General features: G+C 33.1%; 8 protein-coding genes across 8 annotated transcripts in view; 4 read left to right on the plus strand and 4 right to left on the minus strand.

The window, feature by feature from the left end:
* Positions 1-2,871: 2,871 nt before the first annotated feature.
* Positions 2,872-6,512, minus strand: LOC139515348 (acetylcholine receptor subunit alpha-like). The gene is made up of 2 exons (XM_071304914.1): positions 5,456-6,512; positions 2,872-2,918 (listed from the first exon to the last, which is right to left on the minus strand). Exons 1-2 carry the CDS (start codon positions 6,510-6,512, stop codon positions 2,872-2,874), a joined length of 1,104 nt encoding a protein of 367 aa, XP_071161015.1.
* A 21,100-nt stretch (positions 6,513-27,612) lies between these two features.
* LOC139514906 (neuronal acetylcholine receptor subunit alpha-10-like) lies at positions 27,613-28,865 on the minus strand. The gene has a single exon (XM_071304495.1). It carries the CDS (start codon positions 28,829-28,831, stop codon positions 27,740-27,742), a length of 1,092 nt encoding a protein of 363 aa, XP_071160596.1. The 5' UTR covers positions 28,832-28,865; the 3' UTR covers positions 27,613-27,739.
* Positions 28,866-38,627: 9,762 nt separating this feature from the next.
* Positions 38,628-40,273, plus strand: LOC139516964 (acetylcholine receptor subunit beta-like). The gene has a single exon (XM_071307449.1). The coding sequence runs from the start codon at positions 38,799-38,801 to the stop codon at positions 39,975-39,977; it is 1,179 nt and encodes a 392-aa protein (XP_071163550.1). The 5' UTR covers positions 38,628-38,798; the 3' UTR covers positions 39,978-40,273.
* A 10,268-nt stretch (positions 40,274-50,541) lies between these two features.
* Positions 50,542-53,898, minus strand: LOC139516966 (neuronal acetylcholine receptor subunit alpha-6-like). The gene has a single exon (XM_071307451.1). The coding sequence runs from the start codon at positions 53,896-53,898 to the stop codon at positions 52,681-52,683; it is 1,218 nt and encodes a 405-aa protein (XP_071163552.1). The 3' UTR covers positions 50,542-52,680.
* LOC139516967 (phytanoyl-CoA dioxygenase domain-containing protein 1 homolog) lies at positions 50,542-61,616 on the minus strand. The gene is made up of 9 exons (XM_071307452.1): positions 61,408-61,616; positions 60,893-61,010; positions 60,256-60,356; positions 59,130-59,271; positions 57,104-57,198; positions 56,460-56,565; positions 55,838-55,922; positions 55,182-55,383; positions 50,542-54,612 (listed from the first exon to the last, which is right to left on the minus strand). Exons 1-9 carry the CDS (start codon positions 61,540-61,542, stop codon positions 54,478-54,480), a joined length of 1,119 nt encoding a protein of 372 aa, XP_071163553.1. The 5' UTR covers positions 61,543-61,616; the 3' UTR covers positions 50,542-54,477.
* A 1,407-nt stretch (positions 61,617-63,023) lies between these two features.
* On the plus strand, positions 63,024-82,592 carry LOC139516985 (peroxiredoxin-5, mitochondrial-like). The gene is made up of 7 exons (XM_071307505.1): positions 63,024-63,065; positions 73,740-73,847; positions 76,619-76,753; positions 77,179-77,220; positions 77,829-77,918; positions 78,582-78,676; positions 81,302-82,592. Exons 2-7 carry the CDS (start codon positions 73,758-73,760, stop codon positions 81,438-81,440), a joined length of 591 nt encoding a protein of 196 aa, XP_071163606.1. The 5' UTR covers positions 63,024-63,065; positions 73,740-73,757; the 3' UTR covers positions 81,441-82,592.
* A 15,991-nt stretch (positions 82,593-98,583) lies between these two features.
* Positions 98,584-121,046, plus strand: LOC139516968 (C-1-tetrahydrofolate synthase, cytoplasmic-like). The gene is made up of 24 exons (XM_071307453.1): positions 98,584-98,693; positions 99,888-99,972; positions 100,512-100,625; positions 100,988-101,047; positions 102,162-102,238; positions 102,743-102,843; positions 103,454-103,590; positions 105,375-105,486; positions 107,089-107,258; positions 108,249-108,304; positions 108,794-108,967; positions 109,560-109,696; positions 110,188-110,417; positions 111,099-111,201; positions 111,983-112,059; positions 112,421-112,561; positions 113,129-113,197; positions 113,977-114,088; positions 114,797-114,978; positions 115,582-115,682; positions 116,236-116,413; positions 118,186-118,293; positions 118,909-119,061; positions 119,739-121,046. The coding sequence occupies exons 1-24, from the start codon at positions 98,659-98,661 to the stop codon at positions 119,826-119,828; spliced, it is 2,802 nt and encodes a 933-aa protein (XP_071163554.1). The 5' UTR covers positions 98,584-98,658; the 3' UTR covers positions 119,829-121,046.
* A 6,121-nt stretch (positions 121,047-127,167) lies between these two features.
* Positions 127,168-128,413, plus strand: part of LOC139516969 (synaptojanin-2-binding protein-like) — an 11,194-nt gene continuing 9,948 nt past the window's right edge. The window contains exon 1 of the mRNA XM_071307454.1: positions 127,168-127,386. Within this exon, the coding sequence (XP_071163555.1) occupies positions 127,341-127,386 (46 nt within the window). The 5' untranslated portion in view covers positions 127,168-127,340. The remainder of the gene's footprint in view (positions 127,387-128,413) is intronic.

A 128,413-nucleotide genomic window follows, 5' to 3' on the forward strand; every position in this document is an offset into this window, starting at 1 on the left:
AAATCACTTGAATAAATGATTGGGATTTTTTAAAAACAGAAATATAATATTTTGTCAATTGTATATAGATTAGAAATATGATACGAACTATAATTCAATACTACAATAAGAACAACATGATCCTAGGGATAATAAGGTTTTCAAGAGACTGCTGAATTTGAATAGTTTTCTTTATTTGTAGAATATGTTAAGGCGTTAAACTAAACAAAGGATGTATTTTCCAGTACATTAATAATTGATACGATAAACGTATAACAGTTGGTAATAATTCTGACATTGTAAACGATTCGGAATGATTCTTAGAACTATTTTTCTTTTTTATTGGTGCTTGTCAGCCTGCAATGGACAAACCGGGGATGACGTGAAAACCTTGGTTACTCAATTGTTTACTACCAACACTTATAAAAAGAATGTCCGCCCAAACGCTGATCAAACAAAGCCAATGCAGGTGGACTTGGACTTCTATCTTGTCGGCATCAATGGAATAGACGAAATAACACAAAAATTAACAACAACAGTTTTTCTATTCCAATGGGCGGTAATGGTAACATTTTCTTCTTCAGCTCAGTCCATACTACCTACAACTTTATGTTTATTACAATTTCATAATTACAAAACTTTTAAAAATATTTACGGAAAATGGATTATTGAAACCAGGACAAAACAGAAGCACTTACTACAGGGTATATGCCTCTTCATTGAAAGTTCCAAATACGTGATGAAAAATGTATGAAAACGAACTTTGTGCGCTACATTATTTTTACGAGTACCCAACGCCGTTTACGTTCTAGACCAAATTTCTGGAAAACCAACCAAAAAAAAAAAACGCCGAACATCCGCCAAAGATTAAGTTTGCCATTAAGCTATCCAACCATAATGTTTATGCAATAACTTTACTTTCTGGGGAAAATAACGATAAGATCGTACTCTATGCTGGAGCAGCTGGTTTATTAGTTATGGCCATTCTTATTGGTATGCTACTAAATGGAGTCAAGAACAAATATTGTTCCCTACAAATAGTTCCTGAACAGAAAGATAATGATAGGTCCCAACCAACAGAAGAGTCATTAGAATTGTATAGTTATGAATACATTGACGAACAACATATAACAGACCAAAACCCATTCTCGGTTTCTCCTAGTTTGCAAGTGCAAAGAAATGGTGTACAACACCAATCAGATGAATCTTAAGAAAACAACGATTCGATTGATGCTAAAAAGTGTATTCGAGCGGAGGATGAAGGGTATCTAAATCCTTATCAACCAATACAAGTGGCGAACATTTACAAACGGGAATATAAATCAATTGGTGCCGACACGACAACGGATAAACAAGCCGATGAATATTTACATCCATATAACTCTCTGTTGAAACAAGACATGTCCAAGAATCATGAGTACAAAGACTTGAGAAACGAAAACCTCAAATTGGATTTGGAATCATCTGAAAGTAAAAAACTTCAGTCTATTGTGTTAAACCAACAAGAATAACATCAGACGTCGCGTACGGTGTTGGTTTTAGTTTTAGCAACGTTATGTTTTGACGTTATTTTTCGTGCATTGCATAAAATACTTTGATTATTATTTTCATACATCTCAATCATACAGCATAAGTACATGAAGTTGAAATGCAAATTAAAGCGACACATATTTATTATATATATTGTATCACCTTGGAACAAAGATATTTATTCAATGTTCTTTGTGAAGTTATTTTATTCTTAAGGAGGCTCGCGGGTATAAAAAAATCAGAAAAAAAATAAACATTTTTATTTTTCATTGAAAAAAATAATTACTTTATTAGTTGTTACTTTAACATATGGTACAAAATTCATTCAAAAAAATCAATACGTTTCGGCCCCAGATGACTTTAAAAATGTATATATCATTGAAAAATCTCCAAATTATCTCCCTTTTGGTGCAAAAATGCCTTTTTAGCCTTAAAATTGGAATATCTTTCTTAACTCATCGGTGACCTATATTTTTTATTATTATTTTCAAAAAAAAAACTTTACTTAACCTAAACTATTGTAAAATTTGAGCGATTTCTGTAATTAAATTCTTTTTTTATTTCGATATTACATCTACTTCTCCTATTAGTTCAACAGAAAAAGTACCTTAACACAAGTGAATGCTTCTTCATAGGCAGATTGTGAGCGTAATGAACGGTGACTAATCTTTTAATTTTATTTTTCTATTTAGTATAAGTTATAGTTCATTTACAGAAAAAATAGCGAAATCCTATTTAGACCCGCGAGCCACCTTACTTTTTGTTAAAATGTCTTGAATTTCCCTTAGATAAATCCATTTACTAATAATATATAGATCGCCATGGGTAAACAGTAAAAAGACAAACAGACTCAAAATAGTACATAAAAAGACACAACATAGAAAACTAAAGACTAAGCAATACGACCTCCACCTGAAAACGGGGTGATCTCAGGTGCTCCGGAAGGGTAAGCAGATCCTGCACCATATGTGACAGCCGTCGTGTTGCTCATGTTATTACAAACCCGGTAAGTAGTCTACTGCAGTAGGTCATGTTCGTGGATAGCAGTTACAACATATTAATGAACACAGGGGTTTCAATAAGTTTTGTAGTAACTGATTGAAGTTGAAAAGAAGAAGATCAAGCGAGGGGTCCAGGGTGCCGCTCAGGCCCCCGGTCAGGTCGAGGGCGAAGCTCCGTGGAGGGTCCAGGGGGAAAACGCCCCCTGAAGCTCCTGGGTTTTAATGAAAAGGAGATAGGTCAAATTAATCAAAATTAACTTGTAATGTTGGCATTTTTTTCAATGCTGTAGCTTTGATGAGTCACCAGAAAGCATACAAAAAAGTTTTGAAAATGTGTAGTACAAGGACTAAAGCATAAATTTTAATCCCCTTGGTTCAGTGTCTTTTCCTGCAAGATACTGACTGTGTCTGTCACAAGAAAACATATTATTATATTTCAAGAATAAATATTATAATTTATAATATGCTGCACCCATACATACCATATTTGCATTTTGACTAAGATGTTTTTATGTCATTGTGTAACAGTATAAATATTTACATTCTAATTTATATTTTTATAAAATAAGTGCAACGTGGGGGTATTGGACTTTAAGTTGTCGATACCTATATTTTTATGTTCAGAACATATCCGATATCATCTGTGAAACGGATATTGTTTAACAGTCAACCTACTCGTGATTGCATCCGTACAATTAACGAAGGGATGATTTCATCTTCACCACTTGGAACTATTGGTCTAAATGATTCCTTGTGAGCAGCACCCCTCTTTAGTTGGGGAATATCGTATCAAAGGATATTGCTACCTTCTTTTCTCCCTTCTTGAAAGAAGTTCTTAGATCTGAGATACACATCTTCTTTTGCAAAGCAAAAATATAGGTATCGACAACTTAAAGTCCAACACCCCCACATTGCACATATTTTATATTTCCAAGAGGCATATTTCGATCGTACTCCATTATAGTATTTGTCCGAGGTATTGCTGTTATTAACTAGTTTTATAAAAAAAAAATTGACAAGAATTGCCCCCTGCGCTAACAAGACCTGGCGAACGGACGGACAGACGGACGCCTGTTTTTTCAATTTACCAGTAATACATTTGTCACGTTTATTGAAATCTAAAACGTCACTACATACTTGGAATAGTCAAATAGTATATGTATTGCCATGATTGTCAATAACGAGTACTATTCAAAGAAATTTTCAAATCGCAAGACCGTGCGAAAGGAACACCACCATCAAAAATGGAAAATGACCAAAAGAAAAAGGAAAATCGTCCGTTGGTTTCTTTAGAACGTTTTTTGCCATTTTTGTTTTATATTTAATGTTTGAAAATGTTTCTTTATTTGTAAATAAAGAAATATGGTATGTTTGCCAATGAGACAACTATCCACTAAAGTTCAAATGAAATTGGTGTAAGCAATTATAGGCAATAGTAGGGTCTTCAATAATGAGAAAAATCCATACCGTATAGTTGATTAGAAAAGGAATAGACATGGAAAATATGATTTTTTTTCAAATGAGAAAACTAACGACCTAATTAATAACAAAATGATCTCCGAAAAAAACAATATAACAGATATGTTCCAACAACAACTATATGAGCAAAAAACGATAATAACCCAATATTACTCATGCTCAATAATCAACTAATGACTTTGGACAGGCATAAGGCTGTTAGTTTTCTCGTTTGAAATGTTTTACATTGTCATTTCTGGACCTTTTATAGCTGACTATGCAGTATGGGCTTTTCTCATTATTGAAGGCCGTACAGTGAGGTATAGTTGAGAATAGTTTTCGGTCATTTTATTAAATGCACAGATGACTTTTAACTATAGATTTTGCCTCGAATTCTAATATTCTATTCACAAGTCAAGACGGTCACTTCGGAAAAGTCGACCTGTTGGACTTGTGACTTGGTTTGAGAGTTGTTTTATTAGCCCTTTTACAACTTTTTCTGATATCTATTTAGGTAGCTCGGATGTCTTCCTTCATCTTAGATTTTGAAGTAGAAGAAAACGTTGGTATAGATATTTTATGAACCCTGCATACTAGTATACCTTTATTACCTTACCAACAGATGATGCATTATTTTTATTGAAACCCTTCTGCTCTTTTTTATGTATGAGAGTAGTGTATGCGCGTGGTTTCGGTTAGAAACAACAACAAATTTCAGTCTGCGTTTCGCATTTATCAAGGTCGTCATAGGTCATTTCATCAGTAAACCTTTTTATTATTTTAATACAGAGACTGTATGTCAGTTCTTTTATCAAGACGTTCGACAAAGACATCACAGCTACGAGCTCACAACTTTTGATAAAACAAATTAATATTGACATGGCAATCAAATATCAAAATAGCATACACAAGAAAATAAACTGGCAATTTTATTTCAATCACATACAAATAAACAAAAATTTAACAATAAAAAACAGGAAATTTATAAGTCCAATCTTTATTTAGACGTTGCTTTCGTTGGTGCTCTTGATTTCCTTCTTCGAGTGTGTAATTTAATATATGTAGTATAATATTTTCCCAATTTCTAAAAGCTGTTAAAGAGACGACGTTATTTAACTTATTTTATATACATATTTTTTATTAAACTTTTAAGTTTAATATTGCCTACTTCGGGAAAAAATAAGAGATACATGCGTGTATCATTGAAGTACTTTTAACAAATGCTGTTTTTGGTGGGTTTTTTTAACTTTCTGTTCTATTACATTTCTACTTTAGAGTTAAGGCACATAATAATTTACAAAACATAAGAAAGTATACATATCAGTAACTTTATAACAAAACAGACATTAGTTGATTTGAGAGAACATTATTTTAGCTCAATTTAAGAAATACAACTATTGTAAAAGAAAGTACAACCAAAAAAGAAACCCAAAAGAGAATGAAATCTAAGAAAGAAATAAAGTCCTTCCAAGTTTCTTCTAATTTACTCTCATCTGTATCTCTATCCGATTTTTCGTTTTCGTTCCTATCGGTGATTTTTCTTTTACTTTTGCATCGACACGCCATTACGGCTGATAGCAAACGAGGGACCGGATCAGTTCTGAAATGAAATCGTAGTTGTATTGCAGTAACGCACACCGTAAACAATGCAATTCCTAACTGAAATATCATGTACTGTCCAAAAATGGATCCTGCCGTCTTTGGAAGTTCAGAATTCACGATTATCAAAAATACCGCAAATGACAGAAAAACGGTGATAGAGTATCCCATCTTCTCTCCGCTATCTGCTGGGAGAACAAACGTGAAGAGATTCAGAACGCCAAGTAATATAACAGGTACGATTATGTTTAAAACATAAAATCCTGGAGTTCGCTTAATCGTGACAGAGTATGTTAATCTAGATTCCAAGTCAAATGTGTCATGATACAACTTGGTTGAGATTACAGTCCATACAGCATCATCTTCTAATTCATCTGTTACTATTCCGTAGGTTCCCTCCTGAATTTGTACCTCAAATGCATGATGGGACCAGTCAATAAACGAGATATTGCATGTTTGGTGATCAAACGGAAAATATTGAACGTCAATGTTGCATTTCGATTCAAAAACTTCGTAAGGTTCCCATATCACATGTCCAGATATATTAATATTTACATTGATTACACTACTGCCCAATTCCTGTAGCTTGGTAAATCCATTTTGCAATGCAAGTGCTGGTTTCCACACGTAACTCTGTGGGATATTTATACTTATCATTCCACCATAGCTTGTTGGGTCCCATTCCAGATATTGATCTTTCCATAGTGTGCTCAAATAACCAGTAGTAGTGAGTCTTTGTGACGCTTCGTCTACTCCGTTTATCCCAATTAAATGGAAATCGACCATAAGCACAAGCAAGTCATTCTGATCTCTGACTGGGCGAACTTTCTTTTGATACTTATTTGTAGTGAACAAATCTGTGACTAAAGATTTAGCATTGTCTCCTGTTTGTGCACTGGTAGCCCCAATAGAAATAATAGCGACTAGAAAGATCGTTGCCGGCATTGCTGTTATGAGTCCATTTGATGTTTAATGGTTTTGTGTGAATAGAAATCCTATTTATATGATACTTAAAATCAATAAACTTGTACAAATACAATTTTAATACAATCAGACTGGCTATAACAGACCATAACAACAACTTAAATCGTAAAACTTAATCGTTAAAAGTAAAATCACAAAAATACTGAACTCAAAGGAATATTCAAAAAGGAAAGACCTTAACAAAATGGCAAAACCAAAAGCTCAACTGTCCTATTACTGACTTTGTAAATTTCAAATACAAGTTTGATCAAAATCAGGAGTAAACTTTTGTTTTATTACGTCCGTTGATACATGACCTTTTTTCATATTTTAAAGATTTTGTTGAAAGGGGGTATACTTTCTCAGTGATATTTTATGGGCTGAATTAGTTACGTCTCATGTGTGTTTTGATTTATGTAATCGTTGATGGGTTTCCATCATGTATGTTCTGGTTCATCTTTTAGGTATAATCGTATCGTTACAGGTTTTCGTTACTAAATTAATTAACTGATTATTTCAGAAAACTAAGGCTTGTGGTTTCTGAGACAAAATAAGATCCATCCATCCATCCACACATCAAATAGTTCAGGCTTTAACTATGAGTAAAATGTTCTTTGAAATATATATAAGAATAATCAAAATATATCCATTAAATGGTAATATAACCAATTTTATTTGCTAATTAAGAAGCGGAATAAAATAATTTAAGACAGCAGGGAAGATTAACTTTGTAGTTTTATAGCTTTAACTAATAAAAAGAATGAGAACTTTATGTTGTAAATTTTACGATGTCTCTGATGTGACCTTGGGGTCAGATTTGTATAACATTGCTATTTGATTTATTGTCTAAATTGTATATCACTTTTTCACGTGTAGAAAACGATGTGAGTGGATTCCTTACTTCTTATCGGTCAATGATCTTGCGGGGTCAACACAAGTTTACGTGCCATGTGTGCACTTCCTTTTATCATTAACTTTCGCCTTGATAACTTGTGATTCTAAAACATTGCGTGAAATTTAAATTTCCCACCCGCAAACCTCCCTTTATTTATCTTTACAAGTAGTTTTGTTAATAGATTTTTTTTTTTTAGTTGGGCAGATTTTTCTCCCCATCTTTGCTATTATTTGTCATTTATTCAATTGATATGATTTTAGTTGATGTAATTTCGTATAAATTATGTATTATAATTGCATATTAATTATGAACTTTTATGTCAATTGTTTTATTTGCAAATTGTATTTTTTTGCATTTTATGATTTTGAATAAATGACCTTTTTTCGTCAATCTTGTTTTTATAGATATAGCAAAACAAGCTCAAACTCTGGCTGACATGTTTATATGTCAATAAGTTTATGGTATCTTTAATAGATTTTTTTGTCAAAAGTACAATTAGCAAATGCAAAAAACTCTTTTTTACGTGCTCACTTCGAACAATTAAAGGGGGAAATCGTTCCATGCATATAACTAAAGCTTCTACTGTATGTGCGATGTCTTGTGTGACTCTGTCAATAGACATCAGATTAGTTATCTAATTTGATCACAGGGCAATAGAATAGATGCAGCATTGGTATCATGATATTTATACTCTACTTGAGCATATCATATCACAACCTATTATGACAGTCGTCTCTGCTCAAACTTTATGTGAGTGTATTATGCAGTTAGAATACACACATGTCACATTGATAATCACAAACGTTTGTTAAAACTCACCAACAACTTGGCAGAATTCGGCCTTTTATATTGTTATTTCCAAAGTTATGCATATGGTATGCAAGTAACCTCAATATATGTCTGTACAACAGACTGGCCATTTAATTGCTAAAATTATTACATTACTGGCAGATCGATTACTACGGCAACCGTACTGTCAAATATATACATATATATAAATGTCTATCAAACTCGTGGTAACTGAAGACAGATTAAATACAAATCGGATCGTCGGCTACACAACGAACTCTGCAAATTCGAGACTAAGTAAATTTAGTCTTTGAGGTTGATGTTACTATTGCTAACGTGATGATCAATGTTGAAGAACTTCTTTCGAAAGTTAGCGAATTCCTTCTACATCCTAAAAAAACTTGCACTGGTAGAAAGTGGTGTTGAAGTCTACAACTGAATAACATATTGGGCTTGCTTGAGTCCCGAATACTTTTGTCTTTTATTTCCTTTCGATGAAATATAATCGAGATGTTTTTCTTTCACTTTTATTAGTGCTATGATTAAAACGGCGATGAGACAGCACCCGAGCAAAACAAAAAAAATGAAACAGACCATTTGTGCATATATATTTTTTTTTAAGTTGATATATGCTACATGTATTAAACAACGGCAGGCATCAAAAGCTTACGGTCTTTCCAGCAATTTGATCAAATCAAAGAAGTAGAAGTTTCAGTGTAGACTTTGATATTCTTGAAAATTTTGACAGTCCGTACACAACAATGTCCAAAAAAAAAGATTGATTAGATTAACCTTTTTTATCACTGTTCTCTTTTTAAAGCGTACAAAGTTTTAAAAAAAATGAAAGATTCATTTTTTTTTTTACAAGTAGAAATTTCGTTTTTTCTTTTGAATTGATGGACATAAAGGATAAATCAAATCTTGATACAAAATTAATACTTAAATAAAATCTAAAGGAACAGGGCGTTCATTACTGTTGATCATATCGTTGAGCTTTCAACATTGGGGAACACATCTTACCTTTACTGTATCCAACACAATATCTTGCAATGGTTTTTAGCGAAATTTATTGACTTGATATGCATGGACGAAAACAGGTGCTGGATAATATTTTCAAATTCTGATTTATATTTGGCACTGAAGTAAACATATAAATTAAATGAAATAATGTCAAAAATTACCAACCAATCTCCCTGTAAAGACACATTGAATTGGTAAACTTGACATGAGTTATTTTCCCATACTACATTCAATACCTGTTCAACAAAAAAGTAGGATCCATGTGTTATTTTTTTTGTTGAAATCAGGACTCTACAGTACAATTTAATTTATATCCAGGCTTCACAGTGAACATTGTCTACTACTCATAGTCAAAGCCATAAAAAAAAATGGAATGCAATACTAGACTTTATCCACTGTTTAAATCCCGAATAACACATACAATATTGGATAATTTGACAGTTGTGTACATACATCAACCATATTAGTCGGGAGGACTGCATAGCAATTTCAATAAACAAATTGACTAAAATCCTTAGATGAAATACTAATCTCAAAAAAACATAAGCTAAAAAGGCGCATTGTCGTTGCGCTAATTTAAAAAAAAATCCAATCTTTCATTTGCATCACAAGGTTATATTTTATTTGCACCAAAAAATAAAAAAACTTCATTTGCGCCATTTTACATGTATTGTATAAAGGAAAAGTTCAATATTCATTGCCCTATCGTAAATGACATTTGTGTTTACAATATTCCCCCTGGAGAATTGAAGGAGTTAATACACATTTCTAATACATAACTGAGAGTCACTAAGTTTGGAATTATATAATTAATTTAAGGTGTCAAGATGAATATTGTCAATTCAGAGACAAAAAGAACAAAATAAGTCTGTAATTTAGAACGGACACATATATGTTCTGAAAAATGCAGACAAGTCGTTAAAATGTACCAAAAATACTTGCAAAGCCAAATTACAACTTTTTTTTATCAAAACTTTGAATCAAAATCTTATTTTCAAATAAAACAGAGAATTAATTAACTAATATATTTAAACCATAGTATATTAGTTTTCTCTTCTTATTTTTAACATTTGTCATTTTGGGACCTTTAATATCGACAATACGATAAGGGCTTTGTTCATTGTTGAAGGTCATACGAAGACCTATAGTTGTTAATTTATATGTCATTTTGTTCCTTGTGGAGAATTGTTTCATTTTTTATGGCATTTATATTTATGGGGTTCGTGTTGTTTATTCTTTAGTTTTCTATGTTGTGTCATGTGTACTATTGTTTTTCTGTTTGTCTTTTTCATTTTTAGCCATGGCGTTGTCAGTTTGTTTTAGATTTATGAGTTTGACTGTCCCTTTGGTATCTTTCGTTGCTCTTTTATAACACATATGTTTAAATCAGTTTTAATAGATTTACTTTTTTTTAGGGCAAACACGTATAATTCTTCATTTGTCCTCTTTGTGTATACCCTGTAATATATCAACAAATATTTTGGACACAGTTTTCTGGGGGAATAGAAGAAAACAACAAATGACTTTAAAAATGCTTCCTTGAAAAATTATTACACCGAGTTTTCGATATCACAAACTGGTCAAAACATTTACTAAATTTTATCACCGGTATAAGGAAATAATTCGTAAATATAACTCAACATGCAGACATCTTATACGTTCAGGTATTTTACATCCAATCTTTTATGGTAATATTCTTTACAAAGCACAAAAATGTCAGTATTTACCTCAAAAGCTTAAAAAAACCTTTAAACAGACTTATTAAGAAGGGATATAGGTACGATACTGTTGTCAGGTCATTAAAGATTGCATATCTTTGCATCGGAACTAAACACATATATTTTTTTTAAACAGTTATTGGCATGACACGGGTTATGTTCTTCTCATATATGTTATGATAGTATGATACTAAACCCCTAACGAGAGGGATTGTGCCTGATATTCATTTGATGAAGACATAATCTTTCAATCAGTTTAATTGAGGTCTGGAGCTGGCATTTCAGTTAACTGTTAGTAGTCTGTTGTTATTTATGTATTATTGTCATTTTATTTATTTTCTTTTGTTACATCTTTTGACATCGGACTCGGACTTCCCTTTAACTGACTTTTAATGTGCGTATTGTTATGCGTTTACTTTTCTACATTGGCTAGAGGTATAGGGGGAGGGTTGAGATCTCATAAACATATTTAACCCCGCCGCAATTTTGCGCCTGTCCCAAGTCAGGAGCCTCTGGCCTTTGTTAGTCTTGTATGATTTTTATTTTTAGTTTCTTGTGTATAATTCGGAGTTTAGTATGACGTCCATTATCACTGTACTACTATATATATTTTTAGGGGCCAGCTGAAGGACACCTACGGGTGCGGCAATTCTCGCTACATTGAAGACCCATTGGTGGCCTTCGACTGTTGTCTGCTCTATGGTCGGGTTGTTGTCGCTTTGACATATTCTCCATTTCCTTTCTCAATTTTATTCCTTAACTATATACCTGTATTTACCTGTAAAATGGCACAAATGAAATATGGTTTGTGGTGCAAATGAAATATTTTTTGGCGCAAATGAAAAGCCAATTGGCGCAAAATCAAAGCGCCGGTCAAAAACTGTAAAAATATAAGAGCATACATCTCAACTACAAAGAAAGTTTGTATGGCATCTGCACTGCTCAAAAGATATTATCGTTAAGTACAATGAACAGAAATGTTAGTTGGCATCTAATAATGAAACAGAATCAATTCATGCACATGGAAATCATCAAAGGAACCGTGTCTTTGTTGCAGTTCTTTTTCTAAAAAGTAAAAAACAAAAATACCGAATTCCAATGAAAATTAGGTTCGGAAAGTACTAATCTAATGGCAAAATCAAAAGCTCAAACACATTATAGGAATAAAAAAGCACTGTAAATTTCGGACTTGATACATGCATTTAGCCCTTCAACATTAACTCTATGTTTCGAGTGGTGTTTTGGCAATTCATTGCAAATGATGGGGCCATTTTTCAATAAACTTCGGAAGGGCCAGTTGGTTTAAACAAGAGTGTTATACCCTTACTAACAATACGATCTTTCACTTGTCGAAGAACCTTTTTTCAGAAATACGTGTAACTTCAAGAACAACATGAGAGAAATAGAAACGAGACAATGATAATCATATGTCTAAATTTATAAAGTTGTTTAATTCGAGACATATAAAAAAACCTTTATAAATTCGATGACGATTTGATATATACAGTATCGTTATGGTTATATATTGTGGTTAGAATCGGTATAACTCAACTACTTACAGTCAATTTCTCACAGTCAATTTGTTATAACACAAGTATTGATAGAACTATCTTATACAGATTTAGGGTTAAAATTCAATCTAAGTAAGAGGATAAGAATCAACTAACGGTATAAAATCACTAATTAGGGCTTGATAAAAATTAATATTCAAAACAAAAAAGTTCCAAAGTCTATCTAAAACTTTGTAATTAAGTAAAATATTTTGGTAATTTGTGTGTCAAATAATTGTATTCACAATAGAACCCTTGTTTGATCTTTATTTGAATTAAGACGTACTGTGTATTGCCTGTTATTTATTCAGAAGAACTTGTTTTTGTACTTCCGAACTTCTGGGTACAAGTGAAATCATAGACAAGACCAGACAAGTACTTTATTGAAGTCTCACCACTTGTTACATATAAAATATAAAGCTTTTTTAAAATACAAGTTAACAACAAGAGTCACTTTAAAGAGTTATGAGAGGCTATAAAACAATTTTCTTCAATTATAATGCAAAAGTCAACTATCATGAGTATAATATATTTTTCGCTTTATAAAAATTTCATAGCAGATTTGGAAGTACAAAATACCATATTTTCATTTGTAAAAATAAATATAAAATTTTGATTATCAGACATGTAAAAACATTCTCATCTTCATATATACAGTGGAAAGTATACTGCATATTTCAGGAAAAGTTATAATAAGGTATAGTTTTGACATAAAATGACTGTCACTTTCTTTTTTTTTTTAACTCAAACAAAATATAAATGGCTTTTTAGCTCACCTGGCCTAAAAGGCCATGTGAGCTTTTCTCATCACTTGGCGTCCGTCGTCGTCGTCGTCGTCGTCGACGTCGTCGTCTGTCGTCGTTAACAATTTTTCAAACATCTTCTCCTCTGAAACTACTGAATGGATTTGAATGAAACTTAAAATGATTGTTCCTTAGATTATCCTGCACAAAGTGTGTGCTTCGATTTTTGATCCGTCAAAAAACATGGCCGCCGTTACTTAAAATAGAACATAGGGGTCAAATGCAGTTTTTGGCTTATATCTCAAAAACGGAAGCATTTAGAGCAAATCTGACGGGGTAAAAATGTTCATTAGGTCAAGATCTATCAGCCCAGAAATTTTCAGATGAATCAAACAAACCATTGTTGGGTTGCTGCCACTTAATTGGTAATTTTAAGGAAATTTTGCAGTTTTTGGTCATTATCTTGAATATTATTATAGATGAAGATAAACTGTTAACAGCAAAAATGATCAGCAAAGTAAGATCTACAAATAGGTTAATATGATCAAAATTGTCAATTTACCCCTTAAGGGGTAAATGTCCTTTAATGACAATTTTTCACAATTTGTTCATCATATTTGCTAACTTTAAAAAATCTTCTCCTCTGAAACTACTGAATGGATTTGGATGAAACTTAGCATGATTGTTCCTTAGATTATCCTGCACAAAGTGTCTGGTTCGATTTTTGATCCGTCAAAAAACATGGCCGCCCTTACTTTAAATAGAACATAGGGGTCAAATGCAGTTTTTGGCTTATATCTCAAAAACGAAAGCATTTAGAGCAAATCTGACATGGGGTAAAAATGTTCATTAGGTCAAGATCTATCAGCCCTGAAATTTTCGGACGAATCAAACAAACCATTGTTGGGTTGCTGCCACTTAATTAGTAATTTTAAGGAAATTTTGCAGTTTTTGGTCATTATCTTGAATATCATTATAGATAAAGATAAACTGTAAACAGCAAAAAAGATCAGCAAAGTAAGATCTACAAATAGGTTAATATTAGACTATTTACCGGATTTGTAACCACTTAAGCAACACGACGGGTGCCACATGTGGAGCAGAATCTGCTTACCCTTCCGGAGCACCTGAGATCACCCCTAGTTTTTGGTGGGGTTCGTGTTGTTTATTCTTTAGTTTTCTATGTTGTGTCGTGTGTACTATTGTTTTTCTGTTTGTCTTTTTTATTTTTAGCCATGGCGTTGTCAGTTTGTTTTAGATTTATGAGTTTGACTGTCCCTTTGGTATCTTTCGTCCCTCTTTTAATATGACCAAAATTGTCAATTGAGCTTTTAAGGGGTAAATGTCCTTTAATGACAATTTTTCACAATTTGTTCATCATATTTGCTAACTTTAAAAAATCTTCTCCTCTGAAACTACTGAATGGATTTGGATGAAACTTAGCATGATAGTTCCTTAGATTATCCTGCACAAAGTGTGTGCTTCGATTTTTGATCCGTCAAAAAACATGGCCGCCCTTACTTTAAATAGAACATAGGGGTCAAATGCAGTTTTTGGCTTATATCTCAAAAACGAAAGCATTTAGAGCAAATCTGACATGGGGTAAAAATGTTCATTAGGTCAAGATCTATCAGCTCTGAAATTTTCAGACGAATCAAACAAACCATTGTTGGGTTGCTGCCACTTAATTGGTAATTTTAAGGAAATTTTGCAGTTTTTGGTCATTATCTTGAATATCATTATAGATAAAGATAAACTGTAAACAGCAAAAATGATCAGCAAAGTAAGATCTACAAATAAGTTAAATACATTGTATGACCAAAATTGTCAATTTACCCCTTAAGGGGTTATTGTCCTTTAATGACAATTTTTTCACAATTTGTTCATTTGCTAACTTTAAAAAATCTTCTCCTCTAAAACTACTCAACCAAATTCAACCAAACTTCAACTGAATGATCAGTAGGGTGTATAAAATAAAGTTTGTGTTTTATTTTCTATTTTGTCTAAAAACATGGCCGTCATGGCTAAAAATAGAACACAGGGTAAAATGCAGTTTTTGGCTTATATCTAAAAAAAACTCCAGCATTTAGAGCAAATAAGACTAGAAGTTAAAATATTTATTAGGTCAAGGTCTACCTGTCCTGAAATTTTCAATTTGCAAAAAAAATAATTTGTTGTGCTACTTCCAAAAAATAGAAAATATTCTGACCAGAAAAAAAACCATGTCCCCCTACAAGTTAAATGTTCCATGCCTAACTGTTATTAATGAAATCATTTAACTGTTTTGCTGTTATTGGAGCCCCTTACCCCTTCTCAGCAATGGAATAAATCCAAATCATGAATGAAGAAATTCGAAAGAATAACAATTTAATAATGTAACAATAACAATTTTATTGTTAAAATTCTTTTATTGTAACTATAATGTAATAAAAATAACGTCCTGTACATGTTTGCCTGGCATGGTTCAATATGTTCAATAAGGCACTGTTTACCAGGTGAGCGATTCAGGCTCTTGAGAGCCTCTTGTTGAAATACAGAATTTAACACAGATAGTAATAAGGCAATGAAAAAGTTTTTGTTTTATGCTGCAATAATATGTAAAAAAAAATGGTGTTTAACTGTCTAATTATTAGTATTGTACTAGATAGGTAAATGGTGTTTATTTATTTGTTGAACACTTACATGTATTAATGACAAACTGTTCTAATGTGAATTAAAGTAATATACATGTTATTCTAATTTGTTTAACACTTACATATATTTATGACAAACTTTTCTTTTGGTTATCAAAGAAAAGGTTGAGCTATCTTGTATAGTTTGAATTGTGTGTTGATACAGTTTGAATAACATTACATTGAATATGAGTATATATCTGACTTATTTGTACACTTAATACATCATTTCCTAGAAAGGTAAACAACACGTGTCTTGAGCTGTTCCATGGTTGCCTCGTTGTTTGCGTAATTACAATGACATTGTTCATGCAAATAATAAATGTTTTTATTCCTGTTATCTAATACACATGACTATATTGTTTATCCACGTGTTTATTCACGTGTAATTTTATTATGTACTTTATTAAACATTAACCAAAGGTCCGAATTGGACCTTTAACTTATAAATGTTAAACTTTGAGTTTAAAGTTTCAACTAATGTTGCAAAAATTTCAAAGGCAGGAATAGTATTCTTTGTTTATCAAACTCAAACTACATTATATAATCATTCGAAGTCGAAGCTTATTTTTTCAGCTACCCCTCCCCTTTTTTTCCATCCATACCTATTTATATGGAGAATGTATTTTTTTTTATTTGTATACTGACTGTTTCTGTTTTATCTTTTTGGATCTTTCAATATGGCAGCGGCCAGTGCAGATATCATATGTGACATATGTTTGTTTATAAAAAGGAATTTAGCTGCTCAAATGACGATCTGATCCCATAAACATATGTGTTTTGTTTAATGGTGCAGTCTAAGTGTTGTGGTTTAAGGATTATCTATAATACTAAAATTACGAGGTCAAATTTGTCAGCCGTCATCACGTAAAAACGATGAATCAAAGAATTCAACTTTATATATAACTAATATAGTACAATGGTGTTGATTAAAAATTACACCACTCTATGCCCATTTGTTTTCCACGTAATTAATATTGCCAATAATTATGAAGTTCCGGATCGAGTCCGACACCGATACCAATAGTATATTCACCTGTTACCTATTACCTTATCTATACGTTCCGCATCAGACAGGCGCACCACCAAACAGTGTATTTAGAATTTTGCTGTATACTGTTGAGTAAAAAATATTCCATTCCAGGCCCTTTTGTTTTCCAAATTATTAATATTACCAATAATTGGTAGATTCCAGGTCGACGGGTTCAAACAGAAAGATTTTGAAAGCAGAGAAAACTGTGCACCTTATACATGTTATAATCGGCATGACTTTATCACATGACAATACCAATACTAAAATAAGGCATACGCATAGTTATATATCAGTCACGGACCCGCGATATCACGGGTGTGTGCTAGTATACTTTATGTTCGGTTGAGGAACGAACGACAACATAGCAGCACTTATTTAATTCCCTTTTCCCCTCTGTTATCTGCGATTTGTTAATACTGATCTTCATCTGTGTTTTTCAGTGTTCAGATAAATGATGATAAAAACCTACCAAAGTGTTCCACTCAATCTCATTTCAGGAACCCACTCGCGCTTAAAATGTCGTTAAAGGATCTTTTTTTATTTGAAATGGCCTCACAATGACTTCTAGATACGGAACAGAAATAGTAGCGCTATTCAATTTCTTTTGGTTTTCCATGTCCGTGTAAAATGTTGTACCATAAACTGATTCACAGTATTCCTTCTTGATCAAATCATTTGGTTTATTATATATTCAACTCCTACCACCGTCATTTGATACATATATGTTATGGTGTAAAGCAATCTGGTTGAGTCAAGAGTACCGGTTTTTTCTGGATAAGTATTACTGTCTTGGACTTGCAAATTGAGCTTATCTCTAACCTGATTATCATTTGTAGATATTTTAAATCTTTAAAGCGGAGGATAAAATAAAAGTATGGACCGAACTCGTTCCTCTGTTATAGATCTCACTATTTTATTAAATCTTACATTATGCAATTGCATGAGCAATTTATAATTTAAATATGCGCATCATAAAAACTTGTTGTTTGTTGACATGCATATCGAATTAAAAGAATACATTATCAATATGAAACACCCATTTAATAGATCTATGATTCTGAGTGCTTGCTTTTTTCAGTCCCATTTCTTTTTAACAAAATTTGATTTGTCTTGTATAACCAGAATATTATTTTGTTTGTTAATTTGTTGAAAAATCCTTTGGTTTATTATTTTGTGTATTCTGTTCTTTTGTCGGATCAACGTATTATTTGTAGGAAAATCGATCTTAGAATGCTGTTGTGAAACATGTTGGGCCCATACTATTGTTTCATCCTCCGCTTTAGATTGAAAATGTCTATAAATGATAGAGATTAGCTGAATTTGCAATGTCAAGGGCGAAACTCTTATCTAGAATTTCAAGATACTCCTGACTCAATCAATATTCCTTAGCTTTCTACCGCAAAACAAACAATATGACAAAGAAGAGCTACTTATTAAGTATTCTTTTAGGACACAAATTCACACATGGTATGAAAAACAAAAGCAATGGAATATCGCTTCTATTTCTCTTCAGTCATAGAATTCAGCTTGGAAAAGATCCCTCTCTCAACATTTTATGTTCAAGTTGGTTCCTACTGTCAGATTGTGTGGATCTACTTGCAAGGTTTTGGTCATACTCTATTGGAAAACACAGATGCAGGGCAGTATTGAAAAATCAAAGACAACAGAATGTATAAGGTAATAAGATAAATACTGTTATCATGGCAAACAACGTGAAAACCATAGAGCAGTTCAAGACATGTGTTGTTTACCTCGTTAGTAAATTACGTATTAAGTTTACAAATAATTTAGATACTTATAATCAATGTTATGATATTCAGACTGTATCAACATACCATTTAAACTATTCAAATTTACGATAACTTAAACAATAGCTTATTCATTTAGCTTTTAAAAATGTAAATATAAATCGGAAATAGCTAACGATATTATGACACTTTTCTTTGATACCCATTAGAACAGTTTGCATAATAAGACAGAAACAATCACTTCAAGCTTGAACATACTCAAATATACTGTAAGTTCTGTAAGTACTTAGGGTATCCCTTTACCACACGAATAATGATTAAACCCCTTTGCTATGCATGTTCCATCGTTAAACTTTTCAAAATAAGGAGATGTGGTATGAATGCAAATGAGACGACTAATCATCAAAATTCAAATAAAAGAGGGGCGAAAGTTACCAGAGGGACAGTCAAACAGATATAAGTTATAATATGCAACTGTACTGCCTTCAACAATGAGAAAACCCCTATCGTTTAGTCGGTTATAAAAGGTTCCAACATGAAAAATATCAAACACTTAAATTGAGAAAACTAACGGCCTAATTAAAAACAAAACAAGTTACGAAAAATAAATACTTGTATGACAGACATGAACCAACGACAACTACTCAACTGCAAATGATATAATAAAAAAAAAACCAAGAAACGTCTTCCAACATCCCAACATATCGGTCTCTTGATATTTAACTCGACCTGAACTTTAAGGGTTCAGGGGAGTCGGAACCGGGATAAAATATGCTTGTGTTCTTAACTATAATAAAAAGTAATCGCATATTTTAATAACAGTTGAATAGTTAATTTTAAGAAATCAACATTTGACTGAAAAAAGGGAAATTAAAAGCACTATATTTTAAACATGCCATTATGTATTAGGAAATGCCTATTCACTTTTACCAGATACTAGTAAGTAAGTTCAACAACATTAAGATGGAAGGCTAAAATCAATAGAATAGCACTACTATTGTCAAATTCGGCAATTTATACTTAGAAAAATATCCATCTGTACGACATTTGTAGTACAAGTTCAAGTTGGTTCCTACTACCACAGTGAGCGGATCTTTTTGCTAGGTTTTGATCATGCTTAATATGTGCAATTAAAAAGGAATACGCTGGGCCTGATTAACAAATCAAAGACTACACTGAGAGGTTATAACGAAATAAAAAAGATGTTGTTGTTATTTTCCTGAACAATGACATTGTTACAATGCAAATAACGAGGCCACCGTGGAGCAGTTCAAGACACGTGTTGGTTACCTAACTAGAACATTATGTAATTAGTGTACAAATAATTCAGATATATACTCATAATCGATGTTATATAATCTAAACTGTATCAACATGTTATGAAAACTATTCAATTTCACAATCACTAAAACAACAGCACGTCTATTATCTATTAAAAAGTCAAACACAAATTGGAAATAGCTAACGATATAATAACAGTTTTTCAAAAATATATGCAAGTGCTAAACAAATTAACATTAAATTGCACTACTTCATCGCCCATTAAAATGGTTTGTCATAAATACATGTAAGTGTTAAACAAATTACAATCAAATGAACCCATTAAGTTTAATATGTAAAATAAACACACCCTATACATATTAAGTACTAGACTAATAATAAGACAGTTGAATGCCGATTTTACCATTTTTGATATGATCTCTAAGATGCGTTCTCTAGAGTACATTTTATTGCCGCATAAAAGGGAACTTTAGAAATAAACCAACTCATTCATTGCTTTATTCCAATGTATGTTAAAATCTGAATTTCAAGCAATCATTACTATTTTGCAATAATTCAATTTTGGATGTAACGCGTCTTCTGATTGGCTGACGTTATTTTGTTATCAGCCCATAGACATAATTTAGTCATGTGACCATGACGTCATCAACGTTTTTTCATGGTTTTCTACGGTTTTAAATTGAATTTAGAATTAAATTATAAGAAATGACTGTAATATGTTTCTGTCTATTCGAAATAACATAAAAAAATGTGGTGCACACTGTTAAATAACCCGCTACGCGCGTTATTCAGTGTGCACCAAATTTTTTATGTTATTTCTTCATAGACAGAAAAAAATATTACAGTCATTGCTTAATTAGTTACAAAAAAGTCATTCCATGTTAAAACTATACATTATCCTAATATGTGTAGAACAATGCTACATACTTCAAAATTTATATATGTTTTTCTATATTTCCCCAAAACAGATACATCTGAAAGGAAAAGCAGTCAAAATATACCCATTTATTTCAATTTAAGGACCGGTCAAAATTTATTGTCACATAGGACCAGTGCAAAAAATAAAAACATTTAATAAAAGTTACAACCCTATGGCTTTCTGACTGAAAAAAATGATGCCTTATGCCAACTTAGTAATGAAAAAATTGGTGTCCTATCCTACTTTTCCAATGTATTGTAAATAAAAGTATACTTAATAGAGGCATTTAACATATGTTGTCTTTATAATATGATCAAAAGCAACAGTTTAATGTTTTATTTTGTTGATTCACATACAATTACAGGCATGGCATTATCATAAATTATACTATGAATATAGCATTGAAAAAACAAGGACATTGTATAACGCAATCAAACCACAAATAGGTGTTTGTTAAACTGAAAAATTAATGAAGATGCATGTATCTTATATAGAATTTTATTAAATACCTTTAAATATTAATTATAAAAACAATCTCCAGGAGAAACATGAAACTCAAATCATTTGGTTTAACTCTCTCTATATATTTGAACCTGAAGACCCATAGGTTGCCTTGGAATGTGTTTTTTTATTAGGAATGGTAATAATTGCTTTAACATTTTCCCATTTACAGAAAATGTACCTGATGTGACCCCCGAATGATTTTTGCTACTTTGTTGGTTGATGTAATGTACATGATGTATGTTTATGATTTTATGAAGTTAAAAATGCATAACTTTATTAACATTATTTTTTTAATTCAATTTATTAAAACATTACTGTTTACATGTACATAGTCCAATTATGTTAATAATTCCAATTTTATTAGATAGTTATATCTTCTTTTACATTTATATGTTATAGACTGTTATTTCAAGTTTTGTTATAATGTTAATAAAAATTATTTCAAAGTAATCGTTTGAAAAAAAACTTGTGTCGTATGGATATTATCTGTGAAAAAGTGATGTCCCAACAAAAGCGATTCAGTTAAAAGGTACCTGTTCTACTGCACTTTGCACCGGTCCTATGTGTAGATAAATTTTGACCGCTCCCTTAGTATATTTGTTTTATTAAGTTAAACTTTCAACAAGGTGTCTCGGGTGATTTAAAGTCGTTAATCTTTCATTTGATAGCACACCTACCCACATCTTTTATTTATTTACAACATTTTAGATATTCTTTGGAACTATTGTGTTAAAAAGTTAAATAAAATATACCGAACTCCGAGGAAGATTCTAAACGAAAAATACCTAAGCAAATTGCAAAATTCAAATCTCAAATACATCAACTGAATTGATACAACTGACAACAGACGTTGCCTCGTGGCCATTACAACTATCCTTGGACATTATTTATACCTCAGGAACGTAAAAGTAAAATCACAAAAATATTGAACTCCGAGGAAAATTCAAAACGAAAAGTCCTACGAAAAAACCTTCCCGTACACTCAAAACTTCGATCTGACACTGTGTTGTGTGCAACAAAACGTGCAAAAAGAGATTAAGAAGATGGCGATTCTTCGGTGACAACTCTTGTTACCATCTCTAATAAAAAATAACATTTAACAATTTGTATTATTATACCTTACATATATTTTAAACAATTCTTTTGGGTAAAACGTTATCACGTGACATGGAATAATTCAGTTGTTTTTCATTCAATTGCAAGGAAGGGTGAATAACCCTAAAAATTTCCACCAGCGGTGAATAACCCTATTATTCACCGGCGAATAACCTTTTGAGTTTGTTGATTTGTACTTGAGTTATCTCCCATGAAAATGACGTCACGGATGTAAATAAACAAAATGGCAGCGTTATCGTTACACTGGAAGCCCACCGAGAGACGAGGATTTAAGGCATTGGACATGAATAGAGTGCTAACAGCTGATGATATCTCTTATGAAGTAAAGGTCTTTTTCAAGGCCATCAATATTTTACAAAAAGATTCTACCTTTGTTGTACATTCCAGAAATTCTAGAACACAAATGTATGTTCAAACGTCAGTTTGTCTTTGTTATTGTTATGTAAAGATTATAGAAAGTGTTCGAAAGGCCTTTCCACTGTTAGTTCGGTATAATAAAACAATTGTGGCCCCGTAGAATCGATGAATATCCAAAGTTGTCAACCCTTAAAAGTTATTTCACTTCGGGCTGCGCCCTCATTGAAATAACCTTGTATAATAACGTGTTGACAATTTTGGAAATTCACCTTTTCAACGGGCCATAATTGTATAATAATTAGATTACCATTATCATTGATAGAAACATAAAATAATGACAACTTTAACCGTAAAGGGGAACAGGTTATACCAATACTTATAGATTATTGAGTTGAGATGACCAATGATAATCTGTTTATCGCTATCTTACCTACGACGATGTCAATTTCATGTCAATTTCCGTAGCAACGCCACGTGCCCCCTAAGTTTCTAGCGATAAGTTTCCATCTCAACCGAGTGGCCTGATACGAAAAAATATCACAAAAACAAAAAATCAAAGGAAAATGTACAAAATAGCGATTTTTTTTTATCTCCGTTTTAATGATTTAAAATGTCTATAAATGATCATCAGTTTAGAGATAAGCTTAATTTGCAAGCTCAAGGCTGTAACACTTACTTAGTATCTAGCAATTAAAGAGATTCATGAATCAATCATGAGTGCCTCATACCGTAACTGTGGTGGGAGATGGAACATATAAATTATAATCCTGGTACATTTGATAACTAATAACAAACCAAACGAAATGACAAAAGAGGAATACTATCCTCAATGCTCTGCAACTTCGTACTTTATTTAGCCTTTTAAACATTTTTTTAATTCAAGCGTCACTGATGAGTCTTTTGAAGACGAAACGCGCGTCTGGGGTTAATATAAAATTTTAATCCTGGTATCTATGATGAGTTTATATGCATAAATTTATTGCACAAAATCAATACATGAACATGAAAACTTTTAAAGCAATGGAAAAGCACTACTGTTTCTGCTTCTGATCTTAAAGTTCTAGTTCGGCCATTCTTACTCGAAAAAGATCCCTCTGTACGACATTTTAAGTTCAAGTTTGTTCATTCTACCCCAATCACATTGAGAGGAACTTTGCTAGGTTTTGATCATGTTTTTTCTGTGCATTCCAAAAACATAGACGAAGGGCGTTATTTTCATATCAAAGACTACAGGGTATAAGAGAATAGAATAAATACTGTTATTATTTTCCTCAACAATGACATTGTTACAACGCAAACAACACGACAACCATACAGCAGTTCAAGACACGTGCTGGTTACATTTCAAGAAAATTAGGTCTTAAGTGTACAAATAATTTAGATCCTTATAATCAATGTAATGTTATCTAAACTGTATCAACACACCATTTAAACTATTCAAGTTCACAATCACTTGAACAATACTATGTCAATTATCTATCAAAAAGGTAAATATAAATCGGAAATAGATAACGATATTATAACAGTTTTCATTGATACGCATTAGAACAGTTTGTCATGAAGTATCAATTAAATTAACAACAAAGTTCACTGCTTTAACTCCTATAAGGTTCAATGTGTAAAACACCATATACGTATCTAGTAATTGTCTAATAATATCATAGTAAAATGTCGATTTTACATTTTTATCAGTTCTCTAAAGTACATGTTATTGCAGCATAAAAGGGGAACTTTAAAAATAAACCCACTTGTTCGTTGCTCTATTCCTATTGTATGTTACATTCAAGCATTCATAACTATTATGCTTAAGTTAATAAAAAAAAAAGTGACAGTCATTTCTTTTAACAGAATAACTCATCCTAATTTGTGCAGAAAAATGAAAAACTTTATAATATATTTTCGTTGGTTTTTTTTTTTTTTTTTTTGCTATTTCCTTAAAACAAATACTTCTGAAATAAAATAAACAGACAAAATATGCCCTCCTATTTCAATTTAGTATTTATTTCATCTTTTATTTGAGCTTTCAACAAGGTATCTGTGGTGATTTACAGTCGTTAATCTTTCATTTAATATCAAAACTACTCGCATATTTTAGAAGCCAATACCGAATGAAAAAAACAATTTTTTATTATTGAGATTTGGTGTTTCAAAATCTTTGAAATTATCTAATTAGTTAGCAAAGGTACCATGATTATAATTTAGTACGCCAGACACGAGTGTCGTCTACATAAGACTCATCGGTGACGCTCATATCAAAATAGTTATAAAGCCAAACAAGAACAAAGTTGAAGAGCATTGAGGGTCCAAAATTCCAAAATGTTGTGCCAAATAATGTTTCTCCCTAATGCAAAGCTCTGATTACTTGTCCGGGTTTTGCAATACGTGTTTGTCCTTTTTGGTTTATAGCTCTTTGTCCTTTTGTCAAGCTTTGGACTTTCAAATATTTTGCTTCGAGAAACACTGAAGAGACATTGCTCATCTAGTGCAGAAAATGGTACAGTTTATTTAATTACTTATTTTCAACATTTTATACATTTTTTGAAATTATTTTGTTTTAAAAAATGAATTAACAAAAATCCAAACTCCGCGGAAGATAAATGGAAAGTCCCTACTACAAATGGCAAAATAAAAAAAATAAAAAAATATTTTACTTTTTTGATGACAAAAAGCTGTTCTTTTGCTTATTGTTTGTACCCAATATCCTTTCTTTTTATTTAAACTAGTATTCCAAAAAAAGATATTTTCTCTCGAGCTAAGTCATTAAAACATTCCTCGTGTTTGAGATGTGTGATCCCATTTTTTTAGACAATAAATATTTGAGATTACTTCTTTATATACGGTAGTTAATCAAATGCTTTAAGTCAATTTGTCTATTGAAATGGCTATGCAGTCTTCCCGACTAATCTGGTCGATTCACACGTAACTGCCTTAAAAAAATCTCACGTCGCTCTGCTTACCCTCCCGGAGCACCTGAGATCACTCCTAGTTTTTTGTGCGGTTCGTATTACTTAGTCTCTAGTTTTCTATGTTGTGTCTTGAGTACTATTATTTGTCTCTTTTTTTAAGCCATGGCGTTGTCAGTTTATTTTCGATCTATCAGTTTGATTGTTCACTGGTATCTATCACCCCTCTTTTATTCGGGAGCTTTAAATGGAGTATGGTCGCATATTTCAGGTCATTGTTTTCCGTCATTGACTAGGATTATTAGCCTTTTGTTCGATAATGCAATTTTGTGTTTCTTTGTTGAACAGTTATTTGTTTTTTGGTGATTAAGATTATAACGCAATATTTACTGCTTTACACACATTTTCTACTGTGTCTGTTTGTTTAACTCACTTATTGTTGTCAATATAATAGAATTATATGCTATAAAACCATGTTAAGTAAACTCATCATAGATACCTGGATTAAAATTTTATATTTACGCTAGACGCGCGTTTCGTCTACAAAAGACGAATCAGTGACGCTTGAATCAATAAATATTTAAAAGTCCAAATAAAGTACGAAGTTGAAGAGCATTCCATCTTTTTTTCTACACAAGTAAATACCTGTACCAAGTCAGAAATATAACAAATGTTTTCAATTCGCTAAATGTGTTTGCACTTTTGATTTTGCCATTTAAAAAAAAGACTTTCCGGTTTGGAGTTCGGGTTTTTTTGTATAATATTATTTTTACTCTGTTACGCTTTATAATGATGGTCCCTGTTGTTGTCTTAAAGTTTGCAGTGAGTCTGCTTTTTAAAGGAAGAGGCAACTTTTGATACTATTTGTGTTTGTTACTGTAATTTATTTATTAGCCATTTTGTTTCCCTTTGTTAACATATTTGTAAGTTTGTACAGTGATTAAGATTATGATACAATTTTGACTGCTGTAACCCTATTTTTGACACTTTTACCAATTATGTCTGTTTGGTTTGTTCTCACATTTTTGTCAATATTATTGATGTCTATGCGACTGTCATAAAAGTAAGAGGTTTACCTAGAGGTTCATAAATTTAAAAGAAAGGTAGCTCGGAATTTCTTAATAGTCAGGCGTTAGCATCATCAGACAAACACAACCACTTAGATCGCGTATATACTTATATTATCAATTATGTTAGTACTAACAGGTCCCTTAAACGAATGACAAAACCCTGTCGCCATTCAGTTTCGACCGCTATACTTTTTACATGAAAATAAAGAGATGTGGTTTCCAATGATACAACTATTCACCAAAATTCCCATGAAGTCGATGCAAGAAAAACAGGCAATTAAACGGCCTTCAACAAGGAGAAAGAATCATTCAAAATAGTAGACCCCGACATGAAAATATGAAACAATTAAATTTAGAAAATTTAACGGCCTAAATTAAAACGAAACAATTTGCGAGAAACATATTTGACAGACATAATCAAACGACAACAACTGAACTACAGACTCCTGACGTGGCTAACATGTACATAAAATGATTGGTCGAACCTGTTTGTAAGCGCTCAAACCCAACCCTAACATGGGACACTGTTGCAACAGCACAATATAAGAAATTAAAAAATATCAACTGATTATTAAAAACGTATATGATATAGGAACGTCACATCGTATGTCACAATTACTATCTAATGAATAATTTTCATTCATAAAAATTACTTTGGTTTCTTCATATATTTCCATCAAATCAGGGAATAAACAAATATAGAAACTGTAATTATTTTATTACATTTTTTATTTAAAATGTGTGTCATATAATTTAAGAATTTAAAACAAAGAAGTCACACATCTAGTTATTTATATAACTCATATAAATATCCCATTGGATAGAACAGAAGAATAGAATTAACATATTGAATCAATAAGCATATAAAATACATTCTTAATCTTTTCTCGATTATTTTGATACAAGGATGGCTATGATTGTGGTAGTTACAATCAGATTCAGTGCAAAGGAAAACCAAAACAGAACAAAATCTAAGAGAGAAGTAACATCAATCCAGTTTATATCCTCTTCCGACATCCGTTCCTTGTCAAAAGGTTCGACTTCATTTCTGTTTTCATTGCAATTCCCCGATTTACACACATCAACGCCTTTAAACTTGCAATGACATTTAACCATTTGTCTGATGATATTTGGGACAGGGCTTTTCTTGTGATGAAGTCTCAGTTCTACGGCAGTTGCACATACTACAAATATACCCATTCCTAGCTGAAAAATCAGATAGTATCCTAACATTGAACCAGATGTTTTCGGTAGCTCTGAACTCACAATTGTCAGGAAAACAGTAAACGCTAAAAATACGGTTATAGAATATCCCATCTTTTCACCACTGTCTGCCGGAAGTACAAATGTGAAAAAGTTCAGAATACCAAGGAGAATAACAGGAACGATAATGTTTGTGACATAGAATCCAGCGTTTCGTTGGAGATTTAATGTAAATGTAACTTTTGGTACCGAATCTGAAGACAATTGAGATGCTGAAGTCGATATAATTGTCCACTCGGCATTGTCATCAGCATAATCCTGTAAAACAACACCTTTGCTTCCTAATTTTACTTCAATCGAGAGATCTTTAGTTGACCATGCCACAAATATAAGATTACATGCTTGTCTGTCAAAAGGAAAATATGTTATGTCTATTTCACATTTACTTTCAAATACTTCAAATGGATACCAAGACACATGTCCGGTACTCTGAACGTCAACATATATTACTGAGCTTCCAAGTTCTGTCAGTTTGGTGAATCCGTTTTTCAAAGTAAGGTCTGGTTTCCACACATCATCCTGAGGTACTTTAATGTAATCTGCATTACCGTAGAACATTGGTATCCATGTCAAGTATTGGTCCAACCAGTGAACAGACAAATAAGCCGTCGTTGCAAGCTTTTGGGACAGTTCATCTATTCCGTTTATTCCAATAACGTGCAAGTCTATGGTTACCAACGTAGAAAAAGTCTGGTCGATACTCGGACGCACCACCTTCATATATTTCTGGGTTTCAAATAAAGTTTCATATAAACTTGCGATGTCAGTACCAAGTGTTGTTGCTGCAATAATGCGCGGAAAGTGAATGCATATTACAAAAATAAAGTAAAACATTTTCAGCAAACTCAAACTGATCTTTTTGTTCAATGTGTATGTTAACGATTCTATATAAGAGTAAGTAAAGAGTACCAAGAAAGTGTGTTTTAAACCTACAAAATATGATCAATGACCAAACCACTTAAATAAAGCAATTTGATTCGTTCTCCAATATTACATTTCATATCGTTAATCAATATTTTATGTTATAATATAGTATCAAATAGTTCATATACTCTGATGATATGCTTCTCGGGAAATTTTTCTCATGAAAAGAGTTACCTTTACGTAATTAGTTAACTAAGGTACCAGGCTTATAGTTTATTACGCCAGACGCGTGTTTCGTCTACATAAGACTCATCAGTGACGCTCGGATCAAAATAGTTAGAAAGCCAAACAAGTATAAAGTTTAAACGCATTGAGGACCCAAAATTCAAAAATGTTTTACCAAATACGGCTACGGTAATCTATGCCTGGGATAAGAAAATCCTTGGAATAATTCATATTTTTGTAAACAGTTTACTTATAAAAATGACCATACAATTGATGTGCATGTCAACAAAATTATAATAGCTAACAAAGATGAGGGTAAGCACCTTTATGGAAGAGAACAAATATATAGATGATAGCAAAGTATGTCTTTGATAGTTCTTTGTTGGTTGAGCTTACTTGACTGGGATTCTATTATATCTACACATTGAATGTCCCTTTTTTTTAAATCTTATAAGTTTTGTGTTAATTTTTGAGTAAGGACAATACCTATATCAAATTCGAATATTAATGAATGGTTTCAAATTTACAAAGAATTTTGGTCAAGTTATAGTGAACACTGAACAAAATAGTAGTTTAAGCAGGATGTACGTAATACTAGACGAGAATGTATCTATCTGTTTACGAAATAGCGCTTTATTTATGACCATTTGGCTTTTTGTGTAAATAAAACAAATCATAGTACGTTTACATGGATTAATTGGCGCTGTTTTAATTTATTCAATTTTGTAAATCAGAACAACAAGAATGGAACAATAAACTTTTATCATTTATTCCATCAGGTCTTTACGTCGAAATAAAACATGATTTTTGTTCATCCGATAAATTCCTGTTATCCAGCGCTTTAAATATTTATCAGCTGACATTTAAAGGATCGGATTATAGATGCATATGCTTAGAAAATTAAAAGCAACACGTTTAATAATTTCTTGCGTCCGAAGCGCTTATCTGGATTTATCTTCATCAGGAACGCTCAAAGCCAAACATTTGAAATCCGAAGATAGATAAGTACCGAAAATCGTTGAAGAGCTATAGGTAAAAAATATCTCAAATAAATAGCCAAATTCATCTAAAGTCAACTTTACCAGAAGGAGTTGAAATCTTAGTTTCATAATAATTTCAAAATTTATTAACGGACAATTTTAGTTAAGTTTGTTAAACCATGTCACTGACTACTGAGCTGATGATACACCCGGGGATCCTCGTACAGTTTTTGTACTATTTCCAGTCTATATATTTCAACTATGGATTTTTTCAAAAGATACATGTCTGCATAGTTTATTGTACAAACATATCAATTCTAGTTATAACGGGGATAATATGACATGAATACACATAAAGTAAGAACATATGTACAATTTAAAAAACAAATAATCAAACCCTTGTGCTTTCCTTGTGTATTAGTTCATTGACTGGTACATGTCAGAAAGAGGGCGGTATTAGGGTTGGTTTTTTTTTTTTTTGTTAATGGTACGCATTTTAAAATAAAAACGGTTTATAGTGGAGCGTCGAATGTTGAACAAGTCGGTTTATAAACAGTTGTATACTTATCTTGCCTTTTTTATACAGTTCGTTCGTATGGTGTACTGTTATACCACTGTCCCAGGTTAAGGGAAGGGTTTGGATCCCGCTAACACGTTTAACCCCACCACATTATTTATGTATGCGTCTGTCTCAAGTCAGGAGCCTGTAATTTAGTGGTTGTCGTTTGTTTTTGTGTTACATATTTGTTTTTCGTTAATTTTTTTATATAAATAATTCCGTTATTTTCTCGTTTGAATTGTTTTACATTGTCATTTCGGAGCCTTTTATAGCTGACTATGCGGTATGGGCTTTGCTCATTGTTGAAGGCCGTACGGTGACCTAAGTTGTTAAGTTCTATGTCATTTTGGTCTCTTGTGGAGAGGTCTCATTGGCAATCAAACCACATTTTCTTTTTTATATTTATTTAGATTACGAGTTTAAATAATTAAATAACCAATATACCTCATGGAATTTTAACGGCTTTAATTGTCTATCAATTATTCAGCTTCAGAAAATGTTTCTTCTTAATATCAAATGTGGTTCCAATGATATTAAAAACAGTCTGAACTGACCTTACCCATCTTGAAACAAATACCCAACTGTGGTTGTAGTTGACAGTTCTCATAACTAACCCCTTCTAAAATTATTTTTGAACTAAATTGGTAAATACGATTACTCTTGAACTTCAAACACTCAAAGGGCATTTTAAGTAGTCCTATGTGTAGAACAATAGGCACCTGAAAATGGTTAAAAATTGCACTGCAAATTTATCGTTTTTAAACAAGCATTATTTGCACTTGCAGTACAGGTGTATTCTAAAGATGTAACAGTAAAGCCGCAGTATAATACTTCAATCGACCCGATTTACTTTTTGAAGTAAATTCGTAGAAAGCTAATTATTTGGCTAAATATCTGCTTTTAATTTGGATTTAAAGTCCGGATATTTGCCACACATTAACCGACACTGTTGTGGTTTGCAGTTATAGGCCCACATTAAGCAATTTAGCAAATTCAAAGGTCATTACTAGTCATTTTCAAGCTCATTTCTTGTTCATTTTATAATTTTGAAGCCTTGTGTTTTTTTATACTGTTTTTGTATTGTTGTGTATTAGTTTCTGTTGAATCAACTAGCTTTTTATTTAAGACACATATTTTCTAAAAGTACATAATTTAAGCGTTTCATTGAGCTATTAAAGTGCCATGGGGTATTTAGGTAATTGAAATTTCTAAAATTGTCCTCTCCTCTGCTCCGCATTTAATACATTTGGTTGTTTGGGACAATCCTATGTGGTATTGAACAAAACATCATATTCCCATCTGAACATCGTGTAAATTTTGCATGACGAACCGCTGATTTTGAATTGTTTCAACTGGTATAAATATTGAAATCATGGTAAATATCATTGCTTTGGCTTGTTACGGGTGTATAATCAAAATAGAAGGAAAAAAAGGATGAATGCATTCATTATTAAATAATTGATATACAATATAATCCATGAGAGTAAAAAATACACCTGATCCTTCTGGATATCAAAGAAAGCAGAGAATAAACACAAGGCGACATTCGTTCGCCCTAGAACATCGTGCTATGCCTTGAAGAGTTGTGAATTTTATTGATCTAAAATATATTTCAAACCTCCTTTCAGCAAGTGAAATAAATAGTGTTTTATCTTTTATTATGCAGGAGTAAAGTATCCCAGCTTATCATTAAAATTGTTTCCTCGACATGGTATAAGAGCCGTGTGTACAAAAACGAAGATCAGAATGGTAATTGATTTTGAAATCAAGATCCTCAGTGTATGTAAAGTGCGGATCCTGAAATACCATTTTCACTGTAATGATACTTTACTTTCATTTTCACTGTAGAGCGATCATAGTATTGTATATGTGGTGCATTTTCACTGTACTAATTTTATTAATTTTTATGCATTAAATTCCAAATTCACAGTGGAATTTCCAGTGACACTAGAACAATAGAAAAGTCACTCTTCTTATGAAAGAGATAGAAAAGGTATAAAAACAGGAGAGACAATTTACGCATAAAAACCGATATGCATAGGGATGAATATCTCTTAAAACACAAAACCATTATCTAACTTTTATACAACCACTATAAATAAAGTATATGTTAAAGCTAAATTTGTTAATATATGATTTTTTTATTGCCAAACATGCCGTTAATTGAACAACCTATTGTTCAACATAGGGGTGTGTAAAAAACTGCCAGATTTGACTGCATATTTTTCTTTTTTTTTTGAAAAAAATATATATCAAACCTTAAAGTTAATAATGTAGCTTTCTGAGTATCCAATTTTTAACGTGTTCCGAAATGTAGTTTCGTCACAAGAATTTTTCAAAGTTGTGTCATTTTGTCTATATGAATTTCGGTAAATTCGTATGATCGAGCACACCGACAAGTAAATCGTTGGGACAACTCGATATAATGTAATCAATATACGTGAAAGATTAACTAATGTGAAGTTTATCAAAATCATCATAACATAATTGATCAACACATTATGTTTGAACAACATGAGTCCTACAATATAAGATTTTAAAGGTGCATATCATTTACATTCAACGTTTTTATTGGATTTTTTTTACTACAATGTGTATAACCTCGAGGTTCAACGTTGATAGTAAAAAAAAATCCCAGAAATTTTTTGCATGATATTGCAAATGATATGAACCTTCGAATTCTTATAATATCGGAATAGAAAATATGTGATCCGAATTAACCATGCACGTGTGTTAAAGAAGATTATATACTTTTATGATGTACAGGGGAGGGGTTAGGGTTTTTCTTAAACAATATTATGATCCCAAATTTAATGAATTTTGTTGGCAATACTTTAATATAAACACTACATATAGCAAATTATATGTTAAATCTCAATGTATTATTATTAGGAATAATGTTTGACTCGGTAAAAAAAATATTCCCCCTCCCCCCGTATTGCATGTAATGGTTGAAACCTAAGGGATTCGCACTAACTGTCTAAAAGGGGCCCGCTCCAGTCTTGAATCAGTGATTTTGTTTACAATAAACAAAATATTGTCTCACACTGAAAGGGACAGCCGGGCAACCTGCACAGCCCAGCTTGTCAAAACAACTAAGATTTACAAAACATTACCAACAAAAACCTTCAGTTTGGCAATCTTACTGGAATCTGATTATCTCTACTGATAAATAATGCAACACTAATGACACATTTAAGTTTTGGAATGATTTTATTCACAAAGAATGTTTCTCATTGGTATACATTTCTATGCTCTTGTCTTTTCGGAGTTTATATTGGAAATTAAAAATTGCTGCATGAAAGAGACTAGCTCCACATTCCTATGCATATGATTGCCATATATACGAGAATCATTCCATAAAACATCCGTTTGATATCCTTTCAATGCCAGACACTGTCTAGTGGATTTTCTGTCACAATTACAAGGAAAACCTGGCTAAACTTGTGCTAAATCAAACACTTGAATCTTACATCGCTATTGATGTTAAGCAATTAGTTTAAAGGGCCATCCGGAACTGTTGGGTTTTATGACAGTTTTCCTTCCATACAGACCATCGCTGCAAAATAATTTGAACATTCAATTAGATGATTATAATATTATTTGGTAATCCAAAGAGAACCTGAAAATATTAGACCACAATGAACAGAGACCCCAAAAAATGCCAATTTTACTTTACAAGGAAATTGAAAAAGTGGTTAGTTGCATGTCAAATCATCTTTTGGCTGTCGACAACAAATAAATAAAATCTAAATTTCGTAGCATTCCCCCCCCCCTTTTTTTTTTACTGAATTTGTTCAAGGTATGGTGGTTTTACCCCTTTTCAGATTTCAGTGTGTCATGTTGTATATCTTTTATAAATTAGATGAATTTCTAGCAAGTTTCTACGATATTCTTTATCATTTGACAAAATACTATGCATCTGAATTAAATTGTTTTACTATTTGAAAAAGCGCGCCTTCTTTTACTTTAATTTACTTCCCTTTATTTCACATGGCAACACAAATTAAAAACTGCCAATCTTTGCTGCATATCAATTTTTTCCACCGATAAAAATATATATCATGCAACATAATCAACTTTACAAATTGTGAGAAAATCAAGGTGTTCCGACCATTGGATAGTATTTTAAAAAAAATAATGAAAGGATGGCATGATTACAAGTTTGAACCCTAACGACACTGAAAATCAAAAATTCACGCATTTACCTATCATATGATGATACAATGAGGTGATAAACTTAACAATGAATATTTTACCTGATTCGTAATCATATTCACATTATGTTGACACATCTTAGTTCGTTTGTGCTAGCTCATTTTTAACAAGCTAAACAATTACAGCATCGTCCGTTTTTCTTTGCCGATTACCTCTAGTCAGAAGAGCGCACTGTTTACAGGGGAGGTAATATTTTGTCACCAGTTCGCCCACTGCAGCCGACTTGCACAAACAATAAAAGGATTTGATAGTGCTGACTTTCAGATGAAAAGTTTGATTGAACACTCCAATAAATTCAATAGAATTAATATTTATTTCAAATAAAACACATCGTTGTCATAATATAAGTTGAAAGTGTTTTTAGATTAATGCAAAATATTTTCAAATGCATGCCAATTTGATAAAATTCATGTTTCTGCAGTAGTCATTATACGCATGTGCAAACAAATTTTATCATTGGATTTCGAGTATGAGTCTATTTACCAAACAGAAGAAGCATGTCATAGAATTTTTTCTAATTCATCAGAATCTTTATTTAAAGTGTAGTTATATTTATCCAATGCATTGAAACTTTATCACTGAATACGAAAATCTCGCATGTCTATCGAAATAGAATGGGATAAAAGGGGATAAAAACAATACTTTCTAATATTTTTTTATAAATCACTTTTTGACCAATTTCAATGAGGTTTTGAAGTAAGATTTTTGATTTTGGGTCCGGTTTTAAATTGGCCCACAGGGTCCAAAATAAAATTTGAGGTTCTTTGGTAGGCTGAATCCATACATGATTGGTTTATTATTATTTTTTTAATTTTTGGCCCATTTAACAAGTTTGTGGGGTCCAAACTGTCAAGAAATAAATTCTTTTGGATTTCAACAACAGTTGAATATTAGGGGTACTTTGAAATGCTGAATCTTACCGTGTTTTTAAATTTGGGATTTTGGTATTTTGGGCCAAGTTATCGAAATGGTCCACATTGAGGCCCAAAGGGTCCGAAATTCAACATTTTTTTGATTTTCTCAAAAATGAAGTCTAGCTTGAATGTTGTGTACATTTACCCCAAACTGTTAAGGGTTCGACCTCTGCGGTAGTATCAAGGTAGATGTACAACACGTACATCATGTTCCAATGCAACTTTATCAGTATACGTTTTTGACAGATAAAGTTTGCCCTACACAACTTGACTTGCATTTCAAGCTTTAATGACTTTGTATAATTATATGTCACATTGTCGTTTCATTTTATACAGTAAAGAACATGCAAGCAACAATCGAGCTAAAAACTATCTTTCCTTCAGAATATGGATGTTGAGGCATTTGGGGGCTCAACAATAGGGGAGGCAAGTGAAGATTAATCACAGAAAAAAGAACTAAACGGTTAAGGAGGGGTCTTCAGACCAATGCACGTATTGTCCTTTGAAGACAAAATGGGTAGCTAATTTTCCCAGGCATAAGAAGATCCACACTAATGGGTTAAACAAATGTGACCAGTGTGAATTAAAATTTAAAGACTTCTCAATAAGCATAACAACTGATAGCATGGAGAAAGCCTGATTTGTACTCATTGTTCCAAACACATCAAAAGCAGAACTGGGCAGTGGCGGATCCAGAACTTTTTGTAAGGCGGGCCCGATGGCTGACCTAAAAAGGAGGGGGGGACTCAAGTCATGCATCAGTGATTCCCTATATAATCAACCAAATTTTTCCAAGGCCCCCCTGGATACGCCTATGCTGGCATAGCTTACCATATGGAGAAAGCAACAGGAACTTTTAATCACATCTGCTTGTTTTATAGTAAAACATTAAAAATGCTTAGCTGACCGTAGAGATCGAACCCTGAACAGTAGGGGCAAATTTGGACATAGTATTAAAGCTTGATACTATCTGAATTTAGATTGTGATCAAATTTATGACGTTATATAGGTTTCTGACACAAGGTAAATGTGGTCGAAGATCTTAAATCGTATCCGCAATACTGTGCAACTGAAGGTTTCTTCGCGCCCATAACATTTTGTTTTCCTTCTAGGATAAATAACCATCAAACCAAATCCCAGTCTTTCCTTTCTGGTAATGAACCTTGCAGTACAATTTTAGAGAGGTCCATACACTTGAACACAAGATATTGTCTAGAAACTAGAAAAAATGTTTGTTTTGCCATTTCTTTTGCCCCTAATTTCTGCATGTTTGGGGCAATTATCCCCGAACAAAATCCCAGTCTTCCATTTGTGATAATGCGAAAAAGATCCAAAAACGTACATACAAGTAATTATCCGGAAACTACAAACATGATTGTTTTTTGTCCCTTTTTGTTCCTTCATTCCTAAACTGTTAGTACCATAACCCCAAAATGAAACCTAACATTCTACTTGTGGTATTGAACACTGTGGTACAATTTCAGAACAATCAAAATTCTTATACACAAGTATTTATCCTAAAACTAAAAACATGCTTCTTTTATGCCCCTTTTTCGTAAACGATTGGAACCATCATCCCCAACATTATCCCAACCTTCCTTTTGTGGTATTGAACCTTCTTTAAAATTTATATAGATCCATTTACTTAAATTAAAGTTGATCGGAAACCAAATGGGTCTTCGGACGACGCAGACGATAACGACATCATAGCAATATACGAACCGGAAAAAAAAACATTGCGGGGAAACATTTCAGTTTACAGTTCACACATGTCAATACTGTGGGAAAATGTATAAATGGCCAGCCAGTTTCTATAGACATATACAAGTTATAAATAGATATAAATATTAAAGTAATCAAATAAGTTTTTCATTTGTTGCAAGTCTATTTATTACATTAATCTACAATAAAAATTCATCGCATTTTCGAAAATTCTACATCAGAAATGAATGCCATACAGTGATAATTCATCGCATCTATAGTGAAAATGGCTCGCTTTTAATAACTGATATTCTATTTTATGTTGCTTTTATTACACATATTTGAACTTTAATACTGTTATTTTACATTAAAAAGACACATCATAATAAAAATGTGTTAAAATTTAGTTTCAAATCAATTATTTTGGTATTTTCAAAGCGTAAACAAATAAAGTTTTCCCATGATCCTTTATTCTACATGTACAATGAACATACTCGCATACAAAAGTGAAAATAAACTGACTGGATTCGCACTTTATATACACTGATCCTCCAATATTATTCGAATTATTATTCGGGATTCAAAAGATATATAGACTCATATCCACTATCAGTGCTGTTTATCACATTTGAATGATGGCTGCGGGGATATGATGTACCGACAATCACGAAAATATCCTGTCACCTGTGTAGACCTCGATGAACATATACTATTGAGTTTTATCTGGTAAAAACTGTACTCTGTTATTATATATTCAATGCTAGTGGTGGTATCAAACAAGAAAAAAATTAACGCATTCCATTTAATGAACTTTAAACTTTTCTTTTTCTGGCTGAAAGAAAATCTGTTTATATAATACGTATGTCTCAACCTGACTATGCCTAATTATTATTTGAAACTTTATTCTTTTTTTGTGTCTGGTTCAATTAAATTCTAAATCACTTGAATGAATGATTGGGATTTTTAAAAGCAGAAATATAATATTTTGACAATTGTATAAAGACTAGAAATATGATACGAACTATAATTCAATACTACAATAAGACCTACATGATCCTAGGAATAATGGGTTTTTCAAGAGACAGTTGAATTAAAATATGTTTCTTTATTTGTAGAATATGTTATGGCGTTAATCTTAACAAAGGATGTATTTTCCAGTACATTAATAGTTGATACGATTAACGTATAACAGTTGGTAATAATTCTGACGTTGTATACGATTCGGAATGATTCTTAGAACTACTTTTCTTTTTTATTGGTGCTTGTCAGCCTGCAATGGACAAACCGGGGATGACGTGAAAGGCTTGGTCACTAAATTGTTTACTACCAACACTTATAAAAAGAATGTCCGTCCAAACGCTGATCAAACACAGCCAATGCAGGTGGACTTGGACTTCTATCTTGTCGGCATCAATGGAATAGACGAAATAACACAAAAATTAACAACAACAGGTTTTCTATTTATAAGTTGGACGGACGAGTACCTTACATGGACTCCAGCTTCACACGGTGGCGTAGAATATATTTATGTTTCTCAAAGTGATATATGGAAACCAGACATAACACTTCAAAATGGATTTTCGAAACTAAAGGAACTTGGTAGTAGTTTTATAAATGTTCAGATTTTTCCAAACGGCGAAGTGACTTGGTTGCCAACTGAAGTGTTTGAAACAAAGTGTAATATTGATATCAAATATTTTCCTTTTGACCGTCAAACATGCGAAATAGTTTTTGTTGTATGGTCCAGCAGCATATTGGACGTAAATGTGACAAAAGGAAGTAGAGGCATACTTCTGGAAGCATTAGATCCTAATGGTGTGTGGAGTGTTGTATCGACAACGGCCGGGGACGATGTATTATCGTCGGAGTCAAGAGTTGTATTTACTATAACTCTCGAGCGTAGTTCAGCGTACTACGTCATGAATGTCATTGTCCCAGTGATATTACTTGGAATACTGAATGTTTTTACGTTTGTAATCCCAGCAGACAGTGGGGAGAAAATGGGATACTCCATCACAGTTTTTCTAGCATTTGCCGTCTTCTTAACAATTATAAGTTCTGAACTTCCGAAGACATCGGGATCATTACTGGGAAACTATCTTATGTTCCAAATGGGCATGGGAACGTTCGTTGTAGCTGTGACAGCGTTGGAACTTCGAATTCATCACCGGAAAGACAAAGTCCCAAATAAAATTCAAAGAATTTTCAGAAGTAAATGTAAAACTCGAGTTAAAAGTTCAGATAAAACTTTTGACAATCCGGGAAAAGAAAAGGAAAGTGAGGATGGAGAAAAGACTTGGAGTGATATAACATCTACAACAGACTTTATATTATTCTGGGTATCATTAGTTTCCACATTCATAGTAACTGTGACCATTTTAGGATTACTTTCATCTAAATATTAAGATAAGTGGTTTTACTTAACTAACGAGAACACTTTTGTAAATCCGTTTATTATGAGTTGATGGTTTAAATATATCTTTATTGCATAGAAATTAAAAGCCTGATACAAACTATTATGTGATCAATATCTTGATTGATTAATAATCCTATATTTCAATACGAAACTGTAATTTATCTGAAACTAGCTATTATCAACGTTTTACAATATTTCTAACATAATGTCATTGGACATTTCATGTTGACTGTGTACTTTGATGATATTTGAAAACAGATACTTTCTTTAACATGATACTTTTTATGGAATAACAATTTCATATTCATTAATATAAGACGATGACTTATTTCCAGGTCCCATCACTTGGTGTCCGTCGTAGTCCGTCGTCGTTAACTTTTACAAAAAATCTTCTCCTCTGAAACTACTGGGCCAAATTTAACCAAACTTTGCCACACTCATCATTGGTGTATCTAGTTTTAAAAAATGTATCTGGTGACCCGGCCAGCCAACCAAGATGGCCGCCATGGCTAAACATAGAACATAGGGGTAAAATGTAGACTTTGGCTTATAACACTAAAACCGAAGCATTTATAGCAAGTCTGACAGTGGTAAAATTGTTTATCAGGTCAAGATCTATCTTTCCTGAAATTTTCAGATGAATTGGACAGCTGGATGTTGGGTTGCTGCCCCTGAATTGGTAATTTAAGGAAAGTTTGCTGTTTTTTGTTATTATCTTGAATATTATATATATATATATATAAACTCTAAACAGCAAAGTAAGATCTAAAAATAAGTCAACATGACCAAAATGGTCAGTTGACCCCTTAAGCCCTTAAGGAGTTATTACCATTTATAGTCAATTTTTGTAAATTTTCATTAATTTGGTTAATTTTTATAAATTTACACAAAATATTTTTCTCTGTATCTAAAGCTAGGTTCACACTGCCGATTAGATTAACTCGATGAACCCGATTCTCCAAATTTCCACGACCAAGCTCAACCAAATTCTTGATCGGGCCTGTTTACGACTTCTACCCGACCGCAATCCGACTGTACACGACCTTAACTCGACAATTCACGACCCCATCAGGACTCCATCCCGACAACAAAATGAATACTTATTCGATAATTCCGATCAATTCACGATCTTTACACGATCTTTACTCGACTAGCTAGACCAAATCAATTTTTTCACGATCTCAGTCTGATCTCGACCAGACCAGATCGACCTGATCGTATATGGGTCGTAGGGATAATCGAGAATTGGTCGAGTATGCACAATTTTAGTATAAAAACGTACGAAACTTATATTCCTCGCCGCTTCGGAGTGAGCATTACGTGTTACCCTTGTCCGTATGTACGTATGTGCGTACGTCCCAACAATATTAGTTCCCGTTCTCTAATTGTATTTTGCCTCAACCAAATTTTATGAAACGCCGTATACACAATGTTTATTTCCATAAATCACAGTTCAAATGCAAATTTGGGTGACCGTTCTTGAGAAATGACCCTTTATAATGTTATATATGCTAGCTGGGGTATTATCAGTGTCCTATGGACACATTTTCCGTATATTTGGTTATATTCAGTAGAAGGTCCGAATAAAATCATACATTTAAAATATCTATATAGAAATAAAGCAATTGGATTTGTGGCCAAGGTGGTAAGAGCTCAGAGAGACAGGTAAATAACTGTAACAAAGCTTGGAGAGTGAAAAGAAGACGAACAAGCAGGTGTAAACAGCAACGGGCGCCGAGAAATCTAAGTGAGGCAGTGGCTGACACGCCGACCACATGTGAGCAGTATGAGAGACTTGCACTAACTTAACAAAGAGGAACCCAATGCTTACAAAAACTTCCTCATACTGGACACTGATATGTAATAGTTGTTGTATTGGTCTTTTTTTTAGTAATTTTAGACAATATTTTGAGTTATGACAAGCAAGAACACGTTTAGATAATTGATTTACTAGTAATGTTAAAGTTAGAAAGAAATGCATCGTTTGAACTAACAAAACGACAAACGACGAACAGAAGACGCATTAGCAGCGAGTGTATAGTTTGTCAAAGTTTATGCAAACTTTGCAAAAGTATGTTAGAAACAAATGATCAAATAACTATCAAAGGTACCAGGATTATAATTTAGTACGCCAGACGCGCGTTTCGTCTACATAAGACTCATCAGTGACGCTCATATCAAAATATTTAAGTCAGACAAGTACAAAGTTGAAGAGCATTGAGGATCCAAAATTCCAAAAAGTTGTGCCAAATACGGCTAAGGTAATCTATGCCTGGGATAAGAAAATCCTTAGTTTTTCGTAAAATTCAAAGTTTTGTAAACAGGAAATTTATTTAAAAAAAATTACCATATTATTGATATTCATGTCAACACCTAAATGTTGACTACTGGGCTGGTGATACCCTCGGGACGAAACGTCCACCAGCAGTGGCATCGACCCAGTGTTGTAAATAGTTATCAAAGGTACCAGGATTATAATTTAGTACGCCAGACGCGCGTTTCGTCTACATAAGACTCATCAGTGACGCTCATATCAAAATATTTATAAAGTCAGACAAGTACAAAGTTGAAGAGCATTGAGGATCCAAAATTCCAAACAGTTGTGCCAAATACGGCTAAGGTAATCTATGCCCTGGGATAAGAAAATCCTTGCGCACGCTCAACTGTTTGCATCGTGAGTGAAAGAACGAAATTCGCTCCAAATAAAAACAAATATTTCTCTCCTTCTTGTGTGAAATTACGTAAAAAAGGTTCGAATGGAGAAAAAAATTGACAGTAATTTGACCTTTAGTTGTTATTAATCATTTCTATGTCATTTGGTGTTCTGTGAAGAGCTGTCTCGTTGGCAATTGTACTACGTCTTCTTTGTTTATACTAGTACAAACATTTCTGGACAAACGAAAAATACGGACAGACAAAACAGGAAATAGCCCATAAAACAGGTAAATATAATCTTGATCGATGTTCTTATAAACCAACTTCGAAAGATAACTTAGTCGTCAGCAGTCTAATAATGAATGCTATTGCACAATTACTTTCATATTTGAAAAATCAGTCGGTGCCAACATCGCAGGATATTCTTCCCTCCCGGAACACCTGAGTTCATCCCAGATTTTTGTTGGGTTATGTGTTGCTAAGTTCTATGGTATGTGGACTGCTGTTTGTCTTCTCGTCGGTTTTCGTTTTTTGCTATGGCTGTGTCACTTTGTTTTCGACCTTTGCGTTTGATTGTTCCCTTTGGTGTCTTTTGTCTCTCTTTTAAAATGTTACCTCTCCTTGCAAAAGTAAAGATACGTACTGTACATGAAGGAATTATTACAGTTAAATATGATGTTGCCAATATATTTTTTCGGAGACGGAGTTATGAGAGTTAATCAGATCTGCACAAACGTTTAGAGAATCGTGTAGCAGTCCTGTGTTCTCGTGTATGGGCGAGTAGAGATCGAAGAGTGGTCGAATGTTGTAGCGAAGGCATCGGGTATTGGTCGAGTTGGTCTGGGCTAAAATAAATATAGAAGTCGCAGTGATCTGGAAGCGATCGGACATTGGTCGAGTTAATCTGGAAATGATCGGACATTAGTCGAGCAAAGGTCGAAATGATCGAGTATTGATCGGAAATTTTGTTGTATTCCGATCAAACTCGATCTCTATACGATCCTTTCCCGATCAATTTGACAGGTACTCGACGAATTATCGATCTCTTCTCGAGTGACTTGCTTCTCGGTCCTTATTCGATTGTTTTTGACATGTCAAAAACTCTCGGGTAGATAGTCAGATCGATGACGAGTAGGGTAGACTATCCCGAACATCCTTGTCGATTGAGTCAGACCAGTCTCCCGATCACGTAGTTTGTCTTGATCGGGCTTGATCGAGTTGATCTGATCGGTAGTGTGAACCTAGCTTAATACCGCAGTCCCACTAGGCCACGATCGTACTACGATCTGTGAAAAAAATGATAATTTTGATGATCGTAGTACGATCGTGTAGAGCGTAGAAAGGTCGAGTCACGGTCGTGGTGAGTTCTTCAAGATCGTGATGAGCGAGGCCAACTTTAAACATGTTCAAAACAATCGTGGTGCGGTCGTGGCGAAATCAGGTCGTAGTAGAAGCGTAGTGAGAGCGCACTAAGATCGTAGTAAGATCGCAAAGGTCGCTGTACCATCGTAGCAAGAGCTTAGTGAAAGCGTAATTCTATTCGGAGAAACTGCGCTACGATCTCACAGCGACGTTATTACGACCTCACTACGACTATCACGTTCTCACTGCGACCCAACTACGCTTCCACTACGTCTATACCACGCTGTTCACGACCATAGTACGTAATGAGGACGTAGTAGCATCGTGAAAGCAACGAAAATTTACATTTGTATGCCGCTCATACCGCGACCTCACCACGATCTAAATTTATTTTAGATCGCAGTGAGCGTGGTGCGATCGTGGTCTAGTGGGACTGGGCATACAAATGTAAATTTTCGTTGCTTTCACGATGCTACTACGTCCTCTCTACGCTTCTACAAAGATCCCACTACGATTATACCACGTTCTCACCGCGCTTATTCTGCGACCTCACTACGCTTATCAAGATCTTTCTACGCTCTTCACGTTCTCACTACGACCATACCACGAGTTATCCGATTGCAACACGATCTTACTGCGATTATTACACGTTCCTACCACGATTATACTACGTTCATAGCGGGATCTTACTACGTTCTCAGCAATAACGTCAACATCGTGTTCCATATCAATGCAGTTCAATTCCTTCTATTTCTGATTAAATCGTAGATTTCTCGGAAACAATACAGTCATGCCACCAAAATCTACCAGAACAAGTGGGCATAGTGGTAGGAGTTGATGTAGAGGCAGAGGGAGCAAAGTAACGAATCCTGATCAAGCAGAGATGTCGGACCGACCAATCCAACCTAAATTACAACCTATTGCTGGTCCATGAAGCTCAATGACGATATTTTAGTGAACGATAGCAGAGATGACATAGATGTATCAATATATATAGGAAGATGTGGTATGAGAGCCAATGAGACAACTCTCCATCCAAGTAACAATTTATAAAAGTAAACCATTATAGGCCAAGGTACGGCCTTCAACACGGAGCTTTGGCTCACATCAATCAGAACGTTATAAAGGACCCAAAATATTACCAGTGTTAAACCATTTAAACGGGAAAACCAACGGTCTAATCTATATAAAAACGAGAATCATGGTTGAGCCGTTAGAGTAAATGGATAATTACATTCAAACAAACAAAATCTAGGGAGCTTTTTTATATATTTTATGTAAAAATGACAATGAGAATGATGGTCGTAGTGTGAACGTAGTCATGTCGTAAGAAAAGCGTGACGAGGACGACAAGGGCGTGCTAGAATCGTACTATGGTCTTGAAAAGCGTGGTTTAGTCGTAGTGGAAGCGTAGTTGGGTCGCAGTGAGAACGTGATGGTCGTTGTGAGGTCGTGATCACGTCGCTGTACGATCGTAGCGCAGTCTCTCCGAATAGAATCACGCTTTCGCTACGCTCTCGCTACGATTGTACAGCGACCTTTGCGATCTTACTACGATCTTAGTGCGCTCTCACTACGCTTTTACTACGACCTGATTTCGCCACGACCGCACCACGATTGTTTTGAACATGTTCAAAGTTGGCCACGCTCTTTACGATCTTGAAGACCTCACCACGACCGTGATACGACCTTACTGCGATCTACACGATCGCACTACGATCATCAAAATTTGCATTTTTTTCACAGATCGTAGTGCGATCGTGGCCTAGTGGGACTAGGGTATAAGCTAGGTTTACACTGCCGATCAGATCAACTCGATGATCCCGATTGTCAAAATCTCCACGACCAAGCTCAACCAAATTCTTGATCGGGCCTGTTTACGACTTCTACCCGACCGCCATCCGACTATACACGACCTAACTCGACCATTTACGACTCCTTAATGACTCCATCACGACTCCATCCCGACAACAAACTGAATACTTATTCGATAATTACGATCGATTCACGATCCTTATACGATCTTTACTCGGCTAGCTAGACCAAATCAACTATTCACGATCTAAGCCTGATCTCGACCAGACCAGATCGACCTGATCGTATATGGGTCGTAGGGATAATCGGGAATTGCACTTTTTTGTATAAAAACGTCCGATTTTTTTATTCCCTGACGCTTCGGAGTGGGCATTAAGTGTTACCGTTGAATGGTTAAAGATATTTATTTTCTTTTTTGCTGTATGGCAACAACCTGTATGTATTTGCCAAAAAATATTGCAAAAAGAGGGAAAAGAAAGATGTCACATATTTCCCCAAAATTTGACCCAAAGTAGAATTGCAATCCCCTGGAGTGATACTTTTTCTAAAACAGTTTACAACTTTTACATATATCTATCAAGAGATCAAGAGTGCATTTCTTTCTAACCAAAGTTTGGTAAACGTTGTGTACCGTTTGTTATAGTTTCTTAAACGTAACAGAAGTAGAAACAAATGCATTGTTTGTTTAGACGGGATTCAAATTTTGAGTAATTTTAGACAATGTTTTGAGTTATGACAAGCAAGAACACGTTTAGATAATTGATTAAATGTTCAAGTTAGAAAGAAATGCATCGTTTGAACTAACAAACGACGAACGACAAACTGTAGACGCATTTGCAGAGAGTGTATAGTTTGTCAAAGTTTATGCAAACTTGCAAAAGTATGTTAGAAACAAATGATCACAACTTGTGCTCACTGAACAGTTTGTATCGTTACTGTTAGAAAGAATTCGTACCAAATAAAAAATATTTGTCTTTCGTCTCATTTTTGTGTGAAATTACGTCAAAAAGTTCAAATGAAAAACAAATTGACTGTAAGGTGACCTATAGTTGTTATTGATCATTTCTGTGTCATTTGGTGTTCTGTGAAGAGCTGTTTCATTGGCAATTGTAACACATCTTCTTTTTTTTTTATACTTCAAACATTTCTGAACAAACGTAAAATACGGACAGACAAAACAGAAAATAGCCCATAAAACAGGTAAAATATAAACTTGATGTTCTTATAAACCAACTTTGAAAGATAGCTTAGTTATCAGCAGTCTAACTATGAATACTATTGCACAGTTATTTTAATATTTGAAAAAGCCGCCGGTGCAAACATCGCAGGATTTTCTTTCCTTCCGGAACATCTGAGATCATCAAGTTTTGTTGGGTTACGTAATGCTAAGTTTTTAGTTTTCTATGTTATGTGGACTGCTGTTTGTCTTCTCGTCGGTTACCGTTTTTCGCTATGGCTGTGTCGGTTTGTTTTCGACCTCTGAGTTTGATTGCTCCTTTGGTGTCTTCTGTCTCTCTTTTAATATGTTACCTTTCCTTGCAAAAGTAAAGACACGTACTGAACATGGAGGAATTTTCGTACATTTAAAAATATATTTTTGCGGAAGCATAGTTTGAGAGTTAATCAGATCTGCACACACTTTTAGAAAATCGTGTAGCTGTCATGTGTTTTCGTGTATGGGCGAGTAGAGATCGAAGAGTGGTCGAATGTGGTCGCGAAGGGATCGGGTATTGGTCGAGTTGGTCTGGGGAAATATAAATGTACAAGTCGCAGTGATCTGGAAGCGATCGGGCATTGGTCGAGTTAATATGGAAATGATCGGACATTAGTCGAGTAAAGGTCGAAATGATCGAGTACTGATTGGTAACATTTTTGTATTCCGACTAAACTCGATCTCTACACGATCCTTTCCAGATCAATTCGACCGCTACTCGACGAATTCTCGATCTCTTCTCAAGTGACTTGCTTCTCAATCGTTACTCGTGTCAAAAACTCTCGAGTAGAAAGTCAGATTGATGACGAGCAAGGTAGACTATCCCGATATTATAGATAGAGAAAATTGTAAGTAGCTAAAATGTTCAGTAAAGTAACATCTACAAACACATCACCATCACCAAAACACAATTTTGTCATGAATCCATCTGTGTCCTTTGTTTAATATGCACATAGACCATAGGTGAGCGACACAGGCTCTTTAGAGCCTCTAGTTTATTTGTATTTCGAAGTTTTCTCTTTGTTACCTTTAAATAAAGTATCATTACAATTCCATTTCCATTCTCAATTTTATCAAATCACTACTTAACATAACGATTCAGCACGCAATTTCTTTTTACATGTAATTTCATCCTTAACTTAATATTTCATGCATAAAGAAATAACTTTCAAGTTATACACTGTCCACACTGAAGTATATCTATGTCCTCGGACCTAATAGGATAGAAAGACCAATTCTAAACTTTGCAAGATCTAAGCTTAGGGAAATGTGCGATAGTCGGTAAAGTTTCATGGCCATAGGATACTTGTATATATTTAAGACACTACGGTAATTTTTATATTGAAATGCATAATATTGCCGTTTTAATCAAATGATTTTAACTGTCAAAATTGGGCCTTAAAATAATTGTTGCACAGCTTTGCTTCAAAAATGCACTTATAATTGTGTCCTTGGGTCAATTATATACAAGATTTCAATGCCTTTTTTTTTGGTATTTTTATAGTGGTATCAAAGTTTTGACCGAAGGATGTTTTTATAAAAAGCGCCCTTCGCGCGCTTTATACAAAGTGTCCTTCTGTCAATGCTTTTACTTTCCAATAAAATTACCAAAAAAACATTCAATTCTAAAATAAACCTCGCATTTCTCAAACTAATCCTTTAATTGGTTGATAATTACACAACCTTGACTATTGTACCCTTATTTTTGACTTTTACCTTTTATATCTGTTTGTTATGGTCAAACATCGTTGTCAATATAAGGGATTTTATAGGACTGTCATACAAGTGAGTGTCTGAGCTAGCTATAAAACCAGGTTTAATCCACCATTTTCTACATAAGAAGATGCATGTATCAAGTAAAGAATGTGACAGTTGTTATCCATTCGTTTGATGTATTTGAGCTTTTGATTTTGCCATTTGATTAGGGACTTTCCGTTATAAATAAATATTGAATTTTAGTTCAGTATTTCAAGTTGTAAATTAACTTTGTTTTGGAAAATTTCACCTGTACTTACAGCATTTGATGGCTTTGGCTACTTCAGAATCTGTAGATATCCCGCAATCATGAAGGGAAATAGTTAAGTTAGAGAAAATGAGTTGCGAATACATTATGCTTATTCTGTCTTGTTGAGAAATAGCCTGATGATAGATTTGTGTTTAAATAAATTGGCAGCAAGAATGTATTAAGCTGACACGCCGATCCGCATTTAATCTTGCTAGTTCACGACGTAATTGTTCATGTAATTGGTCGATAAGTCTCCCTATAAAAAAACTTACATCAGAAGAACCCGTGTTGGCTCTTTCCTCAATGCTAATATGAGAGCAAATACCAATTTTGTGTTCGTGTTGATTGTCCGGGAAAAGAAACCACACGCAATATGCAAGTGACAGCGGGCTATCCCAATAGCTAAGTTAAGATCCGTTTTATCAAATGCAATCTCATGAAAACTGAATTTTATATTGCTTATTTGAATAAAAACATTTACAAAGGGCTTTTAAACTTATGATCAAATTCTTGAATATCACTTTTTTAATAAACAGACTTGAAGATTTCTTGATTGTTTGTTCTGTAGTCCAGCAACTAGCTTCCTTTAATTATTTTTAGCTATTCAATTGTACGGATTTTAAATGACAGATAAAACGTGAAATCTAACTATTTCATTTAATTATCAAACAAACTGTTGTTTAAAATGTTTATCCTTATAATATCTTACTTACATTCTTATAAAATCAAACCGTGGGGGCTATATGTAACCATTTTTCGTTTTTTTTGTTGACATATTTGTTTTGTTTTTATAGTGATAAAGACAATGTTGGCTGCTGTATCCCTATTTGAGATATTTTAATCTATTATATATGTTAGTTTTTTTTATATTATGTTGTTTATATAAGGAAATTTTGTGCTACTGTCATACAAGTGAGAGCTAGCTATAAACCAGGTATAATCCACCTTTTCTTCATACGAAAATGTCTGTTTTAAGTCAGGAATATGACAGTTGGTATCCATTCAATTGATGTATCTGGGTTTTTTTTTTATTTTGCCATTTGTTAAAGACTATCCGTTTATAATTTTCAACGAGTTCGGTATTTTTTGCTATTTTACATTTATCTGAGATAAAGGTTATTTTGCGACATAACACTATCATTTTTAACATAGATGAATGTAAAACTAAATTACTTTGAACGATTGTTTTTGTTTTTGAAAAGGTTTCACTTAAAGTCTACATATGATTATATTATATCAACAAACATGAGTCGACCAGAAGGGTTGCACACTTAATACCCATTAGAATCGTATCTATTTGTTGAAATATCAATCTACCAAATTGCACAAATATCTTGTCAATCCAATAGTCCAGAATTTTGACCTAAAGAAAGAGGCGTGTTTTCATGAATTTCATTTTGTTAAATCGATAAATCAATCTTTCAATTGAGCATTGGAAATATCAGTGTAAACCGGTGAAAAAAGTTTGATATATCTGTAAAATTGTAATAATTAGTTTAAATCTTTTGTAGTAAATCTATGAATTTATTTTTATCATTCACATCTGATTGGCAACGATGGTTGAACATACGTCATCACAATATGTCTGAAGATCATATTTTACTGTATAAAGAATGTAGTAAGAATTCTAAAAAGATGTTTAGTCGAAAATCCTGATGACACATCTATATATCGTTTTTGTAAGAATTATGTGTATCTATATATCGAGTATAAATACGCGAAATTTTCGTCGTACTTTTTTATATTAATGTACATAAAGATAGTTAATGACTAAAGCAAACTGTCTCCCGAAAAACATGTAATCACAGCATTGTGACTTGAGATATTGCCGTCTCAAGAGAGTGACGAAAGATACCAGAGGGACAGTCAAACTCATAAATTGAAAATAAACTGACAACGCCATGGCTAGAAATGAAAAGACAAACAGACAAACAATAGTACACATGACACTCAAGTGACAACACAACAAACTACCAAATTCAATAATTTCGCGTTTAACCCTTTTTGTAATCATGTGCCTCTTTCCAAAATATTCAGTATGCTGCATATGGGCATTATTTGGAAGAAGAATGTATTAAATAAATAAGACACTAAAGCTTTCCTTTCTTTGTGCTTGTTTTATGTGTCAGAAAACAAAATAGAAATGTTTGGTAGACAAAACTCCTCTCTTAATGTACAACACAAGAAAAGCATGATCGATCTTCGTGTTTTAATAATATATTTGTGATCAGTGACAGGATTATGTGGGTTGGACCAAGAGTTTTCTTCATTGAATGACTTCGATCAATTCAAACGTAAACAATGAAATCACAAATAAACAGATGTTGATATTTCTTTAAATCATAGATGAAAATGCATAAATTTTATCACGCTTTCTTGGCTGTATAGTATTGTCGAAAACAAAATACTTAATGTAGAACTAATTAGTTTCACGAAATGAAAAACATACTTATAGCCATACAAAAGCAACAGTTTAACTAAATTGTATTAATATTCTGAAGAATGTAAATACTGAAATAATATGATTAGGTTAAACGCTTATTCGTAATAATATTTTTTTTAATAAATACAACACGTTTTGTCTTAAAATAACAGTATAAATTTGCTGATCATCGTACCATGCGTAAAAGACAAGAAATATTTGTGTTGTTACTCAAAAAATGTATTGTAGAAATTATTATTATTATTATCATTATTACAGTTTTGTATGGTACTATTTTGATTTGGCATTGCCACGATTGAGATCAAGTGTGAAGAGTATTTCTATTGGGGTCACAAAGAAGCCGGGTTTATCTACTTCATTGTCTTATTTTAAAAAAAAAAAAAAAATATAAACTATTACCAGTTATGCATATATCAAAAGGATATGATATTAACTCTATTGACAAAAAGTATTTCAGATATATTCAACAGTTGCAAATGAATGTAATGCCGTCCCCTCAAGAGTAACCCCAGTGAAATGAATACTTTAACTAAGTTTTACTCTCTTACTTCAGAGGTCATTCTCGATTCTTTAAGTCAATAATCTTACATTTACCATAAAACAAAATATTTTTTCTTTTATCAACGTGAAATAATGTATATACCTCAACACACTCCCTTAATTGCCAGTTGGTTTTTCCGAGAGAAAAAAATCACAAAAAAATTTTCATTCATATCGTCCGCAATTAAAATTACACACGAGAGACTTTTTTCTTATTTCTTAGGCCAATACGGTTTGAAAGACTAACAATAGTTATATTTTAATCATATTGCAGGTAAGTCATATCTTAGTATGCTGTCTTGTAATTATAAATAAGAGACACTTGAACAATGTTAAACGCTCGTTTATCCATATAGAATATGTGTTTACCACTCAATGTAAAATTTGAAGGGAATATCCTGAACTTCAAACAGATCGAGACTGGTTTCGATTGGAGTTATCATTACCTGCTATAGATAAATATAAGAAGATGTGGTATGAGTCTCAATGAGACATCTCTTATACATACATTACCCGCCATGTCACAGCCAAAATATAACATAATGTCATGCATTCTAGTCTTATCGATACAAAAGTGCGCTCCCCTTACATTCTAGTTAATAGAAAAGTTATAAAACCCAAAATTCCAACTTTGATCTGATGAAAAATATGGCATCTAACTAATTAGTAAGCAGAAGATATATGAGTAATGTTGTAATAATGACTGCGACTAATAAAACCCAAAACAGAATCATGTCAACTCTTGCAATTATATCTGGCCATGTTAATTCTATAATGTCGGTGTTTTCCGTCTTAATGACTTCACCATTCATTATAGCACTATCGTTTTGAGTATTGTTGTCAGAACATCCAACAGTCTTTTTACTTCGCATGTATTTGATAAACGATAGAGTAAAGACAACTTGCAGCCATTTTGGCACAGGCTTTGATCGGAAGTGTAATCGGAGTTCCACAGCTGTTACTATAACAACGATAGTACCCATTCCAAGTTGAAACATTAAATAAAATTCCAAAATAGAGCCGGCGGTTTTAGGGAGTGTTGAACTGACAATTGACAGGAATACGGCAAACGACAGAAAAACTGTAATAGAGTAACTCATCTTCTCACCACAGTCTACTGGTAGTGCAAATGTAAATATGTTTAAAATAGCCAATAACACAATAGGTGCGATAACATTTATCAAATAAAATGTAGGGATTCTGCGTACAGTTAGGGAAAACTTGACTCTTGTTTCTGCAGATGAATCTACGGTGGCTGAAGTCGACACAACTTTCCATTCCCCATTACCTTTGAAATTGTAAAAATTAATTCCTTTCAATCCCTTTGAAATTTTTATCTGGGAAATACTGTATGACCACACAACAAAAATAATATCACACGTTTGCTCATCGAATGGAAATTTTTCAATGTTAATATCACACTTTGTTTCGAATATTTCAAAGGGTGACCATCTCAACATACCATCTTTTTCAATGATCACTTTAATAAAACCGTTTCCAAGTTCGTCTAGCTTTTTGAATCCGTTTTGAAGAGAAATATCTGGTTTCCAAATTTTATCTTGTGATACATAGATTGTTGACAAATTTCCATATGTAGCAGGTGTCCACTGTAGATATTCGTCTTTCCAATATATGTCGACAAATCCAGTTGTTATCAACTTTTGTTTAACCTCGTCGATACCATTTACAGCTACAAGAAAAAGGTCTAAATCCACTCGTAAGGGTTCTGACTGGTTTAAACTTGGACGCACTTCTTTGTTATAACCGTCCGTTATGAACAATTTTTTCATCAAAGCTTTCATATTGTCACCAGTTTGTGCTTGGGAACAAGCGTTTAAAAACCAAATTGAAATTATGGATAGTATAATTATTGCCATGTTCAGCTACAAATGTACAAATATGAAGGAATAGACGTATCGATCTTAATGTATTCAATAATGTTTTGTATTTTGTAAAAACATTAGATGGGCTGTACCATGCAGGTAATTAACCGAACGACTTCAAACAATAAACACGTAAGCAATTCGTTCACATTCAAAAACATATTTTTTCATATTTTTTTAATTATAAATGAATAATGCATAGAAATTATTCACGCTTCTGTTGATTTTGATGCAAATTCTTCGTGTAGAACAAATAATTTTAAATATGACGAAAATATAATAGTTGAAAACAAATACATTTTATTAAACGTACAAAAGTTAAGTGTTATAATTCTCTAATTACAGCTAATTTATATTCTGAAATGCAATGTTAGATCATTGATGCTTTAACATGTAAAAGTACTAAAAATAAAAGTTATGAATTTATCATTGAAGGAATTTCCCAATTCAAATTACAAAAACCAATGCACTTTGTAAAGTGTAGGGTTTTAGCCTAAAGTAAAGTAATACTAAAGTAGTCTATGATACTCATAATGAACACTGAAACCTAATATGTCACAAGATAATGATTTGTTAAGACTTATGTCCGTGCCATGAACTAAATAAATCCTCTGTTAACTTTGAAGTATGTTGATTCATATGGACAATGTCCCACTTTTTCATCCATGGTCCTTGAATGGTGGTGTCAAATTCAGGATCATCAGGTAACTGAAAATTGAAAATAAAACAATATGCATGCATGGTCATTCCATTTCATAAATATTTTGCAAAGCATGAGCCTTGTTTCTTTAATATTTACTTGGTAGAATAAAATTGGTAACAAGAGTGAATAACAATGATGCCGCTTTCAACAAATCAAACCACAGATTACGCATATTTATATAAACAAAGGCAATTGTCAATGGTATAACACGGAAACAGGATTTAACTGGAAACTTGTCAGACGGTCGAAAACACAATACGAGACGATATAAACCGAAACCAGAACAGTGCATCGGACGCAACAAACAGACAACGTGTTTTTAATCTTATTTTTTTTATATAAATATCATCATTGCCCCTGATTGATAACTAGCTTTCACTTGCTCAAACCACTGCAAATATAAGCTTATACCTCCGTTCAAAGCAACTTGTATCGAACAGAGTTTGTATTTTTTTTAATAAAAATGCCTTACGCCCGATAGTCACTTCAGTACAGTTATAGTTCTTCAAAGGGGCGTGAATAGAAATTGAACTATACATTAAGACAATCTTACAAGTATTGAAATTCTACATACCGGCAAGACATCTTTTACTGCTTCTCTTTGTTTCTCGCGTCTGTCAACGTTATCAAATGGAGTCCAATCAATTTTAAAGTTAGGGTCCTTTTCTGTTCTCATCAGCAAAGGTTCTTTCATTCCATAAAATCCTGCTGGTTCATCTGGTCTTTGCCATCTCAAATCTAAGCTCCAACGGATTTGTTTTGTCATGTTAGGAAGACTTGAAAAGAAAAAGTTATAGCTATATCTAGTTTAGTCTCGTTACAAAGACAACAAAAATACCAAGCTTGATTATAATTCGGTTTGCCAATAAACTCATCATAGATACCAGGACTAAATTTTGTATATACGCCAGACGCGCGTTTCGTCTACAAAAGACTCACCAGTGACGCTCAAATCCAAAAAAGTTTAAAAGGCCAAACAAAGTACGAAGTTGAAGAGCATTAAGGACCAAAATTCCTAAAAGTTATGCTAAATGCAGCTAAGGTAATCTATGCCTGGGGTAGAAAAGCCTTAGTTTTTTAAAACGCGCGTTTCGTCTACTTAAGACTCATTACGCTCAAACAAAAACAGTATAATATAAGAATATAAAATATAATACTAGTCTGATCATTTTAAAGTTTTATTTATTTATTTAACTAAGTTACTGAAAATCATGAACCATATAAAAATACCTTCTGTGTGGTATTAAGTTGTTCAATAATAGCATACCACCATATGGTACTGGACATGTTATTATGTCTTTATCCACATCGACGTCTGTTAATAAGAACATCATAAGTTAATGTGACTTATTTTATATGGCAATAACTAAGATTAGCGAATAGGTGTTTCGTTTGTGTTTGTATATCAATAAATGTGGTTACATGATGTGCATGTTTGTTTGTTTCTATATAAATATAAGGTGGTGTACTAATAAATTGCTAATGAGACATTTGGAGTGGATTTTAAAAACCTATAGGTCACCATACGACCTCCAACAGTAAGCAAACCCAATAAAGACATGATAACATGTTCAACACAGAATTCAAAAAGAACGAAGCGGTCTGATTTATAACAAAATAATTAAACGAAAAGCAAATATGACAGAAATTCACCAACAACAACTACCGAATTACAGTGTCTTAGATGTGCTAAACATTTATGTGAGTGTTTAATTCTCGCCTAACATTGGTGTAAAACTTAATGTAACAAAAATACAGAACTCCAAGGAAATTTCAAACGGACGCACATCATTAGAACTGTAAATGCAGCTGGAAATAGTTAAGTATCTATGATTTCGGATTATTTACCTACCCAATGTCTTCATCATTTCCTGCTCTTCTAACATGACATACCAGGTGCCACCATAACAACATTGGTGTGGCGCTACAAGACCTTTCTTATGCCCTTTGTTGGCCACCTATAAATATCATACTTAAAGTCATTAATTATTATCAAGAAATCCTCACAAAAAATGTGTGGTGTTAAAAACAACTTTAAAATCTAAATTTGGTCAAAGTCGAAAGCCCTTACTCAGATACAGATTTATTATCGACAATGAAGTCCCAAACTCAATACTTTTGAAATATCATGCAGAGTTTCTGAGAAAAACAAAACAGAATCTAGAACTTTGACCCCACCGATAGCTATTGAATATATGTCATATGGAAATAAGGAGGTGTGGTATCAAAGCCAATGAAACACACGCTTTTCCAATAAAAAGACAAGAATGAAAGCAACAAAAGATCACATTGTTTGTCAAACAAGCCTACGTTATGATCTCTAAGTAACACATAATATCAAGTATTGTTGTCCTGATCACATATCAAATATTGACCCCCACTCGTGCATATAAACGTCTCAAATCAGACCTCACATTACTGTGTATTTGTATACCGTACATACCCGAACGGGTTTGAAAATTGAAATCAGCTATGCTATGAAAATATTGAACAAACCTGCATACAACCATTTTTCTCGTTTGCATCAAGCAATGGAATCCAAGCTGTTGGTTGGAGTGTTTTATAACAGTCGACATTTAAATAACCACAGTCTGCAAGACAATAAGTCGTCATATAGCTTTGATGCAATGAATTATAAGTCAACTACAAAAATATTAGATAGGTCACTTTCTGTATGAACCAATTGCAAACCCTTGTGTTTTTAATGATATCTGATAAATAAACCACAAAACGTATTCAAACTGACTTGCCAATGGTGTAACGCAGGACATGATCACGGATTGTTAGTTCAAATTATTATGTTGCAGAAAAATACGATGTTAAGACAAGTCTAGAGTTTTCGTCGTTGATTCTTGGGGTTAAATAAAAAATCTATGAAGCATGCAAAGTAGATCACGGTAATTAAAATGTTCTTAAGATATGGAAACTGCAACAGTCGACATGATTGTCGGTTTCTGAGAAGAAGCTCATGAAAAAATCAACCAAGCTGAGGGGCATCCATCATGCACATGATAAAACGGGCAAACAAATTAATTCTTAAATTGGCACTAGCAACGAGATTTATAAAAAGTCTAAATATAATTTTTTTTTTTCAATCATTGATGAAAGTGAAATAGTGAAATAATTCGCTATTATCAGCCAGTATGGTTCAATCTTGTCAAAATAAGCTAAGAAACATTGATGATGAATTATTCACTTGCAAGTGAATAATTTGACCTCATTGAATCCGTATTCATGTGAACTTTGATTTAACCCCTTAGCTAGATATATATAACGCATGAATTGTGCGTGTTCAGTTATTTAAAAGGAAAGACTGTCAACATTGAAAGTGAAACAAATGTACATCATTTGAATGAATGATTCGATCCCCAAAAAATCATTCCTATACAGGTCAAGACGACGATTAACATATATGTTTAACTATAATTAGAAATTAAACAAACCTATAAAATTCCTATTGCACGAGTTCGCTATCTATTTATATCTATATGTGTGTTAATTTCGCCTATATGACCATAGGAGGTCTTTGGATAGTCATTTTTTTAGTTAATTATATGGCGCCTAAACTAAATACACACAAAACGAAGCTACATAATTATTATCAACCCCATGCCCTGTAAATGGTTTATTTTATACTTTTAATATTTTTGATAAATGTTTTACATTGTTATAAGTCAAATATGAGAATTTGAGTCAAATCGGTGAACATGAATTCGACAACTGGTGCCCCTTTAACGGCGAATCTATATTCGATCCATGTGGAATAAAATGTTGATACTGTCAAAGACTGAAATTTCTGTATTTTTTTTATTTTGTCCGCTGTGTGTGCCTCCTGTGAAGAATAAACCCGTTTAGTAAGTTTTACCCAAAAAAAGCAATTTAGAATATTAAAAATCAACGGTTATCTTAAGAAATAGAAATTAGTGGATGAATTTGGAGATCAACGTCAAACGTAAACGGGCTGCACACAGACGAGATAACCGCAAAACAAAAGCAGTTTTTTTTAACAAAACTGTGGACCATGTTTATATTGAATCCCTAGACAGAAATATTTTTTATATTTGGGGTGGGGGCAACCATTATCTATCCAAACAAATGTTATAGATTATGAAAATTTCACTAACTCAGATTAAAAAAATAAACAATGCATATTTCAAAGGTCATGTATTCGTGGTCTACATGATGAAATGCAAAAAATAGTGAAGTTATTCTGTATTACTTGTTATATTGGTAATACTATGTCTATGATAAAATTGTAGTATTTTGGTAAGATTAAAAAAACAGGTTAAACTTAATGCAAGCTGAAGTACATCAATATTTGAAATCAAGTGGATGTATGCGTGTCAACTTTTTAAAAATCTACAAATACTACCAATTTCCGTCTTAGAGCAGGAATGGGAATAAATCTGGTACATGATTGGTAAAAGGATGTTTTTCCAAAATTAATAGATTTAATTTCAAATATCAATCACAACTTAAAGTAGAATACTTTATTTATGTCAGAATAAAACGCACTGTTTACCTTGGTGCCAAGGTACTGTTGTAGCTTCATTTTGAGGAGTCTTTGTTCGTAAATTCCACACAGGATGTCCTGCTATTTCGGGTCCAATTAACTGTTCCACCACGTTTAACATTCGTTCATTACTCCATAAGTCTTTGAATGCCTATAAAGAGGATTAAGTTTTCAATGTAATTAAGATATAGATCTCTAATTTCGTTATGCTTATATGAATACATGAGTTCCGATAGATCTGAATATTAATCGGAGAGATAAAGGTTTTACTAGGTTGTTTATAGAGAAAAATTGCTCATCCTTGTTTACTTCTTTAGTAGCTCGATTTATGGTATCATGCAACAATTTACAATTACAACTTTTCCTTAATCGTAATGCAAATTAATCAATACTGCACTAAAAGTAGTTTATAAATGCATCATCATACACATGTGCATGTACATGGTTTAGTAGTTATTTTGATAAGTATGTTGTTTCCATTTCAGTTCTAAGCTTATGTCGTTGAACTGAACTTGGAGACGGTGACCTTTAAATTTATAAGATGTTGCTCTTGTTGTTACTCATTCGGGACTTAACAAAGTACGTAAAAACAAAGTTCAATAAACTGGTCTATAGCGCTGGGTACTGTACAGGCGGTGTTGTATCGATATCATAATAGCATGAGCAAAGACAATTATAAAACATCTAATGTGTAGCTAGCTATTAATTAAACCAGGTTTAATTCACCGTTTTCTACATGAGTAAATGCCTGTACCAAGTCAGGAATTTGACAGTTGTTATCTATTCGTTTGATGTGTTTGAGCTTTTGATTTTGCCATTTGATTAGGGACTTTCGGTTTTGAATTTTCCTCGGAGTTCAGTATTTTTGTGATTTTACTTTTTATATCCCTATGTTCTATATACAGCTATGTATACAAAGCTACATAGTATCGAGCCTTTTTGTCGATTTTTAAAACGAGTTCTCAAACAGTTAGTCTTTAAAATCTTATAGAGTTTTGGGGCTTGAGTACATTCCAAGCTGATTTTAATAATTGCGAATAAAAATATATACTTTGGTCTTATTTATTGTAATTAAACTTACAATTCATTCCATTCTTCGAATCTTTACATAAAAACCCACAATATTGAAACTCACCTGGGCTAACTGGTCTCCTTTGTGAAGAAGAATATTGGCCCCTGGAAAATCTTTTTCAATGGCAGTCAGTCGTTCAAAGAATCCGAGTTCTCGATATAAACCTGAAATCACATAAGGATAACTATTACTATTTGTTTTATTTAATTGCCCAGCACTCTCTCTCTCTCTCACACGGCCATACATATACTAAATGACAATTAGAAATTAAATGTTATGAAAATATCGTCAATTGAGCTTTGTTGTTTGTACTTGTTGGTTATGATGATGAAATATCTGATATATTGGTTAGCACATCTTTACTGGATTTTCATACTTATTTGAAATAACATTAACGATTAAAGTTCTACGCCAGATGCATGCGTATTTCGACAATAAATGTGACTTCAGTGATGCTCGAGGCCAAAACGTTAGAAAACCATAGCTTATCAATCAGATGAAGAGTTATAACCAAATAGGACCAAAAAAATATTAGCTAAAGGTGGGAAAGGAATCAGAACTTTGCAAGAAGGAGAATTATTCCTTAATATGAAATAATTTCCAAAATTTTGTAAAACCACTACAAAAAAAGCCGTACTTTCATGAAAGACATCTATGGTTATGGAAGGACTTAGTCTATTTAACAAAACCCAGTACATACTTTTAATGCGCTTGGTGTTGTACAGTTTTTGTGCCAACTCTTCTACTAGTTCATTAACAGCATCTCTGCATGGATCTATTTCATCCCTATTGAAAAATTTCTCCACGATGACGTACCCCTGAAAAATTAAAACAACTTTCAATCAAAACACGAAGTGATCTATGACAGGCGATAACGTTAAAATGGGGGGGAAATCATGGCATTTCGAGACTTGTCTTCTTTTATTCCCTTTTCAAATTTGTAATGATATCGAAATAAAATAACATTGAAATATTTTGTTTTAGAATATAATTATCATTTATCTAAGCATGAAATCTATAACAAAAGTTTTCACCATTATGTTGACATATAACGTGTTACCTCATTCTACAAATTATAGTTTTCGTAAAGCGCTTTTTTTTAAAATTATTATTATGAATGTTTGGCGTATCAGATCAAAACCACCAAAATTGACAACCAAATCTAATTGAGTTCCGTGTAATGTTTATAAAATAATATTTTCATTTTGTACTTACATCTTCAAAGAATTGTTTAATTTCGTCATCTGAGAGCTGTCCTAGTTTCTGAGTTGTAATTTTCGGTCTTGCATTCGAATTGAAATAATCCGGAAAAGTTTCCCCGGTATATCCGTGAGGGACTGTCGGCGGCATGGTCTATATGAACTCAAAGAATGTGTTAAAGGACCTACTTAATGATACAAGTAATACTACTTTTGGTGGCCAAGGTCAAATATTTATCTGTTATCTTAATCATATACAAATTTATAAAGTTGCTTGTATAGTTGATAACATGTAGATAATAATTTGATAACATGTAGATAAAATTTTTATACAATTTATAGGAAACAGAGGTGTTATTGTCTCTTGTTGCTGGCATAAGTCACTGTGACTATAAAAAAAATAGTATGATTTAAAAAGTATAAAATAAACAATTTACAGGGCATGGGCTCGATAATATGCAACTTCGTTTCGTGTGTATTTTAGTCTAGACGCAATATCATGAATTTACTATTGAGTTGTGGGCCTCCGAAAACCTCCGATGGTCATATAAATGATAAAAACATAAACAAGGCTCCGTGTTGAAGACCGTACCTTGACCTTTAATGGTTTACTTTTATAAATTATGATTTGGATGCAGATTTGTCTCATTGGCACTCATACCACATCTTCCTATATCTTTAAAGAGAATTGGACTCGTGCAATTTGATTTTTCTAGTTCTGTTTAACTTCATAATATAGATTAAAACTACATGTTAATCAGCGTTTTACCTCCATAACAATGATGTTTTGTCGATCGAATCAGCCAATCAAATGATTTACCTTTGTTTCACTTTCAATGTTGACATACTTTACCTTAAAATAACTCAACACGCACAATGCATGCGTTATCAATCTCTAGCTAAGGAGTGAAATTGAAGTTCACATGAATACTGATCTAATGAGGTCGAATTATTCACTAGCATTTGATGTTTTTAGCTTATTTTGACAAAATTAAACCATCTTGACAGCCGCTAAAAGCGAATTATTATTTCACTCTTTGCAAGTTTCATTAATGATTGAACAAAACAAATCATATTCTAAATTTGTAAATATTTCTCGTAGCTAGTGCCCCATTTAAATTATTTCAACTGTCATACTTTCTAGCTCACCTTGCCCAAATGAAATGAGTTAACAGAAAACAAAGAGGTATACCACATATTAAAACATGATAAACTGATACAAACTATGATACATTAATACCATTGTATTTTTTATATAATGGTTTATGTATAATGAAATATGTAATCACTTCATGTTAACGCACGGAAAAATAAACTAAAATTGTAAGTGGTTAGACATTCATACATGTCAGATCATGTCAGGTAGAACGTACTTGGTCAGATCACATTCACAGAACATTTGTTTTGCCCTCCCCCTTTTCCGTATTCTTGGTATTTTTTTAATTTCTAGGTGTATATCTTAGATACCTGTAACACTATGTTACAATGTCTAATGAATACCAACAATATTAATTCATGCTTTTATTCCTCAGAAATTTATAAAATGACAAATCAGACGTGCGTTGTTTGTTTGAGTGACACGGAATTGACTTTCGTCTTTTCCGATGATGGGTCTTTATTATATTTTGAAAACTGATTATCTCCCTTATACAGAAGAAAAGAAATGAACAGCTGAGCAGGCCCGAGACCACAATTAATTCCTCTATTAGTTCTTTATAATGTTTTGTCTCATTAAAAAAAATTGACCTATTCTTTTTGGCAGATCTTTTGTGTGTGTAATGTACAGTACAAGTCCAAAAATATGTCCAAGTTTCAGAAAAATTGCACATATACAACTTACAAATTTAGCCAATACACATCCATACCCCTATGGACAAGTCAAGAGATGTTCCGAAAACTGTAAATATCACCTTTTTGCACCTGACCTAATCACTCTTTCCATATCAAAATCTGTTAAAATTAAACATCTAAAAATTTATTTCACCTCTCTTCTTTCATTTCCACCTTATAAAAGCTAAGAAATGTTTGAGAAAAGGAAAGAAAAAAATTTAAGAAGAAATACACTTTAATTAAAGGGAACTATATTCGTGAACAACGAAAAGTGGGGTCATTAATTGTGGTCTTGGGCCTATTAGACCCTTTTTCTTCAATATAATGCCCCAAAAAATGGCACGCATTAAGTTTATTCTATATCCAACTAGCATACCAAATATCAAATCAATCCGACAAGTTTTATGGCAGTTCTGATAGTTTTAATAACACTACCCTCAGGTTGATAATTGTAGGTATTTTCTGGCTTGAAATTATAAAAACATGAAACTACTAGGAAAAGTAAAAGTTTAATAACTTTCTTGTTAAACATGATATCTTAAAAAAGTAAAATGTCTATAGTAGCTAAATGGTTATATTTCTAGAATCTGAAAGAAAATTTATAAAAAAATATGTTTTTTCAATTGAAATTAATTTTTTTTTAAATTTTTTTTTTTAATTTAGCTAACATACCAACACTAGATATAAAAAAATCCATTTAAAATATTTAAAAAGAAAATTTACATTCAAAACTTATCTTAAAAAATTGCTTATCTTATCTGTAATAAGTAAAATATAACATAAACACTAATTAGTCATAGTTCACAGGTACTTGGCCTATTTACCTGAGGTACCAATATTCAAGTGTAACATCAGGTCAGATTACATGTAAAGACAATTTCAAACTTGTGTAATTTCTTTATTCCTTGAAATATTCCTCTAAAATAAACTTTTTAGTGAAGTTTTCTGTTTTGTTTATCCTTATAGATAAAAAGAATTTAATTTTCTAACAGATTTCTGTAAAAAAAAACAGTTATTAAAAATTATCCTGAATTTTGAGAAATAAATTATCTAAAACATTAATAAAAAAAATAAATATGCTTCTTTGTTCAATTAATCTCTTAATAAATGATTAAGTAACCTATTTCAATAGATTTGGATAAAACAATCTTTATCTGGACCCCTAATAGTACATTAATTGGCTTAGTTGGATACTGCTAAGAAAACTCTGTTAATTCAAAGTTGCCTCTGAAGGTGGTCTCTTGAAATCCATGTCACAGACTGCATCAAAAGAAAACATGTACATCAAAGCAGATATCATACAGTGCTTGATTATAAATATAAGGATGTCCAAAGTTTATGCTATCAGTCCAAGTTGTGATATTACGGATCCAGTTAAATTTTTAAAATGTTCACTAAAGGTTATACCCCATATAGCAAAGGCAAGAAGAGGTCAAAGAAAGACAACTCTCCAAGAAATCCTGGATGGTTCCCTGTAGGCACAAGTGGTAGAAGCAGGAGCCGGACGCCAATACAGATCCCTGATTCAGCTAGTGCAAGTACTTCCTACGTGCGGCAAACTTTACAATCTCCTGACTGTGAAAAGGCTACTGGTCACATCTGTACTCTTCGACCGCAAGCGAATGCTAACCTGAAAATAGAAGAAAACAACGCATTACATTCTGGTATGAGATTGATAGACAGTGAACTGACAACCAGCTTGATCAACACTACTTATGATAAACATAAAGTGGAGTCACCATCCTGTCCTAGGATGAATGTGGACTATCATGAACAGAAAAAGTGGGGAACTTGCTGGCAGTATACCCTGAAATGCAAAACCTGTGGTTTTATTGGAGACAGAATGAAGATGTATAAAGAAATAGCTAATGGCAAACCAGGACCCAACCCAGGACAACCAAATGTAGCCCTTGCATCTGCTTTGCAGGATTGCCCAATTGGTAATACCACGGTGCAGCAACTACTTGCAGGAGTTGACACACCACCACCATGCCGAAGCAGTATGCAACGCACATCTAACAGAGTAGCAGCTGAAATGGTCAATCTCAACAAAACAGACATGGCACAGAAACTTGAACTAGTAAAAGAAGAGAACAGAAAGAGAGGTGTACCAGAAAATGAAATCAACATAACTGTGGATGCTAGATACAACAGCAATACAATTGTTAGTAAAAAGAAGCCGGGTCAGAATGCCACTCAAGCATTCGCACTTGGTATTGAAACAATGACAGACAGAAAGTTTATTGTAGCTGCAGTTGTGCAGAACAAGATGTGCTGGAGAGGGGCTTGGCTTAGAGGGAAAGGCTTTCCAATAGAATGTCCTGGTCATGAAGAATGTACTTCAAATTTATACAGAGCTGCTGCCCTGTCAGAGTATGAGCTGGGAAAAGAGATGGGGAACCAGCTAGGACTACAGAAATTTCTTGTACGGTATGTGACCACAGATGGAGATGGACGTTCAGCTAGAGGTATTGAAGATGCTATTAAAGCTCTGGAACCAATGTGGGAGGTAGAAAGACTAGCAGATCCAGTACATTTGGGGCAGTCTCAATTCAGGGCCTCTAATCGTGCTCAATACAGTGCGGGAATGTTCCATGGTAAAACAAAAGAAGAAAATAGACAACTAAAGACAGTGTTTAGCAAAGATATTAAGTGCAGATGCTCCATGATAATTAATAAACTGATGGAAAAGTACGACAAAAACATTCACGATATGAGTAAAGACTTACCAAAAGTTCTAGATGCAACTCTTCGCTGCTATGATGGTGACTGCACCCTGTGTCAGGAACATTCCATTGTCTGCAAAGGTGATGCTGCACTTAACTGGTGGAGTCGTTCCCATTACTTGTCCACATACCAAATCACTGCCCTGCAAATGGATAAAACAGACAAATTTTTACTACAAGAAATCCTGAAAATGAAACTAACAAAAGCAGCTGTTAAAAGTATGAAACTGTATGATAATACAAATAAAAATGAAGGAGTTCACAGAGCAATGAGTGTAAATTTGCCAAAAAATGTAATTTACTCCAAAAATATGGAAGGACGACTTGCCTCAGGAGTGCATCGAAATAACAATATGCCAGGAACTTCAACCCAACTGAAATGTAAGAATTTAGGAGTAGACCTTTCAACTAGAAGTCAACTTTACCTGAAGAAAATGGACACCAACTTCAAATACAGTCAGGATTATGAACTGAGACCAGCAGTTCAAGAAAGGAGATTACAGCAGAGTGCAGAAAAGTTAGCCGAGCACAAAACATGGAGGGAAATGAATAAAAAGCACGATTATTACTGCAAAGACCAATTAGATCCACAACCTGCCTTACATTTCCAGGACCATGACAGCTACTGTAAACCGAAGCTCAATCCAAGACCTGCTGCTGACTGAGATACCAGCTGATCCACCTAAAGACCAACAGCAAACAGAATCATAAAAGGTCCTTTTAAGGGCCACACAAATATTAAAAAAAGAATCTGAATTTGTTGTACATCAGTCTTGAAATTTCTTTTCTTTTTCTCCCTCATTTCAATTTTTTTGCCAGCCCTTCCCTTGGATAGTTATAAAAATAAATGTACCCAATTAATATTTTACCCAAATTATTATTATCCATTTTCAACTCCACTCTACAGGGAGGGAGGGGTTCTGGGTGGCCCAAGCAGGAACAGGTTGAAACGCATGACTGTCGGCTGTTGTTGAAGCCATGAGGTTCCAACGACAGATGCCCGACAGTAATACATTTAGAATTGTGGCACAGGTGCGAAACATCATAAGATTTATCAATAAAAATATTCTGATGATGCACCATGTAGGCAAGCCTGTGCACATGCATTTGTCTCCACCCTCTGGCATCTGGAAATTTACAATTTATAACCCCATATTTGCCATTAGGTGTACATAAACCTGTCCAAATTTGACACTGCCCATTATAGCCAGGTGCAGAGCTATCATTCAGTTTTTGTCTATATTTTTGTAAAAATGCATCCATTTTGAAGATATTGTTTTAGAAAGACATAAGAGTAGTAATATATTCTAAAAATAAAAAGGGGTCCAACAGAATTGACAGAAAGGGCTGAAACAGGGGTCAAAGGTTTTTCAGTGCATCAAAATGGCCAAAAATACCCCCAAAGTGCCCATTATCCCAGAATCATGATATATATAAGTTAAAAATACAATAATCAACTAGTATTTATCATTTGAAGTGACTTTCTGCCAATAAAGTTGGTCAATTCTTTATTTTCAAGATTTTGGGAATCAGCCTCTTAGGCCCGAGACCACAATTAATTCCTCTATTAGTTCTTTATAATGTTTTGTCTCATTAAAAAAAATTGACCTATTCTTTTTGGCAGATCTTTTGTGTGTGTAATGTACAGTACAAGTCCAAAAATATGTCCAAGTTTCAGAAAAATTGCACATATACAACTTACAAATTTAGCCAATACACATCCATACCCCTATGGACAAGTCAAGAGATGTTCCGAAAACTGTAAATATCACCTTTTTGCACCTGACCTAATCACTCTTTCCATATCAAAATCAGTTAAAATTAAACATCTAAAAATTTATTTCACCTCTCTTCTTTCATTTCCACCTTATAAAAGCTAAGAAATGTTTGAGAAAAGGAAAGAAAAAAATTTAAGAAGAAATACACTTTAATTAAAGGGAACTATATTCGTGAACAACGAAAAGTGGGGTCATTAATTGTGGTCTTGGGCCTATTATCTTAGGCCCGAGACCACAATTAATTCCTCTATTAGTTCTTTATAATGTTTTGTCTCATTAAAAAAAATTGACCTATTCTTTTTGGCAGATCTTTTGTGTGTGTAATGTACAGTACAAGTCCAAAAATATGTCCAAGTTTCAGAAAAATTGCACATATACAACTTACAAATTTAGCCAATACACATCCATACCCCTATGGACAAGTCAAGAGATGTTCCGAAAACTGTAAATATCACCTTTTTGCACCTGACCTAATCACTCTTTCCATATCAAAATCAGTTAAAATTAAACATCTAAAAATTTATTTCACCTCTCTTCTTTCATTTCCACCTTATAAAAGCTAAGAAATGTTTGAGAAAAGGAAAGAAAAAAATTTAAGAAGAAATACACTTTAATTAAAGGGAACTATATTCGTGAACAACGAAAAGTGGGGTCATTAATTGTGGTCTTGGGCCTATTATCTTAGGCCCGAGACCACAATTAATTCCTCTATTAGTTCTTTATAATGTTTTGTCTCATTAAAAAAAATTGACCTATTCTTTTTGGCAGATCTTTTGTGTGTGTAATGTACAGTACAAGTCCAAAAATATGTCCAAGTTTCAGAAAAATTGCACATATACAACTTACAAATTTAGCCAATACACATCCATACCCCTATGGACAAGTCAAGAGATGTTCCGAAAACTGTAAATATCACCTTTTTGCACCTGACCTAATCACTCTTTCCATATCAAAATCAGTTAAAATTAAACATCTAAAAATTTATTTCACCTCTCTTCTTTCATTTCCACCTTATAAAAGCTAAGAAATGTTTGAGAAAAGGAAAGAAAAAAATTTAAGAAGAAATACACTTTAATTAAAGGGAACTATATTCGTGAACAACGAAAAGTGGGGTCATTAATTGTGGTCTTGGGCCTATTAGACCCTTTTTCTTCAATATAATGCCCCAAAAAATGGCACGCATTAAGTTTATTCTATATCCAACTAGCATACCAAATATCAAATCAATCCGACAAGTTTTATGGCAGTTCTGATAGTTTTAATAACACTACCCTCAGGTTGATAATTGTAGGTATTTTCTGGCTTGAAATTATAAAAACATGAAACTACTAGGAAAAGTAAAAGTTTAATAACTTTCTTGTTAAACATGATATCTTAAAAAAGTAAAATGTCTATAGTAGCTAAATGGTTATATTTCTAGAATCTGAAAGAAAATTTATAAAAAAATATGTTTTTTCAATTGAAATTAATTTTTTTTTAAATTTTTTTTTTTAATTTAGCTAACATACCAACACTAGATATAAAAAAATCCATTTAAAATATTTAAAAAGAAAATTTACATTCAAAACTTATCTTAAAAAATTGCTTATCTTATCTGTAATAAGTAAAATATAACATAAACACTAATTAGTCATAGTTCACAGGTACTTGGCCTATTTACCTGAGGTACCAATATTCAAGTGTAACATCAGGTCAGATTACATGTAAAGACAATTTCAAACTTGTGTAATTTCTTTATTCCTTGAAATATTCCTCTAAAATAAACTTTTTAGTGAAGTTTTCTGTTTTGTTTATCCTTATAGATAAAAAGAATTTAATTTTCTAACAGATTTCTGTAAAAAAAAACAGTTATTAAAAATTATCCTGAATTTTGAGAAATAAATTATCTAAAACATTAATAAAAAAAATAAATATGCTTCTTTGTTCAATTAATCTCTTAATAAATGATTAAGTAACCTATTTCAATAGATTTGGATAAAACAATCTTTATCTGGACCCCTAATAGTACATTAATTGGCTTAGTTGGATACTGCTAAGAAAACTCTGTTAATTCAAAGTTGCCTCTGAAGGTGGTCTCTTGAAATCCATGTCACAGACTGCATCAAAAGAAAACATGTACATCAAAGCAGATATCATACAGTGCTTGATTATAAATATAAGGATGTCCAAAGTTTATGCTATCAGTCCAAGTTGTGATATTACGGATCCAGTTAAATTTTTAAAATGTTCACTAAAGGTTATACCCCATATAGCAAAGGCAAGAAGAGGTCAAAGAAAGACAACTCTCCAAGAAATCCTGGATGGTTCCCTGTAGGCACAAGTGGTAGAAGCAGGAGCCGGACGCCAATACAGATCCCTGATTCAGCTAGTGCAAGTACTTCCTACGTGCGGCAAACTTTACAATCTCCTGACTGTGAAAAGGCTACTGGTCACATCTGTACTCTTCGACCGCAAGCGAATGCTAACCTGAAAATAGAAGAAAACAACGCATTACATTCTGGTATGAGATTGATAGACAGTGAACTGACAACCAGCTTGATCAACACTACTTATGATAAACATAAAGTGGAGTCACCATCCTGTCCTAGGATGAATGTGGACTATCATGAACAGAAAAAGTGGGGAACTTGCTGGCAGTATACCCTGAAATGCAAAACCTGTGGTTTTATTGGAGACAGAATGAAGATGTATAAAGAAATAGCTAATGGCAAACCAGGACCCAACCCAGGACAACCAAATGTAGCCCTTGCATCTGCTTTGCAGGATTGCCCAATTGGTAATACCACGGTGCAGCAACTACTTGCAGGAGTTGACACACCACCACCATGCCGAAGCAGTATGCAACGCACATCTAACAGAGTAGCAGCTGAAATGGTCAATCTCAACAAAACAGACATGGCACAGAAACTTGAACTAGTAAAAGAAGAGAACAGAAAGAGAGGTGTACCAGAAAATGAAATCAACATAACTGTGGATGCTAGATACAACAGCAATACAATTGTTAGTAAAAAGAAGCCGGGTCAGAATGCCACTCAAGCATTCGCACTTGGTATTGAAACAATGACAGACAGAAAGTTTATTGTAGCTGCAGTTGTGCAGAACAAGATGTGCTGGAGAGGGGCTTGGCTTAGAGGGAAAGGCTTTCCAATAGAATGTCCTGGTCATGAAGAATGTACTTCAAATTTATACAGAGCTGCTGCCCTGTCAGAGTATGAGCTGGGAAAAGAGATGGGGAACCAGCTAGGACTACAGAAATTTCTTGTACGGTATGTGACCACAGATGGAGATGGACGTTCAGCTAGAGGTATTGAAGATGCTATTAAAGCTCTGGAACCAATGTGGGAGGTAGAAAGACTAGCAGATCCAGTACATTTGGGGCAGTCTCAATTCAGGGCCTCTAATCGTGCTCAATACAGTGCGGGAATGTTCCATGGTAAAACAAAAGAAGAAAATAGACAACTAAAGACAGTGTTTAGCAAAGATATTAAGTGCAGATGCTCCATGATAATTAATAAACTGATGGAAAAGTACGACAAAAACATTCACGATATGAGTAAAGACTTACCAAAAGTTCTAGATGCAACTCTTCGCTGCTATGATGGTGACTGCACCCTGTGTCAGGAACATTCCATTGTCTGCAAAGGTGATGCTGCACTTAACTGGTGGAGTCGTTCCCATTACTTGTCCACATACCAAATCACTGCCCTGCAAATGGATAAAACAGACAAATTTTTACTACAAGAAATCCTGAAAATGAAACTAACAAAAGCAGCTGTTAAAAGTATGAAACTGTATGATAATACAAATAAAAATGAAGGAGTTCACAGAGCAATGAGTGTAAATTTGCCAAAAAATGTAATTTACTCCAAAAATATGGAAGGACGACTTGCCTCAGGAGTGCATCGAAATAACAATATGCCAGGAACTTCAACCCAACTGAAATGTAAGAATTTAGGAGTAGACCTTTCAACTAGAAGTCAACTTTACCTGAAGAAAATGGACACCAACTTCAAATACAGTCAGGATTATGAACTGAGACCAGCAGTTCAAGAAAGGAGATTACAGCAGAGTGCAGAAAAGTTAGCCGAGCACAAAACATGGAGGGAAATGAATAAAAAGCACGATTATTACTGCAAAGACCAATTAGATCCACAACCTGCCTTACATTTCCAGGACCATGACAGCTACTGTAAACCGAAGCTCAATCCAAGACCTGCTGCTGACTGAGATACCAGCTGATCCACCTAAAGACCAACAGCAAACAGAATCATAAAAGGTCCTTTTAAGGGCCACACAAATATTAAAAAAAGAATCTGAATTTGTTGTACATCAGTCTTGAAATTTCTTTTCTTTTTCTCCCTCATTTCAATTTTTTTGCCAGCCCTTCCCTTGGATAGTTATAAAAATAAATGTACCCAATTAATATTTTACCCAAATTATTATTATCCATTTTCAACTCCACTCTACAGGGAGGGAGGGGTTCTGGGTGGCCCAAGCAGGAACAGGTTGAAACGCATGACTGTCGGCTGTTGTTGAAGCCATGAGGTTCCAACGACAGATGCCCGACAGTAATACATTTAGAATTGTGGCACAGGTGCGAAACATCATAAGATTTATCAATAAAAATATTCTGATGATGCACCATGTAGGCAAGCCTGTGCACATGCATTTGTCTCCACCCTCTGGCATCTGGAAATTTACAATTTATAACCCCATATTTGCCATTAGGTGTACATAAACCTGTCCAAATTTGACACTGCCCATTATAGCCAGGTGCAGAGCTATCATTCAGTTTTTGTCTATATTTTTGTAAAAATGCATCCATTTTGAAGATATTGTTTTAGAAAGACATAAGAGTAGTAATATATTCTAAAAATAAAAAGGGGTCCAACAGAATTGACAGAAAGGGCTGAAACAGGGGTCAAAGGTTTTTCAGTGCATCAAAATGGCCAAAAATACCCCCAAAGTGCCCATTATCCCAGAATCATGATATATATAAGTTAAAAATACAATAATCAACTAGTATTTATCATTTGAAGTGACTTTCTGCCAATAAAGTTGGTCAATTCTTTATTTTCAAGATTTTGGGAATCAGCCTCTTAGGCCCGAGACCACAATTAATTCCTCTATTAGTTCTTTATAATGTTTTGTCTCATTAAAAAAAATTGACCTATTCTTTTTGGCAGATCTTTTGTGTGTGTAATGTACAGTACAAGTCCAAAAATATGTCCAAGTTTCAGAAAAATTGCACATATACAACTTACAAATTTAGCCAATACACATCCATACCCCTATGGACAAGTCAAGAGATGTTCCGAAAACTGTAAATATCACCTTTTTGCACCTGACCTAATCACTCTTTCCATATCAAAATCAGTTAAAATTAAACATCTAAAAATTTATTTCACCTCTCTTCTTTCATTTCCACCTTATAAAAGCTAAGAAATGTTTGAGAAAAGGAAAGAAAAAAATTTAAGAAGAAATACACTTTAATTAAAGGGAACTATATTCGTGAACAACGAAAAGTGGGGTCATTAATTGTGGTCTTGGGCCTATTATCTTAGGCCCGAGACCACAATTAATTCCTCTATTAGTTCTTTATAATGTTTTGTCTCATTAAAAAAAATTGACCTATTCTTTTTGGCAGATCTTTTGTGTGTGTAATGTACAGTACAAGTCCAAAAATATGTCCAAGTTTCAGAAAAATTGCACATATACAACTTACAAATTTAGCCAATACACATCCATACCCCTATGGACAAGTCAAGAGATGTTCCGAAAACTGTAAATATCACCTTTTTGCACCTGACCTAATCACTCTTTCCATATCAAAATCAGTTAAAATTAAACATCTAAAAATTTATTTCACCTCTCTTCTTTCATTTCCACCTTATAAAAGCTAAGAAATGTTTGAGAAAAGGAAAGAAAAAAATTTAAGAAGAAATACACTTTAATTAAAGGGAACTATATTCGTGAACAACGAAAAGTGGGGTCATTAATTGTGGTCTTGGGCCAGCAACAGTTTTGAAAAAATGACAGCATGGCTATTTAGGACCTGTAACTCAGTTCTTCAAAAGCACTCCACATCCTGTGCACGGAAATATATTTTTCGGTCATTCAAGGTAGAAAAATGTACACTGTCATGACTGTACATCTGTGAAAATAAATAATTTATGCCTCTAACTTTACTAATTAGAAGTATCGTCGTGTCATATGTTTTCGTATGTCATATGTTTTCGTATCAACCACATTTCGTCGGTTTCGACTGCATACGCGTACATTGTGGCATGTTTTTCTGTTTCTATATTTAGAACAACAACATCACTACAACTTGATATATTTAAAACATATTCAACGTCGCTTTTTAAAGACGTTAGAACAAATTAAATAAAACTGACCTATTTAGCCATTTTTATTTAATGTCAAAAATACGCATCACTAGAATAGTTGTGGAAAAAAATTCTGAAGGGTTAAAATAAAGTCCAGATATGTTTTTTGCAAGTCAGACACCGGATCTTCAAGACATATGACTGTCATGTGTTTTTTTGGCCGTTTTAATTACAAACCATCGAGTTAAAATTAGCAGGGTTCTTATATAAAATGGTTGTTCAAAATCCAACTATTCAATATTTCATTGACATTTTTTTTTTATACATCCTTGATACATGAAGATGAAAACAGTCTTAACTTTTTATATTTAATCATAAATTTTGAAAACTGCATTTTATTTTAGAAAAAATAATGTATTTTGTACAAACCAGGTGCCAATCTGAAAATTAATCAAAATCTAAAAATTTCATCACACGAAACACCAACCTTACACTATTTACTAGTAATTTTTAGTACTGAAAAGTATTTAATAACTTTTTTTATGATTCAAGCGATCACCAGAACCACGACTTTAGAAAAAATTTATTTCCGGATTTTGTAGTCATTTCCTGTCCGTGTACTGATCCAATTTTTATTTCATACGAAAACATATGACGCCGTTTTTTTGACATACAAAAATCGCAAAGTAATCGGAAACAGTAAAAAAATCGTAGAAATCATTGACAAAAAAACTAGATACCTAAAATCAATCTACAGGACATGCTTTTTGAATCTGAGTAAACACCTAAATAAAAACTCAACAGTAAAAACCGTAAGCAGTGAAAATTGTTATTAGTACGAAAACACATTACACGATGATACTGTTATAGTAGTCTCAGAGAAGTATATATGGATATATCTTTACTTTTTTTCTACAGGAGAATGCCTATGCTTGAAAAAATTGTGTATGCCCTCATAAAAGAACTCTTGTATTACCAGATTACTACATTTTATTTTCTCTTTGGTGCAATTTCAGTAGAAAAGGATCATAATCCATAGCCTTATATAATATTATCTTGATTTATTTCAAACTCAAAAGGTCAATATCTATATACATATAAATACATGACAGATTTTTTTCTGTCTTTGTAATATTTAGCAGGATTAAAGGTTCAAATACATTTGTACATTGTGTATTTACAATTATTAATAAAAAAAAAAAACTAATTGTATACATGTACAAGAACGTTTGGATATATAAAAAAAAAAGGAGGTGTCAATTTAATTGGGTTTTTTTTTCAATTTTTAAACTACCATTTTCTCTATTTTATTATGGACACTTAGTATATATAATCAGGATCTCTATGAAATTTTAAAATAATATTAAATACCACAAAAGCAAGGTTGGGATTGGTTTGGTGGGTATTTATCCCTATCATGCAGGAATTAGGGACAAAAAAGGGGCCAAAAATAAGCATTTTTTAGTTTTCAGACAATATCTTGTGTTTAAGTGTATGGATCTCTCTAAAATTGGACTATAAGCTTCCATACCACAAAGAGAAGGCTGTGATTGAGTTTGGGGGTAGTAACTCCAAGGGGGAGGGAGAGGGGTAAAAACAAATGGGGCAGGGATTTTTTTCTACAAAATTTTTAGAAAAGTTTCAAGAAGAAATCATCACAGAATTGCCCAATAGATTTTTAAGATCTTCAACCACATTTATTATGTGTCAGAAACCTATATTAATATGTTAAAATTTGATCACAATCCAAATTCACACAGTATCAAGCTTTAATATGGTGTCCAAACCCTATCTATTCATGGTTCAATCTCTGCGGTTGTATCAGGCTACACCAGCGAAGCATTTTATTTAGTATACAATTGCAAAGACATATATATATTATCTTGTTTTTTTCACTACTACAATGTAGCTTTTTATAACTATTACAAATGTGTCATGACTGTAAGTGAAAGTTCTGTGTCATCTTTCATTTTAGTTCTAGAAACCATTTAGTTCCATATAATCATAATATATTAAAAATGTAAAAGTTTTTGATGTTTGCAAAAAAATATATGTGTTAAAACATAAAAAGAAATCTAAACCAATGTTCATACAATATTCATGATATTTACACATAGATCATTCACAATTGACACAGTGACTGTAAGCACTGTCATTCTCCAGGCTTGACATAGGCATTTTTCAATAGTAAGGCTATTATCATGTTTGTGTAGCTTCCCCCACTTGTATGACTTGATCAAATAGTTTAGATTTTAGAATATGAATATTAAGGGTCCAACTATTACTTGAGATATTTTTTTGTGGGGTTGGGGATGGAAGGGAGTGGGTACCATTGTGCAGTAAAAGACTACATCTACAAGTACAATCAAGTATAACATGTCAACTTTGGTATGAGAGAAAATGACTTTATAGGAATGGTGACCTTTGAATTGAGGCTTTAAATGCATAAGTATTACTAGAGATGACAAAAAGGTGATCTGTGACTTGTGAAAGGTTTGACTGTAGTGAAATGTAACTTTTAAATTTTTAGTTCATAACCAAAAATGATTTATTTTTTTTTTCAGATTGGAGAAAAGTTACCAATAGTGTCTGTGTATGAAGATACCCCTGAAAAGAAAGTGAATCTCCAAGAATTGTTTAAAAATAAAAGAGGTGTATTGTTTTCGGTAGTTGGTGCATTTACACCTGGGTGTACAACGGTAATACAATGTATCATATAATATTATAAAAGCAATAACACATGCATTTGTACACCCCTATTTATGAATTCTTTTAAATATAAATGATATATAACCAATAGGTAGATACATGTTTAACCAATATTACTTGCAATGTAAAATATCTATTTTTGAATTTTACAAGAAGTTGCAAAAGCATTTTCTTTTATATATATATTTGTTTAATATCCCATTATAAATCAGTGGTAAGTTTCCATGTAGTACATTTAGTACCTCCTTGACCTTCAATAGTTTCATGTTATTGTTCAGTCATCATCATAAGCAGGTGAAAATTTCAAGTGTGTTCCTTTTTTATTTAACATAGCTACCTATGACTCAGTTCTGCTATTTGGATATTTATTGACAGTAATCTTTGTTTTTAATTATATTTTTGGATTTACTTGCAGGCACATCTTCCAGAATATCTTGAAAACTTTGACAGATTTAAGGTAAATTTTATTTTTTTATATTCATAGAAAAATAGATATTCATTGAAAATATGCACATGAAAAATAAGAGTAAAAATGGGTATTTCTCAGATAACCTGTAATGTAAAGCTACAATAACATGTGATCAGCATACAAGTTTGATAGACAATTCATTATTCTATTGCCTTTCAGAAAAAATATTTTTAGAATACATATTTCAAAGTTTACAAACAAATGAAACTTGACAGAACTAATTCATACCATGTAAGGTGTACGTTTGTCTGGCAAGGTTAATATTACCTTGACCATATTTTCATGGTTTATTGGTCAATTAAGATTTTGTGATTTGATCTGTTTCTCGGTTACTTCATGTATTAGCAATAGGACCACTATATTTGGTGTTTGGAAAGATTGAAGTTGTACATATTTGTCTGGCATACTTCATCTGACTGTGACCTCATTTTCATGGATCATTGATAATAATAAATTTATGTGATACTTGTGGTAAAACCTTTATATTACAGATTGTCCACACGAATTCAAATCATAAGTAAAACAGGTGTGAAATTGTAGTATGTGAACTCTTTTTAAAATTAACATGATAGAAAATGTATGATTTGTATTTTTAGGAGGAAGGATATGATTTGATATGCTGTATTTCTGTTAATGACCCATTTGTAATGTCAGCTTGGGGAAAACAGGTCAGCGCTGAAGGAAAGGTAAATGAACTTCTAATCTGTAATTGCCTTTTTCATTCAGAGAGTTTCAGTAATTTTGGCTTTATATCATAGTTTCTCATATTTGACAGAATCTTGTACTTTTAACATTCAGAAAAGTTATCTTCCACTCAAGGCTATAATGAATTGTTTTAGATATTAAGAAAAATTTATCAAATGAAATTTTGCCATATTAAAATCTTCCTCTTTATTCACAATTTTGAAAAACCTAAAAACTTAGCATGCATCTTTTAATTATTTTTATGAAACTTAAACTACTGTTTGCAATGCTTCCAATATTTAAGACACAGAAAGGCCTCAGAACGTCTCCATCTTTTGTCTGTTAGAATATGTGTCAATTGAAGTTTAAATTTCAACTGTTGTAGTGTGACAACATTTGAAATATTTGGTTGATGTTTATATAAGTAAGTAGTGTAGTAAAGTAAGAGGGGTGAAAGGGGAGGTATCTGCACCGAGGAACGCGAAATGAAATTGCCAGTTCACGATGAACTAACAATTAAAAATTTCTTGCACATTGATCTTTTTACCGATTTCACAAAACACAGTGTATTTCATGGCAGCAGGTAAAATAAAAATGGCAAAACATGTTGCACTGAAATAACCCTCAGGTAAGTGACCTCAAACTGTTCTCAATTTTTATTTCAGATTACAATGTTGGCAGATCCTAAAGCAGAGTTTACTAAAGCTATGAATATGGATTTGGACTGTACTAAATTGCTAGGGAATGTTAGATCTAAAAGGTGAGAATTAAATTTCACAAGAAACGATTACAAAACTAAAGACTCAAAGGAGCCTGTATTGCTATAAAGTAGAGTATATTTCCCCTATTTTAAGAATGCCCATCTTTTACCTTATAAAGTCTATTCAGCTCCATTTCATTTTTAGAATTACAGGTCTTGATGCGAAGCCTTGGTGACTGAGTGGTATAAATCTTCCTACAACTATATCATTAGCCTGTCAACACTTACATTTTGTAGGTTGTGAGTTAGAAACCTGCAAGTGGCAGGTGTGCTCAACCACAATCTTAATGGACAAGTATTGTCAGTTTTCCCACCGAGGCAAATTTTGTCTCTGTAAAACTTGATTTTCATCAATGTTGAATTGTTAGTAAAAGGATACCTCGTTGTGTTCCTGAACCACCTTTGTATGCATTTATGATAATAATTTATACCTACAGTCACTTCTAGTTACGTAGCTGCCATCAAAAGATGCCCACCCCCACCTGATTTTGGCTACTTTTCACGTTTTTCCGATTTTGAACTCTTAAACGGCTTTCAAAGTGCCATATTGTCATGAACAGACATCTGAGGAGAGTTTATGGACCATGAATTGCTTGGTTGAAGTCCCTGCTATCATGACAGTTCAGCTGGGGCAGTTCAAAAAAAGTATGGAGGGTCATTGGGGGCTTAAGGGTTAAACAATTTGATCAAAATTTTTAAATTTGGCTTCTGTTGGGTTTGAGGGTCGTTTGGGGTGTAAAACTGACCAAAACACTCTTTAGAGGTTGAAAATCGGGAAAAAAATATTTTTAGTTTAACTCATTCGCCCCCAAGAGATTTCTGAAAAATCAGGCATTTTCGAAAATTTGCAATCATATGCAAATTAGCAGACTCTTGATGCTGTAACTGGTGCTCATCTATTAAACTATATATTGGGATTTGGGGGCGGATGGCATGGGTGGGGATGGAGTGGGAGGTGGAATATTTTCTCTTGGGTTTGAATCCACCCCCACTGAAAAATGGTAATTTTCCGTCTATTTTCCAATTTTAAAACGACCTTGAGAGGTGAACATTGACAACACTGTGTTTCTTTGTCATTAGGGTATTACCCTATAGTTACAGCAGTCCATTGATGCTAACTGTGAGTATTTGGGACTTGAGTGTCTTGCTGGGGAATTATTATTGTCAATTAAGGTCTGTCTAAATGTCCGTTTTTACTGATTTTTGGCAAAACTGTGACCTAGATTTTACAGTCTAGATTCCTATTGGCCATATTATACCTCGTTGTGTTCCTGAACCACCTTTGTATGCATTTATGATAATAATTTATACCTACAGTCACTTCTAGTTACGTAGTTGCCATCAAAAGATGCCCACCCCCACCTGATTTTGGCTACTTTTCACGTTTTTCCGATTTTGAACTCTTAAACGGCTTTCAAAGTGCCATATTTTCATGAACAGACATCTGAGGAGAGTTTATGGACCATGAATTGCTTGGTTGAAGTCCCTGCTATCATGACAGTTCAGCTGGGGCAGTTCAAAAAAAGTATGGAGGGTCATACGGGCCATCAAAGAATGGTTGTCGCCATCACGCCTACAGGCGGGATTTGGGGCTTAAGGGTTAAACAATTTGATCAAAATTTTTAAATTTGGCTTCTGTTGGGTTTGAGGGTCGTTTGGGGTGTAAAACTGACCAAAACACTCTTTAGAGGTTGAAAATCGGGAAAAAAATATTTTTAGTTTAACTCATTCGCCCCCAAGAGATTTCTGGAAAATCAGGCGTTTTCGACAATTTGCAATCATATGCAAATTAGCAGACTCTTGATGCTGTAACTGGTGCTCATCTATTAAACTATATATTGGGATTTGGGGGCGGATGGCATGGGTGGGGATGGAGTGGAAGGTGGAATATTTTCTCTTGGGTTTGAATCCACCCCCACTGAAAAATGGTAATTTTCCGTCTATTTTCCGATTTTAAAACGACCTTGAGAGGTGAACATTGACAACACTGTGTTTCTTTGTCATTAGGGTATTACCCTATAGTTACAGCAGTCCATTGATGCTAACTATGAGTATGTGGGACTTGAGTGTCTTGCTGGGGAATTATTATTGTCAATTAAGGTCTGTCTAAATGTCCGTTTTTACTGATTTTTGGCAAAACTGTGACCTAGATTTTACAGACTAAATTCCTATTGGCCATATTATACCTCGTTGTGTTCCTGAACCACCTTTGTATGCATTTATGATAATAATTTATACCTACAGTCACTTCCAGTTACGTAGTTGCCATCAAAAGATGCCCACCCCCACCTGATTTTGGCTACTTTTCACGTTTTTCCGATTTTGAACTCTTAAACGGCTTTCAAAGTGCCATATTGTCATGAACAGACATCTGAGGAGAGTTTATGGACCATGAATTGCTTGGTTGAAGTCCCTGCTATCATGACAGTTCAGCTGGGGCAGTTCAAAAAAAGTATGGAGGGTCATACGGGGCATCAAAGAATGGTTGTCGCCATCACGCCTACAGGCGGGATTGGGGACTAAAGGATTAAGAGAAGATGTAGTATTCTAAAAGAGCTAATTTTTAGTATAGTTATAGAACAGTAATATAGTTTTCAATAATCAGTCATCTTTGTTTTTTTACAGGTACTGTCTGATAATTGAAGATGGTGTTATCAAAAGTATTATGACAGAACCTAACCATACAGGACTGGCTTGTTTATTGTGCATAAAAAACTTTAGTAAAGGAACCAGGATAAATACAGAACATGGTACTACAAGATAACGTTGATGTATTTCCAAATAATTCAGAAAAACAATGCAGGGATTTACTATGCAGGAATATTAGGTGCTACATTGTATTAAACATTAGACAGTTTATTCAGGCTTAATATGCAGTGACATTGCAGATTAACAACATATTTAGATAAACACTGTCTTTACATACTAGTCAATATGTTTCTACAAATACCAGTAGCAAAGTTTTACCACCCTCCTTTTTATTGATCCCTTGTTACCCAGTTTTAAAAATCCTGGATCCTCCTCTGAATAGTTTTTTCCTTATCTAGTCTTACACTTGGGTTATTGCACACAATATAGGAGTATAATATTAGTAGAAAAAAATTCTTGTTGCACAAAATTGTAAATGTTCTACACATTGCTGTACATAAAAAAATGGCTGCATTTTTCTTGGCAGCTACAAAACACGAATTCCTGATTTTTTGTACTAAATTTATGTCTAAATAAGTCTAAGCTAAACCATTTGCTTATCTAATTTCTGTTGTCTGCTTCCAAATTGTTTGATATGTATGTGTATTCCTTTCTTTTTTTACTCAAAAGCAAAAGTTGGGTTATAAATAATGGGCAGTTTTTGTATGGTAAACAATAAAGTCAAGATTTTGAAGTATAATTGCTTACAATTTCTTTTTACATTAAATCAATAAGTGTAATATATACAGAATAATTATGAATTGTTATTAGTTTAAATTAACTTTTGATAAAAATGTTGTAAGCATTTTTCTTTTATGTTTATCATGTCATGTATATAGGGAAAGGTATCATATGAATGATTTTTTAAACTTAATTATAGGAATAATTTGTGTATTGTACAGGGAAAAGTATAAATTCTGTTAATCATGTTAATTTTTTTTCTAACTGATCAAAATAATGATTACTGTCTCACTTTTGGATACTAGAATTCACGGTAGAAGTTTCTGTAGAACATTTGATTATTTATAATGTAATAGATCATTTTTACCCTGGTATCAAAGCTATTTTAAAGAAGTGATTTTTTTCAGATGTGTTTATCAATATACAAACTGGTAGAATATGGTGTTGTGTTATTTGTTTAATAAGTGATAGTTTATGTTTTTAAGACAATGATAAACAGATGACATTTGTATAAGTAAATAGTATAATAAAATGATACAAACTCATTTCAAGAGAATTATTCTTACTAATGCATTATCCTGCTTAGGCTGTCAAAACTTTTGGTGTTTAGCAATTCTGATGTAAGTTAAGAAAAAGACATCAAACAAGGAATTATTTGAATATATAGTATTTTTTTTTAATTCCTGAAAATTGATAAGAAATGTATGATAAATACTTATTCAACTTGATAGGGTTAACCACCTGCACATGGCTAAGGTTCAAATAACTTTCACTGATATTTCAGTATAAACCAACTATTAAACCTGCCTTAGTCATAGAATGAAATCTGCTTGTGGTGTGGTGCATTTAAGTCTGATTTTAATGGACAAGGATTGTCCGTTTTCATGCAGTCATTGTTCTCTCTTGGCGCTCAGCTTTCTTCACCAACAGAAATATCAACCATTATATAGGTAAGGTTGCTGAAAGAGGTGTAAAATAGCATCAACAAAACATCAATAGTATGAATTTAAAGCACAACCTTGCCTTAGAGGCCAAGTAAGCATTTGCCATTAATTGGTGTCTGTTGTGGACTGTAGTTTACTTTTTCAAAGATCTTTTATTAAACTTTTGATTAATTTAAGGATGTATTCTTCTGATGTTTCAGCCTCGTTGAAATCTCGTTCTGGAATTATTTCCAAAATATGTGATACAAGTGGAATATATCAATGAATTTAAAAAATGTTATAATCAAACTTAACTCTGTGAAAAAAATGTGTATTTACAATAAGTAGTTTTTGAGTAATCAATTTTTCAAATTTTATTACCAATCAAGTTGGTCTTTTTAGCCAAAATTTTGAGAAAATTGGTGAGGGATACAACAAATAATTTAACCATAAACATGTACATTCCATATCCCTTTTTTCTTTTCAAATTTCTTAGATATGTATTTTTTCGATCATTCATAACAAAGAAATTGAAAAAATATGCTTTTTGTTCTTAAAACAGAACAAAATAACAAATTTACAAAATTGACGGCATGGTAAATTTGACACAAAAAAGCATCAAAATATGATAGATAAAGGCAATAGTAGTATACCGCTGTTCAAAATTCATAAATTTGTTGAGAAAAAACAAATCCAGGTTACAAACTAAAACTGAGGGAAACACATCAAATATAAGAGGAGAACTACGACACATCTGGTGCCGTACAACTACCATCATTATCAATACTTCTGCTGGTGGCCTTATAATATTTGCAAGCATCACTTACCAAGTTACCGTGGCATGCAGTACTTCGTTATTGACATGAAAATACAGGTGGTATTTGATTGACATTAGCTGACACATCTGCATGCAAAGCTCTGGTTCAGAATCTAGATTTTCCTATATTTTATTCCTTTTTGGTTGTATCAGCTTTTCAATGTTTTTAGAAAACAATATATACAAACAGGCACCAGAGAATTACAAACCGGTATCGGTAACATCTGTGCCGTGTCATCTTCGCTAGCCAAGGGTTACGATCCACTCCCGTGGAGAGAACGGGAGTGGATCGTTACCCTTGGCTAGCGAAGATGGTGCCGTGTAAAATACTAGAAAACATCATCTGTAAACACATGCTAACCCACCTAGACAAGCACTGTGTACTAACATCACTCAACCGTGGATTCAGATCCGAGTATTTACTGACCTACTAGTCACACTGCACGACTACATGAAATCACACGATGCTTGTAACCAAGTTGGTGTTGCTATCCTGGACTTTTCAAACGCATTTGAAACCGTAACACACATCAAACTATTACACCAACTAGATAAATATGGTCTGAGAAGACCACTGAATAAATGGCTTGAAATGTTTCTCACTCAAAGAAATATGAAGGTTGTCATTGATCATGGAGAGGGATCTGAAGAAGCTACAGGGGACTCAGGACTTCCTCTATTATATCAACGACTTGCCAGATGGAGTAAAATCAACCGTTTGACTATTTGCTGATAATTGTCTGCTATACAGAAATATAAAACACAACATGACCACACTCTATTACATTAAGATCTGGTAAGCCTAGACATATGGGCCAAAGACTGTGGTATGCGCTTTAACGCAAAGAAATGTAACATCCTGAGCATTAAGAACAAAAGCCAAAAAATATATAAACATCGTCGGACACATACTCCAACAAGTCCAAAACGATCCATACTCGAGGCTACAGATATCAGAAGGTCTAAAATGGACCACCCACATTCAAATGTAGCCATTAAAGGAAATTCGACACTGGTATTTCTAAGACTGCAAGAAAGCAGCATACATCTCAATGTTAAGATCTACGATGGAATATGGGGCAATTGAATGGGACTCATATACAACAAACAGCATCAACCAATTAGAAAGGATCCAAAGAAGAGCAGCAAGATTCATCATAGGGGATTATAAATCAAGAGAAGAAGAATCGATCACCAAAATGGTAACAGTACTGGAACTAGAAAACCTGCAGTCCAGAAGTGTTTGACTATCAAACCTGGCGAATTTTTTGGTAAAAAGCAAAACCAAAAGAATTATCAAGCCGACATGCTATGTAGACTTTAAAAGCACTAATATAGTAAACAACTCTGTTAAGAAAAACTCAAAGGCAAGCGCTGGCTACGGTTACATGGAAATGTAACAATAATAAAAATATTATTGTTACATCGGAGACTAATTGCCGGAATGCAAAGTTGGGCAAGGAACCGATTAATTACGAATGTAACAATAATTATTGAGGCTACGGTTACATTGTGTTATAATTACATGAACAACAGCAATGTACGCTAGATTTATTAAATTTAAATCTTCTATGGTTGTGTTGCTTAATTCTTTCATATGTACTAAATAAGACTTGTAATAATGATAGATAATAAATATTATTATTCAACAAATGGTGTTTAAATAGTTTTACGTATTAATGGTTTTGATGTTCTTATAGGTACTACTTCAGATTAGTAGTGCCAAAGGCGAAAAATATTGTTCAATGGTTTTTTGTTGAGAACTTAGGCTGAGAAAAGTGTTTACTTTTGTTCTTCTATTTAACTGCACACCTACTCTTATTACTGTCATTACACTTTGAACAATGGATGAAGAGATTCCTATTACCAATTTTCACGGCCACGTTTGGATGAAAAAAATTAAACTTGGATGCGTTTGAAACGAAACTGAAACAATATCAAGACACAAATTTCATGCAGCTATAGATACAAACGCAGCTCTAAAAAAATTGATACATCTAAAGCAAAGTTTGCTAACTGCTAAGTTGTATACTAAAATCTGAGGTAAACCTAAAATCCGTAATGGACGGCAATGTGATCATATTGATAGACGACATGAAACTAAACCACATGCTTCCAACCAAAATATTGGATGAGAATATCAACGTTGCTAGAGTAAAAAGCATTTCTCACCAGAACCATGGCAAACATTAAAGGTTGCCTTATCTTATAAAAGGAATATCGCAGAATGGATTTGCACACTGCAATACAAACGTTCACAATGCTGCATCACTGGTGTGTGATGACTGCTTGGAGTGGTTTCATCAAAAATGTGTCAGACTCTCAAAAATAAAATAAATGTCTTCAACTTTTATTATTTGGTACATTCGTACAGTGCTGTTTTTCGTGTAACAATAACGCTATGTAACCGTAGCCTCAATAGTTATTGTTACATTCGTAATTAATCAGGTCCTTACCCAACCATGCATTCCGGCATTTAGTCTCCAATGTAACAATAATATTTTTATTATTGTTACATTTCCATGTAACCGTAGCCAGTGCCTTTAAACAACAAACTGCAAATCTGGGCAATTTAAGAACTCATTCTTCGTCAAAACTGTAATTCTTTGGAACCTACATGAAGAAGATATAGTGTGCGCCGAGTCAGTTGAGAGCTTCAAAACAGCGCACTCTCTCATCGAGATTCAAAATTGATACTTTCGACGTAACGACACAGATATATTTTAGAACATTTTGGCCTCGAGCATAAAAACAGCATAATATTAGTCGTCGAAATACGCACCTGGTTCAGTAAAATTGGTACTGTTAATGTTTTTGTTACCACTGTGAAGATACCTCTGCTAGCAAACTCTAAGTCACCAATGATACCAACATCCTAGTATCCAGCTCTGCGGTAGTGGAATGCGAAAACGGAGTTTCATCGTTTGCCGTTGGAATAAAGGAATGTAAGAACTACCTCATGAAAAGCTGTTTCCCAGGTTCCTATTTGGTGTAACTTTATGTTCTGTTGTCGATAGTCTAAAGGTGCATCTGGTTCAGTTAACATGGCAAAAATTGTTGCGCTAATGGAACTACTATCACTGGGTCGATACCTCTGCTGGTGGGTGTATAGTCCCGGCGAGTATCACCAGCTCAATAGTCAGGACTTCGTAAATGCCATTAAAATACGGACACTTTACTGTCTGCGATTTACTCATGTGAACATTTGAAAAGGAGTAGGTCCGGTAAGGACCGATTTTGGCCTCAAATTTCAGTTTCATCTGACGAAAGATTTTGACCACTTTTTAAACACTTAAGTAAAATTGAGAATGGAAATGGGGAATGTGTCAAAGAGACAACAACCCGACCAAATAAAAAAACAACAGCAGAGGGTCACCAACAGGTCTTCAATGTAGCGAGAAATTCCCGCACCCGGAGGCGTCCTTCAGCTGGCCCCTAAACAAATATATACTAGTCCAGTGATAATGAACGCCATACTAATTTCCAAATTGTACACAAGAAACTAAAATTAAAATAATACAAGACTAACAAAGGCCAGAGGCTCCTGACTTGGGACAGGCGCAAAAATGCGGCGGGGTGAAACATGTTTGTGAGATCTCAACCCTCCCCCTATACCTCTAACCAATGTAGAAAAGTAAACGCATAACAATACGCACATTAAAATTCAGTTCAAGAGAAGTCCGAGTCTGATGTCAGAAGATGTAACCAAAGAAAATAAACAAAATGACAATAATTCATAAATAACAACAGACTACTAGCAGTTAACTGACATGCCAGCTCCAGACTTCAATTAAACTGACTGAAAGATTATGATTTCATCATATGAACATCAGGCACAATCCTTCCCGTTAGGGGTTTAGTATCATACCATCATAACATATATGAGAAGAACATAACCCGTGTCATGCCAACAACTGTTTTTAGAATAAATGTGTTTAGTTCCGATGCAAAGACCTTATCAGTGACTCAATATTAACGCCAAAATATGCAATCTTTAATGACTTGACAACAGTATCGTAATTATATCCCTTCTTAAGAAGTCTATTTAAAGGTTTTGTAAGTTTCTGAGGTGAATACTGACACCTTTTGGCTTTATAAGGAATATTTCCATAAAAAATGGATGTGAAATACCTGAACGTATTAGAAGTCTGCATGTTGAGCTATATTTACGAATGATGTCTTTATACCGATGATAAAATTTAGTAAATGTTTTGACTAGTTTGTGATATCGAAAACCCTGGTGTAATAATTTTTCAGTAATACATAAATTTCTCTCTTTAAAATCTAAAACATTGTTACATACACGAGCGAATCGTACAAGTTGAGATATATAAACACCGTAAGATGGTGACAAGGGAACGTCACCATCTAAAAATGGATAATTAACGATAGGAAATGAAAAATAATCCCTTTTATCATAAATTTTAGTATTCAGCTTTCCATTAGTGATATAGATATCAAGACTTAAGTGTCTATTTCATATGATGCAATTAATTTATGTGAAAGATTTTAACTTATTTAGTCATTAAAAACGATCCGATTCTGGCTCAAATATGAGAAATCTACAAAATATGCGAAAAAATGTCACTTTTCAGATGGTTTTTGTCAAAAACGAAAGTGACCGCATCCGTGTTCATCCTCAATCTTTATATATGTTATGTATTATCATTAAATACAACTTCCATTTCAATATTTTGGATGAACACGAATGCGGCCACTTTCGTTTTACACGGAAACTAAAATGCTGGAATTGTGAAGATTTCAGTAATTTAGCATGAATTAATGGTGCTAGTTCTCAATATATGTGCATTGTATTGGCAAAAAGAGCCCATATTTATGTAGCAGAACCTTTCTACTATCCAATAAATGACTAAAAGTTTACATTTTAACAATTTTGTAAAACTGCTATATTTTGGGGCCAAAAAGGGGTCTTACTGGACCTACTCCTTTGTTAAAATTTAAAAATACATCCCCTCGTGCAAATTAAGCTACCATTCATTGTTCGGATGTAGATTTCTTTCGACAGTTCGTTTTGGTTTCAGCATTTCTTCAACGTTTGTAATTAATTTAATTTTTAACTAGGAACATCACTGAAAAGACATTAATTGTCAAAATGCGCATCTGATGTAGTAAAATTGGTACTCCTAATATAATTAAACTACCACTGAGTCGATACCTCAGCTGGTGGCTTTCTTGTCCCGATGAGTAGCACAAGGCATGTACCCAGCACTTCGTTAATGGTCTTTAAACGAATACTATTCTTGGTTGAAATTTTTAAAGTTTGAATGTTAATCTTAAAAGAAATATATTCCCTCGTGCAGAACTTCGATTCCTTGTCCGGATTGGTCTTTCCTTCAGGCCCTTTTTGGTTTTTTTTTCACCGTGGTGTCCTCATGGTGGTCCTCGATGGTTGTCATTGAAAAGACAGTATAATAGTTGTCGAAATGACATTATCCGTATCTGCTGCAGTAATATTTATACCGTTAATGTTAATACTACCACTGGGTCGATACGTTAGCTGGTGGGCTGTTATAGTCTCCTGGGCTATCAACAGCCTAGCTAGTAGCCATTACTATATACTTTTACTTGCATGCAAATTCGATTCGATTTAAGTTTGCCAGTATAATGATTTTAAAATCATTTTATATTATATTGGGGCCTTTTTTATACTGAGCTGACTGTGCGGTATGGGCTTTGCTATTTGTTAAATGCCGTTCGGTGATCTATAACAGCTGTTAACTTCTATGCCATTTGGTCTCTGGTAGAGAATTGTGTTATTTGCAATCATATCCCATCTTCTTATTTAAATTATATATTTACATGGGCGCATTACGTTTGCGCGTATTTGGGGATTAAAATATTTTACGTTATCGCGCAGCCTTTGATTACATTTGCGCGCATTTATTATACAGGACAACTCTGGAAAAAAGGTAATATAAATAAAAAGAATAAGAAAATATTAATGATTATTGCGCGCAAACGTAATGTACCGCTTTACAAGGTATATTTAGTCAGTCCCCGAGGCTATCGAAAGTCTATGTAAAACGAAGTACTGCCATGTAAATAAGGACATTGTTAGATTGAAACAGAGACATATATTGAAAATAAACTCATCATAGATACCAGGATTAAATTTTGTCTCTATGCCTAACGCGCGTTTCGTCTACAAAAGACTCATCAGTGACGCTCGTGTTATACCTGTATATTATGTAATGTTTACTCTTCTCTCCACAGGAGCAGGAGTTATAATATATTATCAACCAACCAAGTTTTACATGGCAGCAGAGTGTGAGATCCACCCAATTTTGAAGAAAACAGATTAGAAATTGACTTTTGTAGTGAAATAACATTGTTGTAGCGTAGAGACTAATTATTCAGTATTGTAGATTAGCAAAGTGTTTTGTAGATGACCGAAGAGTATTGAAGATTAGCGAAGTGAATTGAAGATTAGCGAAGTTAATTGTAGAATAGCGAATTGTACTGTAGAGTTAAAATGGCAGCATCAGTCAACTATGAAGTACCACCTGTATTTACTGAACAGAAGCCTTATAGCAGATGGATTGATGAAATTAAAGCATGGAAGGCCTAGACTGACCTAAACAAAAAGAAGATGGTATAGCGATAGCGTTGTCAATTCCTAAAGAAGGACTAAATTCCATTCGAGATAAAGTGTTTAGCGACTTAAGTTTAGAAGCCTTAAATGCAGATGATGGAGTAGATAAGCTCATCGAATTTATGGACAAAATTTTCAAGAAAGATGAGCTAAGCGAATCTTATGAAGCATATATATTCTGAATTTGATAGATTTAGGCGTAGTAAGGTTAGTTCAATGGAGTAGGATGTAACAGAATTTGAGAAATTGTATAACAAAACCAAAAAGTTTAAAATGGAACTGCCACAGCCTGTTTAGCCTTTAAATTGTTAGAATACTCAGAATTAGAAATGAAAGATCGACAATTAGTGTTAACCGGTGTCAAATACGAGCAAGTTGAATCACTCTTCAAGCAGATGGCAACTTCTCTTTAAAAAAAATTGGACAACAAGCTAGCAACGATATGGGAGACAGAATTAAAGTGGAATCAGCATGTATGGCCGATGCAGAGGTTAATTATTCAAGGAATCGTTTTGGACGAGGTAGAGGATACAGAGGGAATCAAAGTTCAAATAGAGCAGGTGATTATAGGCCACAAAGCAACTCTAATTACAAAGCAAAATTCAACACATCTGTCAATTCAAATGGACCTGATGGTTTGCAAGTTGTCTCAATTGTGATTCAATTAGACATTTGGTAAAGCAATGCCCACACTCTTATGAAAATATGGCCAAGGCAAATCAAGGTGTTGAAAAAACTGTGTTGTTGACTGGACATAAGTCACAGGAAGCTCTTGTTCTTATGGCAGAATCTGCCAATTCAGCAATATTAGATAGTGCTTTTACTTCCACTGTGGCAGGGGAAACGTGGATGAAATGTTATCTAGACTTCCTCGACTCTTCTATAAGGGAAAAAGTAGTAGAAAACCCAAGTGACACTCTTTTCAAATTTCGTGGAGGTACAGTTCTGCAATCAACAATGAAGGTAACTTTCCCATGCACTATTGCAGGTGTTGAATGTGAAATTCAAGCAGATGCTGTAACAAGCGATATACCATTGTTGTTGAGTAAAGACTCCATGAAGAAAGCAAAAATGAAGCTAGATCTTGAAAATGATAGTGCAAATATATTCGGAAAATATGTTCAACTGCAGTGCACATCTTCAGGGCATTATTGTGTACCTATAGATCAATTGAAAATTGATATAAAAGTTACAGCCACTGCACTTGTAGCAACACAAATGACCAAAGAAAAAACAAAAATCATAGAAAAACTACATAAGCAGTTTGCTCATCCATCAGCTAAAAGACTGAAAACTTTGTTGAAAGATGCAGGTGGTTATACGAAAGAACATTTAGAATGTGTGGATGAAATAACAGAAGGTTGTGATGTCTGCAAGAAATATAAGAAAACTCCAGCTCGACCAGTTGCCTCACTTCCGTTGGCCACAGAGTTCAATTAAGTGGTTGCTGTTGATTTAAAAGAATGGAAACCTAACACATACTTTTTGCATTTAATTGATATTGCAACAAGATTAAGTCTGGCTACAGTTATCAAAAGGAAAACACCAGATGTCGTAGCGGACAAGATAATGTGTCTGTGGATAGGGAGTGGAATGGGACCTCCAAAGCTTTCCTAGCTGACAATGGTGGTGAATTTGCAAATGAAATTTTCCGTGATATGTGTGCTAACCTAAACATTGATGTAATGAATACTGCTGCTTATAGTCCTTGGCAGAATGGTATTTGTGAACGTAATCATGCTGTGGTTGATGACTGTGTTGCAAAAATATTGGAAGATCAACCAAATTTAAATCTAGAAGCAGCTTTAGTATGGGCTTTGAATGCAAAAAACAGTCTCTCGATGGTATATGGATGAAGCCCGTATCAACTTGTTTTTGGAACAAACCCAAACTTGCCAAATGTGCTTAATGATAAACCTCCTGCTTTGGAGCACAATACAGTCAGTCAGGCATTTGCCAATCGTCTAAATGCATTGCACTCTGGAAGACGTGCTTTCATACAAGCAGAGTCATCAGAAAGAATAAGATGGGCTCTACGTCATAAAATTAGAGCCTCTGGTGAATGTTTTCAGCATGGAGATAAAGTTTATTACAAACTAGATGATGATAATAAGTGGAAAGAACCTGGAACCGTCCTTGGTCAAGATGGCAAAGTAGTGTTTGTAAGGCATGGAAGTATATATGTCAGGGTTCATCCATGTAGGCTTATCAGATGTGGAACTGAGTTTAATGGTATGCCATCTAAGCAACTAAATGTAAGCAAAAACAATGTGCAACTAGTTAGAGAGAAAATTCATCAAACTGCAATTTATGATAGTAATGATGAGGAGGAAAACAACAATGGAAATGTGGAACAGAATATAGAGGAACAAGAACCTGTACAAAATGAAAATGATCATCAGCCAAATATATAACTTCCTCAAATGCAAAATGATGACAATGCACAAGTAGATCAAAATATTGCACCTGGAGCAGCAATTGATAACTTTGAACAGCCTATAAGGTCAAAAGAAAATAAAACCAAAGACATTCCACATGTTAGAGAAAATATAGTGTACAAAATGAAAGAAAATGACACATGGGTCAAAGCTAAGGTTGTGAGTAGAGGTTGTAAATCAACTGGAAAACTCTGGGGTTATTTGAACCTTCAGGATGAGAATGAAGATGCTCAGGTTGGCATAGATTTTGCCAAAGATGTTCAAGAGTGGCGTACAGAACAAGATGTAGATGAAGTTAATGCAGTTGTTGTTCTTCAATCTAGGCATGATGAGAACCAAGTGAAACATGCTAAACAGCTAGAAATGGAAAATTAGATCATTTAAAGTTTATGATGAAATTCCATATTCAGGCCAAAAATTAATGTCAACAAGATGGGTTATTACAGAAAAAGAAATGAATGGAGAAAGAAAAGTGAAAGCTAGGTTGGTAGTGAGAGGGTTTGAGGAAGAAAATGAAGTAAAATCAGATTCACCAACCGTTTACAAAGAAAGTCTACGATTATTTTTAGCTCTAGCTTCTACTTCTGAGTTTGACATTCATTCAATAGATATAAAGGCAGCATTTTTACAAGGTAAAGAAATAGACAGAATTATTTTTGTAAAACCTCAAAAAGAGCTTTCTTCTGATAAATCAATAGCATGGAAACTAAACACGTGTGTTAATGGGCTTATTGATGCCTCTAGGAACTGATTTCTTAGTGTTAAAAGAGAACTTCTACAACTAGAGTGTATTCAGTCTAAGCTTGCTCTTGCCATATTTTATTGCCACAAAAAACAACAATCTTGAAGGACTTTTCCTAATGCATATAGATGATTTTCTATGGGCAGGAAGTGAACATTTCAAAAAGCATGTTATATGTCAACTAAGGGACAAATTTGATTCAAAGAACTAGACAGTAGTTTCAGATATATAGGTCTAAATATTCAACATGAAGGCAATGATATATACGTACAACAACATCATTATACAGATTAACTGAAGCAAGTTGATAGAGCTGACATTAAGAATGGTATATATCCAGAAATTGTTGGTCAGTTACACTGGATTGCCACACAGAGTAGACCTGATTTGTGCTTTGATGTTTTGGGTCTTTCTACTTCTGTACAGCTAAGTGAAGCTAAGACTCCATCAAAGTTGAATAAAGTAATCAGAAAAGCTAAAAACAATTCATACAGAATTGAATATCCAAACTTAGAAAGTCTAAAGAACATTGAGTTAATACTCTATACCGATGCTTCATATGCCAATTTATCTGATCGTGTTTCAAGTGCCGGTGGGTATGTGATATTTCTACGCGGACAAAATGGAAAAAATTGCCCAATTTCTTGGTCTTCAAAGAAAATCAGACGAGTTGTTAAAAGTACTCTAGCTGCGGAAGCTTTATCACTTGTTGATGGACTAGATGCTTGCTATTTTGTAAGGAGCATTTATCAAGAAATGATAAAATTAAATGCAGGAGAATCTATTCCAATCAAGTGTTTCACAGACAACAAAACTCTGTGTCAAAACATTCACTCAACAAAACTTATTTCTGAGAAACGGTTGTGTTTAGATTTAGCTAGCATCAATGAAAGTGTTAGTCTTGGTGACATCACAGTCACTTGGATTAAAACCAGCAGCCAAATATCGGATTGTTTAACTAAAGCAGGAGATGATTTCCATCCCTTGATCAAAGTTCTCAGTACTGGGAAAGGACCATGAAATTGAAACCGAACATTCAAATTGACAATGTTAAAAATTTAGACATTTGTTTTGTTTTCTTAAATATTTTAAATTCTCGCATGGAATAGACCATTAACATTTCAAGTTTTGCCAACAGATAATTAACTTTTAGTTTAAAGAAAGACGCGGGAATGTGTTATACCTGTATATTATGTAATGTTAACTCTTCTCTCCACAGGAGCTGGAGTTATAATATATTATCAACCAACCTAGTTTTACAGCTCGAATCCAAAACGTTAGAAAAGCCAAATGAAGTACGAAGTTAAAGTGCATTGAGGACCGTTTGCCAAATACACATAAGGTAATCTATTCCTGAGGTAAAAAAGCCTTAGTATTTCAAAAATTCAAAAGTTTTGTAAACAGTTTATTTATAAATATGACCATATCAATGATAAGTTATGTCAGCACAGAAGTGCGGACTACTGGGCTGCATGGTGATACCCTCTGGGAATTAAAACTCCACCAGAAGTGGCATCGACCAAGTGGTTGTAAATAAACTCATCATAGATACCAGGATTAAATTTTGTCTAAACGCCAGACGCGCGTTTCGTCTACAAAAGACTCATCAGTGACGCTCGAATCAAAAAAAGTAAGAAAGGCCAAATGAATTAAGTACGAAGTTGAAGCTAGTGCATTGAGGACCAAAATTCCTAAAAGTTTTGCAAATACACCTAAGGTAATCTACTCCTGAAGTAGAAAAGCCTTAGTATTTCAAAATTCAAAAGTTTTGTAAACAGGTAATTTATAAATATGACCATATCAATGATAATTCATGTCAGCACAGATTTGTTGTTATATATTATTTTGAAAATTATCTTGAGTTAAAAAAGATATATCTCCCTCATGCAAATCTACGATTCCTTGTCTGCCTTTCTTCAGCTTTATGCCATTTTGGTTTTATTAGAAATTCAAGTGGATTTTGGATTTTCGCGATTCTGTTTGTCGGTCTCGAGCATGCATCACCGAAGAATCATTTATTGACGTGAATGCGCATCCAGGACAGTAAAATAAATACAGTACTGTTAATTATATTTCACAAGTTGTATAATTTTACTACTATTATCGTCGAATATGATATTACAAATATGTTCCATACACCGCTTCATCTGAAATGCAGTTGGTCATTTTTGTTCACCTGTCTTTTTATCCTTATTTTTTCGCTATTGGTTTTACATGTATTTTAATTGGCTATAATTTTGCCTGCTTTGATTGAAATATCTATTCCTTATTCAAACCGTCAAAATAGCCTATTTCTATAGAAATGGCTATTTTGCCGGCACCAGCAATAAAGTGAATTTGTAAATTTGTAGACTCCGGCTTGTGAAGAGTGAAATTATATATATTTACTTTTGAAAAAATACCATGAAATAGTGCACTGTCAACATAGAAGAATCAAATAATTACTGATGTACCAGTAGTCAAATAAGTGACTTGTCAACAGCTACAGTTCATCATTTGAGACACATGCAATCGTTTAAAAAAAATTATCAGTCAAGTATAAATAACTATTATAATGACCATTAATAATGTGTAAATAAGTTTAAAAAAAATATTGAGCATCCATTTGTTGCAATTAGTATGAAATTCAAAACAGTGTAGCTGTGGCCATTGATTGACCCATCAAAATCATCCATTGACTGGGACAATTTACGTGAACGTTTGTCTGTAACAACCACTGTTCATGACGTACCTACGATAGACATTTAAACTGTGGGGTCAACAAAGGTTTCTTAACGCCTTTAATTATAAAATAATTCGAAAAATTAATCAGGAATAACCTTTGTGTTTTGATTTATATAATTGATATAAATCAAAATATCGTGTTATTTCTGATTAATTTTTCGAATTACTTTATTTAGGTGTTGAGAACCTTTGGTGACCCCATAGTTTAAGTGTCTTTAAAAAGTACATAGTGAGCATTGGTCGTTACATACAAACGTTCACCTAAATTGTCCCAGTCATTGAATGATTTTAATGTGTCAATCAATGGCCACAGCTACACTGTTTTGAATTTCATACTAAATCATATTTAAACATGTAGTTGTAAAATAATTATTTATAAAATCGGTTAGTGACAGTTTAATGCTATTTGTTCGATAAGAAATAAATCTCAGAATTTTTTAGCTGTGTATTTTAAGGCCAAATAAAAAAGCGGTATGTGTTTCCTATTTCTCTAGCTATACCCTCCCTATTTTTTAACTGTCATTTTAATTATATTATATCCATTAAGATCACCGATAATACATAGGGAGAGCAGAGACAGAAATATATGTATACACATATGTCTCGGGGGTAAAGGGGGTGACAAGTTTTAGCAGTTTGGGGGGTACCGAAAAATTAAGGTTCTTAAAAAACGGAAACAGGATTTTGGAAATGAGCACCCGTGCAACCCCATAGTCCCTATGCTAGTAGTGACCGCTGTGGAAAGTAAACAAGCAAAAGTGATAGTGAAAAGGAATCTAATGTTATTTCTAGTATATTTATCGCGGCCAGTCAAACCAGAGACATATAATATTACATGTCTCTGGTCAAACACAGAGAAACACGTTGGTAATCGAGATAAATAGAGCATGTGTAACAAAAAAATTGTTCCGGCGTGACATTTGTTCCGTCGGAACAAATTTCATAAAAAATATGTTCCATCGGAACTTATATCACAGAAAATTTGTTCCAGCACTATAAAAATTGTTCCAGAACTAATTGTTAACTTCATGTAAAATAAGTTCCGGAACAAAAATCACAGCTCCATGAGTTTTGTTCCAATATTAAAATTTGAAAAAAAAAGTGAAATGTGTTCCTGTGATATTAGTTTTTCACGAATTTTTTTTTCGGGAATCAATGAAAATGTTCTGCTCCGACCTATTTCACAGAAAATAAGTACCTTTGACCTATTGCACAGCGAAATATTTTCTTGTTACACTAAAAAATTATATAAATGTAAGCTGGATGCTGTACTATGCTTGCATGGGGTACATTTTCAATTAAGGCATGACTGTAGGATGAAGATAAGAAATAAAAGCGATGATAATGTATCATGATTTGTATCTACAATGTATGTTTTATCATTTATGTAGTATTCAACCTCCTTGTTTCCTGTTGATCTGTCATGGGTGTTCTAATCATACATGTACCTAGCTATGGTCATTGCACAGTTTTAAAAGAGTGTGTCTTTTGTTTCTTTATGCCCTTAAAATAATTGATCAGTTATATTGTCCTTTTCAAATTAGTACAAATGTTCAACTTTAACTATAATACTTTTTTTCGAAATTACTTTTATTGTTATTTCTTATTCTACTTTTTCCTGGTTCATAAGTGTCATTTTTAGTCTTACTAATTGAGAATGTTATTAGACTTTTGATTTACTCAACAGGATCCAAATTGAATGTTTACCCTTATTATTTATATAATACTTGTTTTTTTATAATGACTTTAAACTCACTGATGACAAGTGCTCAGTATATACGGTTACTTGTTTAACCAGTGGAACATATTTCATAGACGAGGAACTTATTTCACCATGTGAGGAACAAGTTTCACAAATCCAGAACTCTATTTCACCAGGTAAGGAACAAATCTCACAAACATGGAACTTATTTCACTAGGTAAGGAACAAATTTCACCAACCCAGAACTTATTCAACAAGGTAGAGTGTGGAACTTATTTCATAGAGATGGAACAAATTATATGGAAATTGTCTGTGAAAAAAGTTCTTCCAGAACAAATTTCATGTGAAATTAGTTCCACTGGAACTTTTTTCACAGGAACAAATGTTGGCTCACACATGTCCTGTCCCCAAGCACCTGTGTGCTAACTGGCTATCTTTTATCACTATCGGCTTTTTATAGATTTTTTTGTTGATTTTTTTATGGTTATTATTATCTCATTCTTTATTCTAGTCCAAGCAAATTTAATTCAAGTTTTGTTGAAATAACCATACCCGGAAATAAAACTGCGTCCGCATCGGTCTTTAAATTTATTATACTTTTGATTTGTTGACCCATGACCCACGTGCAAAATTGGAAAATATATAGAGTGCAAAATGGCACAAATATTAAGTGGAAAAGATGTCTCAGAGTAAGAAAGCGTTTAAAGTATAAAATTAAGTTGTTGTGAATCAATATTTAGGATTGTCACGTCGTAGTTAGTTTGCAAGATCATTTTCTACAGATGCTTTTCAAGAGATAATTTTGACAGGTCACGGCCGCGCCTAGTCCAAATAATTATGACGTCTGGCAAGGCTATTTTATTTTTTTTCTGGGACGCCATCGTTACTGTTATTTTTGGAAATAAATAATATAATACCTCAACTATAAAGAACTTTAAAATAATAGCTTTGATTACACAAAAGATGTACATATGTATTTGAAAAAAAAAACGAATTTCTTTCTTCAATATAGAGGGGGGATAGGACCTTTATCGGGACTCCGGGATCGGATGTTTTTAAGCTCGGGATTTCAGGATTGACCATTTCGGGATCCGGGAATTCTTTTTTTGCGAATTTCGGGACCTCGGGATTTTGTGTTTTTAAGCCCGGGATTTCGGGATTTCGTTTTTTCAAGCTCGGGATTTCGGGATCAGGACCCCTCCTATCCCCCCTCAATATATAATTTTGGGTTGGAAAAGATAATAATAAATTTAGGTTTGACATATGTTTGCTACAAAAGCAATTCAGGATCCTCTTTGAAGTTTCTTTTGTTTGTGATTACATTGCTGCATCTTTGAATTCACTTTTTGCCCTATTTCACTATTCATGCTATATATTCTATAATGTTTTTTGTAAATAATTTTATATTAATTTTACAGACTTTATTATATTTTTAAAATATTTAATTTCAAATCACTTAAGCACACCAATAGTTATTCTGAGATCAGTGATTTTCTAGCCACACTGCTGTATAAAAAAGAATGATTTTGACCATCAAAATATGACAACTAAAAAAAAAAAGTTGTGAAGTTGTGATACTATCATGACTTTAAAGAGTATTTGAATTGGGAGCTATTTTCTTTGGTTATAATCTAGTCTTTCACTGTAACAAAATAGAGAAGTTTTATTAATGTAACGATTATGAGAGGATTCATGCTTAGGAAAATGAGGAATATATCCTGGTATGAATCCTTATAACAGGTGTTATCATGGTAATTGATTAAAAAAAAGACCTCATGAATGCTGATGAGATATTATTTACAATTAAGTTATTCTTGAAAACCGATACCTTTTGCCATTTGGTTACCATTTTTCTTTTTCATTTGACCATGTTTACATTTCAGAGAAATAAGACAGGGATTGAAGACTGAGATAGAGCAATTAAAAACTACTTATCCTGGCTTCTGTCCTGGATTAGCCATTGTTCAGGTAAAAATATCAGTTTATAGGAAGACTAAAATTGAGCAATTAGAAAAAAGATTTATGTTGGTGGTCAGTAACTTGTCACTGTATTCAAATATGCATAATGTGCACTGATATACTGATTAATCTGGTTTATAAATTATTGGTTAAGAAATAGTTCTTTAAATTGAGAATGGAAACAGGGATTACAATTTTGCAAATGGATCCATGGAATTTTATGTAACCTTTTTCTTTCCTGAAAATCAGGAATCAGATGAAACAAAAATGTTGTATCTGAAAGCTATATCTGATTTAATAGACATTATGATCAATATTCAGTGATCTTTGGTGCTCCATAATGGTAAGCAAATCCTGTTTCACATGTGGTACTCATCCTGTTGTTCATGTATGATTACCTTAAAATTTAGAAATAATTGACATGATCAGTTGTAAGATTTATATTTTGTTCACAAATCATTGCAAATTTTTCTGAAAATGTTTCAATACATTGTTATATATAAAACTAACCTGAAACAGAAACATAAATTAGATTATGATGTTTGTAGGTGGGTGACAGAGATGATTCTAATGTGTATATTGGTCAAAAGGTCAAGAATTCTGGAGCTATAGGAGTTGCTGCTAGACATGTTAAATTACCAAGGACATCAACACAGTCTGAGGTAAGATTAAGAATACTGTATACAAGTTTTATTTGAATTTAAAAAGCCAAAATTATAACTTTTACTTAACATAGCAGCTAATTTTAAAACACAAGATTTTCTCTTTTCTGTATTGATTCAGAAAATGATATCATATGGTCTAAATCCTATTGTTCCAAACATAATACTATCAAGCTGAACTGGGGAGATGTGAAAAGAAGAGGATTATTTGTGATTATTATGTATTTAATAAAATATTTCAAATAGGTAAGAAATAAATAATGAATTTAATGTACATCCAACTAAAAGTTTCCTTCCATTTCAACATATTGCACCCAGGGATTCGTACGAAACTCATTTTTATTTTGCTATGATTTTTGTAGGTTTTGGATGCTGTTGAAGGTTTGAATTCTGATCCTGCTGTTCATGGAATGATTGTTCAGGTAATTCACAATATTCAATACTCACAACATGCACAATGAAGTAAATAAATATTTTTTGCTTGCTAAGTTTAACGCTTACTTGTTAATATTTGGTCAATATATCACTTTCGAGTTTGTCCTCAATTATTCATGCCTTTATGACGTCATTTACCAGAAAGTGGGGATCGCCTGTATCCCTGCACAATTAACATTCATCAAGTGTCTTAGTGATCGTCATTGTGCAGGGTAAACTAGACATAACGTTTGTTCTGTAGGTACTAAATCACAATTCCATACTGACAGCAGTGCTGATTGTCAATTATGAGAATTCAGTTTGCCAAAGAATTCTTGCAATACAGCATCACAGTTTTCCAACCACTAGCTCAACATGGGAATGGAAGTGATGATGTTCACTAAAACCAAACTTTTTAACGGAAATGCATTGAACTCAAAAGTTGTCTACTGTTATGTAGTTACCTATGATGTCCTGACATTGAAACAATATTGAAAAATATTTTGCTTCATGAACAGTTTTTATGCTCCACCTACGATAGTAGAGGGGCATTATGTTTTCTGGTCTGTGCGTCCGTCCGTCTGTCCGTTCGTTCCTTCGTTCGTTCGTCTGTCCATTTGTCCGTTCCTCCCGCTTCAGGTTAAAGTTTTTGGTTAAGTTAGTTTTTGATGAAATTGAAGTCCAATCAACTTTAAACTTAGTACACATGTTCCCCATGATATGAAATTTCTTAATTTTAATGCCAAATTAAAGTTTTGACCCCCAATTTCACGGTCCACTGAACATAGAAGTTCAGGTCAAAGTTTTTGGTCAAGGTAGTTTTTGATGAAGTTGAAGTCCAATCAAGTTGAAACTTAATACACATATTCCCTATGATATGATCTTTCTAATTTAAATGCCAAATTAAAGTTTTGACCCCAAATTTCACAGTCCACTGAACATGGAAAATGATAGTGCGAGTGGGACATCCCTGTACTATGGACACATTCTTGTTCCCTAATCATTTTAACCACATTTAAAAAAAAAAAAAATATTAAGATTTTGTTCATTTTTATTTCACCTATTTAAATGGATTAAATCTCTTGTTGTTTATTTTAATAAAAATAAGTGATTATTTTTCAGCTTCCTTTAGATAGTGAAAATGAAATAGATTCCCATCGTGTAACTAATGCTGTCAGACCAGAGAAAGATGTTGATGGGTAAGAAATGAAGTAATTATATGATCCCCTTTCTCATAAGAATACTTTAAATAATAAATGAATACAGGGTTTTAGTAATGCATACATCTACCTTTTTAAAAAATGTGGAATAAATGAAATATCACAAAATATTTTTAAAAATTACATCAGACCGAGAAAAAAAAACATTCAAAATATTCAGTCATTTTGAATATTATTGAACAAGACATTATGTATGATGCTAGGCATGTGTTAAAACAATCCACTGATGTATGATATCAAAAAGGGTAAGATTGAATTAAGATTGAAAAGTTCAGAATTTCTATATCAGAAGAACTGATCCATTGAACCTTGACTGAAGTCACTTAACAGCATTTTTTCTTTCTTTCTAGCATCCAATAAACAAATCTAATGAACCACTCTGTCAAAAATGTGAATTAAGGGACCTGCTAGTAAATCTAACTATCAGAAGAAATTTAAAAGGTGAAAGTAAATACTAAAGTAATGCTTTATTTTATTTAACAGATTACATCAGATCAATGCTGGTAAATTGTCTAGAGGAGATTTAGATAGCTGTATTTTACCATGTACACCTAAAGGATGTCTGGAACTCATCAGAAGATCAGGTAACATTAGTAATCTTCTAAATTAAGAAATAGATGAATTTTCTAAGAGACTCAAATCAGACTCGCTCATGTTAAAACTACAATCATTTAGGAGATTTACAAACTCCGATGAGTAATTTGAATGTGTGTTATCAAAGTGATGAAAATCCCAGTACTACAATTTTACTTTAATACTAAAACTGCATAAGTGAAGAGGGAAAAAAATATACATATACAAATTTCAAATCAAAACTATTTTTAATATATGAACATATCTAAGAATCAATGCCAATTTGGTAATTTTATTGAAAATTCGTAATTATGAGGATGTCTTTGAACTTGTTCAATTTTAGAAAGTTTTTCAACTCTTATATATGATAACTACCAATATATTAATTTTCATGGATTCATTCTGTACAAACTTCCTGGCATTAAATGAAAACAAAGCAAATGTACATGCAAAGCAAAGCTATTAATAATTAGTAAGTTTGCTGGTCTTATTTTGAAAAAATATGTTGAATATGCAAAAGTGTTTGATTCAAAAAAAAAATTAATAAACAAGATTTTTAGAAATGACTTTAAAACACTTAGTATGTTTAAATTTAACAGAGTTTTAAAAAAATTATTGTAGGAGTGACAATTGCTGGTGCCACAGCTGTTGTAGTTGGTAGAAGTAAAATTGTAGGATCTCCTATGGCTGATTTGTTGAAATGGAATCATGCTACTGTGACTGTGTGCCATTCAAAAACACAAAATTTACCAGATATTGTAAGTTAGATTATTCTCAATCATAGTATATGATACTTTTAATTTTGAGAAGGTTTACTTCATTGTACTTAGTGTATGGAAAGTCTCCTGAATTTTCTGGAAATTTATACTCTCTATATAATGGTCTAGGGTTGTCTCCCATAACATCTTGAAACTGGTTATACAAACTTAATAACTGGAAAATTGTGAGGTAAGACATATTGATTAGTTAACTTAATCCAATTAGAAACTTCAAAAGTAAGCAATAAGATTTGAAAATAGTAAACAACATTGTATTACTTTTCTGAACAAATGTTTTCAGGGGAATATTATCTGCAGTTTTTGTTCCAACTACAATCCTGTACCTATCTCCATTAAATGTAACCTTCCAAATTAGACTTATTATTGGGATTGTAATAACATGTTAGTTTTGCCACATATGGAACAGGATCTGCTTACCCTTCATGAGCCAGGGGTTAAAAAATCCACTAGCCCGACGCCCGGGACTATATCATTTACGCCTCGGGCAATTAAAATGTGTAATCCGATATGCCCGACGGACTAGTAACAAAAAATTCTTGACGTTTCCAAAATAGAAAAGGAAAAATCCCTTCATCACTTCCAATGTTAGCCATTTCGATTCAATTAAGTCATCCGGGATTCCAAGAATTTGAACTGGTTTGTACAGGTCCTGTTGTACATATTTTTAAAAATAGAACAAATAACTCTGGCATGTCTGGGTGGCCTGGTATCATGTGTTGATGATTGCAATTCTCGTACTTTAAATATCGATTTCTCATACCATGGCTTGGGGTATTGTACATTGCTTATCGTGCCGGGATTTTCTATTACGGTATTTGGGGGTATGATGTATTGATTGGTATTGACCTGTCTTAATGCACAGCTCTTGAGCACGAAACCACGAAAACCAAAACGAAAAACAGTAGATGAAGGGAGTAACGAGGCTGAAAATTCATCCCCCCAAAATGTTAAATACGACAGGGAAAAGCCGCGGAAAAATAATAATAGTGTCCAGGAGAGCAGGGCTGTCAAGTCTTTAGTGCGAGACTCACACATGTTCATGCTTATTTGGCGGCATTTTCCTTTAATATATTGTTTTTTCTCTTTGATCTTTACAATTTGGCCAAAAAATCACGCATTCACTTCCTGAAAAGTTGGCAGAACTGGGACACAATGATTCCCCTGGCAAGGTTGACTGTTACTGATGAAAAAAACAGAGAATGCTCTGTGAATATTGCCGTTAGTTGTCCCAAGCACGCCAATAAAAAGTCTGCTTTGAATGTGGGAACAACTAAGTTAGGTTAAGCACCAAAAGAATAAATAACAGATCAACAAAAATTATTAAATACAGTGTATAATGTCTCCTTCAAAACAAAGGACACCCACTTTGTATTATGCAGCAAACTCTTGATTTTTAAGGCATACTAGGGCTAGCTGGTCAGTTTTGATGGACTAGCAGTTATTCCAACAGGGCTAGTAAAATCCTGCTGCCAATAAGTCCTGGGCTAGTTAGCTGTAACAAAAAATTTTAACCCCTGTGAGCGCCGGAGATCACCCCTAGTTTTGATGGGGTTCCTGTTGCTTAGTCTTTAGTTTTCTATGTTGTGTTTTGTGAACAGTTTTTTGTCTATTTTTTTGTCTGTTTTCTTTTTTAAGCCATGGCATTGTCAGTTTATTTGCAACTTTCACACCTCTTTTATTTAAGGATAGTTTTTGGAGCTGATTTATTGTGATAAAATAGATCTACAAATTATGTTTAATGAAATATTCAATACATTTTGTAGGTTAAGACAGCAGATATTGTAGTAGTAGGCATAGGCAGACCACAAATGGTGAAAGGTGATTGGATAAAAAAGGGGGCTGTAGTTATAGACTGTGGTATCAATTCTATTCCAGGTACACGATATATCTTATTTCAACAATATTTATTATAATGAGCACTTATTAGGGCCCCGCCTTAAGGCGGGTCGCCCTATAGTGATCAGTCTGTCCGTCCGTAACACTTTAACTTTGTGTCCGCTCCATATCTAGAGAACCATTATGATTTCATACTTTATACTTTACATGTTTATTAACCACCACCAGAGGGCGTGTCATGATGTATGTACAACTTCCTAGGTCAAAGGTCGAGGTAAAAAAACTTTGGTTTCAGGTGACAACCCTGTGTCCTGTGGTGAAGATCGTGTCCGCTCTATATCTTGAGAACCGTTATGATTTCAAAGTTTATACTTGACATCCATTCTAACCAACACCAGAGGGTGTGTCATGATGTATGTACAACTTCCTAGGTCAAAGGTCAAGGTCAAAAACTTTGGTTTCAGTTGACAACCCCGTGTCCTGTGGTGAAGATCGTGTCCGCTCCATATCTAGATAACCATTATCATTTCAAAGTTTATACTTGACATGTAAATAAACCAACACCAAAGGGTGTGTCATAATTTATGTACAACTTCCTAGGTCAAAGGTCAAGGTCAAAAACTTTGGTTTCAGTTGACAACTCCATGTCCTATGGTAAAGATACAATTTTTTAATGCACATTATTCACAGCGGGGCCCACAGAGATGGCTCCCATCTCAATGATATCTAGTTATACCCCCGCTTTAAAAAAGGGGGGGTTTACTGTTTTACCTCTGTCTGTCAGTCCGTCCGTCAGTCAGTCCGTCCCATGAAACTTTCGTCACATTTTTCTCAGGAACTACACATCCACCCTTTCTGTAATTTGGTATCAACATTTATATATGTCAGCCATACCGTGTGATGCGTTTTCAGATTCATCACTTGACAACTTCCTGTTTACCGAACACTTGTCTGATTTTACACATGATAGCCAAGTTGAAAATTTTCGTCACATTTTTCTCAGGAACTACAATACAAGGATTTCTGAAATTTGGTTTCAGGATTTATATAAGTCAGCTATACCGTGTGATGCGTTTTCAGATTCATCACTCGACAACTTCCTGTTTACCGAACAATTGCATATTTTTACACTATTAATATTATCCACTTGTGGCGGGGGTATCATCCGTGAGCAGTAGCTCGCAGTTTCACTTATTCATTCAAACAATCACATTTGATTGTTTTTATGTTAATGTACATTTTGTAGAAGCTCATGATTGCAATGAAATATTTCATCACTATGACTTTCTTATAAAGTAAAACATTGGTATAAACAAAAAATGTACATCCTCTATGTTTGTACTATTCTGGTCTTTCCTTTCACTAAAAATTTTGATAATTTTTTGGGGGAAATATTGAAATTAAAAAACAAGCTTGAAAATGCTTGACAGTGATTTAAGTAGTATTAAGGTATACAACATTATGAATAAAGATACTAAAGTAAAAAAAACATTGACATGCTTGATATAGTTGTAGTTCCATTAAGAATTGAAGTTAAACAATATGAAAAAAATGAATAATTTTAGGCTTTTTCATGACAATGCATAATGTCTTCAAAGTAGAATTGTAGCTGGTATATTTGGTTTACATGTATTTATCTAGATGCAACAAAGAAGTCTGGGAAGAGGCTGGTTGGTGATGTTGATTTTGATGAAGTAAAACAAGTAGCATCATGGATCACCCCTGTTCCCGGTGGTGTAGGTCCAATGACAGTAGCCATGCTGTTACAGAATACTGTAGAACAGGCCAGGAAAATGGCTGCAAAATCTGTGGTAAATATAATTTATGTATATACTGAAGGCAGTTAGAGAAAAGAATAAACAAGTTGACTATTGTCTGATGCAAATGTCTGAACAAACTTATATAGTGGATGCAAAATGAGAATGTATTGAATATGTTAATATCTTGGACAACCCTTACTTGTTCAACTGATCCAAATGGCCAGTGTGATCTATTGTGAACAATTGGGCATAATTACACCAAACTAAGCATCAATCATCCTTGGTGTATTGGGTTTTAAAAAAAACTGTCAGGTGTCTTATGATCCCTTTAGGAAACAACCTGGATATGAAGGATAAAAATAGATCTCGGGTGGGGGGGAGGTGCAAGTTATGTCTATTATTTTGAATGTTATAGATAGAGAGATCTGACAGGGGATCAATGTAATATAAGATAAAGCCCCAGTAAAGATATGGACAAACTTTGCAGCATTCTACATTAGTAATACAATTTAGAACACATCACAGGCCTTAAATGGCAGAACCATAATTGCATGTTATATCTTTTTTGTCTTATGCTTAGTTCAAAATTTTGCCCTTAACAGTTTTAGTTCATTTTTGTCCCCTTCATTTTGCCAAGATGTATGATAATGGGCTATGTCTTCATCATTCCATTTGACACACATCAATACTACCATGACTAGCATACATTTTTCATGTTAAGCTATCACTAGTCAAAGTTTTCTGATGGGTTTTTTTTATGAGGTATTTTTACACATGAATTTCCCATTTTGATATTTATGGGACAATTTATATTAGCATTATTTGTTTACTTGATAGAATTGCTAGATTTGGATTAAAAGTGGTAAAATCTTAGCACCTGTCTTTACTTATACAAGAAAGATTGAAATAACTGAATAAAGAAAAAATAATACAAAATACCTATCAGTTTCTTATCTATTAAAAGACTACACTGTAAATAACTTATTGAAGAAGTGAGCTAATAAACCTATCCAACAATCATTTGTTAAATCTTCATTGTAGGCTGGAAAATGGAACCTTGAACTTAACCCATTGAAGCTTGTTACTCCAGTACCGAGGTAAGAATTAGGTGTTTTAACTAAAGCTTGATTAATGACAATGATCCATTATGGTCCTCTATGAATGTGGAAATGTGATTTCTTCTTAACAACTTTAATATCTATTAGTATCTAAAAGACTCCATGCAGAAATTAAAAAAATAGAAGTCTGATAGAAGGCTAAAATAATCAATCTTGAGAAAGGAGAACAGCTGAGCCAGTTAGATGTGGTGTATATTAAATTCTTCCTTTGTCAATTTGTTTTTTACTTTTCTCTTTGAATATTACAAGATTACTATATTGTTTCCACTTGTTATCTTTTCTTCATATTTATGAAATATTTAACACTGCTTGTTACTTTTATCAGTTATAGTTGAGGGGTAAAAGAACTTTCAATTCCATTTTTCACAATTTTATGTATTTAGAATATTTTATGTCTGTTTTTGTTATTGATTTGACATTGCAACATATTAACATGTTACATATTTCAATATTTGTTTTCTATTGTAGTGACTTGGTCATAGCCCAGTCCCAAACGCCTAAAAACATAGAAATATTGGCAGATGAGATAAGCTTGCTGAAAGACGAAGTAGATTACTATGGCAAAAAGAAAGCCAAAGTTTCATTGAAAGTTTTAGACAGATTACAGAACCATAAAAATGGCAAATATGTTGTAGTCACAGGGTAAGATATTTGATTTTTCCTTTAAAGAAATTAATTGTTGTAAATATTATTTTTCTATAATTAGATGTAGATGATAAAATTATATGATAATTGAAGATGGCTGGTATGACATTGTTTGTTCTGTTCAATGACATTTTTTTTTGTTGCTGTATGTCATGAAGAAACTAAGTTTAGATTCTGAAATAAATGGTATCCATTTATTGAAATGTCAGATGATTCAATGGGCACATTTATGTCATGTTATTCACTCTTGTAAAATATCAAAATATGTTTGTTAATTTAATCCGAGTATAGTATTGGTAAACCTTACTGTGTTTGCTGATCTGCAACAAGTCATTTATTTTCACATTAATGGTGTTAAGTAATAGCATTAAGGGACTGGTTTACGATGCCTAGTATTTCATATAGAAACAGTTGAAAAGAAATGATCTAGATTTTACGGCTAATGCTTTTTCAAGCCTTATAACGCTTTGAATATTTCAGTTTTGTCTTTTGCAATTATACATACTATACTCTTTAAAATCTGCATTTAGTTTGTGCTGAATAGTGAATATAGTATCAAAAAGTGAAACATAGATTCTGATATTTTCAGGATTACACCAACACCACTAGGAGAGGGTAAAAGTACTACAACCATAGGTTTAGCTCAAGCGTTAGGTTCTCAATCAAAGAAAAATGTATTTGCCTGTGTTCGTCAGCCATCTCAAGGACCTACCTTTGGAATTAAAGGTACTTATTTTAGAGGTCTTAAGTTATAAAGAACTAATATTTGTGATGTTCTTTAAGGGCAGTTACTGGGAGGTAATGATGTTCCTAACATAAAATTTTACGTAACGTCCAACTGTGAAAAGATGCTGCTCTCAACTAATTTTATCATTCAATGATTCATACAGATTTAACTTGAAAATCCCTCTTTATCAAATAACATTGGGTTTGATTATGTATGAAGATTATTTTTAATAATTTATTTGAACTAAAGCTTGTATGTAAATTTTTGTAAAAAATCACCATGGGATGATGTTGCACAGATGGTGGTGTGAGAAGGCACTCCTATGGTATCTTAGTGAAGGAATTCAACCTCCACCTGAAGGTGATACCCTACTATTAATAAATGATTTGTTTTTGTAGGTGGAGCTTATGCACAGGTCATCCCTATGAAGGAATTCAACTTCCATCTGACTAGTGATATCCATGCTATTAATAAATTCTTTTTTCAATAGGTGGAGCTGCAGGAGGGGGTTATTCACAGGTCATCCCTATGGAAGAATTCAACCTCCATTTAACTGGTGATATCCATGCTATTACAGCAGCCAATAATTTGCTAGCTGCTCAGATTGAGGCTCGTATGTTTCACGAAAGTACACAAACTGATGAAGCTTTGTACAAGAGATTAGTACCAGATGTCAAAGGAACCAGAACATTCTCCAAAATACAACTGGCCAGACTGCAGGTATCTTTATGAATCTTTTTGTAAATAGGTCAAATACCAAGGTCTGTAAAATAGACTGAATATATTTGGAAAAGCTTCATATCTGTGCAATATCTTGAGCTCCTTACAAATGATCTTTACAAATCATTGCTGTAAAATGCACCTTGAGAGTAAGAGACAAATTAGATATTTTTGTCATTTCAAGAATACTAAGAAGGAAGTGAAAAATCATCCATTAATGTATCATGCAGAAGCAGAGCACTGTCAGAAAAAGGGGCCAGAGACTATCAGTATTCATTTATGCAAATTCTTAGCTATAGAAAGAAACATTATTTAGCTTTTCACTGAGCAAAATTTGTCATTTGAATTTGAGTATCACTTTATAGATTTTTTTTGTAAAAGTTTTAAAATTGTAAATCTGCTTTTAAGTTTTCATGCATTTAAAGAGCATGCAAATATGTGGGGAAAAAATACCACATGCTCCTACAATAAAATATATAAATTTCATTCATATTGTTTTATATAAAAGAATATACAGATAGTGACTGCATAGTAATTGTCAGAGGCAGATATCCTGCTTCATGATTTTACTGCTCTAAGAGATAACTTCTGATAATGTTTTCATAATTTTAAAATGTTACATGACTTCATGAAGTTTTTAATAGGTATACATGTATCTCTAAATAACTATTTATATTACAGAAATTAGGAATAGGAAAAACAGATGCCAACAGTTTTACACCAGAAGAAGTAAAATCCTTTGTTAGATTGGACATTGACCCAAAAACCATTACCTGGCAAAGAGGTATCTATTTGTAGTTCAACAGTATATATGGCTTTACAGATTAGCTCACATAGTAAGAGATACAATTAGCTTCAACCTTGATATAGTCTCACTGACAGTATCTTTAATTTGCATATAACATATACAGTGTAATGTTGATTCTTCATTGTTATTGGTGGTTGGTATGATGCAAGATGGCAGTCTCAAAAGAGCCTTTCAAAATTAGTAAGAGAATGTATAGAAAGTTTATAAGATATGTTTTTAGGGTAAAGTTTGCATTCATGCAATCAAAGCCCTCCTGTTGGTGACTTAGTAGTATAAATTTCGCAAGACTGTATCACTACTTATTAGATAAACAATACATAGTGCATTGAGCATGTTAAGCATCTTATCCATGAACATTTCAAGAAATTTATCAATGAAATATATACTTGATACTCAAGTTACGACATGAAGTGTGCATGTTGCATGAACCTAGTATCTGTTTTAAAAGATATCAATGATATCATTGTTGAAGTAATATTTGAAATTAAAGTAATCTTCCTTTGTCCATTCATTCATATTATTGCCAGTGCCTTTCAATGCTTAAAATAATGCAATAGGTTTTTTTTAGTTCCCACTGCAAAATTAATTATCACTTTTAATGCTCACAAGCTCTTTGATTAGAAAGATTAAAACTATTGTCAAATAAATATAATAACCATATATAGTCATTTGTTGTTGGCACAAAAATATCTTAACAAGACCCAAATTTGCCATTGCTCTTGCTATTAAATATAATAATTATCCTGTTTTTTTGTAGTGCTAGATACTAATGATCGTTTCCTTAGAAAGATCACAGTTGGTCAAGGTCCTCTTGAAAAAGGCCATACAAGAGAGGTAGGACATGTAATGAAATTTGTATCACTCAGATATATAGTATTGTATTGTTTTGGGGTTAAAAAATCTGTTTTTATAACTATAGATCTTCCAACTATAGTTTTCGTATAGTTTTATATGTCCCCTTGAAAACTGGATGCATTATTCTATACCAATGTCTGTCCATCCCTCCTTTAAACTTCACAAAATTACTCAAATTCTAAAAACTTTAACCATTTCTCATGTAATTTTACAGCACTTTTTTTTTCTCTAAAATATAGATGAAAATCTAATCATAAATTAAATTTGGCTTATACATCTATAGCTACTCTTTAAGTGTGTTATACAGCTATAAAATCACTCTCTATTGATTACATTTTAGTGTCAGTTTGATATAGCAGTAGCAAGTGAGATAATGGCTATATTGGCTTTGACCACTGGATTACGAGACATGAGAGAAAGGCTTGGTAGAATGGTAGTAGCCAGTAGTACAAGTGGTGTCCCTGTCACAGCTGATGACCTGGTTTGTATTTGCTTAACAGATAATGGTATGAATTCTAATTAAAGTTATTTTATAAATTTCAGTATTTTGAAGAAAAATTTAATAAGTTAGTTACAATAATAAATACTAGATATAAAGTTATTTTCATAAATTTCAACAGGTTGCTTCCAATGAATTAAGTAAAAATTATTAAATATGATTTTGATGACATTTTTAATAAGGAAGTTACAATAATAAATACTAGATATAAGTTTTCAAGACAATCTAAGTTTTGCACACCTTTCATTATCAAGTTGATTATTTTTTCTCATTTTCAGTACGATCATTCTCCATTATTTTAAAAACAATCTGCACATCCCAGCCATTTGAGTGTTTGATCCCTTTTTGGGGGAGAAGGTATTTTTATGAGTAAATCGGGAAACCTACATATTTTTTCACATTAACTACTTAAATAGACAATAAAAAACTTTTAGGAATACAAAAAGATAGGGCCAATATTTTTTATTTTGGCCTCAGAATGGCTGCCTTACAGCTCCAAAACTGCTTTAATTATCTAGTTGTTATGGATATTTTTGTTTTTGTTTAAAGGGTGTTAGTGGTGCTTTGACTGTGCTGATGAAGGATGCTGTCAGACCTAATCTTATGCAGACACTTGAGGTAATACTAATTTCTTTTAGAGCAAGATTTTTGTGTCAGAACTTTTTTAATTGGAAGTTTGTTTCATATGCTGCTGAAGTTTTACTGATATGTTTTATTTGTATGCCCCCACCTTACGCAACACTGTTACTCTTGACCATTTGTCCTATTTTTGTTTCCACACTCTAACTTGTTTGCCTAATGTGCTAATTTTTTGCCGAAATTACAGGCTTTGGACTTTGATAAATTGAAAATCACCGTTATACGGTCTTTTTTGAAAATCATAGTTATACAGTCTTTTTTTTTCTAAACTCTTTCAGATATTAGATGAGTTAACCATGATGAGTTACAGATCAAGTTTAAGTTTCGTTCCGCTCTGCTAATTTTTGCTGAAATTGCGGGCTTTGGACTTTGATAAATTGTTGAAAATCACAGTTATACAGACTTTGTTTTTAAACACTTTCAGATATTGGGCTGATTTTTGGTATGTGAGTTACTCATGATGAGTAACAGATCAAGTTTAAGTTTCGTTCTGCTACACTAATTTTTGCCAAAATTAAGGGTTTACAACTTTGAAAATTGTTGAAATCACAGTTATACTGACTTTTTTCTATACGTCTCCAGATTTTGAGCTGGTTTTTGATATGTGAGACTACCATCCTGTTTGTGTCCACATGTGTTTTTGAAATCACAGATTTATCAACTTTTTGAGTTGGGGCCATTCGTGTCGCTTTGACACATCTAGATTGTATATATGTTGTTGTTATATATTTATAATAAGTTAGCTATTTCTTTTCCAGGGAACACCAGTATTTGTGCACGCAGGCCCATTTGCAAATATTGCACATGGAAATTCATCCATCATAGCAGATAAAATTGGATTAAAGTTAGTTGGAGAAGATGGTTTTGTTGGTGGGTGTAGCTTTGTTTTATAATTTTTATTTCAAAAGGAGACAGTGTGACTTATTGCTGCCACACATTGCAATAATTACAATGTTATTTTCTTATAACTTAATCACATTTTTAACTCACCTGGCCCTTGGCCAAGTGAGCTTTTCTCATCACTTGGCGTCCTTTGTCGACCGTCAGCATCCTCGGTTGTCGTTAACTTTTACAAAAATCTTCTCCTCTGAAACTAAAGGGCCAAATTTAACCAAACTTGGCCACAATCATCATTGGGTTAACTTGTTAAAAAATGTGGACGATGACCCTGCCAACCAACCAAGATGGCCACCATGGCTAAAAATAGAACATGGGGGTAAAATGTAGATTTTGGCTCCTATCTCTGAAACCAAAGCATTTAGAGCATAAAATTGTTCATTAGCTCAAGATCTATCTGACCTGAAATTTTCAGACCAATCAGGTTGCTGCCCCTGAATTGGTAATTTTAAGAAAATTTTGCAGCTTTTGGTTATTACCTTGAATACTAATATAGATAGAGATGAACAGCAATAAGAAGAAAGTTATGACCTAGCTTGTGTCAATAATATTTTCAGCAGATATTTATGTTTAGGACAACAAGTAAAGGAGTGTTGTACAGCATCCGCAGACTGAAATTTTGAGTATGGGAATCTGAGGTGGTATATTTCTTTAATTTCATAATAAATAATTTCTTTGCAGTGACTGAATGCGGGTTTGGTGCAGATATTGGAATGGAGAAGTTCTTCAATATAAAATGTAGATACTCCAATTTGATTCCAAATGCTGTGGTGCTAGTTGCTACAATTAGAGCACTGAAGATGCATGGAGGTGGACCTACTGTTACAGCAGGAGTACCTTTACCAAAAGAATATATAGAGGAGGTAGGATGTAGTGATTTAAGGCTGAAGAGATAAATATCAGTGTGAACTCTATGCAGTTGACAAATGTTTTGTATACAAATGGTTCTTTTTACCAGTTGAAAAATGTTTTATATACAGAGGGTTCTTTTTTTCCATTTGGCAAATGTTTTATATTCAAAGGATTGTTTTCACCATTAGATATCCTTTGGTTTTACCAGTTGAAAAATGTTTTATATACAGAGGGTTCTTTTTTCCATTTGGCAAATGTTTTATATTCAAAGGATTGTTTTCACCATTAGATATCCTTTGGTTTTACCAGTTGAAAAATGTTTTATATACAGAGGGTTCTTTTTTCCATTTGGCAAATGTTTTATATTCAAAGGATTGTTTTCACCATTAGATATCCTTTGGTTTTACCAGTTGAAAAATGTTTTATATTCAAAGGATTGTTTTCACCATTAGATATCCTTTGTGTCAATAACAACTCTTTTTGGCTAAATAACCTTGTGAGATAATAGATAGGTTATTTTTTAGGTTGTTTTCTATCAGAGATCATCCATATGAATATAGACTCATATGTATTTTTCTGTGGTCTATTTCAATGCTACAAATCATATATTTCAGAACTTAGATCTCCTGGAGAAAGGTTGTAGTAATTTGAGAAAACAGATAGAAAATGCCAACAAGTTTGGTGTCCCTGTTGTGGTAGCTGTGAATTCATTTGCGTAAGATATATGTTTTAACAGTATTAGATGTAGGTTTTGGGAAATTTCTTTGGGTAAAATAAGAAAAGCACCAATCTACTCATTTAAATATTACATATGGAAAACTCAAATGGATTTCTGAAACAGTGCTTGTCCTGTCATCAATTTCTTAAAAAGAAATCATTATAAATACTTTTTTTGTTTCCCTTTATTGTTTATAAAGTCTTAATAATTTAAAGTTAAAATCAGAATCTAACAGGTAAATTTATGCTTTTCATTTTATTGAAGGATGCAAGAACAAATATTTTATGAAAATTGCAAAAAAAATATGTTTTATTGATGGCAGCAAGCAATTGATCAGTTTGAACTAGATATTTTTTATTGGAAATTAAATTTAGATATATCAAGTTTTCATTACAGAACATAATTTTAGCTTGTTCATGGGCTGTATAAAATTTAGTTACTAGCTGTACAATGAGAGAAAAATCACACATTTGGATCAAAATTATATCATGAAACAATTGGCTAAATATTAAGTTCTATTTATTTAAGACTGATTTATTTTCCATTTCAGTACAGATACACCTGCAGAGGTAGCCTTAGTTCAGAAGTTTGCCAGAGAAAATGGAGCTTTTGATGCTATTAAGTGTAGCCACTTTGCACATGGAGGTATAGGAGCTGCAGAATTAGCAGAGGCTGTTAGCAAAGCTACTCAGCAACCTAGTGACTTTAAGTTCCTTTATAGTGTTAAGGTAAGGGTCATATACATTGTATGTTGGTATGAACACAAAATTAGAATGTTCAGTGTGAAGAAAATTACATTACAGAGTCTGAAAGAAATCAGTTCAATATATTATAAGGGACCCTCATGGAGGATACAGGAGCCCTATAGTTTTCACTTTGGATGTCTGTCCAACTTTTGTTTCTGTGTCTCACTCAAAAATGTGCAAGCATGTCAGTTTTTTAACCAATGAGTTTGTTATACAGTTAACTCTCATTGTCTCAAACTTGGTTGACTCAAAATTTCCGATGAGTAGAAGTTTTCTTGTAGTCCCAATCTTTGTTCCATATAAATGTTTGTATTTCCACTCCTGATGTGTCGAAACTGGATAAGTCGAAATTTCAGTTTAGTCGAACTAAGTGAATGGTCCCAAGGTTAACAAAAGCATTCAAAATTATTTTTTATCTTGAACTTATACACATATGTCAAAACATGACCTCCGGGATTGTATTACATTGTTTAAGTTCATGAAAAATTATTTAATTTGTTTACAAATACATGTTATTGCGATTCACACTAATGAGCTTGGATGTGTCAGAAGTGGGGATTAAGTCTTCTATTGGGCCACATTTAGAAACATTTTGGCTTGCCCAAACCCTCCCAAACATCAAGACAGTGGGTAGGTAGGTAGGCATTTTCTTTCTTTTTTTGGCATAGAGAAATTTAAGTATCTGATGTTTATCCGTCTTCATGACTATCTGAATTAAAAAAAAACATTCCACATCAGGGCAATAAATTTTGAGTAGGTAGCAATTTTTTGGGGTAGGTAGGGTTAGTGCAAACAAACTTACATGTATTCTTTTTTATGGCCTTGGTGATCACCTAAAAACTACTCAATCGGCACCTTTAATCTTTTTGTATTTTCTATTAAAAGAAAGATTGAGATAAAAGAAATTGAAAAGAAATCTTAATTTTCTAAAATCTCTTGTATCTAAGAATAAACAGTTTTATAAACTTTATATGACTTAAATAACCCTAAAATCAATTGGAAATTACTCTCTTGGATAAATAAGTGAAAACAATATTATCATAATAACGAAAGACCATAACATACAAATACATCGATCTGTGACCAGAATGTTGATCTATTATTCATCTGAATTTATTTAAGCATTACCAAGCTCAGCAAGAGTTGTGTCCCTTGGTCTGTCAAACTTCAGGTTTTCGTCTTGAAATTATTCTCTGGTCCGATTGATTTCGTGATAACGAGAGTCGACTGTATACTTCCATTTACACAACATATTATGGAGTAAAAAGCTGTCCGTCTGTCTGTTATCAACACTTCTGACACTAAGTTACTAAAAGTTGCTTTCACCAATTTTCATGTAACTTTGGTGAATAATTTATATATATAGTGACTTTAAATTCTTTTCGATTAAAAAAAAATTCTGATTTTCTGTCTTGGAGTACCAAAACTCTATCCATAAAAAGAACTTTAATTCAAAAACACTTTAATAAGCTGACATGAAACATTGGTGACTTGTTTATATCTATAGAAATAAGCTCCCTTTTGTTTTTATAAATTTCTTAAATCATTGCATAGTTGTAGATTTTTATTTGCTGAAAACTATATAGTAAATGTTCAAGAAAGGAAAGTTTAGGGTGTGATTAGTTGTATTTATAATCTTGTATCATAATTGAATTTTAGGGTACTTTTAAAATGTTTTAAGTCAATTATAATGAACATTGAATCATATCTTGCATATAAATCTCAAGCACTCACTATTATATATCCCACTTTAGAAATCTATTGAGGAGAAGATTGAGACTATAGCCAAAGAGATATATGGTGCTGATGGTATAGAAATATTACCAGCAGCTCAAGAACAGATTGATAGATACAAGAAGCAGGTATGTTACAATGTTGTTTTACTTATATACTGGTGAAGATTATTATGTACTATTATCTGAATTAGGTCTTCATTACTTACTGCTTTTAAATAACACATGAAATTCTGAGATTTTTCATTATATTTTTGTTTGTTTTTTTTAAATCCCAGGTCATTTATTAAAGAATTTGCTAAAGGTGAAATGTCATGATTCAAGTAATTTAACTTGAACAATTTTGGTTTCAACACCCTAATAAATGACTGGTCCTGTGATAACATCATCCAAACAGGAAGGCAATTTTCCAGCCTAGGTAATACACTAAAAAGGAGAATTTACATGGCCATTGTCAACATATTTACTCACAGTATTATGAATACGGCTTTCCATAATAAATAGAATGACAAGTATATAGAGTGACAACCAACATTCATATTTCAAGAATGAGTAAAATCAGATTTATATAAATTTGTTGATTTTATTAAGAACCAGAGAATATATGTGTGTAGGATAGTTATTCTTTGAGAAATTGGAAGTTAAATATCTTTAAAAGTGTGTTGCACTCTTTTTCCCCAAAAAAACTTATAAAATGTTTATATTAAAAGTATTAATGTCATCTAATGACATTCTATATTACAGGGATTTAATGACTTCCCTATTTGTATGGCAAAGACTCACCTGTCACTGTCACATGATCCTACAAAGAAAGGAGAACCTAAAGGTTTCACTGTACCTATCAGAGAAGTCAGAGCAAGTATTGGTGCAGGATTTATCTATCCTTTGTTGGGAACGGTGAGTTTTCATATGTTGACAAAAATGTTTTTTTATATGTAAACAGTTTATGATTATATAAACACAATTATTTAAGGTTTGATGTTTTTTATCCAATCTAACTGTTGACACTTGATAATCTTAACAATACCGTGAATATTATTGGTCATATGAATAAATGTTTGAGTATAAAAATAATTTTGTATGATTATTAATTAAATTAACTTGGAATGTGGGTTGATTTTAATCAGCTATTTAGCTGATTTCAGTTGATTTGCCTCATGAAATTTTGTCAAAAGTTTTTTGGATTTGGGAAAGAGCTGATATAAACTGACAATTTTAAAAGGAGATGGAATTGTTTTCAAATAGATTTTAATAATTTCAGTTATTTTTCATTTTAAAGTAAAATTCATACCTTGATTTTTTGGAATGCTTGGAATATTTTCTTCATTTGTATGAGAGGTTGATATTTATTAGTTCTAGTGGAACAAAAGGTTTAAAAAATAATTTGAATAAATGTTGGTGAATTGATTCATTTATTGTGCTATTTCAGGTTTGTATTGGTTTATGAATTCATCTACAATTAGGCATAGCAAATAGGTATAATTGCTGTCAGTTGAGGAAAACAAGTTCTCTGTAGCCTCTAGTTCCTAATGTTGTGATTTTGCTTTAAACAAATTTTGTATTTTACTTTCCAGATGGCTACTATGCCAGGATTACCCACAAGACCATGTTTCTACGATATTGATCTTGATCCAGAAACAGAGGAGATTGTTGGTCTTTCATAAAAATAGAAAGTACAAACTGAGAAAATTATTGACATGACCTCAATTATGAAATCTTGAAAATCATGATGTAAAATAGAAGTATGCAAAAATGTGAAATACTTATTTTTTTTATTTTTATATTACATGCTGACAACAATCAAGTGTTAAAAGTACCTGTTATATACATCTGTTGATTTAAAAAGAAAATTTTTTCAGTATCTGATATTTATTTACAGTAATATCTACACTTCTGATACCTATAAAACTAACAGTTTGTAAAATCATATCTGGATTGAACTGCAACAGTTTTAATATACCCTACTTACTGATGTGTCATGTAGTTTTCCACCTACCAGCAAGTACTCTATCTCTTTTTCATTGCTGGGTGGAACTCCATTAAACAGAGGGGCATAGACATAGGTTTTATAAAGAAAATATAAGATTGAAATTGTAAAGTTTGGTTTGGATAAAATGGAATGACTGGTAGATTTGCTGTCAAGAAGGGGATTTATTCAAAGATGTAAAGATTTGAACATATTTTCAATTGTAGTTGTGTCTTAACCAAGTAGATAAGACTTGGTACTATATGAAGAACTTAAGTGTTTTTGGTAATTTCTCTTAATATTAAGACATACTCATGGGTAAAATACAATCATTCTATGACAATCACCTTCTAAAATACAACTATCTTTGGATGTATTGTTGGTTAAATTAGCTTGGTCACTTGGGTGCTATAAAATTACTGGACAATTTCTCAACTGTGTGAGGACAATACATGAATTTAGTATAACTGTATGTGGAAGTGGGCATTAATGACTTAAGATTCACAATAGAAAGTGCTCTTTGGTCTTATCATGTGAGATGTTTAGTTATTTATTTCTATGTTTATAATGTTGATTTTTTTCTTAATTAATTCATCAAATTAATCTATTCTAGTTGAAATTTTTATCTATACATGTACAAAAAATGTATATTACATTTGTATATGGAAATTTTCAAAACGAAACATTTAGAAACTGCAGGAATAAGCAGTTTCATACAAAAAAAAACTTATTTATATTCTAGAAAGGTGAAGGATGCTCTATAATGAAATATGTATGTACAGTAATCAGAAATACATGTTAAATCATTAACTATCAGTTATGTTTTGTTGAATGTTATCAGTTTTCATTTACCTTATAATTATTTATGTTTACAATAAAAGTGCCATCATTCATTAAAAAAATTTACAAGTGAAAATGATTTAGTTTAATCTGTCAAATGTATCATTTAAAATGTCTGAAAAAGGATTTTGACATTACTTTTCTCTTCCACCATCTACCCTAGATTTATAGGCCCAGTGTGTCAGCAGCTTAAGAACCCATAGTCCAATATCCACCATCTACCCTAGATTATAGGCCCTGTGTGTCAGCAGCTTAAGAACCCATAGTCCAATATCCACCATCTGCCCTAGATTTATAGGCCCTGTGTGTCAGCAGCTGAAGAACCCATAGTCCAATATCCACCATCTGCCCTAGATTTATAGGCCCTGTGTGTCAGCAGCTTAAGAACCCATAGTCCAATATCCACCATCTGCCCTAGATTTATAGGCCCTGTGTGTCAGCAGCTTAAGAACCCATAGTCCAATATCCACCATCTGCCCTAGATTTATAGGCCCTGTGTGTCAGCAGCTAAAGAACCCATAGTCAAATATCCATCATTCTGTCCTTCACAAATCCTACAAATGTCAATTCGTTTTTGTTATGCCAAAGAAATAAGAAGATGTGGTATGAGTGCCAATAAGACAACTCTCCATCCAAGCCAAAATTTGTAAAAGTAAACTATTATAAGTCAAAGTACTGTTTCCACACAAACCCTTGGCTCACACCAAACAGCAAGCTAAAAAAAGTTAAAAAAAAATCTAGTGTAAAACCATTCCAACGGGAAAACCAAAGTCTAATGACTCTAATCTATATAAAAAGTGAGAAACTAGAAACACTTAAGAACAACATCAACAAATAAGAACTACTGAACATCAGGTTCCTGACTTAGGACACGTGGAAAAAAATGTAGAGGGTTTTAAAAGTTTTAATGGGTACCAACCGTCACATACATATTGACCTGTTATAAGGTCCTTTTGGCAGTAAACATTTGGGTACATTATTTATTTATTTTATCACTTTTCACTTTGTCTACTTAACTTTGCATTTGGTTAAAATGTTTAACCAGTTGAACCGTTTGATTTGGAAAAACCACAGGCACTTGTCTCCAAAAAAGAAATTTCCTCTATACTTTAATAAAACCTTTATATTAAGGTATAGAGGACATTTTTTTCTGAGAAAAGTGCCTGTGGGTAAAACACTGATAATCAAGTCACAGTAAGAGAAGTTACAAATCATCAAAACTGAGGGTACAACATGAACTCCAAAAGGAGCAAGACCTGGTGCATTATCAGGGTAATGAGGTCCTGTTATATATATGTCATCCCACATGAGAATCCCCACTTTCCCTCATGCACCAACTCTTGCAGAATTTTTAGAGGGAATAACGATTGTGTTCTAAGAGCATTGAGGACCCAGTAAAAAATCAAAATGATAAAGTCATACCAAATAGGACTACGATAATCTGTGCCTAGAACTAGAAAATTCTTTGTATTTTGCCTAATTCAAAGTTTTTTAAACAGTGTTTATAAAAAAATATCATTGATATTTCATGCCAATAAAGAAATATAAGCTAACATTGTGCCAACAATATGCCAACGTATTAGGTACTTATCTCCCCCCATTATACCACATACTTGAAAATTATATTATTCCAATGTTATAACAAAAAATGTGCTCTTCCTTCTCTTTATCTAACATTTTCAAATCTGTGTAGTCATTTAAATGTATTTACCTAAATGATTGAATAATTTTATGCACAAACAAAAAATATTTAAAACCAGCCCAAAACAACAAATACAATTTGAATATACTTTCATTTTTTTTCATTTACTTGTATATCTACACATCATTGACACGAGTGAATTTTCTTACTCTCCAATTGATAGTTGTTAATCTACTGAATATATATATTATAATATCAACCTGTAGAATATATGAATTGACTTTTAATCATTCAATTCAATGCCTCAACTTTATAATAAAATGAGAATAAGGTTGACAGACTGTATTTAAAAAAAAACATTAGGGAGACATCAGTGAAACATATCCTAGACATTAGAAGAATATTTTGTCCAGATGTTTGAAAGATGTTGTCTGGCTATTTTCAATTGAAACTGAATTATATCAAAATTATGTTATTTCAATATAAAATCAAGATATTTAAAAATAAATTGCTCTTTAAACATTTAGAACAAATATTTCCAGAAAATATGCTATTCACATGAGTATAGCCAGACATATCACGTCAAAAACATGTTTTTGAATGATATTTTGGTGATATTTTGCAATATATTTTAAAAATATCAATAAAATGTTTTTGTGCTACCTGGGTAGCAACGGGCATTGCTAGGAGAACACAACGGTATTTTATCAATAGACGCCATTAGACAGTTTTGATTTGGCTTCAGTAAGCAGTTTTTCGGACCATCAACAGACTTCTCTACTTTTATTTTCCACTTGTATTTTGTCTCTGATTTAAGTAAAATCTAAGGCACACGGTGATTTATATTGTTTCAAAATCTTGCCAGTCCTAATAAACCAGCTTTTTGAGTTTTTTCCTTTTGTAGACAGTTGATATTAAGCAAGATCATTTTCAACAGATTGGCTTCTAGCTATGGTACGAAACGTTATCAGGATCTTTTTATGTAACGTAACGGTACCCAAATTGCACCGAGTACCCAAATTGCACCTATTTAGAAAAACTAGCAGCGAAAATCTTACAAGATTTCATAGAGACTAAACAATTTGTATTTTTATGATTTGATACTATAAAGCACATCTTTCAACATAGGTAAAATATTTAGATATGCACAAAACTTTCACAGTATTTATCAACAGATGAAGTATTTACTGAAAAAGCAAAATGTACTGAAACGTCGCAATGCGACGTCATCAAAACGTCATCTTTTTAAAATGAGCAAATACAATATGTTACAAGTATCCATTTAAAAAATAATGAAGAGTAAGCATGGACTAATATCCAATTGTTCAAAATATTTGAAGGAATTAAACAAAAGCTCTGTTATTAGACTTTTGACGATGTGTATTTAAGCATGGATGCAATTTGGGTGCTCCTCATTTCAGAATAATTGATGATTTGGAGGTCAGTTTAGACCAATTTTTCTATCATTCCATATGGAATAAAAAATCAAATTGGTGTACCTTTATAATAAAGAAGGATACGGCTACAAAATAAACACAGAATGGACATTTTTGACTTTATCATAAAAAAACGTAGATGAAAAAACTGTCAAAATAGGTGCAATTTGGGTACCGTCACGTTAGAAGTGCAATTATAGGTAATTGACCTATAAAAAGTAGATAAGCTCCAGTGTTGGAGGCTCTAGCGGGAAGATTTTGAATTTGTTTCAGAAAGTTATTACAGAAGATATCTAAACGGGATATTTCTTTAGCACTAAGATTTACTATTTCAAGTCCAAATAACAAACGTGGAACCACATACGTTGATCAGAGTTTACATGACACCTCTGGGTTAAGTCTATTTAAATCATGCAGTCCTGAGCCCATTATATTAAGTGCATAAGACGTCTGTCTTCCGGTTTTTAGACGATTTCCGACAATTGTCCTTGTTGCCTCTGATGGGTCTCACTAATTAGCGACAACAAGCGTCAACAAGCGACAAGAAGCGACAACAAGAATCATTTTAGCGACAACAAGAGACAAGAAGACTATTTAGCGACAAGAAAACATTTTTTTTTATTAGATATAAAGAAATTTGTATTTAATGGGTTTTTTTAAATATACGAGCAGATATGTCTAATTAAAATGTTTTATTATATTGGTAGATGAAGAAATTTAGACATTTGTGAAGAAGAAAGAGATTGGGCTTCTTTTTTTTATTTTTAAATATGAAGAATATGTATAAGATAATTCACGGGGGGGGGGGGGGGGGGGGGAGGGGTAACTTCCTATTATTGGGTATACGGGGATGTGCCAAAAATATGGGTCATAATTTTGCGAAATTTTATATAAAAATGACCCTCCTTTTTAATGACATCCTATATTAAAATGCATTTACGTTTTATAATTGTATATTGATTTGGGGTATGATCTACATATCATATATAAATATGCTATTGATATGTGCACCAAACGATGTCAATTCATATATAAAAACTTAAGGGTAGCTGGTATATTTATGAATTATGAGTGATGATGAGTTAGTGCTTATATAAGCATGGGTCACATTTTAAATATTGTATATAAGTATATGTCATTCTTTCTTAAATATTTATATAACTATAGGTACTGAATTTCAGTGAATGTTATATTAAAATGGGTACGTTTTTTGAGACAAAAATGGCACACCCCTACCAAAAAAATATCGAAGTTAACCCCCCCCCCCTTCCCCCCCCCTTTCCCCCCCCTTTTTCCTCCCCCCCCCCCCCCCCCCCCCCGTGAGATAATGTATGTATCTGTTTTCATCAAAGTCAAAGTATGAATAAACGAATGGCGATATATATGGAGCGGGCATAATGGAATATAATATTTTGATTCTAACAGTATAATTCATTGTTTTAAAAAACAAATTATAAGATAAATAATATGTTCTAAACAAAGGAAAAGCAAGGATTTGTATAGTACTATACAAATCCTTGGGAAAAGTAATCTCATAATACAATAATTAAACGTAATACTGGCTGTTATTCATAATAGATGATAAAATATTATGTAAATAATGTTTCATTTTTTTCTATCAATTTTAACTTTCTTGTCGCTAAAATTATTTTCTTTTGCATATTCTTTTAATATTTATTGCAATAATTTATTTTAATTGAAAAAAAATGTTTTCTTGTCGCTGAATAGTTTCTTGTCGCTTGTTGTCGCTAAAATAATTCTTGTTGTCGCTTCTTGTCGCTTGTTGACGCTTGTTGTCGCTAAAATTGTTGTTGTCGCTAATTAGTGAGACCGCCTCTGATTCACAAGAGTCTCTATCAATTCCTACATATGTATGTTTATAATTTTTTTTTTAAATCAAAATTAACAGTTTCTAATGTTTCTGAGCCAATTTGGATTAAAGTAGTTATACTGTATCGTTTTCTTATTTGCTTGGTTAAGTTTAATTTTATATTTTTTACTTGTTTGTATTTTATTTTCCGGCGTAAATTATTTTTTTAGACCCCGCGATGTGCACGCCATGGCGTGACAGCGTATATGAAGCTACGCCCCATCCAACCAGCAATTCAATACTCAAAACTAAATTACTTAGTTTTCGTAACAAATGACAGTCTCAATCAAAAGCAAAATCTACTATATATAAGGCCTCTCCACAACAGAAGTCCTAAACCTAAAACGGAACTGGCAAGCATGTCTTATCTACCAATCCATTCAAAATCTTTGCTAAAGATCTTCTTCTGGAATTGGAAAAAAAGTTCTCTAGACCAAAACGTGGGAGACACTATATATGTTGGGATAACCAGTTGTCACTGGTATGGTCTCCATTGAATCAAATAGAGACCAACTCCTATTATTGTTTAATGTTGTTGAAAGATATTAAAAATAACACATGATTACGAGATTCATCCATCAAAAATACAGCGGATTGTAAAATGTTGCAATTAAAGTTATTATCAGATTATAGATAGTAGAGACTTTGCCCAACTTTTCACCGACACCAATGTGAAGGATACAATCGAAGCTTCTACTTATAATCATAGAACTCTGCTCAGTACAGTTCTTACATCAAATGCTTGAAATGCTTGAGGCAATGATGGTCTAATGCAACACAAATAATTAACAGATAAAAGCAAAAGCCATGTATTTAAGCATCATATTTTCACGGGCTATAGATTTTTTTTTCGGACAAACTTTGTTTTTCGCCTTTTCGCGACAAGTCGCAAATAATTTTTTTCTTTCAATTTTTAGCATTACAGAGGGGGCCGGGATATGAGGGGTCTTGATCCCGAAATCCCGAACTTAAAAAACAAAATCCCGAGGTCCCGAATCTAAATAAAGCAAATCTCGACATCCCGAAATCCGAAAAAAAAGGATTCCCGGATCCCGAAAGGATCAATCCCGAAATCCCGAGCTTATAAACACCCGATCCCGGAGTCCCGATAAAGGTCCTATCCCCCCTCATTACATACAGTGGCAGCTGAGGGTAAAACAAACAATTTTTTTTCTCAGGGTGAACAACTAATTATTTTTTTCTCCAAAAACTAAAAACAAACTTTTTTTTCCAAAAAATCCATAGCCATATATATATATCTGTATATTTTGTAAGATTAAAATGATATGAATATAGTTTAAGAAATCTAAATGGTACGTTCTTTTTCGGTTCATAGTCTTACTATGTATCATTCATACCTCTGTGCACAAAAGAGTTCCAAGGTGGTTCAAGTTGAACTTTGCATTTTACATTTTTGAATGAATGGACTTGATAGAAGAAAAAATCGAATTACCTCGTGGTCCAAATGGTAAATAATGATTTTGTTTTAATTTGGTAATCATCATGGTATTTAACTAAATGTATAACATTTATTATAATAACATTTTAAAACTGAAAGCAGACATGGCAGCTGATCCAATTTCCCCCTTTTTGGGATTCCTGGATTTACTGATCCACTACTGCTTTACATCAAAGTCTACGGATACTACAATGTACCCACAGTTATATAGATGTAAACCTAGGGATTGGCCAAACATGGTTAACATGATAATGAGACAGGGGCTTGTTGGTGAACTCCCGAATGTTATAAACGTATTTATCTGAATTTTGCCTCCGAATGACCTTAGATCTGCCCTGAATAACCTATTGACGTCAAGCAACAATCACTTTTAAATTGTGACGTCAAATATTTTAAATTATGATGTCTGTCAAAGATTACGGAAAACCTGTGTGATTTTACGTAATGGCAGACAAATTTGCATACAAGTGTAAATACGTCTATTGGTGTATAGATCTATATAAGAAGATGTGGTATGAGTGCAAATGAGACAACTCTCCATCCAAGTCACAATTTGTAAAAGTAAACCATTATAGGTCAAAGTATGGTTTTCAACACATAGCCTTGGCTCACATCAAACAGCAAGGTATAAAATTATAGGGTCTCCAAAATTACTAGTGTAAAACCATTCAAACAGGAAAACAACAGTATAATCTTTATTAAAAACAAGAAACACTTATATATGAACCACACCAACAAACAACAACCTGATATCAGGGTCTTGACTGGGAACAGCTGCAAACAAATGCAGCAGGTTTGAATTATTAATAGGTACCAACCTTCAACCTTACCTCGGAGCGTCTTTTTACCACAGAACACCGCAGAACAAAACAGAATACCACAGAACACCACAGAACACACAATATATACCACAAAACTACACAAATAGCATTTACCTGAAACATTAAGTATAACATCACAACATAGAAAGACACACTATGAAATATCAGTTAAAATGGCTTAACTCAATCAAAAGACATATTAACACAAACAATTG

Source organism: Mytilus edulis, chromosome 3 (genome assembly GCF_963676685.1).
Source record: "Mytilus edulis chromosome 3, xbMytEdul2.2, whole genome shotgun sequence".
Classification (NCBI taxonomy): domain Eukaryota; kingdom Metazoa; phylum Mollusca; class Bivalvia; order Mytilida; family Mytilidae; genus Mytilus; species Mytilus edulis.

Bases quoted from the DNA above. Each gene is read 5' to 3' on its own strand.
- LOC139515348 (XM_071304914.1), bottom strand. From the start codon at position 6,512: ATGCCGGCAACGATCTTTCTAGTCGCTATTATTTCTATTGGGGCTACC. The intron at 2,919-5,455 runs GTAAATTAGAAG...TTCTTGTGACAG, and splicing joins GGATAGAGATACAGATGAGA to ACACAGTCAGTATCTTGCAG.
- LOC139514906 (XM_071304495.1), bottom strand. From the start codon at position 28,831: ATGAAGGTGGTGCGTCCGAGTATCGACCAGACTTTTTCTACGTTGGTA.
- LOC139516964 (XM_071307449.1), top strand. From the start codon at position 38,799: ATGATTCTTAGAACTACTTTTCTTTTTTATTGGTGCTTGTCAGCCTGC.
- LOC139516966 (XM_071307451.1), bottom strand. From the start codon at position 53,898: ATGGCAATAATTATACTATCCATAATTTCAATTTGGTTTTTAAACGCT.
- LOC139516967 (XM_071307452.1), bottom strand. From the start codon at position 61,542: ATGCCGCCGACAGTCCCTCACGGATATACCGGGGAAACTTTTCCGGAT. The intron at 61,011-61,407 runs GTAAGTACAAAA...TTAATTTTTCAG, and splicing joins TTAAACAATTCTTTGAAGAT to GGGTACGTCATCGTGGAGAA. The intron at 56,566-57,103 runs GTTTGTTCAATA...TGATATTTATAG, and splicing joins AGAAAAATGGTTGTATGCAG to GTGGCCAACAAAGGGCATAA.
- LOC139516985 (XM_071307505.1), top strand. From the start codon at position 73,758: ATGACAGCATGGCTATTTAGGACCTGTAACTCAGTTCTTCAAAAGCAC. The intron at 77,221-77,828 runs GTAAATTTTATT...TTGTATTTTTAG, and splicing joins AAAACTTTGACAGATTTAAG to GAGGAAGGATATGATTTGAT. The intron at 77,919-78,581 runs GTAAATGAACTT...TTTTTATTTCAG, and splicing joins AGGTCAGCGCTGAAGGAAAG to ATTACAATGTTGGCAGATCC.
- LOC139516968 (XM_071307453.1), top strand. From the start codon at position 98,659: ATGGCACAAATATTAAGTGGAAAAGATGTCTCAGA. The intron at 110,418-111,098 runs GTATCTTTATGA...TTTATATTACAG, and splicing joins TACAACTGGCCAGACTGCAG to AAATTAGGAATAGGAAAAAC. The intron at 115,683-116,235 runs GTAAGATATATG...TTTCCATTTCAG, and splicing joins GTAGCTGTGAATTCATTTGC to TACAGATACACCTGCAGAGG.